This window comes from Vanessa atalanta, chromosome 15, assembly GCF_905147765.1.
Source record: "Vanessa atalanta chromosome 15, ilVanAtal1.2, whole genome shotgun sequence".
In the NCBI taxonomy this organism is placed as follows: domain Eukaryota; kingdom Metazoa; phylum Arthropoda; class Insecta; order Lepidoptera; family Nymphalidae; genus Vanessa; species Vanessa atalanta.
In genome coordinates, this window is record NC_061885.1 from 6,084,053 (window position 1) to 6,192,345 (window position 108,293).

A 108,293-nucleotide genomic window follows, 5' to 3' on the forward strand; every position below is an offset into this window, starting at 1 on the left:
CTCTTACTTGTCTTTTTCTACCATATTTTTGAGAATATTTATTTTCTCTTGGACGAGATCCATTTTCTTCTTGTATATTTTGCGAAACTTCTTCTGTGTTCATAGATAATTGAGGATTATTGTTATTTCCATCACACTTTACCTCACTTCTTTCTTGACCCATATTGTCGTCGTGTGTCTGAAAGAATATTTATATTTAAATTAGTAACAGACGGACAGATATAACAGTCACACAGGACAAAGTAATTTTAAAAGATGAGTAACAATTTAAACACATGTTTTATTCGAAAAACCAAAATATGAGTCCCAGGGACTCATGGTGGTGATTAGTGTGATTTTTAGTGACGTGGTGAATTAAGGGTTTATTTAATATTGTCACATACAACTTATTTTCCTACTACGCATGTCGTAAGTACCTGTAATTAGAGGTACAATTAGTTATTTCCTTAAATATTATTAATATTTTCTTGTAATTTATTATCTCTGTTGGTAATTCGAATAAATAAATAAATATGTATATGAATAAACTATAGCTATAACCTAAAACCCCACTTGGTACCTACTGACTACATTGACATAATGACTAATTTAATTACTTACCTCAGTATTTAATGTCCGGCTACTATCATATACTCCTCGCAGGAAATTATCCATCGTTTCGAATGCAAACCAATTAGTTGTGTACACTTCATCTTTACCAGCTCCGGACTTCAAAAACTTTTTAATTCTGTTTAAATGGGTTCTATAATAACCCATTAGACTTTCCTTCTTCTTTTTCATTCCTTCAATACTTGTTTTAAAAGGTAATGATTCCATTATTCGTCGCCAAGCATCACTTTGCATTCCACGACTCTTGAACTTCTCAAGTTTTGGATCCCACAAACATGGTTCCGTTTGCAAAATCTCCAGAAATGTAATTACTTTCTCATTACTCCACTCCATAGCCATAGTAGGTATTTAAAAACAAAAACGTGCCTAGGAAACATGTGCGAAAGTAAGCATGGGCGATCGTGTTGCGCTCACGACGGACACTTGACAGTATGTAGTGTGGCCGTTTCATCGCATTAATCCTCGCGTTAGTTTCTTTGATGTACCGCCACTTGAGCTATCGCCTAACGCCAAACGGCAATGTTAATGCCGTTGTCAAATTATCACGTTAAATAGTGGCTACACCTACTGTTAACGCCGGTTATCGCAATAATTAATGGCATTTCTCGTTAGTGTGGCCCCAGCATTACAAATAAATAACTAAAACTGATTTCTACTTCACATACATTACCTATGCGGGTTCCATGACCTCTACTAAATAATATAAAAAGGATTTTAAAAACCAGTCAAATAGCCTATTATACTTTTTGTTTTGAAAAATAAATATATATATTTGTATTGTATAGTGTTTTGACAGTTATGACTGTGGCTTATATTATATAATTTGTCTTCAGCTTTGCTTCCACTTTATGTCAAGCAAAGAGAGATAAAAGTCGAGCCAAGTGTGTGAGGAGAGACGTATCTCGGCTATATAACCTACAAAATTGAATGAGTATATTATTATATTAATGTTATATTAATTTTAAAACTTTTATTAGTAATGAAACGAAAATTTACTTTGAGTAGCATCTACAGTATTACAATAGTACTGTATATTTTTGCATTCATTGGTATGTTTTGACCGTTACCAAAGTTATTATGTTATAGTTTAACAAATGTAAATTATAGTAGAAAAAAGACGATAATGTCAACAAATCCGGTAAAGAAGAAATCTTTTAATTTTTTTTCTTTAATCTAAACACTGCAATTATAAGGAATTCAAATTTTCTGTTTTATCTATTGAAGCAGGGTCTTGTTGGTTGGGGGGTTTACCGTTACGTATCTAATCGTATTATAAGACAGGTGGCAGATAGGGAAATATTTTTTATTATATTCTTATTGTTGGATGAATGGATGTACCCTTTTATTGCATAACATAATATAACAACATAATACAAAAGTACTTATGTACTTTTGCTTTTCTTTTATGTGTGGGTTATATTATAAATATTATAAATATTGTAATGATATCGTAAATGCATGTTTATTATGTTATCATAATGTAATTTAAGATTACGGGGAAACGCTGCTTAACTCTTTGTAGAATAAGAAATACATAGTATATTTAATAGTAAATTTAATTCATACTAATTTTACTAAAGCACAAAGTTCATTTCTATAAAAATTAAGTGTCATAAAAATATTATAATATTTAGTACGAGTAAGTATTTAACACATAACCAATGTTTTGATACCTACACTTATCTTAAGAATTATAATAATTGATTAGATTACGTCAAGTATTTGTTAAATTTAAAAAAAAAAAAACAAATATTTCAATATAAACGTAGCCAGGTAACAAAATTATAAATGTTTCAATATTAATCTATATTCTAGAATATACCCATGCTTCGTCATGCTTTTTATCAACACTATCGCTTATTAATACGATAATAGCGTTAGTTTGTTTCACTATTGTGAAATATATATACTCCTGCGACCTGATCATTTTCTGAAATCACTTGCAATTACGAATGTACAGTAAATGTTGCCAGTTAAATAAAACATAAACTAAAGTTTTTCCCGAGTTTTCACCAAAACAAATGTTTCTTAATATTATTTGACTTTTAATTATATTCAAATAATTTATTTTAACAAAAACAACTCAATTAAATTGAGATGTTTCTATTCAAAGAGGAACAATATTATTCGAAGCGTCTAACATATTATTAATCAACATTTCAAATGATATATGTCTTTATGACCACTTGCTATCATCGCTGTTGTAACTATCGCGCGAGTCTTCATCTACTGTGATCTCTCTAAGTGATTCATTATATTTGTAATTTTATTAATGACTACTTTAATTAAACAATGGATGATTCGAAAATTAAATTTAACTCTAAGTAATAAACTTATTTAAATTGAATTAAATAAATTTTCCTTGTTTTGAGTTCGCGTGAATTTATTTACTTCAATTTGTAAAGCATAATTATATTAAAGTATAATATGATAGATTAATAAAATTATAATATTTTTTTTAATTATAGATTTTTTCGACTTCTTTTTTAAATATTACGTTATCTTTTTTTTTGTTCATAAAATAAGATGAAGTATTTTTTATAACCAAAAAATATCGCGTGATTAACACATACTTATTCTGAATTATCTAATTTCAAAGTATCCTACTAAACTAAAAACTAAGTAAAAACCACTAACTTTGGAAATTATATCTTCCAATGCAAATTTGGATGTTTGTAGTTGGTAACACTGTGATATTATCTCTGGTAAAGGATTCCCCGAAAAGTCTCTACCGTTAGCATTTTATTATTATCGCAGCTTAGTCATATAAATATTAACAGTCTTTTCACTTCCATATTATTCTCCACTTTACACAGTACGCAGCCAGTTCTGTTGCTCATCCCCTTGAATTATAACATCATAATCGTAATTACAAAATGTCAGTTACAAACGTACTTGCCATTGATTGTGAAATGGTTGCAAGTTATAATAAAAGCTTGTTAGCGCGTGTATCCATTGTGAATCAGCATGGAAATATTATTCTTGACGAATATGTTAAACCTACATCAACAGTCACTGATTATAGGGCTTTTGAAGACAAGAAGTGGAAATTAGAAAATGGCATAGACTTCTCCCTTGTCAAAAACAAAGTGGCCAATCTTATACAGGGACGTATTCTAGTAGGGCATTCAATACATTTCGACCTTGAAGTCTTGCAGTTGTCTCATCCTGAGAGCAAGCGCAGAGATTTGGCGAAATACAACAGTCTCCAGGTAAGAACAGTAACAATTATTCAATTTGCTTCTTTATATAAACACCATATGACCTTCTAGAAAAAACTTCCATGGACAACATGTTTGTTTGCGTAGACAAATGAACCACCTGATGGTAAGTGGTCACCACAATTGATATTGACGCCGTAAGAAGTTCTAATTATTCCTTATGTCTCCAATGTATCACCGACCTTGGGAACCAAGTTGTTATGTCTCCGGTGAAATTAAATATAAACACAACGGTAAAAATTATATGTACCTGGCGGTAGAATATATGATTACTGGGTTGGTATCTAGTATCTACTCAGACGAGTTGGCACAAAGCCCTACTGAACAGTAGTACGGTAATACTGTATTGAACCTTAGGAATAAAATAATCTCTTATTGTTTACATAGGTAAATTTCGACAATTTAAAATAAATTCTTAAGATTCAGTAGTCATTTTATAATTATTACTAGAATTTAACTTTAGCTAATAAATCTTTACACTTGTTGATACTATTTGATTTGCGTAAATTTTCTAGTTTTAAAACTTTTATTAATTATTTGTTATTTAAGTAAGTAAAATAGTTCTATAAAGAAATAAGAAATAGTTGTTAATCGAGAGTTACATTGTCGTTATCGAGCAACTCCCACATATAATTTATAAACAACGAGTTCTTAAAATCATATCGCTGTCAATGACGAGACCGTTATAGTGGTTTCAGCGTTATTCTGTTTAGATTAACTTTATAAAACAAACTCTGTTCCTCTTACTCTGCACACATGATCAATTTATCATTCATACTGTATTTACATTCATTTGCAATTTTAATTGTTTAATTAATAATTTTAAGCTTCGCAATCGTTTTATTAATTAGTCACTGATTTACCAGATAAGTTATATTAAATACAGGTTTTTTTTTTTGTAATTATTCGCACTTCGAGAGATCTCTTACTAAGTCGACTAGTCGAGTAACTTAATTTATTTGTAATGACGTGCTGAATATGCAAAATTATATTTTTATGCTTAATTATTTATTAAATCTTCATTCATACCCGACGTTGCTCGCTAGATTATTCAGGCGGATTTCTTAAAGAATAACGGACGTCGTTTGTTTGTCCAAAAAATACGAAATGCCGCTGAAAGCGTTATTTACTGGGAAATAGCAAATGTAGTTGTGTTTTAATGTGATTTTTATTTTCAGCGTAATGGCCAGCCTGTGGCTCTCAAGACTCTTTCCAAAAGTTATTTAGGAAGAGATATACAAAAAACCCCTGACCATGACTCCGTGGAAGATGCAAAGGCATGCATGGATATCTACCTAAAACTTGCCAATGAATGGGAAAAAAATTATTAAACTTTTTCTTTAAATAAATAATAATAAAATAAACACTTGTTTCTTTATGCTTTAAAAGAGTTAGTTTTTCTTTCTATAACCTGGGTACATATTATTTTGTTATTAATATAGTTATAATTCGAACCCAATAATATATTTTTCTTTCATTGCAGACCTTTATGCTTTCGACAAAAATTACATGTAATTTCCCTAAAGATTTTATTAAAAACAATTCATTAAAATTATATTATTTTATTACTAAAACATATTTTTTAAGCATAAATGTAATAATGATTAAATAAATATAAGTAATAATAACCATTACCGAACCTTATGTCAATTTACAACTAGTACGAATATTATAAAGTTATTTTAAATGTACTAAGTATGCTTTCGCGAAGTAGCATGTTTTTTTTTTATTTTCAAATATTATTTAATAAACAATGAACATTAGCATTTATTAGTTTCAACAATATTACAAATATATAAGTATATAACACATACGTGATGAAATCATAGTATAGTACATTAAATAATTAAGCTAACGAAAGTCTTGATAAAAATATAATCAATGTACTATTATGCTGGGGCCACACTAGCGGCTAACGTTAATGCCCAATAGCGCAATAATTATTGCGATAAATTTTAACACGTTAAAGTGGGTGGCTATACTTGAACGGTCAACGTTAATGCCCATTATTGGCGATAAAACAACATTGACTTTACTTGCACTCCAGCAAGATGGACGATAAATTTGTCTTCAGCTTTGCTTCCACTTTATGTCAAGCAAAGAGAGATAAAAGTCGAGCCAAGTGTGTGAGGAGAGACGTATCTCGGCTATATAAACTACAAAATTGGATGAGTATATTATTATATTAATGTTATATTAATTTTAAAACTTTTATTAGTAATGAAACGAAAATTTACTTTGAGTAGCATCTACAGTATTACAATAGTACTGTATATTTTTGCATTCATTGGTATGTTTTGACCGTTACCAAAGTTATTATGTTATAGTTTAACAAATGTAAATTATAGTAGAAAAAAGACGATAATGTCAACAAATCCGGCAAAGAGGAAATCTTTTAATTTTTTTTCTTTAATCTAAACACTGCAATTATAAGGAATTCAAATTTTCTGTTTTATCTATTGAAGCAGGGTCTTGTTTGTTGGGGGATTTACCGTTACGTATCTAATCGTATTATAAGACAGGTGGCAGATAGGGAAATATTTTTTATTATATTCTTATTGTTGGATGAATGGATGTACCCTTTTATTGCATAACATAACATAACAACATAATACAAAAGTACTTCTGTACTTTTGCGTTTCTTTTATGTGTGGGTTATATTATAAATATTATAAATATTGTAATGATATCGTAAATGCATGTTTATTATGTTATCATAATGTAATTTAAAATTACGGGGAAACGCTGCTTAACTCTTTGTAGAGTAAGAAATACATAGTATATTTAATAGTAAATTTAATTCATACTAATTTTACTAAAGCACAAAGTTCATTTCTATAAAAATTAAGTGTCATAAAAATATTATAATATTTAGTACGAGTAAGTATTTAACACATAACCAATGTTTTGATACCTACACTTATCTTAAGAATTATAATAATTGATTAGATTACGTCAAGTATTTGTTAAATTTAAAAAAAAAACAAATATTTCAATATAAACGTAGCCAGGTAACAAAATTATAAATGTTTCAATATTAATCTATATTCTAGAATATACCCATGCTTCGTCATGCTTTTTATCAACACTATCGCTTATTAATACGATAATAGCGTTAGTTTGATTCACTATTGTGAAATATATATACTCCTGCGACCTGATCATTTTCTGAAATCACTTGCAATTACGAATGTACAGTAAATGTTGCCAGTTAAATAAAACATAAACTAAAGTTTTTCCCGAGTTTTCACCAAAACAAATGTTTCTTAATATTATTTGACTTTTAATTATATTCAAATAATTTATTTTAACAAAAACAACTCAATTAAATTGAGATGTTTCTATTCAAAGAGGAACAATATTATTCGAAGCGTCTAACATATTATTAATCAACATTTCAAATGATATATGTCTTTATGACCACTTGCTATCATCGCTGTTGTAACTATCGCGCGAGTCTTCATCTACTGATGATCGGGATTCATTGGTAAAAGCATCAACGAAATCTTCATCCTCACTAGAGTCTTCATAATCGGAGTTATTTAACAATTCCGTAATATCGTTGGCTTCTTAACGCTAAAAGTATTATTAAGCTACTTTTAGTAATAACGCCGAAAGTGATATACATATGATCAATTCCATATACTTAAAACATGAATTACGAATGAAGTGACTTTCTATAGGTTTAATTTATTTACGACAGTTTATTTACTTGTTATTTTTTTTATTTCTCCCCAAAAGTACCTAAATTCCAAAGAATGTTAACTAATTTGCATTTCCTATAAAAAAATCTACATTAAAACAATTGAATTTAACAAAAACATTTTAAGTTAGTACCGCCATCCCTATGAACTTCTGAGCATGTGTCGCCAGAGTTGCAGCCACTAGGAATGAAATTTCTATAGAACTCGAAGGGCAAAGTATCGCTATTACTTAAATTTCATTGGCTACAAGCAATCACGTAACCAAAACTTTTTTAGCAGGAGAAAACAAACATTCGGGAATTGATGCTACATAAAGGACGGCCGTCCATTGTCGAAATAAGAACTTCAAAAATATTCGGCCTTTAGAGTACAGTTTTTTTTAGCACTTTATAAAGTACGCGAGGTGTCAAGAGGATATAAATGACATTTAAAATAATTAAGCCTACATAAGTTATTTAAACAATAACTTACACTAACTAACAGTTACAACAAATATAATTTGTACCTATATATTTTACTTTTTTAATTATTTAAATTAGCATTTCATGTTGGATAAAATTTAATTATCTTTGAAATAAAACTTCTATCAATATCATTTTGTATTAATGGTGATACGACAGTGTTCTGTGTTCCCAGCTCTATTTATATAATACAAACGTTTCAGTAAAGATCAACTTTTAGTATCTTGAACAAATCAACTACCGTATAAAAAAAACTACTTCATTTTAAGTTCCTGAGTTTGAATTTTTTTATTTCTTTAAAAATAATATTAAAGCCTTCACTTTTTTTAACAATTTTATTTCCTATTAGAGTAAATTATATTGAACTAGCTACTCATCCCTGCGCCACACGGCTACAATAAACCCTTATTATAGCCGTGTGGAGCTATTTACAGTTTTTAGATTAAAGAGAAAAAAAAATTAAGATTTTTTTCTTTTTCCTGTTGGGTAAGTCGACATTATAGTCTTTTTTAATGAAAACCGCATTAAAATTCGTTGCATAGTTTAAGAGATCTAAGCATAAAGCCGACGAGAAGCGCGAGTTTGTTTTACATTTTGTAGAGATGTCGTTGATTACTAGAGAGCATTACTGTACATCCGTTGTGCTGTTATTTATATTCACTTTTTATGGGTAGCTAACAGCGTGAACGTAACTGTGATCTCTCTAAGTGATTCATTATATTTGTAATTTTATTAATGACTACTTTAATTAAACAATGGGTGATTCGAAAATTAAATTTAACTCTAAGTAATAAACTTATTTAAATTGAATTAAATAAATTTTCCTTTTTTTGAGTTCGCGTGAATTTATTTACTTCAATTTGTAAAGCATAATTATATTAAAGTATAATATGATAGATTAATAAAATTATAATATTTTTTTTAATTATAGATTTTTTCGACTTCTTTTTTAAATATTACGTTATCTTTTTTTTTGTTCATAAAATAAGATGAAGTATTTTTTATAAACAAAAAATATTGCGTGATTAACACATACTTATTCTGAATTATCTAATTTCAAAGTATCCTACTAAACTAAAAACTAAGTAAAAACCACTAACTTTGGAAATTTTATCTTCCAATGCAAATTTGGATGTTTGTAGTTGGTAACACTGTGATATTATCTCTGGTAAAGGATTCCCCGAAAGGTCTCTACCGTTAGCATTTTATTATTATCGCAGCTTAGTCATATAAATATTAACAGTCTTTTCACTTCCATATTATTCTCCACTTTACACAGTACGCAGCCAGTTCTGTTGCTCACCTTGAATAGCTCTTTATAACATCATAATCGTAATTACAAAATGTCGGTTACAAACGTACTTGCCATTGATTGTGAAATGGTTGCAAGTTATAATAAAAGCTTGTTAGCGCGTGTATCCATTGTGAATCAGCATGGAAGTATTATTCTTGACGAATATGTTAAACCTACATCAACAGTCACTGATTATAGGGCTTTTGAAGACAAGAAGTGGAAATTAGAAAATGGCATAGACTTCTCCCTTGTTAAAAATAAAGTGGCCAATCTTATACAGGGACGTATTCTAGTAGGGCATTCAATACATTTCGACCTTGAAGTCTTGCAGTTGTCTCATCCTGAGAGCAAGCGCAGAGATTTGGCGAAATACAACAGTCTCCAGGTAAGAACAGTAACAATTATTCAATTTGCTTCTTTATATAAACACCATATGACCTTCTAGAAAAAACTTTTCCATGGACAACATGTTTGTTTGTGTAGACAAATGAACCACCTGATGGTAAGTGGTCACCACAATTGATATTGACGCCGTAAGAAGTTCTCATTATTCCTTACGTCTCCAATGTGTCACCGACCTTGGGAACCAAGTTGTTATGTCTCCGGTGAAATTAAATATAAACACTGTTGTGTTGTAAAAATTATATGTACCTGCATGGCGGTAGAATATATGATTACTGGGTTGGTATATAGTATCTACTCAGACGAGTTGGCACAAAGCCCTACTGAACAGTAGTACGGTAATACTGTATTGAACCTTAGGAATAAAATAATCTCTTATTGTTTACATAGGTAAATTTCGACAATTTAAAATAAATTCTTAAGATTCAGTAGTCATTTTATAATTATTTCTAGAATTTAACTTTAGCTAATAAATCTTTACACTTGTTGATACTATTTGATTTGCGTAAATTTTCTAGTTTTAAAACTTTTATTAATTATTTAAATAAGTAAAATAGTTCTATAAAGAAATAAGAAATAGTTGTTAATCGAGAGTTACATTGTCGTTATCGAGCAACTCCCACATATAATTTATAAACAACGAGTTCTTAAAATCATATCGCTGTCAATGACGAGACCGTTATAGTGGTTTCAGCGTTATTCTGTTTAGATTAACTTTATAAAACAAACTCTGTTCCTCTTACTCTGCACACATGATCAATTTACCATTCATACTGTATTTAAATTCATTTGCAATTTTAATTGTTTAATTAATAAGTTTAAACTTCGCAATCGTTTTATTAATTAGTCACTGATTTACCAGATAAGTTATATTAAATACAGGTTTTTTTTTTGTAATTATTCGCACTTCGAGAGATCTCTTACTTAAGTCGACTAACTTAATTTATTTGTAATGACGTGCTGAATATGCAAAATTATATTTTTATGCTTAATTATTTATTAAATCTTCATTCATACCCGACGTTGCTCGCTAGATTATTCAGGCGGATTTCTTAAAGAATAACGGACGTCGTTTGTTTGTCCAAAAAATACGAAATGCCGCTGAAAGCGTTATTTACTGGGAAATAGCAAATGTAGTTGTGTTTTAATGTGATTTTTATTTTCAGCGTAATGGCCAGCCTGTGGCTCTCAAGACTCTTTCCAAAAGTTATTTAGGAAGAGATATACAAAAAACCCCTGACCATGACTCCGTGGAAGATGCAAAGGCATGCATGGATATCTACCTAAAACTTGCCAATGAATGGGAAAAAAATTATTAAACTTTTTCCTTAAATAAATAATAATAAAATAAACACTTGTTTCTTTATGCTTTAAAAGAGTTAGTTTTTCTTTCTATAACCTGGGTACATATTATTTTGTTATTAATATAGTTATAATTCGAACCCTATAATATATTTTTCTTTCATTGCAGACCTTTATGCTTTCGACAAAAATTACATGTAATTTCCCTAAAGATTTTATTAAAAACAATTCATTAAAATTATATTATTTTATTACTAAAACATATTTTTTAAGCATAAATGTAATAATGATTAAATAAATATAAGTAATAATAACCATTACCGAACCTTATGTCAATTTACAACTAGTACGAATATTATAAAGTTATTTTAAATGTACTAAGTATGCTTTCGCGAAGTAGCATGTTTTTTTATTTTCAAATATTATTTAATAAACAATGAACATTAGCATTTATTAGTTTCAACAATATTACAAATATATAAGTATATAACACATACGCGATGAAATAATAGTATAGCACATTAAATAATTAAGCTAACGAAAGTCTTGATAAAAATATAATCAATTTACTATTACAAATAAATAACTAAAACTGATTTCTACTTCACATACATTACCTATATATAAGATTTTTTTTGTCTTAAACTTCACAAAATCCATTAGGTGCTTAAGTTAAAAATGAAATGTATATAATATATAATTAATTTTAAGTTAAAAATAAAATTGGTTAGGTTAGACTATCAGCAAGGTTATCAAAGAAATCATTTTTACAGAGAATATTTAGTGATTTAAGATAATGACAAAATCGATTATTTCTTTTCATGTTATAATCAGTTTTGCTCTTTTCTAATTTACATATCGTTCTGCAAGACGGCCAATAATCTAAGGCGGTCGCTCTTCGATCTAATATTGCAGAAGGATTTAAATAACTAGATAAGGTAATGTGTCGCGACACAATCCTGTCTCTCTCCCTGGAACAAAAAAATATTATTTTACAATGGTTTAAAAATAAATTCCAGGTAGCGTCTGTTGACGATTTAGCTTGTTATAAAATATAACAGTGATGCTCTCAATATAAAAAATATTTACAGTTACGAGTATATCTATATATACAATATATATTATGATTTAAATAATATATTTATCTCTCTTTTTTATGAAGTAACTAAACTAAATATATAAACTTATTAACATAAGAATTGATAACATTAAATGCTTAAATATATATATATATACCATAAATAAAATTAAAATTATTATATAATACATTAAATGAATTTATTAAATGTGCAAACTATAAATTGTTTAAACTAATCTCAGAAATCACTGTGGAAATTTTCATTCTGTTTCAGTAGAAAGCTTATGTAAGAAACAACTTATGAATATTTTATGTAATACAGCGAATGTTTTTATGATATTTGTCCATTAAGAAAAAATGTGCCATCCATTTGTCTTACTGGACATTTACAAAAAAATATTAAAAATGAATATATGTTCGAAGTAATGGATATCAATTAAAATACCATGTACAAAAATACTATTCTTACCTGTAAAAGCTCATAGTAGGGGGTGCTTGGTAATTATTACTTCTTTCAGTCTTAAATACTTTTTGAGCTTTTGAAATTGTTCTCGTCATGAGTATGTTTGAAATTTCTTCACCAATACAAATACTTTCATTATAACCATTAAAGTCCTCACTTTCCAATAGACTAGCGGTTTCGTTACAATGCCATGGTGTTGAAGTTATATTGGATCTAGTATCAGGCCTAATACTGTCAATGTAATCTACTGTACATAATGTGTCTAAAATGTCTACAACTCTATGTATATCACTTCTTTTTTCTAAATTTTTAGAATGTACTTCCATTTTGTCTTCATTTTTAATAAGACTCAAATGACTGGTTAAATTCCACCAAAAATCAAAAACATTTGGCGAACTATATGCAAATAATTGTGATTGTTTGTCAATATTACACATTGATTGAAATTCATTATAGGGTGTACTTTCCAAGCTCTCTGTATCAGCCCAAGACATGCTAGAGCTTTCATCGTCAATATTACATATAATTTGTGAATTAGTACCTTCATCAACATGGTTATTATTTTTAAATGAGTTCATGTAAAACTGTAAGCAATTTATCGTTTTTCTTATATCACCCTTAAAATAATCTAACATTTTTTCTCCAAGTCCCATAAAACACTTTCCTACATCAGCTAAGCACATAATATCCAACCATGTCCCTAGCATTCTGGGCAATAATGGACGCATATGAATAATTTTTCCATTATGTAAGAATTTTTGTAAATGTGGACATGATGGAGATGATGTCACCAAAATAACAGGTCTTTTAGAAGATTGAATTAATTGAGAAATAGCTGAACAAAATCCATCATCTTGATCAAAAATGATGTCAGCGTCATCTATTAAAATAAGTGACATAGCTGTTCTGACACATTCCTGACTTGAAGGTATTTGTGTTACGGTTTCACATGTTGGTGTTGAACTATTCTTTTTTGCATTAGTATCTATTGCTCGTTTAGGCCTACCACGTTTTTTGATATTCAACATGGTTGGTACTTCTTGTGATAATTTTTGAGAGTTTTCTATACCACTCTTAGCTCTATTCACCTTGTGAGACTGTGTAGCTTCCTGGAGATCTTGTAACATTATTTTACCATTTCTCTTACTACTAGCATTTACTTCTATGACTTTTATAGCTAGTTCTGAAGCAACAGCATAAATACTACTAGTTTTTCCAGATCCTGTCTGTCCTGTTACTATAAGTATGTTATTTGTAGACCTCATTGCATCTCTACTATCTATGTCAGAACAGTAGAAATCAGACATATCAGAAAAATCACTAGCATTAGTTTTATCTTTTATCAACTTTTCACTCCATGTCTCTAGCCATCTCTTTAATTCTTTGACACTCTCAAAATTACCAATTATTTGCTTGGATGATGTGGGTTTATATTTGTCACACCAATTAAGTTTATCTGGATTGTCATTATTAATCTCTGCACAATTTTCAATGATTTCTATACTATTATCTAGATCCATATAATTAAAATCTTTAAAATCCCCTTTACACTTATTTCTGAGCTTATGATATGTACGATAAACAGGAAATTTAGGATATGCACTCTTTATATATTTCAAAACTTTCTCTGGCTTATGTTTTAAAATAGGAACATTAGGATTTTCGTCTGAGTCTATTGTTATAAGTGATTTGAATGAATAATTGTGTGTTATATTTATTTCCTCAATATTGTTACTAGTAAGTTTAAACCAATCTTTTCCTTGAAAATTATTAAAATGCCAATCATTCTGTTGAATGTGTGAAACAGACTGAAAGTATTCAAAAAATGTGGTATTGTTTATTTGTTGTACAGTACTTTTTTTTAACTTTTCTGGAACACCACTTTTCAGAAACCTTTGTTTGGCCTCAAGGGCTGCTTGTGATAGTTGCGGTTTTATAACAAATATTGGAGCCAACTTTGATGTCTTTTTGTCATTTTTCACCTTAACATTTCTTAAATTCTTACTTCCATGAATATTTTTTGTAGATTTTAATTCTCTCTTCACTTCAGATTGTACTTTATTACTCGGATTTTTGATATGATTACTTAATTCCTTTGATTTATTAGATAACTTTAAAGTCAATTTTTTTTCTTTATCACTCGAAGGCAGTTCAACCTTTGCAATTTTTGTATCAATATCTTGAACATATTTTATTACTTTGGTTTTTGAACAATTTTCACTATTCCTTTTTTTCTTTGGTGTAAAAATGTGTAGTTCTTCATCAGAGCTGAAACAATGTACATCTTCTGTATATTTTACAGGCTTTTTAGTATTTCTTTTTGGCCTACTGTCATTATTGTTTATGTTTTCTGTGATTATATGTGTATTGACTTCATTTTTTTTATTCCGTTTTCGTTTCCTTCTTTTATTATTTTCTATTAATTCGCTATTATCTAAGTTATTTGAATCCCTGATTGGTAATTGTTCTGTTTGAGCACTCATACTGTCAGTAATACTGCACAAATCATTATTAACAGACTTGGATGTTTTTATTTTCTTCTTTCGTTTAGGTGTAAATTTTACTTTAATGATAGATTGAGTATTTTCATCAGAACAATTTACTTCAGATTTCTCGGAAGTTAATTCTGTTTCTTTAGAAACTTTTTTAAAATAACAAAGCATGTTTTCCTTTTTTCTAATGGATGGTGACAATTTTTTTAAGAATTCATTGTCTTCATCCGATACTGTCTCAAGTGGTTTACCTTCATCAATTATAGTATTTGTGTCACTAAATATATCACATAATTTAAGTGTCTTATTGTTTGGTGTAATAGCAACATTTTTTAAGGGTTCTTTTTTGGATTTGTCTAAGATATTAGACTGTGCAGACTGTTCTTTTTTGTCATTTTTGGTTAGCATATCCTTGAATAATTCCGCTCTTTTCAACATTTTATTTTTTATACAATTTTCTCTGTACTCTTCAATTTCCTTTTTCTTTAAAACTCCCTTATTTTCAGCCATTTTTTGAAGTGACAAAACTCTTTTAGCCTTCATAGCTTTTTTATCTTCAATTTCAAGTGCATTATTTTCTTCTGTGATTTTTTCTTTACCTGGGGAATTACTGCCAATACTTTTATTCCTTGAATCCATTAACAATTTAAATGCATCCATTTGTTTACTAGTTTGTGACTCTTCATCAAAACAAATAGGAGACACATCAACATTTTGTAAAATATTTACATTGTTAGTTTCCTTTTGTGTACAAGTTTTTCTTTTTCTGACCATTTTGAATAGATAGTTATTCGGTTTTGGTTCTTCTACTTTATTATTCTTATTATATATTTTGTCTGAATTATTAGGAGACTTGATTCTTAATGAATTTACTAAAATTTGGGAAACATCTAATACATCTTGATCTTCGTCGCCATCTCGCCTTAATTTATATTTTCTTAATTTCTTTTTCAATTCCTTATTGCATTTTGGTTTAAATAAGTTTTCTTTTGACCTCAAAATACGCTTATGGTTGTTATGGATCTGAAGATTAGGAGATCGTGTAGTGTTCTTTAAGTCATCAGCAAAAGATACTACCTCCAACAAATCAGACATTACTATCCTGCAATATATAGATAAAAGTTTTTGTAACATATAGCATTAAATATATAAATTTATATAATAGAATTCATTACATGTGTACAAACCCTGCATACTTCTAAATTAAGACCAAGCAGTCAGCTGTATGTATATGAACTATACATAAATGTATTTATTCAAACGCCATAAAGAGACGAAATCATTGACAAGACACCAAAAATCACCAAAATCATAAAAATCTATAAAACAATATTAATCACAATGTATGCAAAATTGGCGCCTAGCGATATTTATGACATATTATTCTTATGTCAAATAACGAAGTTGTAAGTTGACATTTATAAGTTTTTCTTTATTATTTGAATATGTATTGCAAAGGTTGTAAGTCAAAAGTTTTAATATATTAATGTTAAACAAGAGGGTTTCCGGTTTTATTTCGTTTTACTAATTAAGCAGTTTACTAGGAATTGTATGTTGCAAACTGAACTTCCTTTATATTATTTTATCTTGTACAGGTGAATAGTATACCATTTAATTATAATAATATTTAATATAATGATATATGTGTGCTCACATTATTTTTATATTTAAAATATTCCAAGGATGTATTAGTAGTATCCATTATTCTTAATACAAGATTCTGTTTGTTTTGAAAATAGCTCTTGAGCGATAAGATCATTTCTACAAGCGTATTTGTTATTAAAAGTACTGAAGTATGTTTTTTATGTATTGTTGAAGCATAATAAAAGTTTATATAAAATAAATAAACGTAGTCTAGCTAAAGTTGTAAAATATTGATACATTTTTCTTTGCAACAAATTAAAAATCAAATATCTGCTACTTACAAATTACATTTATTAATTCAATAAATAATTTTAATGCTCATATTTTTAAAAATAACTATAAATTTTTATTCCAAAAATTATAATTATTAATAAATTTGTGATAAATATTTTATTATAATAGTATATATTAGATTTGGATTTTTAATCTGTTACTCATATCTTAGTGTTGCCTACATTAATAAACGTATTCGATTTTGCGACAAGTAGGTGAAGTCCTAATAGACGGCTGGATTTAGTGAATATATATAATTTATAAAAAATACCTTTAAAATGTCGTCAAAAACACTTGCGACACCTCTTATTCGTCATGTTACGGTAATTATACTACTATTTTTGATTTAAAGCAGCTTAATCAAAATAAATTAATGATATGTCAAAACCCTGTTATGTAAAACCATATGATAGGACGACTGCGTTAAACAAATGATTTTTACTTTTAATTGAATTTAAAATATAGTAAATATTCTTAAATTCTAGACTAGGGGTTACGCCCAAGCGGCTCCAGCCCTTAAGAGAGATGCAAGAATCCAGTCCAGTGTTTTGCCCAATAAAACATTTGTCGCCGCTTTAGATAATGGTTCTCCTGTAGCTCGGGTTACTATAGCTTTCAAGTAAGTAAGATATAAGATATCAACATTTTTAACTAAAAAATATAATATGTGCTTATTTAGGAAGGAGAATTATTTTTTTAAAACTAAGAACAGAATCGTGCCATGTTTTGTCTATCCTTTTTAAAATAATTATTAGCACTTAGTACCTATAAAAAAAAAAAAATTTAATAATACTAATCTATTACTTTTTATTCTCCAGAGCTGGTTCTCGCTATGAGCCACAATCAGAGTTGGGTGTAGCCCACTTACTCCGTTCTGCAGCTGGTCTCACCACTAAAAATGCATCTGCTTTCATAATTTCCCGAAAACTAGCCCAAATTGGTGCATCATTCAGTGCATCCGGTGATCGTGAGTTCATTTACTACACAGTTGAAGTAAGTACACATATGAAATGTTTCAATCCATTATATTAAGTAATGAAACCGTAATTTTTTCTTGTATTCGACAATTCTATGTAAATAATATGAATACCATTTTAGTGACATGTTATCTTAATATTGACTAATATTGATAATGAATAATATAGTTTATTCTTTTTTATAATTAAATTATAATTTTTTAACAGGCTACTCAAAACAACCTGCAGCAGGCTTTGGAATACCTGAACAACATTGTATCAAACCAAGAATTCAGACCATGGGAACTAAGTGACAACATTCCCCGTCTTCAGTATGACCTTGCGGCATTACCTCCTCAAGTAGGCGACAGAAATGCTTATAAAATGAAAATTTTACTAAGACTACTTGTTATAGTATAGTACACAATAATATCAGTACCAATTTAAAAAAAGCTGAAAATCATAAGCATTTTATAACAAGGAAGGAAAATTTTTAAATAAACTACTATGATTGTTTTAGTTTCTTACCTTAATGGACTTTTAATACATGTTAAGTTATTAGAGTTCAAATAAAGTTACTTCGAGATCTACCAAACCATTAAAGTGAGAATTTTAAGATTATAGACTATAAAATATCATGCTATGACCCACAAAGAAAGAGCAGTAACATTTAACATTAGTTAAGCTTCATGGAGCCATTATTTACTCTGTGTAAATAATACTGTAATACAATTTTCCTATTGATAGGTTCGTGCCGTTGATTTGCTTCACAAAGCTGCATATCGCCGTGGGCTTGGTAATTCTCTCTTCATTGCTCCAAAAAAGATTGGAAACATCAGCTCTGAGTCTCTGCAGCATTTTGCAGCAAGCACTTTAACACCGGGTCGTTGTGCAGTCACCATTATTGGAAATAGCCAGGTGAACATTTTTATTATTTAGATGCTACCAAATTAGTTAAAAAACTTTGTCTATATTTGCTTAGTTCCTAATCAACTACTGCCTAAAACATTGATTTTAGAATAATGTAGCTCCCCAATTAAAAATAAGCTACAATTTTTTTATCATGTTATCAATTTGTATGCATGTGTTTTATATAAATACATGATAGTTAAAACAAAGCTCATCAGAAGCTTTAGTTTCTCTATAATGTTTAAGTGATTTTTCATTAATAATTATATGTTAGCATCACACTGCATGCAAAATAAAAAATAGACTTAATTGGAAAATTATTCATCATAATAAATTTTTAATTTAAATATATTATATTAATTGCTTGAATATGTCTGTTAAAGCTATGCAAAATTATATAATTTGTAGTAAAAATTCTTATTCTATGACTATTATTATTTTTATTTATAGGAAAATGCTACTTTGGTTGCTCAAGCACTTCAGTTGCCAACTGCCAGTGAGGCACAGAGCAATCCCTCTACATACCATGGTGGAGAATTAAGGTAATATCCATACCATTAAATAATAATTTGAAACATGACATGCTGATTAGGGTCAATGTACAAATATTGAAAATATGTTATGATTTTTTAAATGTTGCATTTTTACAGAAAAGAAATGGGTGGTGATTTAGCTCATGTAGCTTTGGCTGTACAAGGTGCTCCTGCAGGTTCCCCACAGAGTCTTGCACTTGCAGTTGCTGCTAAAGGTATATAAAGTTATGAATCTGTACATTACAATGGTACATAAAAAGCACATCAACAAAACATCATTGGTCACATTTTGGGTGATATAAGAAATTTGTGTTCTTTATTAAGATTGTTATTTTTAAAGCACTCGGCAATGGTCCTATCACCAAATGGGGAGCTGACAACACACCTCTTGCTAAGGCTATTGGGAATATTGGACCGTTTGCTGCTGCTGGTTTTAATGTTTCATACTCTGACAATGGTCTGTTTGGATTGGTGCTCTCTGTCCCTAAGGACGAAGCTACTACTGTAAGTATAATATTACTAGAAAATAATTAAAGAAATTTGAGAATGAAAGTAGGAAATACATATTAAAAATTTAAAAAACAAAAATATTATATTCACTTCATTTTTATTGTCGCATAATTTTAAGGCCGTGAAAGCAGCTGGTAAACTCTTAAAGAACCCGAACTTGAGTGCTGATGCTGTTAAGGCTGGTAAAAACCAACTAAAATTGCAAGTATTGACTGAAGCAGAAGAAGGAACCACACTCGCCGAGTCTATTGCCTCTCAAGGCTTATACACTGGTGTTGTGAAATCACCAGCTGAGATTGCGGCAGCTATTGATCAACTATCAAACAGTGATATTTCTCAGGTAGCCTTAGAAATTATTTACATTGAAATTATAACTTAGAAACGTTATGTTTATTAGACAAATTTCTTGATAACTATTATTAAATATAAATGTCAAATATGAAATCTCCAAAATCCCTACCTTAGAGATTTTAAAGATGATTCAGATAAAATTATGATTTACTCGTGACAAGGATGGATGTGAGGAAGGAATTATTTTTATTGTTAGATGTTATTGCACCTTTAAATAAAATCTGAAAATTTTATTTCAGGCTCTTTCAAATGCAGCAAAGAACAAGATTTCCATGGGTGCAGCTGGAAATCTAACCCTCGTCCCATATGTTGATGAGCTATAAAGCCTGTTATAGTCATTATTAGTAGAAAGTCAAAAGTAACCACATGACTATCAACAACCACAAGCAAAAAAATACCAATTTAATATAGATCATTGTTTAATATAATTTATTGTTGTATTAAATAAACAAGCTGTTTATTTCAATGGCTTATTTTTTCTAACTAAACACCATTCCACTTTAATTATAATGATAACATAACAAAATCATAATATTTTTCTAGTAAGCATATAAAAGCACTTTTAAATAATTATGTTAAGTATTGAATTAAATATAAAGCTCAGAATGTATGATTTTATCTAGAATCCACTAGAATGTGAGTAGTTACTCATTCAGTACTCTTTGCACACCTAAGTAAATAGTGGTGGATTAGAGAACATTTAAAAGGGATTATCAATTGCTATCATCTATTTGTATAGAAAATCTTACAAAAATTTAACATCTTTTTGCTATAAGAATTATATATATTCAGTATATAAAAAATACAAAAGCATAATAATTTAACATACAAATCTTAAAGTACATTCACTGTAAATTACATAGATTTTGAACTTCTATATCTCAAGAAAGTTAAAATAGGAAAAAGCAAAAAGAAACATATAGTTTATATACTTAACATAAATATAATTTACATTAAGTATATAAACTATTCTTTGAAATAACTTGCAATTGAAAAATCGATGGGTTGGATTTTTTTCTGCTTAGGACTATTAAACAATTCATGTATATCTTGAATCTTGATATACACAATGGAATATATAAGCAATATATAAGAAGAGTTAAAGAAAAGCGAAATGTCGATCCATTATTATTATATGTATTATATTTTGATTGGTAACATTTGTTTAAAATATAATATGGTTAGCAAGTTTAATTCAAATTTTTTTCAGAGGACCCAAAGTACTATAAAACACAATAAGCCTTTTTTAATATCATTTGATCAATCTAATCAAGAATTTTATTTTCTTGTTAAACTGCATCTTTTATTACTTTTGTCATAATTGGTCAAGTTAATAAAATATCATTAGTATGGTTGGTTACATAAAACTAATACATACCTCCTGGAATAGAGATTTTAATTTCATTTAAAAATATAAAGTCTCTTGCACAATCAAAGCAAAACAACTTATATATTTAATCAATAAAACTACTATTTGAAGATATATATTTATTTTTTGACCAGCTCTTTCTTTAAACTTCTAATATTCATTGCAGTACAATTTGCAAAAAAATGTCGGAATGCAAAACAATAATGAAATATGATTTCACAATTTAATTATATCCCAGAGGCAAAACATATTTGTATGCAATTTTAGAAAATAACATTTGAAGGGATATTAAATTATAAATTTCTAACATACATATAAATTTATTATAAAGCTACTAATTAAAAGTTTTTACAAATGTTAAGCTGTACATAAAACCTCAATGTAATTAACAATTAAATATTGCAAAGGAAAATTTTAGATATTGTTGTATCTTTATTATCTTATTCCTATTTAAGAAAATTAATAATTAAAAAAAAGCAACAATTTTATCTAGAAGGCATTAAAAGATTTCACAGGAATGTTTATAATTACAAAATGAATACAGAGAGCTATACTAAACATTAGTTCTAATATTTAGATCTAATCGGCAGCAATTCTCCTAATTAATGATAGTAAAAAAATCATAATCTAAATTATTTGAAATCATTACAATATTTATGATTCAATAAAAGAAAACCATCATAGTAATAATCACATTACAAAAGTAACTTAAACAAGTAATTATGTAATATTGTTTTGACTATTTAATCCATTAATTATGAGTTTAAATGCCATACTTGAAAATGTAACCAATTTCAGCGTTGTAAATTTGTAACGCTGTTTTTTGATTCAGGTTATATTAATATAACATTTATTTATATACTTCATTTATTGCACTTCTGCTTCTGTTAATAACATATTAGGGATGCCTTTGGTTATAGGAAATTGTCGACCCGATTCAGGACAAGTCAAATAACCCTCTTCCACTTCTACCTCTAATAGAACTCGGTGTGCTTTTTTCAAGAATTCCTTGTCTTCATCATAGTTTCGTTCAATAGTTTGTGGTAAGCCTTCACTATGACCTATGCTGTCTGCTGCTTTCCACAATACTTCCCAATCTAATTTAGGGATAATTCTAGAAATGAAGTCGGGATTAAAATCAACTTCATTCACTTTAATATTCGTAGCGTTAATGGCAAGTGGATAACCTGTAAGAACTCCTTTTAAGCATTTTGATGTGAGCATGTTGTGAGTAATAAGCTTCATAATGTGTATAATTAATTATGCCACTTATGATTAAAAAAGTAATGTCTTCACTAAATCACATGTAGCGATTTTTTATTTTTAATGTTTATTTATACCGCCTTACAATTTTGTAGGTTTTTTTTCTTTAAATTGACATTTCACATTTACTATTTTACTTGACATATTGTCTCAGTGTGACATGCTATTATTTGCAATTACAGCGTATTTATAATAATAACTACATAGTTGAGAGGTTGAGAGGTATGTATTCTACTTGTTTAATTTCTTGATGAGAAACTATATTTTGTACCGTAAATTTTAAGTTCAAAGCCTATTCATTAGTTCCATATATATGGTCTTATGCCCTTTCTAATAACAAAGTCTAGATACAGACGCACAATTTTTATTTGGATTTCAGATAAAATTCTTCAATATTTCAAATTTAAAAGAATATGGAAAAGGAAAATAATTATAGAAGTCTGACACTCAAAATCTTAGCCTGGCAACACAATTTAGGTCAATATCATCCATTTAGCAAAAAGCAATATTAATTATGCAGAATGCAGATAACATGTTAACAACTAATTATTTACTCAATATTACGCCAATTGCTTAAAATTATATTTTTAAAGAAAAGGTTAAAAAATTCTCGTTAGTGATGTCTGACTTACTAGAAAATCACTTGGCAAAAAAACAGGAGCAGACTAACCCATCCACGTCACAATCAACAAACTTGCATACAGTACCGTCAGGGAGTTCTCATAATATTATTAATGATATTGGAACGGATTTGAAAGAAATGTCAGCGTCGTCTTCTGCATCTCATTCACAAGAGGAGCAAACCGAGAAGATGTCTTCCGACATACATACACTCAGCGTTAGCGATAGGTCGGAGGGCAATCAAAATATAAATATCAATAGTGAAGAAAATTCCATACAAAATAATTCTTCGAGTGGATCGAAAAAAAGGAATGCCAGAAAAAAAGAACGATTGAAAAAATTGCAGATACATTCACCAAACGAGAGCAACCAGGACTTTAAGCCTGAAGCTATTCAAACTGCGCCTCCAGTTCCAACGCAAAATGGTATAAATTCATTGCAAAATTTTTTCCTAAAACAAGTTGCTCCATTGTATGCTAATACTAGTTCAAGTTATTTAGAAAATCTCGCACATCATCCACAACTACATTTAATGCAAAGTATGCAATTAAGGGAAATGTTTCTACATTATCAGTTTGCATCAAGTGCACCAAATACTCCTTTAATGCAACAAGCCCATGGTTCCAATTCTCACAACTTTGTGAATTCAGCATTTGCATATCAACATCCACCAAAATATTTTCAAAATGCAATGCAGCATCCTTTACTTAGTAAAACTTTTGTAAATGCTAATCATTGCAATATGCATCAATCTTCCAGTTTTCACCCAATGACAAAAAGTAATAGTTTTTCTAATTCCCAAGAGACTAAGACTAATAATTCTCCAAGAACACAAAGAAAGCAGAAGAAACAAGACAATAAAGACAATGATGTCAAAAAGTTTAATCCTTACATCTCTCTAGAAGAGGTAGAATTAGGTTTACAAAATAATACATTACTAGAAGGAGTATTAAGAATAAATCCTAAACAATTTCAGCATTCATATGTTTCAAGTACTGATAGAAGTGAGCAAGATGTTCTTATAGATGGTATTAAGAATAGAAATCGTGCCTTGGAAGGTGATGTTGTTATCGTTCAATATATTGACAGCGAGAGTGAAGAAAATACTGATTCTAATGAAGATAATAAGCAGAAAAGAGGCAAAGTAGTGTTTATAAAAGAAAAGGTTCACACAAGATCATGCATTGGAAAATTAAAACTGATGCCTGATAAGAATAGACAAAGAGCATTATTTGTACCCAGGGATCACAGAATACCAAGGTTAAACATACCATTTACAAATTGGCCGGATAATTTCTATCAGGATTCAAAAAGTTATGAAAACACTTTGTTTTCAGCTAAAATCATTGACTGGTTTGATGTACGGTTTGCTTTGGGTAAATTAGTCTGTAATATAGGAGAATCAGGTGATATGCAAACAGAAACTAAAGCAATTCTGGCTCAAACTGACTTGGATATAACACCATTTGGCCCAGAGGTAAGGCATTTATATCCTCGTTTAGATTATACAATTCCTGAAGAAGAAAAGAATATAAGGGAAGATTGTAGAAAGTTATGTATCTTTAGTATAGATCCAGCTAATTGTCGTGATATCGATGATGCTGTTTCATGTAAAAAACTTGATAATGGCAACTATGAAATTGGAGTCCATATTTCAGATGTTGCTCACTTCTTGACTGAGAATACAATTTTGGATGAAAAAGTAGCAGAAAAAGCTACAACTATATATTTGGTTGAGAAAGCATACCACATGCTGCCAGATGATATGTGCATGCTGTGTTCTTTATTTCCTGGAGTAGATAAACTTGCATTCTCTATATTTTGGGAAGTTACAGAGAGTGGTATAGTCATAAATCATAGGTTTGCAAAGACAATTATACACTCATGCTGTCAATTAGCCTATGAACATGCTCAAGCAGTACTTGAATGCAAAGAAAATGCTGAAGACAATTTTCCCGAAATATATAATGGGTTTAACTATCAAGATGTGTACCAAACAATTAAAATATTAGGTAAGCTGTCGGCAATATTTAGAAAAAATAGATTTGAGGGTGGTGCATTGCGAATCGATCAGCCTAAGGTGTCATTCCATTTAAGCCCTGTAAATGGATTGCCAGATTCTTTTTGCATTTATCAAAGTCAAGAAAGTCACCAGCTGATTGAAGAGTTCATGCTTCTTGCTAACATGACTGTAGCTAAGAGAATATATGATGACCATCCACAATTAGCTGTCTTGAGATGCCATCCTACACCTAGTATTTTTATGCTAAGACAGCTTGCTAAGTCATTGAAACCAATGGGTATTGATCTAGAAATTTCATCTGCTGGTGATTTACACAGATCACTTTTGTCCTATGCTGGACCTGATTCTGAAGATAGGGGAAAAGGTATGGTCCTGAACATGCTGTGTGCTAAGCCAATGACGAGAGCAAAATATTTTTGTGCAGGCGGACAAAGCGAAGAAGATTTCCACCATTATGCCTTAAATGTACCTCTATATACTCATTTCACTAGTCCAATAAGGCGTTATGCAGATATAATGGTTCACAGGTAAATTTATTCAATAAATATATCTTATTCTGTCATTAAAAATTACCTACTTTTATAGATTACATTACAAACAAAACACTTTTTCAGATTATTAGCTGCTAGCTTAAATTATAGAGATCTACCTAAATGGGATGTGGACAAAGTTAGCATGATTACTGCACAGTGCAATAAGCAAAAGTATAATGCTAAAAAGGCAGGGGAATTATCAACAGAACTATACACTCTGAAGTACATCGAATTGAACTCGCCTCTTGTTACTGAAGCTGTTGTCGTAGAAGTAAAAGAAAAATACATAGATGTAATAATAGTGGCAATGGGTTTAAATAGAAGAATATTTTTCAACAATGTAAGCTATAATTTTATTTATTACTTGATGTTTTCTTGACCAATTAACATTATCTGGACTTAAGATTACCTTAATTTCTTTTCAGGATTTTCCTGGGGATTATAAGTGTATAAAAAACGATGCAGGTATAAAATTGTCAAAAATGGAACTGACATGGAATGCCATTGAAGATTTGCCAACAATAACACAGGTTATTGAAGTTTTCTCAATACTACAAGTAGAAATGCACAAAGGTGATGATATGGTGAAAGTAGAGACAAAGCTTGTAAGGCCGAAATAATTTATTTTAACTAATTTTACATATTGTATAATTTTACAAGATTTTTTTTTAATAATTTGTATTATTTTAATTATTTGACAAATGAAAGTACACATTTCAGGTTGTAAATTTTTAAAAATTATTATTTTTGTACTAATTCTCAGGTACTTGCACTTTATTGCGCACAAATACAATTATGACGACAATTATATGTAAAAATAAACTAAAACTGATTAAAAAAAAGTAATGAATTTATTCTAATAAAATAATGTATAGTATATGAATGAGATTTATAATATCCAATAGGTTGACAAACTATGCATGTTATAATTTTTTTTTTAATGTGTACTCATTCGACCCTGTTGTAATTTTGTTTGAGGTATTTCTTGTTTATTTATTCTGACAACTATTTTGATACTTTTACATCTTATGACATTTATCTGTAGGTATTTTGGGATATTAATTGTTTTTCAATTTACATTGATGCATTTTTGTGCAAATTTTACAAATAGTAAAAAGCTTAAAATATATATCTAGATTAAAAAAAATAGTAGTATGATGAAAATTTTAACGAAAACAGCAATAATTCTTGCCTAATACCGCATAATATAAATGAATTTAAAAATACAAATTTTTGTAGAATGATATATATGCATAGTTTTTAACTTGTTTATGCTAAAATTACATTGCATATTTTAATCAAATATTGTATACATTTTTAATAATTTGTTTCGAGTATATCTTTTGGAAAAAAATTTAAATACATATCCTATATGTAAATTATTTATACGAATATCTCATTTTTAACTTGAAACTTTAATTGGATGATATGAAAGTTAAATTTAATTGCAAAAAGGATACATATTTGCATAGTATAGCTTTTATGATGATAAAAATTCAATTTTTATAAAAACTATTGCAAAGCAGTATTAAAATTTAAAAATAAAATTAAAATGAAATAATATATAGTATATAATCTGGTAGTTTATATTTTTTATAAAATGATTGTATAATTTTTAGCTATTACTTATATTTAAGAGTAGAATCAGTAATTTATTCAAAATTACTATTTTCTTACTACCTCTCAGCATTTTATGGGAATTAATACTTAGGAAATGTGTAGTACAATTAATTGTTATAATATAGACATTAGATTAAGTGTATGCATTCAACAAATTAGTTTTTTTTTATTTTAAAATTTCTTTAGTGTTAAACCCAACCTTCCTATAAGACCATTAATTATAGGTAAACCGCTGTAAACTTGGGAAGGGTGTCACTGGGAGTCTAAAAATCTAAATATCAACCAAATTCTACTGCCACCAGTAGAATTAATTGATTGCCATCTTGATTTAAAAAGGGGCTTTAGTTGATATAATAATATTTTTTTGAAATTAAGGGATAAAAATTGGCTAATTATTATCTATTAATATAATAAGTAACAAATTATTTTGAAAGGTGAAAGCTTTTTTCCGGATCGTAGATAAATGAAAAAACATTTACAAGAGGAGTGTGGCGATGAACGAAAAAATTGTAATTTTCGAAGCACCAGGATTAGAGACGATAATTTGTTTTCTCTGGTCACTAAATCTTCTCGCGAGCCGAATATGAGACTTAGTCAATCCGAATCAGGAAGAAAGATCGTGTTGTTGATTATACTAGATCGTAACCCAACAACGTGAACAACGAAAGTGGGAACAATTTGAACAAATATTTTTTACTTATATGCAAGTACAATGGGCCGAATGTGATTATTATAAAAGATGAAAATATATACAAAATAATAAACGAATAGATACATACGTATACGCCTACGATATGTATAGTCCGGTTTTTTCTTGATTATCGCGAGATAATCAAGATCGTCCTCGGAATATAAAAATGAAATTATTTTAAGTGATGAAGAAAATTTCGATAAATCAATTTGTACGCAATTAATAACTAAAAATAATTAAAGACCTAAAAATTTTATTTTATTTTGTTCAATTAATTATCAGAGAATTGTACCAGAAATAAATATATTAATATGTATTAAACGTGTTATTTACTTCACGCTTACGCTACAAAAATATATTTATTTCCTTGATACATGAAAAATAAACTGAATAAAATTTCTTAAGCAAGAACTGATAAATAATTAAGCGCCGCAGACTGTCTGGAGGGCCAAACATACAGCGGTTTACCTACGTCCTTAATAGGTTTCAAATATGTGTTTCAATTATGGTGTTTTTGTAAGCAGTGTTAACTTGTAAGTTGCAGGTGGAAATTCGGACAAGCTCAAATAATTTTTTATGTGCATAATTTGTACAGCGGTTAACATGAGTATCGCCGTGGAATAAGATCCTCTACTCAACAGTGAGACATTTTCAAGCTTTTTCTTCGCTTTTTTACTGTAGAGATTCATGTGCTCATTACGTGGTAATAATAATGTTATAATTAATAGCAATATTGGTATATTGGAGGTGGCACCACTAGCGCTTGAGAATCATATTATGTATAACTATGCAGCATTACATTAAAATAATAAACATGAGATGATATGAATAATACAAATAATACCTAATTTTTTTTATTACTTTGCAAATTTATTGGGTATTCCTTTATATATAATTATATCATCGCTTTAATTTACCTAGCAATAAAAAAATATTAGTATTAACTATCGCCAGTTTCGAGTGCGAACGCTTGCCACAGTCGGTCACGCGTTTCGTTATTCTATTGAGCTTCAGAAATTCGGATTCGCCGCGATTCTCTTGTGCGTACCACTGCGTTCAGAAGGATCGTACCTAAGCGCGAGAATTTGGGGACAAATTTAGTCAGTCGGAAACATGGAGTTGAATGGAGCGGTTACTTTGAAGTTGGCTTACTGTCACTGGAAGAGAAAAAAAAAACAGAAGGGAAGTTTCAAAACAACACTTAATATAACGTCTTGCTCTAAAGAGGTGGTTACTAAATATTCGTTTTGAATTCACGCGATGCTAGTGAACACGATGTATTGGCTTTGAGCGCGAGGCATTAATCTAGTTCTAGAGACCTAGAACAATGCATTATTTTTAAAGTTATACTTCTTTTTTCATAAAAAAAAATATGAGAGTGAATTTCTATGATGGGCGCGCATCGGGTGACTTAAAGGAGTTTTCTTAAATTGGCAGCGTAAGTAGTAATAGTAGTTGGTACTTGGTAGTGGCAGTATGAAAAAATTTGTTTTTGCAATGATTTATTGACAAACGAGTATTTATACAAAAAATGAAATAATAAATAACCATTGTTGATATAAGAAAATAATATGAAATAAATAGCCAATTATTGTCAAAACTATTCATTATTTCAGATGCTGATGTAACATATTGTGGCATGCACTTGTTGTTGCTAACGGTGTATCGACGTACTGCTACATGTTACAAACAACCAGTGGTACCCACTCCGTCTTGTCACTAGATCGCTTGCGCATGCTACCGTGACGCCCCGACGGATGGCCCACCGTTGTGGGCCTCCAAGCTAGAGGAGTCACAGAGAACCCCTCCTACTCTTGGCAAAGCTTACAACAGGGGGAGAAGGTACGCATAGCGCCGACGCCTTCTCCACGGTCATCTTCAGCGGAGCGAGTCCGCAGCGGCACTCTTTCTGCAATATTACACTTTCGCAGAAAAAGACCATCTCGTTCCAGCACCTCTTACTGCGTGGCATGGTGGTTATCACGCTAGGCAACGAGAGATCTCCGCCGACTTTTGCCACCAGGGAATCTCTGAGGGTAAACCCTCAATCGTTTTCTTTATATTCAAAGAAGTCATCGCCCAAAGACACTGGTTCAAAGTGTGGTGGAGGCTTTAGAATAGGTTTTCAATAATAGTGAATGCTCTATGATAATTATTAATTTGACAGATGACAATACATATTGTAATCAAAATAAAATAATAACCACTAAACTAAAAACTAAGAATTGAATTGAAATTAATAACAAGTATACACGATATGAGGTTATCATTTTAAACTTTAATAAACAATACATTTTTATATAATAAATTGTTGTTATCTACAGCATACAATGTCCATTAAAAACCGTTATTAATTTTATGTAGTTGTAAAACATTTGATTGAATATAATGTTAGATTTGTTTTAGAAGATTGCTGAAGAACATTGTAATAACATGTATGAACCTAAAATAGATAACTTGCTTGGCCTGTTCTTAGAAAATGATATAAAAGTTATTGACACAGTCAGTTTAGATATAATTGATAAAGAGTTTATTGAAGAACTTAGAAATTTGCCCGAGGATATATCCCTGTCTTTTGGCAGAAGTCTTCGGGAATTTAAATGTACTGTACAAGATTATGAAAGTCAAAGAGTACATGAAATATTTTTGAATTATAATGGTCTTCATAAACTGACTATTTCTAGAGTTAATCTTCCTCACTCACAATTGCAAGAATGTGAATATTCCTCAATTGGAGAGGTTGTACTCGCTTTTCGTCAATACATTAACAGCTTAAGCTTATATTTTCAAGAACTAGAAAGTATAGACACATCTTTTACTGTGATGGAACCAGTCAAACCTACCTTTAAAGATGATTACAGGAGAATATTACTTGGTTTGCTGTTCATTACATTTTTGTTGTTAAATTATTTTTGTATTCAATAATATACATTTATATGACTTGCAGATGAAAGAACATGGTTGCACGTTGAAGTGACCAGTAATGGTTCAGCAACGAATATTCATCTTGTTGGTCAGTCAGAACATTGGCATGACAAACTACAAGCTGGCCTATTAGCTTGGGATCATGATAAAGACATAGTGAGCAACATTACAGACATATTTGGTAAATAACAACATTTACCATATACACATTTAAAAAAAAGATGTGCATTGTGGAAATGAAGTTGCTTTTGCTATATATACTGTTTACTAAATAACAGACACATTAATTAAACAAAATTATTATCAAAAATATGGTGTAAATTAAACCAATAACAAAGAATAAAATAGTTATTTAATATAAATCCATTTATAAAGAAAAGAAAAGGTTGTCTCTGGAAGGGGCATAACGCTTCTTCTTTCCTTAGAGATTTCATTCTCTCTGTAAACTATGTCAAAGAACAAGAAAACAAAGAACTATGTCTAGTCATAGTATTTCATTTATAAAATAAAACTTGCTTTTTCTTTTTGTAGATTTGATAAAATCTTCATCTTTTGTCAAACAATTAGACAAAGTAGAAGCAACAAATGATAACAGAGTTGACTTTCCCTCATGTGCCATATGCTTCTGTGTTGAGTTACCAGACAACCCAGGAGTACCACAACCAGTGTGTCAAAATCCTAATTGTGGAGTTTACTTCCATAAAAGTTGTTTATTTCAGGTAATAATTGTCTATATTGACGTATCGAAATTATTGCAGGTTTTCTAAGGTTGCTTTATAATAGTCTACCTTTAGAATAGATCAAGTTAAAGTTAAAAATGTTCAATATTTGATTAGGTTTTTAAATTATGTATTAAAATTGGTCTATGTAAAAATAGAATGGTACTGCAACCCTAGTTCAGGCTTACTCAAATATACAACTAATGATCAATTATTATTTTAACATTTTTCTTTACAATTATTAGTATCTAATTTTAAAGACTTGTTTATTTCATAAAGATGTTAGGGTATTTCGCAGTACATAATAAAAAAAAATAGAATTATATCATTATTGAATCTTTTTACTACAAGTTTTTATCACTTAAATGGTTCAAAAGAAAATATGAAAAAAAAAATTGTTTTTGTTTCAGTGGCTTGTTGCTTGTGAGGGAGGTCGCCTGCCTGCATTTGGTGTTGCAAATGGCAGTTGTCCAACATGCCTTCAATCTATAACATGCAGTGAAAAAGACAACTAGCTTACGTTTTATAGCATATACTATTGTGTACTATTTATATTTCTTTAATAAAGGTTTAAACTATTTCAGTGTGTGATTATTTTTTTTCTAACTCATAAATAGCACAACTTTTATAAATATTAGGAAAAGATATTGGATGCAGGATAAACTGCTAAACTTTTCAGATATGTACATATTTTGTTGAAATTAAAAGTCAATATATTTTTACTTTTTTAATATTATTAAAAATTACGTAGACATAATATTTTGTGGTTACATAGAATAATTCTGTATAAACAATGTTGCAAATAATGCTTGCATCAGCAGTTCAAAGTTCGTGGGAGCTGACAAAACATTACACTTAAAATCAACACCAGCATTTGCAAAGGCAATATTGCTGAAACCACACAGACCTACTTCTGTATTTTTTCAATAAAAAACCAAAGTGGGTATTTAATGGTACTTAAAGTGTTTACTCAAAATGAAAAAGAGAAGATTTCACATGACAAATGTATTTCTTAATTAAAGGCTTCGCCTAAAAAATTAAATTGCATGATACAATTTGTGTCTGATGTACAAATTATTTAAATTGCCATGTAAAAGTGTTAGATGTTGACTATTTTGTGAGATACTTTATCACAAGGGCACGGTTTCAAAGGTGCGCGGTGTGTGACTGGTACTGGAGCCAGGAGCCTCACCACATTGTGGACCAGTTTCTCGGCCAACATTCTGTAAGAGTACAAAATCACTGTTCCATAAGTATTATCACATTGTTCAATATTCTATATAAAATGTTATTTAAAATATCATAAGCAGCAATATAAAAAATAATACATTATGAATGTAATAGATAGTTGCAAGCTATTTGATTATTTATGCCAATTAAAGTTTGACAATTTTAGAAGCAAATTGTTGTGTTGTTGATAAAGTTACTGTATGTTTAATTTTCTGAAGAGGATATATTTTTCTTTCCAGTAAATGATTCTATTAAGAGCAATTTACCATTAAAATAAAAAAATAAATAAAGCATTATCATTAGTTGGAGTGAAAGAACATTAATTAAGAATTATTGGTAAATGAAAAAGTTATTAATTTTACCATCATCAATTTTTTGCCCCAAAAGAGGTAATGCAAAAAAGTAATTTATTCTTGGGCTCCAGATAACTCCATTTCAAATTGCATCAAAATAGGTTCAGTGGTTTACCGATGCAAGTGTAACAGATAGAGTATCATTTATAATATTAGTACAGATTTGTTATCATATAGCAATTTAAATTTCCAAGATTATGCAACTCATTTTCTGTACTTCAGTACTGGGTCAAAAATTACTTTATGAGATATTAATGAAAATCAGTCAAATATATATAATTTCACGCAAAGCTTTTTTTAACATTAAGTTTATTTACATTTATAAAATAAAATAAACATATATACCTTAACATGTATTTGATTTTTGAGCATGGCAGCACGTAGAATTAACATGGATGTCCGTCGCTGATATTCTTTCCCCATTGCAAGACTTCTTTCAAAAGTAGTGCTCCTCTGGTCCACATCTTTAGCATAGAGTATTTTGTTATGTGAATCAATGCGTGCTTGAATTTGTCCATCAAGTATTAATTGCATTAATTCATCTTCTAGAGCATTTACTGTACGATTAAAAGCAGCAGCCATTAGTCGCATGTCAGCTGACAAATAGGGACTAAAGTACTGAATTAAGGCTCTGTTGCGTATCTGCATGTATAAAGAATTTAAGTGTGGTGCTAAATACATATCTAGAAGAAGATTGTCACGTATCTCATCAAGTAACCTTAAGCAGGATGCATATTTAGATTCATAAAATTTAAAAATTATGTCTCGTAACTGAGGTTCTAGTTCTAAAAATAATTTAAAAGAACTGCTAACTATCACTTGTTTTTGAAGCTCAGATCGATCAAAAGTAGCCAATGCGCAAAGTCCTCCATAAACTGCTACATTATTGCTACTAAGAAGTTCTGGATAATCACAGTGATCGATACTGGCAGCTAGAAAATGTTTTGCAGCAGACTTGTATTTCTTAGTTGCTAACTCAGCTAAGCCTGCAGCACACTTTAAGCGAGTAAGTATAGCTTGATTGGAATCTTTTCCAGGAACTTCATTAAAATCTGGTGTTCCTTCTGCTTTAGAAACATAATTTAAAACATGTGCCCAGTTCTGCAAATACACTGAAACCTTTACTACATTGAGGCACATCATTATTATATGTTTGCCACTTGTGCAGTAATCTCTAGCTCTAGAATAACACTTTAGAGCACTAGTTAGGTCACCACAGTCAAGGTAGTGATCACCTAAGTCATCATGACCTCTTCTTATGCTTTCTTTTATAGAGTTAGTTTTGTAATTTTTAAGATCTGTATCTAATTTTTCCAACTTTATAGCAGCTTTTTTAGTTTTTGATTCCACCCACATTGAGTCAAGAACAGGGATATCCTGTGAACCCATCTGAACAGCTACATCCGGTAAGCCTGCAGTTGCTATAGCTTCAGCAAGTTTCTTGTGGAGTGTTTGATAAAGACTTACATTATAGGTGGTCATGACATATGCTATAGCCATTTTAAGGGCTTCTAATCTTAGAGATGGACAGTGGTCTGCTACAAACATCAATCTGTACAACTTAGCAAAACCTGTGTATGACGCAGCATATGTCTCCAAATCTAGAGTAGGATTTTCAACCACATAACATTCTGTCTCATTGTTTTCATTATCTTCAAGGGGAACATCTACTTGCATCGGTTCCGCCGTATTCTGAAAGAACAAAGTAATCAAAGTACAATATTATACGACTTTATCAACACCATTAGCTGGTAATTAACGTATATATAAGCAAATACGGTTGACTTACCATTTCGAACATTTTATTAGTATAAACTTGAACTAAAATATAAAATACGCGAATTCCCTTGTCAACGCAGGAAACCAACCTAGAACACGAAGGTATTTTTTAACTTCCTTGGTTTTTACACAATGTAGATTGATTATTTTAATGATTGGCACTTTATACAAACATCTGTAGAAACAGATGTAACGAGAACAATTATTATCAAAATACCTTTATCATTACGTTTCTTTTTTGCAGCGGCATTTTTCTTTTTTGACGAGAAATCTATAGGGTTACCCTCTGTAAATTTGTCAAATATGTAGATAATCTAAAAATTTCAATAATTTAAAAAGTACATAGATATTAAAATCTTCAAATGTAATTGGTACTAAGGGTTGTCATCAATTTTAAATTGCTTGTTTATGTACTAATCATTATTATTTTTTTTACTATTACATACATATTATGACCAACGGAAAAAAAATATATGTACATATCATTCAAAACAAAATAATTTCATTTCTGTTTCTATATCTTAAAAAAATTTATAAGAAACATATACACGTTGCTATTAGTGAAAACGGTATATCTACCATTATGATAATCTTTAAATGAGAAATTTATTTAACATAGTGCGGTAAAATATTGCCTGTTTAAATAAATCGAATAATGAACTCTTAAACTTTATTTAAAATAAATAAATAGGGAAGGACTACTTTTACCGTTTCTGCTTTTTTGAACTTTGATAACTCATTAATAATAATGATATATAAAAATACATACCATTTTGCTATTATGCTTTGTTTGTTCAAAAATAAATACGCATGCGCACTTCATACTATTCAATATTATTGAAATATATTATTGAAATGTGGCATATGTTCAGCTCAGGATTAAACATAATATATGTTTTTTATCATTATACTAGTAATTTAAATCCTATTTTACATAAAACATAGAAAAGTTGTGAAAACATTGCAGTGTTAATAATTCAATTTTAAGAATAAAGCAATACATTAAAGGTATGTCAAAAATTTTTTCAAGAATAGTAGTTGTAGGACCTCGGATTAGTACAAAAGATTTTAGTATACCTCATCTGAATATATATCTGAATGTTATTACTCTTATTTAGAATAAATATCAATCAATTAAACAGTATTTCATCTGTTGAGTATACTTTGAGACATAAATATTCATTAAATTATGCAACATTCGACTAATCAACTTCACAATAATTTTATTTTTAGCCACTGAAGTAGCTGAATGCTGAACAACACGAGCAACACTAAAATAGACTAATATGTAAATGAGTTGTTATGGTTAGTGTTTTATAATTTTGATGTTAAAACATTAAAATAATGTTAAAATATGTAAATTGAACTGAAAAGAAAAGTGTAAGTAGGTTTAAAAAAAAAGTCGTGACTTGATAACTCGTAGATGTAGAGCTGATAAGTTAAGATAATAATTTGTATAAATTTCGTAGATTGCTGTTTTTCATTGAATATTTGGTATCAATTGATAACCATGAAAGGGGTAATAATCATTCTCGCAGCGTATTTCTTGTATTATTGCAAATGTGCCACCCGCACCTTTTATGTGGAAAGCAATGTGCTCAACGATCGACCGATTATTGGTGTATTGTCCCAAGAACAATCGTTTTATTTACACTCGAAATATCCTAAGGAAAATTATACGAGCTACATAGCATCTTCTTATGTTAAGGATATTGAATCAGCGGGTGCTAGAGTTGTGCCAATCTTGTAAGTGAATATTATTTATATATTTATATATTATGTACAGAACCTAATCTAGTTAAACCGAATCAATCCTTAATATAATCTTATAATTTAGTATAAAAATCTAGTCATTAAGCTAAAATATTAATTAATAATAAATCTATATCAATAAAAATATGTTCACTTTATTTAAGTAGGCCTCCAAATATCAATACTTAGTATTGGTGTATTCAAACCGTGAAGGATGAGTGAGCCAGTGTAACTGCAGCCAAATGCGACAAGAGACATAAAAATTTTTTTCCACTTAAGTGGTTTACATTTCCTACGGTAGTCTCAGGCAGTGGTGCCCACTTACCATCAAGTTGTCCGTATGCACGTCCGCTTAAATATGTTATTTTTTTAAATACGTTCAATATAAGCTGTTAAGTATATTTCTCTTAAGTATTGTTTATTTGAATTTTTTAAGCCACGAACTGAGAAAATGTTACATAAACAAAACACAGATATTAAGAAACTGAATATTGATATTTGCTTGGTTTAATTAATTCTCCTCTGATTAACAAGCATGCATGTCCGGATTGTCCGGACAAACGAGGTCTGGATTAGCGAGACTGCAGTTTATTGTTTTTTCTTCTCATATCTGTGATTGCTTCATATACTTACCACAATGATTACAATATAAATCAAAAATCTGTTCTTAGCAAATGTGAATAGATAATTGTAACAGGACAGGATACAATGTATGCGTATGTCGTAATGTTACATATCAAAATGAATACTGATTGTTTTTATTAAAAAGCAATTGTTTTTTTTATTTTTCGTTTGTAATTTCAGGATTGGCAAAGATCGTGGCTACTATGAAGAACTTATGAAGAAGATTAATGGGTATAATTTTGAACTCTATTTGAATTACTTTTGATCGTCTGTATTATAATACCTATGTATCACTACATAGTATAAAACAAACTCGTTTACCGCTGTCTGTTTTTAATAGATAGACTGATTCAAGAGGAATGTTTATATGTATAATACATGCACAATATAGTAGAGAAACACTGATTATTTCAGAGGTTTCTTAAGTGATGTCGTAAATATTTTTTTGCGCTTAAACTGGAAACGCTGGCTGAACCCTACGAGATAGATCAAAATAATGTCCTACAGTATTTTACACCTTAAAAGGGTCTTCAAAAAAGACCGCAACGGGATATTATGTCTATCTTTTAGGGATAGCTCACAACAATCATATTTTATCTTTTACGAGAAATAATGGCTTATTTTCGAAGCGATTTAAAGCAATACAGCATTAATCCTTATCCAATTAAGTACATTAAATACATTATTGAATATGGTCCTTTACAGCATAAAATTTAAATGAATGTTTCTGAAGATATTACAGATTTAAAACGCAGGGACATAGCGGTTTTTATTGTCTAATGACTGAAAAACTGTGAATTTTGTAAGACATTTTGTAGTATATTTAGTAACAGGATTGCACCCGTGCGAACACGGGGCGGGTCGCTAATATATTAAAAACGTGTTACTTTCAACGCTTTCTGTTTGTTTGTGGTGAGCTAACACTACTGAAAATACTGAAGTGGTCGTAATAATATTTGGTACTAATGTACATTATTGATGGAAAATAACAGGAACGTAGCCGCAGGAGATAGTTAATTATATGTTTGAAATAATTTAACTTTTATTAAAAAGTAGGGTAGAATTATGTTTCATTTATTAACGACAACTGTCATAACCTTTTTTTTATGAGTTGTTGAATCTATTATGAATTATCGTGTCTAACATATATTCGTCGCGGGACACGCAGCGCATATGCTGACATCTAAATTGAGGGCTTTTGAATCAATATATACTAGTAAACCGATATTAATAAAAACAGAATTTCGTTAAAGATAAATAATAATTATTATTAGTATAAAATATAGCAACAAAGTATATAATTATGTTTTGCAGCTTCATTCTTTGCGATTTACTTTTACCATATTGTAGATGCGTTCCCACGTATCAGCCTTGCACGGATTTTAGAGGGTACTTTTGTATTTTTTTTTTGCGTGCCCCTCTACCTGACGGATCGGTCTAATCTCTCTCGGACTCATTATGTGATTGTAAATCGCTTCGAATGAAGCTGCTCACATAATTGTATTCGAACTTCACTTACAGGTAAGTTCGTTTGACCATTAATATTACAGCATATTGCTGTTTGCCGTTACAGCATACGAGTCGATCTTCCTCTATGAATGAATAATTAAAAATCTATTTTTGTTTAGGCCTAGGGTGCCTACAAAAGGACGACATATTCTAAACTATTGTAAGATAAATAGTTTACTGCGTCATTGTATTGTATTTATTCGATATTTATATACTAATCAATTAAAGTTTTCGTTTCATAATATATGAATCAAGATCCTTCTAAAATTGTTGATCAAATCTTATAAATACAAGTATAATGAAATTTAATTTGAATTTTATATTTATAAAATACAAGTTAAATGAAAAGTCAGAAATATTAAGCGTTCTTTATAGCGGCTAACTGCACATTTTCTCCCCTATTTCCCCTTGTCCTATTACTTTATCAAATTTATCTAAATTGTGTGTATCAAATGAAACGTTTACTCCTGCATTTCCCAAGGTCATATTTTTATGTGTTTGCAAATTCCATAAGTATATTGCTATTAAAGTTCTAATTAGGTGTTATAACTGCCTTAGGGCTGATTTATTAGGCAGTGTAGGCAACTGTCGCATGGGATAGAGGCCCCTAACCAAGCCAAATATTTATTTGTTTAGGTTTTAAAAAGTATTGTTACTGAAATTATAGAAACTAAATATTTCTCCAATTTATGTTATACATGGTGGCATACATGCCCAATTTATGTCACCACCTTAGGCGGCTTACATATTATAGTAAAAATCGTAAAATGTATTGTAAAAATCTATATTTGGATTTAAAAAAAATATAAATTCTGATTTTACTAATAATTTTCAGGGTATTCTTGCCAGGTGGAGCAACATTCTTCAATCAATCAAACGGCTTTGCTGACGCTGGTCAGCATATTTACGAAATCGCAAAGGAATTGAACCACAATGGAGATTATTTTCCGATATTCGGAACATGTTTGGGCTTCGAGTTGCTTATTATTTTAGCTTCAGGACGAGGTGAAATCGAAAATAGAATAAGATGTTATTCCCATAGTAATCTTCCACTTAATTTTACGCAGGGTAAGTATTTTTTTTAATTGTCTGTTGTATAAATTATGAGAATAAATTAAAGAGATGAATTCTATTCCGACTACCATGTATTTACTCATTACTTAGTCTAACCATGATCATTATAAGCTGGAAATAATAAACCTACTTATTAAAACTCAGAGATACGTAATCAGATTTATTGTTATCTATTCGAATGTTTTAATGTACCTTTATCATCAGATCATATATCTATAAATAAACAAATAATGTTTTCTATGCGTTCCTAACTTAACACGTCATCCGATTATATTGTAACTGGCAAACCTGTTTTGCGTTTGCACTAGAAGGTTTCAAGCCCACTGAAGTTTTTAAATAAATGTTTTATATATGTTTGTCCTTCGATATAGAAATTCTATATGGCGATTCTTATTTACTCGGTTGATGACGCTATGCATAAAAACCCTTTTTTGCACACTCTATGCGCAACCATTGTTCATCTGATCGATTCTAAACTTTCTATAATAATAATTGGTACATGCGTGAATTTTTTTTGCATTCTTGCTATTGTGACGTCATCGTAATACGTAACTCCAGGCAAAGGGTACATAACATCTTAGCGTCCAAGGTTGCTGTTAGGAATATTACATGTAAGTAAAGAGCAGTATAAATAGTCTATGTCTAAATCACATTGTCTTTGATTAGACATTTGACCGTACGCCAGAAGGCTTAGAGCTTAGAGTAGATTCTATGCCAACGGATTCTTTGGTAATAATCAGTACTATTTATACTTTATAAATAGTACCAAACAAGATTAAGAACTCTAAATTGATAATTAAACAGTTATGTAACAAATAGTTCATATTTCTAACGCCTATGGGCGTTGGTGAGCACTTGCTATCAAGTTACCTATTTGTCCATTCGGCTGCCTAATACATAAAAAAGTAGGTGCAAGTTGTGGATTTAATTTTACTCACATTTGGTCCTGTAATGTTTAATCATTCCTTACATTTTTTGCAAAAAAACATATTAGTTTTTATTTGTTTATTTATAAATATCTGTACCTTAAATTTATACAATATGTATATTTTTTCCAGACTACCGTAGTAGCAAAATGTTCAAGGAAACTCCAATTGATATAATTAATATATTGAAAACCAAAGATGTCACCGTGAATGCTCATCAGTTTTGCATAGTCGACGAAGTGAGTTTAGAAAATGTTACAATTTTTTTATCTTGTAATCATACTATTGCTTGATTTCGTACGGCTGACGATTGAATTTGCGTGGGTTTCTAGGGTCAAGGAATTTACATAACAGCGAGATATTATTCGTTAATACGATTAATTTAAATATATTTTTTTGTAAATTTAGAACAAAAACCAAATTGATTGAAAACGTCATGTCTATATTAAGTCGAGTGTAGCGGTTACCAAATTTTTTAAATATTTATTTGTACAAATTATGAAGTAGTAACGTTATTGATTTGTGATATTTTCTTCCTTAGAACTTAAAATCTCACAACCTTACCAATGATTGGCGGGTGACTGCTCACAGCAATGACGACTACAAAGTCGAATTCATCGCGAGCATCGAACACAGGAGGTATAGTTATAATTTATAGTCCGTGATATAAGAAGTATACAAAATATTGTTCTGTTGCAGTTGACGGTGGAATCCTTATTCTACCGCCAAATATGACACAACACCCCTTGGTGAGTGGATAGTATCTGCCCAGACATCTTGCACAAAGTCCTTTTATATATTTTTTTGATTTAATATAATATACATAGAGTATGTACATTTCTGGAACAACGAGATTGTTCGATTGTTGACGTTTTAAAAAGCAAAATAAAAATCTAGTCAGTCTGCGTTGATAAAAAATATATGCAACAAAATTGTGCTATTCAATTTGCTTATGACTTCAGCCTTTTGCAGGGGTTTTTACAATACTTATAAAAATGAAGTGAGTTTATGAGGCAATGACAAATAATTATTGTTAGGTAACCAATCGATAGGAGTGATTTGACCTATTAATTTTCCTAGTATTTTTTCTAAATCCAACCCAAAATCTAAGTGTAAAATGTTTCTCAATTTCCTACTAACTATTCTGAAGTCAAAACGAATCGAATAAACGCAAAGCGAGATATAAGAAAATCGGTCTCATGGATTTTCTTTGTTATATTTATATTATCTGATCCTTTCATGTTCAGACATGTTTTGCCGATGGACGAAATTGATCGACTCGACAAAATGTACAGATCTCTTTAGATACTAAACTACTCGCTCACTCTCCCGTCACTCGACTAAAATACTAGCTTAGTCTAAACAAGGCGATACAGTGCTATTCTCTATAGTCGAAGGTGACCAGTCACCATATCATTAATACATGGAAATAAACAAACATATAATTAAACAATATTTATTTCTTATAGATATCCATTTTACGGGGTGCAGTTCCACCCAGAGAAGAGTGCGTTTGAATGGAAACTCTCGAAGAAATATCCGCATTCGTACGAGGCTGTGAAAGCCAACCGTTACTTTATGGACTTCTTCGTCCAGGAATGTAGAAAAAGTCAACATTCTTTCGCCAGCGCCGCCGAAGAAAATCGTTACTTAATTTACAATTACGAACCACGTTTTACGGGTGTCCTCGGAAGTGCGTACCATCAATGCTATTTCTTCGAACCCAAAGGAACAGTTTCATATAAAAATTAATATAAATAATATATTATAATCAATTGCGTGTTTGCAAAAAAAGTAAAGTTTAATAAAGTTTAAAAAGTGTGACTTCCATATATTTAATAGTTTAGAATATAATATTATGAAATAAAATAATATTTTATTTGAAATACTTTTATACAATATAAATAAATACTTTCTTATGTTGTTAATAGATTGCGTTATTCATTCTAAAGTTATTATTTTAAGTCCGTCATTACCGTTAATCAAAATAAAAATTGAGTTTCCTGGATCAATAGTTCGTTTCATTCGTCGTCTAATATTGGTCCTTCGAGCCGGATAATATAATAGTGTAAACGCGAGTCGGGTCGCAAGTTTGGTAATAGTAATAGTGTCATGACAAATGACGCGCAGTGTTTACGATAACGGTACTGTTAAAGTTCCATTATCTGTATAATATGGTATGGTATTGAGTTAAAGTGACTAGTGACTGTTCTGTAGTGAAGTTTAATTAGTGGTTTTACTGTTGAAAATGCCACAATAAAACAAAACAAATTTGACAAATAATTTACTAACGAACTGGTGGTAATATTATGTATACGCTGTACATGATAGCTTGATCTTTTTGACAGATGTATTTTTTTCTGTTCGACGTAACTTTGCAGTGACGAACATATTATTTTCTTAATTTAATTATTTTAAAAATTATTAAAAAAAATACTATAAAAGTTCCTAAAGATTCAAGCGTTATCCGAAAATTTTAAGACTTTTTCTATTATCTATTATTGCTTCAAAGTATAGTTTAAATAGACACACAGAAAATAATAGACGCTTGAACAATGTTACATCGGTCGGACGGTAGGGACGCGAATAACAGGCAGTAACTGCTACAAATATCGGTTACAAAAATCCTTATTAAAGATCATTGTTAAGTTATTGTTACGAACGGGGGTCCTTTTGGTTGGGGTCTCTTTGACTAGTGGTTGGGGTCTCTTTCGCTGGTATAACTCTTTTTATTTGAATTACGCATTCCATCGTTACATCGGCTCTTATATATGTTAAATTTTCTGTTTCTCATCACTAGCCCGTCTGTCAAAAACATCAAGCTACTTGAATAGGGTATATAATAGTAGAATAAGCAAGACAATGTGAGAAAAGTGATATATACACTTCAGTAATATTTGGACTTGTAAAATTTAAAAATACATTACATTAGAAGGTTTGGAGCATATTCCACCACGCTGCTCCAATGCGAGTTGGCGGAATACACATGTGGCAGAATTTCGTTGAAATTAGACGCATGCAGGTTTCCTCACGATGTTTTCCTTCACCGCCAAGCACGAGATGAATTATAAACACAAATTAAGCACATGAAATTTCAGTGGTGCCTGCCTGGGTTTGAACCCGAAATCATCGGTTAAGATGCACGCGTTCTAACCACTGGGCCATCTCGGCTCACTGCTACGTCAAACTTTTAACTGCTACGTCAAATTGTCATTGTATTAAAAATACTTCATATATTGTGAACATTATTTTTCGTGTAAACTGATTAGTTGTTTAGTGAATATCACTTTAAATAAAATGGAATCATTACAAAGAACACAAATAGATGTTTCTACACAAATTGAAATATTGTAACAAATGCTTTTTTAGAAACTAGGCTAGTTAATGTTAATGTTGTTAGATCATTGGTAAGAATTGCAAATACAGCATACAAATTTAACATCAACCTCAGCATATGATAGAAAAAAGTTGGTAAAAATATATGCTAAGAAAGAATACAATATTTTTCAAGTAGTTTGACTAATTTATCAACTGAAATAGCATATTTGGTCGCATGTTTATATTATGTTAATAAAATAGTTACTTTATTTTGTTGTCAATAAATGGCGTTGGTTATACAAAACGCGCTACAATTGTCTAGAGTTATTATTTTAAGTACCTATATTGTCATTCAAAATAATAATTGAGGTTCTTAGATCAACTGTTATTGCATTCGTCGTCTATCAGAGTGATTTGAGTCAAAGTCAAAAGTCAAGTCAATTTATTCTACAAAAATATAACTATTAAAATTAATTTACAAGCAGCGAAAATCTCGATCAAGGATTGAAGTTTTCAGAAGTGAGGCGATTATACTATTAACATTTTCCCATTGCACAATTTTATTTATGAAAATTAATTTAAGCAATTAGTTTATTGCTAGCTAATTGATTAAAATCATTTTTCAGAAATAAAATTGTGTTACGATAGATACAATGTAATAAAAAAATGTTCAATTGCATACTATTCCGAAATTGTATATGATAAATAATAAAATAGTAATTTATTGGTGGTAGGGCTTTGTGCAAGCCCGTCTGGGTAGGTAGGCACCACGCCCTCATCAGATATTCTACCGACAAACTGCAGTACTCAGTATTGTTGTGTTACGGTTTGAAGGGTGAACGAGGCAGTTTCACTACAGGCACAAGGGACATAACATCTTAGTTCCCAAGGTTGGCGGCGCATTTTTGATGGGAATGGTTAATATTTCTTAAAACGATGTAAAGAGGTACTAAAATTATTACTGGTAAGGAATTAAATAAACATACCATAAATAATTTGCGAAGCAAAACAAACACGATTATCATTTCCAAATTCGGGTTCTAGAGCAAATGCATTACTTGATATTATTCATACTGATCTGTGTGGTCCGATGAAGATTCCTTCTTTAGGTGGAGGGAAGTACTTCATAACTTTCATAGATGATTACTCTCGAAAAGTATATGTTTATTTTCTAAAGAAGAAATTGGATATTACATCAGTGTTTAAAAAAATTAAAGATGAAAAATGAAGAATGAGCTAGAAAGGAAAATAAAATTATTAAGTTAAGTGACACCGGAAAAGAGTTCTGTAATAATGATTTTTCTGATTTTCTGTTAGCTTCTGGAATTAAACATCAGACCAGCACTCCATAAACGCCGGGGGCGAAATGGTGTAGCAGAGAGGATGAATCGGACACTGGTAGAACGTGCAAAGTGCACGTTGTTTGAAGCAAAACTGCAAAAATCATTCTGGGCAGGCCTCTGCCGCTGCCACTGCTGCATATATCATAATCAGATCCCCATCACGTGTACTGAATTGGACTGGAAAAAAACCACACATTTCTCATTTAAAGATATTTGACTCTAAGGTCAAGGTACATGTTCCTAAGCAGAATCGTCGTAAGTGGGATAGCAAATCACGTGAACTAATCTTTGTAGGATACTGTGAGAATACGAAGGGATTCGGGCTCTATGATAAAGTTAGTAAAAATATTGTAATTAGTTGAGATGTGATATTTATTGAAAATTGTAATGTTTTGGAAAATATTGTTCCGGAAACTGTCTCAGTACCACAGAAGATTACACTTCCTCTAAGTAGTACAGAGGTTGATTGTTTAGACTCACAGAATCAGACAGAAGTAACAGGTATCAATGAAAGCTCATAAAATGATACATTGACATCTTCAAGTAATGAGAATTCATCTGATCGAATAGACAAACTGATGAGACTTATTATCCTCATGCAGATGATTATGCTGATTGTCATGATGAATATACATATACCAAGTAGAATTACATTGAGATCACATCAGAGTAAAAACAAGGAAGACATAATAATTTCATGGGTTTTATGGGAGTTCCAGATTCAATAACTGTTGAAGTAGCATTATCAGGTCCAAACAGGCAAGACAATGGAAAGTAGCAATGGATGAAGAATACAAGTCCTTACTTGAAAATAATACTAGGGAAATGACTACTCTACCAGCTAACAAACGTGCCATACATGCATGTGGGTTTACAAGGTAAAAATACATAAAAATGGAGAAATAGTTAAGTATAAAGTACTTCTAGTGATTCAAGGATGTTCACAAAGGGCTGGTATCGATTACACTGAAAGTTTTTCACCTGTTGTGAGACTTGCATCTCTAAGATACTTGTTAGCTTTGGCTGTAAAATATGATTTGGATATATGTCAAATAGATGCAGTATCAGCTTTTCTGCAAGGCGACATAGAAGTAATAAATCTCCATTTATATGAAGCAGAAACCTCTATATGAGAGTAATGAGAAAGTATGTAAACTCAAGAAATTTTTGTTATTTTTGAAAAGAAGCTTGATTCTACGCTGAAAGAGATCACAAGGTGTATTACAAGATTGAGGATGATAGAAACATGTTTTTTATGTAGACGATATATTAATATTTACAAACAATCAATATATGAAAAGTCATATAAAGGCAGAACTGCATTAAAAGTTTAAAATGAAAGATCTTGGAGACTTATGTTACTGCATTGGAATATATATAGAACGAGACAGAAAGAATGGAATAATATACTAAGATCAAAGAAAATATATAATGGAAGTATTACAAAAATATGGTATGTCGGATTGTAAGACTGTCAAGACTCCAATGGATGTAAATACAAAGTTTTATGAGAAAGAAAATTCTGATGACATTAAAATATTAACTGATATTCCTTATCAAGAGATAATTGGATGTTTATTGTACGTTTCACAAGTAACAAGACCAGACATTAGCTTTGTTATTAATATGTTAAGCAAATATAATAACAAGCCTGAAATGCAACATTGGCTTGCTTTGAAACGTGTCATGCGCTACTTGAAGGGGACTCAAGATTATAGACTGACTTATAAGCAAACACCAGCAGAAAAAATGACTCATGGATATTGTGACGCAGACTGGGCGAGCTCAGGGGATGATCGACGTTCCTGCACTGGCGACACATTCCTGTTTTAGGGAGGAATAATCAGCTGGAATTCGAAGCGGCAGCCTACAGTTGCCCTGTCTACGACCGAGGCGGAATATATGTCTTTGTCGTCTTGCGTACAAGAAGTCTTATGGCTAAAGCAACTTCAAGAAAGTTTTTGGCCACAATTGAAGAATTAAGCCATGGTTATTTACAGTGATAATCAAAGTTCTATCAAACTTTCAGATTCTGATGGTTTTCATTCCAGGACGAAGCACATTGATGTGAGGCATAATTTTGTTCGTGACAAAGTGCTTGGTGGGGCCATTTACGTTCACACGGATGTGATGGTCGCAAATGCCCTAACGAAAGCCACGACGCACTCAAAATTGGTTTTCTGTGCCTCCAATATGGGCTTATGTTTAAGAGAGGATGTTGGAAGAAGTTAAACAACGCCTAATGGCTTAAATACTGTTTGTTATCCCTTAACTTTTCCTGGTGTCTGTCAAAATGTTTTGTCACTTGCACTTGTTTTTAATAAACCGTTTTTAATGCTTACATTCTAAATCTTATTATTTCTACAAGATACTTAAACAAAATACTGTTCTGTACAAAAGTTTAGTCTCTTAATGATAAATCTATTGAAAAAATCGTAAGTAATGGTTACTGATATTTGACAAATTATTTGTTAAAAATACATGTTTTCAAAATGTATACATTTAAGTGTTATTTGAACGCTGTTGTAAATACTAAAAAAATGATGCAGATGGTTTACAGAATGTTATGATAAATATATGGTATAAACATTGAAAATGATTGTTTCTTCTTCCTATCAATGACTTGTTCCAAATCGTGAACATTCACTGCTATATAGACGACAGCGCCGTAGACACCTTATACAACGGCTGTGCTAATATTTCTCGAGAAAACGTCGACTAAAACATGAAAAAACCAGTGTCTGAACTCGAGTCTTTATTAAACAAAGTCTTAGACTGGGGCCGGCTAAACCTGGTCAATTTCCACACCAAATTGGCGTTGATGTTTCAAGGAAGGTAAAGACAAATTAGCATAAAAAAATTTGGTGTGCTCAGCAAGGCAAGCAAGGTTTGCTTTGAACACCCGTATTGTTCATATGTCCGTATAGTAAATACGCACACAAGTCAATAATGGAATAAGCGCTCTTAAATAAATTAATTTCTTATATGAATTTAGAATACCTTATTTAAAACGAGATACAAGGTACACTGAAATATAACATCAGCCTTTTCTAATTAGAATCAATTTGCAGATTATCAAAATCACTTCTAATAAAAAATTCTTAAATTGTAATGTATATATAGCACGGCCAATAAAAACCAATATACTTATATCGATCTGTTGATATATAGGACAAGAGTTCAAGTAAGGTTATATCTTGGAATATTTTTTATTATAATATAATTTAGTAACTTCAGTAAGTACAATATTTCCAAGCTACTGAGTACTCATATTTATGATTATTATTATGAATTTCTAAGTCAATAGCTCGCGGCTGAATTGCATGATCTAGCTTTGTCGAGTTGAGGTATTTAAACTTATTGATAGTTTATGTTTAAAACTTATACAACCCATAGTTGTGTTTGAGTTAGCATATGGATAAACAATCAATGTAAACATAATAACTTCTAATATATATATATATTTTTTATTTATATACTTATGTTACCTCATATCATAAAGATGTTACATGCTTTAGGATCAAATGACCAATCGTAATAGTAGATAAGAAATTCTGTTTGGCCATATACGTGTTCTATATTTTGATTAAAAAAAATAAAAGAGAGCGATTTATTAAAAAAGTTCTTACTTCCCTCGAAAACTTGTTTATCTTCATGTTCTATTGTGAAATGAAATATTTACTAAAATTGCTTCTTGTCTATTGCATGGTACAATAATGTCCCAAATTCCTGTAGAGAAGGTCTTTGTCTCCTCTCTAGCGCACCAATTCTCATGTTTTTATAGGCCGTTTTATTTATCAATTGGCGGAGAGCGTATAAGAGAGATATAGAGGCGTCATGTTATTTAGCATCACGGTATATGAGTTAGTCTTACCACTAAGGGGCGTCAATAGACATTTCACAACAAAACATTGCTTCGTATGGAATCTGACGGATACATCAAACATATCAGCGTTAAAAGTTTGAATACGGAAATACGTCTGATGATAATTCCATTGGGGACCATATGTCGTTTAGATAGCAATTTACACTAAAGGACTGTTTGATGATGGGAAAAGTTTAATAGTATAGTGTAAAGCAAAGTCATATAATTAAGTACGAGATGCGGGCATTGATCCCGTATTTGTGTACCTGTTGTATACACATGAGAGATCACAAGTTCGTAGTACTTATGACCCTAGTTTGTTTTATCAATTCAATGAGGCTTTTTAAAATTTTGCACTTTATTGAGCCTCCAGTAAGTTCAATGAAAAAAGTCCACGGTACGTTACAGTGCAAACAAAAGCGATTACAAATTCCTGGTAGAGCGAAACGAGACGTCTTTTTGATGTCAATAGGCCTCCTCTCCATTTGAGGAGACATTTTGGAGATTGTGGATACACGCGTGGTAAAATTTCAAAATTTGAAATTAGACACTTGCAAGACTTGCAGACACTTTAACGTCGTGTACGAGAAGAATTATAAACATAAACTAAGCACATGATAATCCTGCTTGCCTGGGATTGAATTCGGAATCATACGACGTTATAAATTGTATTATGTTGTGAGCCCGCGGAAATAGGTAGCCTGCTGGTAAATCGTCACCACACGTATAGACACTGGCATAGTAAAAAATATATAACCATTTCTTACATCGGCAATACACAACCATCATAATCAAAGATTGATCTTAACCCACGCATTCATCACTGGTAGGCGTTTTTACAAGGAACACGCAGATTACTTTTCTACAAATCCCTTGCCAAGCTCTAATAATTCAGATTCTTCATCCCGAGCTTCCTCTACGCCAGGGCCATGAACTTTTTTGCTGCACTGCAACTGCACCAAAGCTATGTAGAACAATATAAGCTAATATGTAGAACAGAAGCCAGCTGCAATAATTTAATCTAATTATCAAGTACAATTATAACGATTTTCTTGCAGGAGGTCTAATATATGATGTAAGAAACCGCATATTTTATAGGAAGATGGTAAGAAACAAGATAGTTTCATGGCTACCAGTTGTTCCTCGTTCCTTAATTTGGACATTGATTAATCACTTTCACAACTAGTAACAACATTTAACCAATTTATTAACCAGTACAAGGGCACAATAACTACAGTTAAATTCCATCCCAAAGTTGTCAGTACAGTAGCATACAATTCATATAGACTTTACTAGGAAACTATGTGAAAAGAGAGAAGGAATATCGGTTCGGTTATTATAGACGCGTTTACTAAATACATTTTGCTAGATCATACATCTTCCTTAGATACAGCTAGTGCTAGTTATATGGAATTATTGGGTAATATTGTAGTCAGTCGGAGTAACGATGTCATCTGGGCCATGAAGCTGTAAGCGGCAAGCACTTATTTATCTTCTTGTTAGTTTTTATCAATATATAAGCATCGTTTTCGTTAAATCTGAAAAAAATATTGTGCGAGAAAAACGTGCAAATCCCCTGTCATCTGCAGAAATGGTCAGAAGATATGCGTTACAACTCCAAAGCATAGACGTTATAAAACACGCGTTTTGTCCAGTGTCCACATTAATACAACACGTGGTTGGAAAGAATCGACAATTTTATTAGAGTAATATTAAAAAACACGTGCTTTTATTTTGATATAGTAATGACTAATCGTATACGTCATCTATACTTTCGTAGCAAATAGGCACATAGATGAAGGTCATAAAGGCCAAATATTAGAAAATATGTTTTCATTGCGTCAAAAGTCAAAAAGTCGTAGCTGTACATAGAACACTTGGATTATACTATGAAGTGAACAAAGCAGACAAAGACTTTTTGTTTTCTAAGGACAATTTTAATTATAACGATACGAGATAAGCGTGGGCCCTGAATTATGCGGCAGTGGCGGATAATACCGGTATCTATTCCGGTAACAAGTTAGGTACTTCACGTGGTAAGTAATTTATAATTAATAGAAGTTTTGCTATGCAACACTCCTCGGTAGCAAATAGACTTTGGGAAGTCTAAAATAAGAGTCACGGAAATTCCTGGGACTTCTAGACTTTTAAGAGGTGTAATCCTTTTTTGTAGAATTTTAATCCAGTTAATTTCTAGAGAAACGTATTGAAAAACATATTTTTTTGTAAGAATCAACATTTATCAAAGAGAAAATTAATTCTTTATAACTTTAACGTTAATTTCATTTATTGCTGTGATTTTTTTTTTTAATTACACACAAATTAACATTAACAGACCATAAAAATCATACTGATTTTTAATAACTTTACCATTATCTAGTAATTCTAGTAATTAAACATTGTTCATAATCATAACATTGTTAATTGTCATAATCACAGATTGAATTCAGAATCAAATCATCTAAATTTAATCCTAAGACAGTTTTAAAAATCAGACTTTTAAATAAACGCAATATACTTCTTTGATGATTTAATAGAACAGGCTTTAAAAAAAAGTAGAGCGTCAACAACTTTGTCCCACAATCTGTTTCTGATTTTTGATATAAAGCCACCAGACAAGGGAAAACTCTCTCGTTTTCAACAGATGTCGGTTTCGACAACAATTTCGACAATCTTGTCTCGTCTCGAGTCTCGACCCGAAAGTCCCGAGGGTTCGAGACAGGAGAAGTCTAGTAGGCGTAATCTAGCAGTAAATATAAAAAACAAAGATATGATCATGGTATGGAGGCAATATGCAAATAGACACACATTATAGTTTAATCATAATATATTTTAAGAAATGACATTACTTAACGCGAGTACGAAGGTACATATGGATGTACGCATGGTTACGCTGTTTTTATAAAAAAAAAAAAATAATTATACATTTAAATAAATGGAATGGAATGAAAACCAGAACCTCTTTACGGATTATTATTTTTAATAAATGTTCTAAGGATCTAGCGCATAATTAAACCTTCACATTCAATGATACGATTGAACAATTTTATTGTTTTGATGTTTCAGTCGAATATTTCTTAAAGGTCAATGACATTCCCTTTCTCCTTTATCGGTAAATGTTAATTTCCGGTAAAATTGATGTGTTTTCACTGAACTTTGTCAAGTTGTCTAGTATTCTGAAGATTTTCGAAATGATTACTGATTCTAGTCGACATCCTTATTATATTTTTTAATTTAAAAAGTTTATATCCTGTTTTACGTTTACAGCTAGGTTACGAACTTTGTGAAATGAAATGTGAAATTGAATGAAATGAAATGATTTTAATCTGATTTATTTCACGAAGTTTATTGATTTTGGTAATATTATATATCCAATATTTTCCTTATTGTAGAACCAAAACATGTAGGCAGTTAATTGGAAAGTGTCTTATTAATTATATGACTTACATCAGTAATTTAAAAATTAATTATAATTAATGATTGATTTTCCTGATGATATTACTTTTGTATTTATCTCTGATAATTATCCGTAGATATAAATACTTTACGCAAAGTAATATTGTCCAGATTTGGTTACTTTTTGGATTAGGCTACCCAGTTCTGGGTAGGTAACACCTATCGACCAGATAATACCACCACCACCGACAGGGGACAAAACATCTTATTTTTGAAGAATGGTGGCACATTGGCAATGTAAAGAATGATGTATTTCTTACAGCGCCGATGTCTATGGGCGATCGTGACCATCTCAAGCAGTCCAAGATCATCATCAAGCAGTCCATTCGCCCACCTTTTACCATACTTATGTAATGTACATAATCACAATCATAAACATGAAGTATATAGTAGAATATTATCGTAGGTAAGTCATTTTAAAATTTTACCCGATCAGGTCAAGGGTCGATCATAAATTTTTTTCTCATATAAAATATCTAGGCTGCCTGGTGCGCGTGGCATCAAAACGGTGTGGCGTGTGGCATTCTATCGAAACACAATTGTAATTCAAGATACACGCACTCTACATTTATTATACATACATTTATATACAAATATATATAAATAATCAGAATAAATCGAATTCAGTTAAAATAATACAAAGATCAAGAGTCGTAATTTGATGTTGGTTAAAAAAATAAACGGCAAACTAGTAATAGTAGACCCACTTTTAAATTTAAGGCCTATCTTCTATTACTTAGATTAAATTATATCTGTGATGCATATCATTTTACTTTGCGTAATAAGATCGTATCGGTTGTTCATGTAAAGTAATTGGTGATAAGGCAAATGATAAGCATTTTTGTGAAGATAAGGTTATCGAACTCGGTGTTTTATTCTCAAAGATTATTAGTCGACGTTAAAAGGAGTTCCATTCAAAGCTAAAAAGTTTTTATACCATCATTAATTTAACTTAAAATCACTCTAATGATAAATACTTCTACAAATATAACTTCAACTAAAAAAAAAGATAAACTAAGTTTCATGTTATTTGTTTTGTTTACATAGTACTTGTATTTACTTGTATCGGCAAAAATAAAGTGCAGTATGAGATTTTTTTAATGCACTTGCTTTAATAAACTATAAGCTATTAACTAATTTAACTATTAACTAATTTTTGTTAGTTTGAAAAAAATTAAAATGTATTTTTTTTGTATATAATTGATATGGTTTTTCTGGTTCTGTTTTGTATACTTTTAATTCTCAATAAAATTATTATATAGTTCGCATAACTTGCCCATATGTGCGTTGGGCATAGGGGCAAGTTTTTTAAAATATATTTAAAATATATCTACCTTAATCTTATCTATACACATATCGAAAACATTTTATTACAAAGTAGTCAAGTTATAACATTTGAAATTAAAGTATTATTTACATTATTTCTAACGATCACATATAAGTATAACTGATACGTCTATCATCGAGCGTGTAGCTTCTGAACGACTTCACAGATTGAGCTCATATTTACATAGTACGTATTATTATTTTTCTTCCAGCCAATGCTCTTTTTCTTTTTTTTCATCTATCTCCACAGATTTGCGTCCGTGGAATTTTACGGTCATTTCTTTGCGTTGTTTCGCTTTGTTATTCGAACGTTATTTAAAGGTTACAATTACATGTAGTGTATGACGTTTTAAAGCAAGTGAGTGATGCCTAAACTCAAACTCAAGCCATATAATTAAGGTTATGGTAAAACGCCTAGGATTTATTTCTCTAAATGCTTTAATAAACATATTTTACTTTAAACAAAAATGTATGTATTTATAGATACCGATTTACCGATTCCATGTTTCCAACGCAAGAAATGACTTATCTTTTAAATGTATTTTATCTTAAAATTTAACCCTATTAAGAAATTAATCTTTATAATCGCTTTAAATACGAACTTTTTTATACACCTACCAACAACAGCCTATAAGTCAGTTTACATAATTCTTCCAGAACTTCAAGAAGGATAAACTTCCATGCATGTAAATCTTGTCATTAGTAACTCAAAAACACTATGCCGACTGTCTTTAACTTTACACGGAAGACTGGACACTGATTTTATGGTACGTATTAACTTCAAAAATGAACTTCTATACATACTTTCAAAACATAAGTTCCATAAGGAATTCCTATGCAAAATTAAATTCAATTCCTTTTAGACCCACGAGTTCAGGGTGAGCGTTTTATGTCAATTTAATAACATAATCTTAACATTATTAAGTACGTATATATATAAAGATAATATAATCTTTTTAAATATGTTACATCATCTTATAAATCGTCGTGTATGGGTTATTGGTAGATATAAGAATTATGTACATAATTTAATACAAGAAGTATATAATGGAAATAGGAAATGATTTCAATTAGTCAATTCAATTATTATACTAAATCGATGATATCGATCATAATTTACTTATATATTATGTATCAATATTTATGACTATTTATTTAGTCGTTAAGTTTATCTGGGTCCATAGATAATTGAAGAATAAGAAATTAACTATCTAAAGAAAAAAAATATAAATTTTGATACCTTAAAAAAAAGTTTCAATGTTTAGTATATTCTTTACAATTTCAAGATTATTTAATTTTACAAAAAAAAAATATACGCGAATATTATAAAATAATAATAAGGATTTTTTACGTGTGATTTTTATTTTTATTTTATGTCAGTTAAATAATGTATACACGCACTTTAATCTTTTGTGAGCTGTGAATTCATTAATCGTAAGAGCGGGGCACACATAATGTTGTATTATTGGAAATCCTATTGATAGGCAATTTTATTTCTTCATTATTTTCGATATCGAATATTTCGGTCATTGACTTTTGAGGAAAGGATTTCTAAAGAATATAAATCTTTTAAGACTAAAGTATGATTCTTTAATATTGAAAGTTTTTTTTTCAAGGTAAAGTTCATTGAACCGCTCTCTAATTTATAAAGGTGTTTTCGTTCTCTCCTCGTTCCGCGAGTACACCAAAATTGACGACCTCTGTGGTCGAGTAATGTGTACACCGGTTTTCATGGATACGCCACTCCAAGGTCCCGGGTTCAATTCACGGCCGAGTCGATGTAGAAAAAGTTGATTAGTTTTCAATGTTGTCTTGGGTTTGTGGTACCGTCGTTACTTCTGATTTTCCATAACACAAGTGCTTTAGCTACTTACATTGGGATCAGAGTAATGTATGTGATGTTGTCCAATATTTATAAAAAAAAAATTACATTATGGAGGTGAAAATATGGCCTAGAGAATAAAAATCTGTACTCTTAACCGCAGATTGTGGGCTTACTGAATTTCATGTTATTAATTATTGTGTATTCATTTCGTATTTGGAGGTGAAGGAAATAAACAAAAAACAAAAAAATATAAATCTTTCCTCAGTCCTTGAAATCGTTCTTTACTATAATAAGGAATTATTAATATAATGAGGCTTGGATCTTATTTCACGAATCTGCAATGTGGTTTAAGTTGCAAATGCTTTCAAAGACAAAGCTGAAGAGGGGTAAAATCATATATAAGCTGAATAATTTTTTAGTGTTGTTAGTGTTGATATCTTAATCTTGATTGTCAGTCAGGCAGATAATCTTCTGCCTGATCTTTATCTATATATAACTACACTATAGATTGTATAAAAGTATTTTCTATGGAAAAATACATATCTACGTCTTTCATTGTAATGGTTCAAACGGTGTCGATGTCTATTAATTTAAAACAGATCCATTACAATTGCGTATTATCATTATCAGGGGCCAAACCTCTACCAATTCATCTCAGTTTACCTAAATAGTATTAAATTATATGCCTTACATACAGTATAGACAATATACATATGTTTATAACATCTAATAATTATACTTCTACCTTTTCTTGATAAAGATCATTTATTTGTTTAAGAGAACATCTAATTGTATTGTTAAATCTAAAACATTCTAATATTGTTGATTATATTTTTTGTTAAAAACTTTTTTATGATTTTAATACTACATTTCAACCTAAGATTATATAGATGATAATGAATCGAGGAGCTAGTACTGGTTGACTTTCAGGCGGAATATATAATATACTAGCCACCCGCCCCGTCAACGCACGGGTGCAATGCTGATACTAAATATACTACAGAATGTCTTTTAATGTTCACAGTTATTCAGTCATTAGACAAATCAAAGCGCTACGTCCCTGCGTTTTAAATCTGTTGTATCTTCGAAAATATCCATTTAAATTACATGCTGTAAAGAGTTATATTGATCTATATTAAATGCACAATGTATTTAAGGTTTAAGGATCAATGCTGTATTGCTTAAAATCGCTTCGATAATAAGCCATTATTTCTCGTAAAAAGTAAAGGATAAAAAATAGTTGTTGTGGGCTATCCCTACTAGATAGACATATACCATCGCGGACTTTTTTGAAGTACTTAGTAAGCTGTAAAATATTTGTAGTATATTATTTTGATCTATCTCGTAGAGTTCAGCCAGCGTTTGCAATGTAAGCACAAAAAATGTGTATTTACGACATCACCCTCTAAAATGATCAGTGTTTCTCTACTTTATTGTAGGTGTATTATACATATAAACCTTCCTCTTGAATCAATCTATCTATTAAAAAAACCGCATCAAATCCGTTACGTAATTTTAAAGATCTAAGCATACACTGTACATACTACTATGTAGGTAATGTATCACCGAAGAATTGTAAATACCGTTAGTTTGTAATGTATCTCGCAACATTATAAACTGCTGAAATATTGTGAACGGTGATTTAACACAAAATAAAACGTATATAAGTAAGTTTTATAAGTGACGTACAAAAGTAAACATATATCTTGTCGGTAGAATCTACATCTGGAACCGGTGGTAACTTAACATATTATTATTTTGTAAAATGATGATTTAAAAGTGCTTGTAAAAACGTACTTGAATAAAGTATATTTTAATTTTAAGCTTGAATACAAAAGCGATAGACCACCTATTTATAGTCAGGCTATATCTCGCTACTGGGAAAAGCACAGTTGGTACCCATTGACGCGGCTTCATTGATCGGGGGACCCTCTGCACCAAGCTTTGACCCAATTCTCATGTTCAATGAAATAAGGTAGTCTTATCTGTAGTCAAACTAAGGTAACCGTAGTTTCATGAAATTTTTAATATTTTTTATTTGATTTTTTTGAATATCGTAAATATCTACTCATTCCATATTTTAAATAGAAAAAAATATTAATATATAATCTATCTAAAATTATTACTCTTTTTTTCTCAGTAAGAAATTGTAACATATTAAAAACGTAAAATCCTAAAATTTAATTTAGTAATATAATATTTTTGGTTCTATTTTACTGGCTGCTCAAGGACACAAAGATGCGCTTCTGTAGCGCAGCAGGGATCGTTGACCGTGCGACCTAGTTTTCAGCGTTGACGTCACAGCTACGCCCCCATGACGTCACGCCGAGCCTCCTCTTCTCCATTCAAAACTAGACCAACCCCTCATATAGCTTACCTGTAACTTCACGAGGTCGCAGAAACATAAATATACTTTTGAGGTCGTTTCTCTATTTATACTGTGAAAGGTCACAGGAAAATTAACATTTTAAAAATTTTAGTCAAAATATCAATAGATTTCCGTCATTTTACAAACACTTTCTAAACTTAATAAAATTTTATTATGTTGTAGAAGCATATAAAGTTCCAGGTAGGCAGATCGATTAATATAGATAAGATTATTTATTTTATTTTAATAGTTTATTAAAATAAAATAATTTAAACTATTTTATTACATTATTTTCATTTTATTATATAATTTATAAATATTTATTATATTTTATTTGAATGAATTGCTTTGAAACAATTATATTTAATAGTATTCCTTTGAATATTTATAACTAATAATTGTACTTAGTTTTACTAATAAGAATTTACTTTTACCATAGAAGTAAAATACTATTAAAATTCGACAAATAAACGTATACTTTAAAAATCTATAACGCCATCCACTATTATATTTATTGTGTTTAAGTAAATAAGTTTAAGTTAAATTTTATAGCATATTAATTAATAAACGAAAAGTAATTGAATCTCAAAATAGATTAGAATAGTGCTAATTAATTTCAAGTACTTATCCGAGCTTTCGTTACGTTAATTAATAATTTAATTTCAAATGTTTCAACCACACCATAAAGTCAAACAATCGTTAAAGTATTAAACGACAATACGGCAAAAATAATTTTCGGAGGGTGTAGTATTAACTGAAGGATGAAAAAATTTCATAGTGAATGTTGTGAACTTTATATTGAATATTATAATGTCTGTCTAATTTGTAACTAATTGCTACACTTATTGTAATTGTTCCAAACATTCATTTTATCAATATTATGATTATTTTATCTAAAATATAAAATCCGGCGAAATACACAATATCCGATAGCCGTATTAAAAAAAATATAAAATAACTATGGTATTGTTTGTATTTAAAAGCGCGACAAAAACCAATACCAAGAATGGGTATTCTCCTTTCTATTTGAGGTCCATCCTTGACACAAATACAGTGCCGGGGTTATGACCTTTAGTGTGATGTGAGGCTGGAGCGTTAACGGTTCTATACAAAGAACATTTTAAAAGGTATTACAAGCGTAATGGTCACGAAATTACTCTTTTAACGACTATAATTATATTAAAGAGGCTTTAATTACCAAAAACTTATATAATTATTTTAATTTCCATAATATTAGATAATATTAAAAGTTAAAAGTCTTTATCATCTCTACCCATTGTCTTCAGTTAATAATATGAATTATTTTTAGATGTTTTAAAATATATTATTTTTAGTATTGATACTTTAACCGTTTTAATTTATAATATATATAATTTGTTTATTTAATAATTTATTGCATTAAGTAATTAAATGAAGTATCATTATAGTCATTCGAACAATATTTACGTTAAACTGATAAAAAATTAGAAATATATTAACTGCATCATAAATAGAACCCTTTTAATGGAGAAAAATCTTGTATTAGGTAAATAAATTGAATAGCTTCCTCCCACCAAGTATATTATGTTTTAATTGTATCTATCTTTGAAGCATGCGTGACATTTGCATGACATTAAAAGTGTATATCGAAATAAAACGGTTCTGTATTCATATAATATATTATTTTTATGACATAATACGTTAATTTAATACGTAACAAGAATGATGTAATTAATTTTAATCATACTAATATTATACTATGAAATTTCAAAGATGTTTATTTGATGGTAGGGTTTTGTGCCTACGAGGGTAGGTGCCACCTACGCAGATATTCTACCACCAAATAGCAACACTTAGTATTGTTGTGTTCTGGTTTGATGGGTGAGTTAGCCGGGGTAACTTAAGGTACAAGGGACATCGTCTTAGTTCCAAAGGTTGACGTAATGGATAATCAACATCTATTACGGTGAGTAATATATCTGAGAATATTATAGATTAAACCGAGGCCTTTTTAAGATTATGAATGTATATAAGCGATATATATTTAAAAAATACAATAATATAATATGTTTGTTTTCACATCTGTGATGCTCATATCATTTTCTTTTGCGTAATCTGAACCTTTCGGTATTTTAACGTATTATCATTTTGAAAAATAGTATCTACTAAAATAATTACCCTTTTTCAACGAGTTTATGACAAATTTTATTCCTATTCTTTCGTCTTAATTAGACTATGATATTATACTTATTCCATGTATGGTCAAACTGATATTTATATGAATCGTGAGATATGTTTTAAGGTCATATGGACTTCAATGTCTGATAATTTAATTTAAATGCATGTAAGGCTATGACATGACCTAGTTCTAGTTGTTTTGGAGGTGACATGAAGTGACTATTTATGCAATATACTTATTGTAGCTTTATAATCATTGGATATAAAATGTATCACAAAAAAATATATATTTATGTACATTCGTATATGGCTAATCTAAAATATCAGTATGTAAAATAAATAATAATTTATGTGTTCCAGCTAATATTTTCTTTGTGTTGTTTTATCATGTTAATTAGGTATATTGTTTGAAAATTTTAATTACAGTTATCAATGAATCCTTATTAGTCGACTATTTAAAGTTGAAAGTTAAGAAATTGTAAATAAATGCGTTTAATTACAAAAATTAGTAATTCAAAGAACCGAGAATTTTTATAAAACAGATAATTGGAAATGTTATATTAATATTATTTTCAAACAATTACTTAGTTATGCAAAACTAGTGAAACCTTCAGGAATATGTAAGCTAAGGCTTAAGATGCGTCCTCGCTTGTCGTGGTCAACTTATATAATTGTTTAAATAAGAAATTCAAATAGAGAACAATAATATCAGTTGAAAATGTCCAATACATTTTTTTTATTTAACTATAAATATTTTTCTTTTTGATATTAATATTCTGTTGGTTACGCATGTTCTCACCGTCATATTAAATAATTTGAATATTTTATATTTCTGAAGTGTGTATCATTTTTTTTTAATTATAATTGTTTTAAAAAAAAACATGCGTAGAATAGTATCTTTTTGGCCCTTACGACATTTGTGAAAAACTAAAAAAAATAATTAATTTTAATAAAATTTCAAAAGACAATATAATAATTCGAATTAATTTTAAAATATTGTTATAGTACAAAATTGTTCCATTGTCTATTTTTTTTATTTTAAAATTGATATCATTATAAAATATGCACGAGGAAAGACACCAGTATCTGCAAGGATGTTAATGTCACGTTGAGTCTCTCGTGGCTCATTGTTATAAATAACCGCGTGTTCTCCTCCCTGCTTCACTGAACATGCAATCTCTCAGATTGATTGAAAATATTTATTGTGCACGTTTCGAAATGATATACGAAAACACTAAAAACATGCCTAGCAGATGTTGCCTTTTAAATTGGAAAATAGGAATTTTACACAAGTTTCATATTCATGCAGTTAAAAATATATTTGTTTATTGAAGAACAAGGTTTCACTTGGTTTCAATTTTATCAAATTCAGAACAGACGAAGCTACTTTCGCATTCATAGTATTTATATACATAAGTCTAATTAATATTCTTTAAAACGAAAGTGTACAAAGATCATTAAATATATGAATTTGAATCAATCAAAATTAAAATTACAATTTTTTTACAAGTTTTTATTTAACTTGCAATGTAGGTATTTACGGGGTAAATATTGCAAATCAATTTTGAAGAATATATCTTTATCCGATTGAGCTGAAATTTTGTATATAACTTTAGTTTGGATGACAATACATGGTAAACTGTCATTTTAAATCATGCATAGCGGCATACCCAAGATGGCGGACCAATTATTTTTAATGCACTCCTACAATATGGGTATCAAATAAAAGGGCTTGCTAAGAATAACTCGGAAAATAATGTGACGTCACTCTTAATAAAATATGACGGACTTGTAATGTTTGAAAATCAATTTTAGAGTAGATATATTTAACCGCTGGAGCCAAAAATTTTGTATACACGTTCAGTTTGAATGACAATGCATGGTTAACTGTGTGACGTCATTCTAAATCCTGCATGGCGGAAAACCCAAGATGGGGATAATGCTTTTAGTGCTTGTCTCTAATTTGGGTATCAAAAGTCAAAGTTATTTGACTTACTGAGAAAACATTTATTCTTTTTAGCGTATTTAAATAAAAGCTTGTTTTTAAAAATATTTTTTCCTTTAAATTTGTTTCATTAAAAAAGGATCTTATAAATTAACTTATGATATTCATACATTTAAAAATTCGCATTGTTATAGTAAACATTTATATGAATCGTTTAGCGACGTATCGTATCAAAGGGTTTTGTAGTACTTAATAAGATAAAATAGCTTAATAAGATATAATTTGTTTATAAGCCATTGTAGCGAAAACCAAGATATTATTCCATTTATTTTGGTAGAATAACAGGGTAAATTAATCTGAAAGAGGTAATCACGTTGTCGCGTAGAAAAACACTAATATATATTATTATATAAGTCTAAAAATAATGTAATAATATAATAATAAAGGAAATGATCGTAAAATTAAACCGATTGATAAAATATATAAATTTCGTGATTGTTTGAAACAATTGCTTTGTGTATGAATAAAGTAATGGTATTAATAGCATTATTAACAGTGTGGACATATCAGTGGTACTATGCCACGATCTGTTTTCGTATTAGATGTTATTAGTTTACAAGCTTAGTTAGTAACAATTTTGTAATGTATAATGTTTATGGCATAATATAGTTATTGTAATCTTTCAATGAACCTCTACGCCTAACGTAATTTAAGATCTCGCCTACACCTACTACGCAGATACCAACTACGGCGTAGTCCTGCTACGCAGTTGTAAACAAACTTATTAAGGAAGATTTGCGGCTACAAATTACACTGTTTAATTTTGTATAAAATTGCTTTGCATAATTTGTAACTTTGATCTTTTGACGCGCTCATTACTAATGAAGGATTAATTTGAGATGTTGCGTAATAAAGGAGCAATTATTATAAATTATATACAATGTAATGATACAATTGATGAAATTATTTGTAACACTTAGAATACTTTATATATTTTTTAGACCAAGGTCAAACTTTTGTATGTATTGTTATTTATTTAACGATTACTCTAGCGCAACCATTGAATAAGCCTAGGTTAACAATGACAATTACAGGAATCACATTGAAATTTGCCATAGTGGTTTATATTCTAAGTTTCTATACACATTTGCTTCGGGAGATAAAGGTATTCTATTCGAAATATTACAAACAATCACTATCATATAAAAACAGCCTATTCGAAGTAGCTTAAAAAATATTTCTTTTTTATTTTAATATATATAATTTACATGGACGAATTATATTCTTCGGGTAGGACTTCGTGCCGTCCTGCGTGGGTACCAGCCAGCTATTCTACCGAGAACTTACTTGATATTCCAGAATTCTGGTTTTAAAGGGACATTTTATAACACGCGCAAGAAACGTAAGCGTAGCGACGTATAATATTGGATTCCGTGGTTGGCGGAACATTAATTAAGAAGTGGTTTACATATTTAACAGTGCCAGTATGTGGACAAAGGTGTATAATTTTATGTTCTAAGTAATTGGCTAAGCACCATGGAGAATGAACAGGACATTGTTAACAATCAATAAAAGGCATAGATATAATTTGTTTAGTTGAATATTCTTTAAATTTTATTCAATCTGCCTCGGCTGCCTCGTTGGTCTAATGGGTTCAAACCTATATTTCTGTTGAAAAAATCTTAGTAACAGCCCGAAGTCTGGAAGTTAGAAGTGTGTACACTGTCGTGCCTCGGATAGCTTGTCAGATCTTTGGATTATGAGAGTGACGGAATATATAGCCTGGACACCTGGGGTTTGCGCACATTTTTGTGCACTGTAAAATGTTCTGCGTAGTCGACTGGTCACCCTTGATTCACCGTCGTGACCGAAATCGGTCAGGACGTTTGATTCAGCGAAACATTAAGTATAAAAAATATTAATAATTAAGGCTACACAATATTACAAACTTGTTAAATTTGATGACATAATTTTTTTTCATGATTTTTCATTCTGAAAATAGGATTTATATAACTATTAAGATCTTTTAATATATTCAAAATGTAATTGCTATTTAATAAATAAATTAATCAAAATATTCAGATATTAGTCAGTCACAGGGGTTATTGAAATATTTGATTTTATTTATACAAGCGAACATAAACAGAATTATAATAACAAATAAGGGGTGATTGAACGTTGGATACATTTTATGTAAACGTAAGGTTTTTTTAGTATTCATGGTGTAGGTTCGATTTACTGTTCGACGAGGCCCCATATTGGTTTTCGTCCAGAAAAGTTTAAGTATTTTATGTGGGATAAACAAAATTGCAAATAAGATGATTTGATTTAAGACTTAAGCATGTTTTTATGATTAAAATTGTATTTTTTATGTAATACATGGCAAACAGGCTAGGCTTAACTGGCACAAAGATTGCCATCGCTAAACTACATCTGCAATACCGTAGAGCTAGAGGTGAAAGGAATTTGTAGGTTCTTTAATTGAAGGTTTCCAAGACATACCAGATTGGATAAATTCACGGAGAAAGCTGGTTTCACAAAGTGGGTGTTTGAGGCAGAAATGCCTTCAAATTCAACTGTTGAGGATTTCTGAACATCAAGTCTGGTATGGGTCATGTGGATGGAATTTGAAATTTAGACGCGGTGTAAAATAGACAATATCATCATTCAAAGTACTTGAAATTTGGCTAACTTGATTGGAATAGAATGCCATTTGGTTTCTTTGCCTTATTTGTGAAAATAAAACAAAGTAATTATTGTTTACTTATGATGACTAATTTATGATAGAGACATATTTCTCCTAAAAAACCACGGAGACCGCATTACCCTTAGGTAGGGTAATACTATTTTTTTTTTATGTTAAAGGTGGCATACGAGCAGGAGGCTCACTTGATGGAAAGTGACTACCACCGCCCATGGATATCCGCAACACCAGGGGGCTTGCAGGTGCGTTGCCGGCCTTTCAGGAAGGAGTACGCTCTTTTCTTGAAGGTTCCCAAGTCGTATCGGTTCGGAAAAACCGCCGGCGGAAGCTGGTTCCATAGAGTGGTTGTGCGAGGTAGAAAATGTCTTAAAATCGCGCTGTTGTGGATTTTCGGACATCTTGGTGGTGCGGGTGATATTTGGAATTTTATAAAATATATACTAATATTATAAAAATACGAAAGTTACTCTGTCTGTTACCGATTTAGATGAAATTTGGTGTGGAGATTGAACTCCGGAAAAGGATATAGGCTCATTTTTTTTTAATTCACCCTTCGAAGGGGTAAATTTGGGTGGGTTTGTGTGCTAAGGGTAAAGTATTTTAAATTTTGCGCGGATAAAGACGTAGTTCTGCTAGTAATATCTATAATTTAAAGCTTTATACAATTTATAAGTAAACACTTAGGTGGTATTTATGTATTATTATTTTAAGGCTATTTTGTACAGCACTTTTAATATTAATATTTTTTAGTTTTATGTGAATGTGTTAGTGTTTTATATTATAGTGTAAATATTTAAATAGGGCATATACATAGTATCAGTCTAGTTTAAACAAAATTTGTGCTCCAATCACCTTGATGTTGTGTAGGTCGCGAACACAGCGGGGCGTTTATCATATTATATTTGAGCGTAGAATACCACAAAGTTGTCTTTTGATAATCTATACGGTTGAAAGTAGACAAATAAACAAAATTAAGGTTGTATTATACGAGTCAATATCATTTAGATTATATTGAAATTCATTCAAATTATATTGTAGTTAAGATAATATTAGTTATCGTTATTTTTTACTAAAAATAATATTAAAAAAATTTTGATCATAAAAACTGCTAACTCAACGGCAAAAGTTATGTAATATCATAACATGCGTAAGGAGGATGATATAAGCAGATAAAAGGACTTTGTTTACACATTCCCTGCGGCAGCGCTAGTCGTAAATTTATACTCAGTATTTTATGCGCAATATACTTACCCGTATCAATAAAACCGTTATGACTTCTATTTTTTTGTATTCTTGACTTCAAAGGTCTTTAAGCAGTCTTCAACATGAGGGCCCGGACGCCCACTCTCATTATCCCAAAACGCTGATCATGAAATCTGCCGCCAATAATAAAAACTTATTGCTATATATCTCGATGTGATAATGCCACTGTTTGTGGTGTTTGAGGCAACATATTATTGAAAAAAAAAATTAAGATTTATTTATAAAACATTTTTTTCAAACTACAAAATAGATATATTATAAATTGTATTTTTTTTTTTCAATACATAGGCTACTATTTAGTGCGTGAGATCGACTTATATCGTAAAATAGTGAGAAGGCTATTAATATTACGACAAAAAGTAATTAAAGGAGAAAATATGTTATTAATGAAATAATTGTCTAGGAACATTGAGTCAGGATCAGTTGATATTACTACTTGATCGAATACTCAAAATGCCTTTCTTGTCGACTTACTTCATATTACAATGATGTTTACCCATATCAAGCTGCTATAAAATTAGTCTCTCGTAGTGTTCGCGTTGCACGTGGAATCGTTTGAAATGCGTGTGATAGATAGTTGTATATAATTATCAATATAAATAATTATTGTGACTTAATATTATTAAAATTATATTATTTTTCAGTATAGGATTTATTTAAGATAAAAAGTTTTTAATAACATAATTAAAAAACGTAATATGACAACTTTGACACTTAATTTTTGTATAAATACCCCTTGTAAGTATTTTACCGGTCTCTTTTGGTGGCGATCTGAAGTGTCAACATCTACGAGATACGTAATGTATTTTTATTTTTGCTAGTGTTAGTAAATTATTATTTTAAAATATTTGTGTATAAAAATGATACTAATATTTCCCTATAGTTGTTATTGCTTGTTAAATTATTGATGAATATATGAATTGTGTCTTTTGCAATTATCAATATACAAAGTTAATATTATATATACAAAGTTAGTATAATTGTATTTAACTAACATGATTGTATTTTTGGACATTGAAAAAGAGTAACTACTGAGTTTCTTGCCGGTTCTTCTCGGTAGAATCTACATTCCGAACCGGTGGTAGTTTTACTTTAAAATAGTTGGTTAAATGACGATAAAAGCCTACTTGAATAAAGTATATTTTAATTAAGGTAATTGTTTGGTTTTATTGTAATTATTAATTATAAATTGAATAAAAAAATCTAACACGTGCATCACTAAAGCCTCATGCAATTTCTTTGTGTTACGCAAATACTATATTATTTATATTTCAAGTTCATTTTTAAAGTACATTTTAATGAACTTGAAGCAAGAATATCAGCAATATAAGTATTATTAGCAATATACTTTTTTACATTTGCGTGAGGAAATACCACCACGTGCAGTTTATTCTTGCTTTTTTTAAAGTCATGGACAGTGCTGATAAAACAACCATATGAAAAATCAAACCGTTAGTATCTCTTTTAGATTAGATTATAAAAAAATAGAAAACAGGAAATATTTCCTTGAGCGTAGAGTGAAAGCGTATTTTAGTCTATTTGAATATTTATTTTTGGCACAGAATGGAGAATATTGATGACGAATGATGGGGACTTGTGGTTTTAGCGGCCTGCGCAACACGACACACATCACGCGCGTTATAAGTTTTGCATGAAAAGTTCAGAGGTCGCATTATTTCACGTCACAGTGACGTCAAATGGCCGTCGACATTATGCGATTAAGGGCTGTCGGATTTTATTATGAGTTTTCTTAACAGTCGCTTCTATATAACTATTATTGCATTAGTAACTTATTGGCGAGACCTACAGAAAAGTCATGGAAAGAAAGCTACTGAAGAATCTTTGGAAGTAGTCAACTTACTGACATCATTTATCATACTTAAATAAAATGATAATAAAATAAAATAAAATGAAAAAAAAAAAAAAAAATAAGTCCAATTTGCCATAAAAAATATACGTAAAATGTTAAATAATAAAATTAAATTTATTATGAACTAGACCACTCTTTAGAAATTTACAAATGATTAATTCTTATACTATAAATATTCTAGAAATTTTAAAATTAATATGTCAAAATAGAGAACAGAGAGAGAATATATATATATTTATTTATTTATTTTAACATGATAACTAAATGCGGCACTAAATCAGGCTATGCAAGTAAGGCTTTCCAAGAATCAATGGTTGTCAAAGCAGATTAATCCTTGAGTAGATCGGCAAATGCAAGTGCAGTGTACCTTTAGATGTAGACCGATGACCTAGCGAAGTTGGCGGAAGGCGGAGGACAAGGGTTTGGTGCACTTTGGTGCACCTTCGAGAGGACTGTTAATGGCAAATTTACGAATCGTGATTCAATGCTTATACTTGTTCAATTTATATTCAATAAATACTTCATTAAAATTTTATTTAATGTACTTTCATTAGAAACTATTAATTTATTGATATAAAAAGAAATAACGTGTTTTACAAATATGACCTTAAACCTTTTTAGACTAAATTTTTTCAATTTGTAAATCGTAGTAGTGTAGTCGTAAGCAACGTGATACAATTGACGCAATGCAGAAGTAATTAATTTGTTTGTTACAATATTTTATGATAAAAGGAAACAAACTTTAAAGGAAGTTTTACCGAAAGTTATCTTATCACTAATCAACAATACTGTGAATTTCTGTTTTAATTTCGAGGAAGAGTGCCCCAATTTGATGATAAGCACAAGGGATACATAATCTTGTGCTTAAGCCTTTAAGGTTGGTTTTGCACTAAAGGTAAAAATAATAAATACATCAATATATATTTAACAGTATCAGAACGAATTTAGTTTACAGTGCCATTATATTTAGCCTATGCCAACGCGTATTATTAGATTTATATCATATCATTTACATTATCCGCGTTTATTTATTTCACTAATTGATTTATTTACTAAGAAAGTTTACACGCCTGTCAGTTAAGAAAAAAGTTTGTGAAACATAATAAACAGTACTAAGGCTTCAGATACACAGGTCAGACTATGACAATAGATACATATAAACTCCAGTAGTAATTTTAATAATAAATACTCCCTTCGGTAACCAATGAAATAGTTTGTCTATATTAAAAAAAAAAAAACTACTTTGTGTCGGAATGTCAACCGTATATAAGTGTAAAAATCCCCTTGATATGTACAATTTATTACAATTCTGTGAAAAGAGGTGTATGACATGAAAATGCTGCCAGCTATTTGATGTAATTAAATTCAGTGTCTGGTGCATATTTTCAGAGATATAATTGGATTAGCGCGGTGGAATAAGCTTCGTACCGCCTTCTTAATCAGAGAAAGACCATAGCCCAGCAGCGACATAATTGCAGATCACTTTAATTTTGTAATATGACAAAGTAAACGGACAGATAACGCTTACTGTTTACACTTTGAATTGTAATAATTACCACCGAAGTTATCACTTGATATTTAAACAAATGCATAGCGCAGAAAAAAAAAACCACTTAACAGTAGTTTGATCGATCAAAAATTATTGATTGTATTATAATTTATTTTATAACTCATTATTTATAAAAATAAATTTCAATTATATACATTTACCCTTTTATATACAAAATCTATAAAAATAAATAGACAACTCGTAATAAGTAGTTTATACCACAAACTAATTTAGAAACACTTTTTTTTAAAACAAGTTTTTATGTACAACATTTCAGGTATGATGTTTATTGTTAAGAAATTCCATTGTATGAAGCCAAAGCTGGGTGTATTAATAGGTCAAGGTCACGACAAAAATACATTGTTTTCGAAACTTAACCTACATGTAAAAATTCAACTCCGTAATATAACAGGAAGAGGTCCTAATTCAGCTTGCAAAATCCTTAGGTCAACTAAACAAAAAACTTGGTAAGTTAAATAAAAGCCTGTCAAAAAGTTCTGAGCGTTAGGTTAGTAACTATTACCGAAATAATATATTCATTTCGGTTATTGTTACTATCAGCTTAATATATTATACGAGTTAAAACATTATTATTCAAACTTTTATACAAATCAAAATCAAAATATAAGGATTTTAAAAAATAAACATTGTAATATCAAATAGATAATAAGATAGTATGATTATGAAGGTCGTTAGGCCTGTGTTGCAATTTCCTTGTTAATATTGCAGTGTGACCCACTTATCGTTAGTTAGCATCTATCGACCTTTTCATTCATCATGCACAGCGGGAAGGGGTCCAAGGCTTACAGGATGACGTCACTGAGGTTTAAAAATCATAACCCCGCTGCATTCCCCTCTTCTGACCTACTAACCCAAAACGGCATACAGTGACGTAGGCAGATGTACAACCTCACGGACAGCTCTTCCTCTTCAGCCTTGTGTTACGAGGACACGAAGGCAAAACTTTGGGTGTAGTGAGTTTTGAGTTTTCAATGGATATTCCTACGGTGAAGTTTGTAGCTGTATGTGTTGTGTATTTATATATCTTAGCAGTCTCTCCAGCAACCTTCAGTCATTCAAGGTTTTCTATCACTTATTAAAAAGTATAATTTCTACAAGATATGGGAAATATTATGTGACCTTGACTATAGATTCTAAAATTTAACACTGCCTTCTGGTTCTTGTGAGTAAAAGTTTAAAGAAATTTAATCAATATTAAAAGAGTATGACGTCACTGGTTTGTTTTTTTAGTTATTTTTAATTGCCGTATTTGTTTGTCACGTATTGAGATGATGAGACTTAGAATGATTAGTATGAGTATTTTTAGGATCGTTATATGCGGTTTAGTTCTATGGCCGACAATCTTGTCAACAAACAAATCAATCAAACATATCTATGTTTGATTGATTTATTGCAATACAAGGACCTATTATATATTACATACTGAGTATACAACAAAAATATCATCTACATTTACTCGTGCAGATTGATTCATCCTCCAAGGAGCGCCGCTCCATTGTAAATCATCGATTTTTTTTTTTGCTGCTTGACATTAGTTATCTCATACACATTTAGAGATTTTATAAAGAGCAATATTCATACTAATGCATTCGGACAATTAAGCGTGGATGGACGAGTCGCTGACAATAAATTAGTAGTTTTTTATCATTTTAAAATATTTATTATAAATCATGAATTTCCTGTGGAAGGTTTAAATATTTTTTATTTTCGAAAAATGCTAATGATGCCTTAATATAGATAAGGATTTGAATACTTTTTCTTATAAGATCTTGGTATTTACTTTTTTCTGTTGATTTGTTGCCCGTACGTTTACAATACAATACAATACAAATCATTTATTGATAAATCAACATGAATCAAAACCTGTATACCTACATCATACATTTTAGAGAATATACTTTTATATTGGGTTCATCTTTTCGACAATTTGGATTTATGTTATATTAAGACGTGTATATGTAAAATGGCTTCATTGGAATTACATTGATTTCTTTTTTCAATGTTTGTTATAAGCTGTATATTATATTAGTATGAAAATAAAATTTATATTGGCTTTGTTTTTAATTTTACTAAAAGTAAGTATAAAAAACTAATTAATTAACTAACTAATTTTACAAAAGCATTTCTTGTAAAACAAAATAAAATATATATTTTCATAACAAATTTCCCTTTTGTGCGTTAAAATGGTGATCCACTAAAAGCTGATTTCTAAGAAGGACTATTTTTAAGCATAAGCACTTTCATATTATAAACAATAGTTAAAGCGAGTTGGCGTACTTGGAATACTGACTTAAAGGATTTATGAGGTATGTATGTGTTAGCAACTTGAAAGTTATTTAAGGAAATTTGTAATTACTACGTGACATTTTTACTTAAAGCGATGCACCTACGCTCCTTCTATTGGCTACATTATATTTTCACAGATATAAAATTTAACAGGTACTTCATTTTTATTTGTCAACGTGTAAAATATTCTGTTATAACAGAGCAGCGGGACACAAACCTACAAGCTACCAACCTCCCTATAAGCTTCAAACTTTGTTCTGCATAACCCACAGATATTCGACAGTCGAAATCATCGAGCAATTTTTAATATCGTTTGAAAGCTATTTGTCTGTCCATTTTTAAATAATTTATTTGCATGTATGAAATAGTATGTATGTGTTTATGTGTGTTCATAATGTGTATATATAATTTAATAGTCCATAATTATATTTTATATATAATTATGTGTTATATATATGTTCTTATGTAATAGGTATTATCTCTTCTCTCATATTTAATACTTTGTGTTCTCTTACAAACATAAAACCGTATTAATTGTTGATTGTTTTTATTATTATTACTTTTATGTTATGTTGTGCAATAAAGTATATAAAAATATAACGATATATAATTAATATATAATATAATTTGTGTATTTCAAATTACACATATAATATAACGTAAAATGTTATATTTTCTTACACTTAATATTTGTATGGTTACCTATCCTAACAAAACTTAGAGTTGATTTTTCTCAAAAAAAATAAGCTCATATGTAAAACGAGTTAATATCAAGTGTCTTACTATGATAATGGTTTTGTCTATAAAAACATAATTTATTTAAAAACCTACAGTACAAGCCTAACTATTGCTGTTTCGTAGAATATATAATGATTGATTAATGATGATGTTGAACAGAGATATAGGTATTTATTGTAGTGCATTGTTCTCTGTTTTGATAACGTTGTTTCCCAAAATAAAAAAATGCCATTTTTTATGGAACACAAATATTTCAAGGTCATAAGCAAATATTAGCGGTAGGTAGATACAGACATGTAACGTCAATTCGATGTATAATGTCCCAAGTTTTGATCAACCACTTTGAAAAGCCTCTGATTCATATATTATTTAATGAAAACTTTAATTGCTTACTATTTAAATATCAAATGAACACATTAAAATGACGCAGTAAGCTATTCATCTCGAATCAATGTTCAATTTAGAATACGTTGCCCTTTTGTAGGCTTATAATAGGCAGTAATCTTTCGTCTCCAATTTATGCGAGTTGTCTATGATATTAGACAACAATGTCTGTTAAATGAAAATAGCTCATAACGATATTTTAAACTAGTTGTCATCCGCGGCTATGCTCGATTTTTAGGTTCGTCATATCAGGCAAAAAAGTAGTCTTATTAGTATGTCCTTACTTGGAGTTCAAGCTTGCTTCATATATCATCAAATTCGAATCAGAGGTTTAGCCGAGTTTGAAAGAGCAACAGACAGACAGACCGGGTTACTTTCGCATCTTAATGTGATATCGTATTGATGACAAAGCAAATTACAATGTTAATGTTCCTTTGCAATTATTTTTGACATAATAAAATTAATAAATCGAATAAGTTGAAGATATCGAATATAAATTACTAATATCTTACATAAACAGCTGTTAAGATTTACATACAATTACAGTACTTTATTTGTTTTCAAACTTCATTATGTAATAGATTCTACTACTATTGATAATCTTGTATATATCTGCCATATTTCTTTGACTTACATAAATTTAAACATTATACAAAGCTTGTTTGTTAGTTGTTCGTGTGTTTTTTGTTTATTTAATCGTACTAATCTCAGGATTTACGAATCCAATTTATAACAATGTTTTCATGTAGTCCATTTGGCCTGTGGCTGTTAATTTTAATTAAGAATATAATAATTAAAATATTATTTATACATAAATCAGTTGAAAAATAATTCTTTATTAAATGTATGCCCAAGAAGAGAATATCTGCGAGCGATAATCACTGTTAAAAAAAGATAAGTAAGGCTAACTTTACATAGCCGTGTTTCCGACTCTGCAAAGTCAATAAAAAGGTTATATTGATGATAAAAATCTTCTCAGGCAGGATATATAAATAGCATTGTATTTGATTGACAAATCTTTATAATTGAAATGAAAGAAAGGACTAAGTAATTACTTCTAATACTTCAAATATTATAATCAAATATAAAATAATAAGTAAAATGATTCCAAGGTGCTTGTAAAACTATACTGGAATAAAATATATTTTGATTTTGTAAGATATTATTTTATAAATAAAATATACCGATATGACGACGAATATTTGTACTGATAAATTAAGTGTTTACATTATTTTTATTAATTTTTATAAAAGAATTAAAGCCTAGTATTATTATTCTGTTGACTTTAAATAGTTATTATTAGATTATTGTGTTGCATTTGTCTGTATATTGTTGTTTTGTAACAAAATTTACATAATAATTATGTAAATCTTCCAAATATAGATTTATTAATATGATATATTTAAACACAAAATATATATATAGACTAGAATTCCTAGATCAGAGTTTATTGAAAAACAGAATTTATCTTTTGAGTCGTCTGTATTTTACAATCGGCTCTCGATCGAAATTTTGTAAAACTGCAGTAAATCTCATATTAACTGCAGTTTTTAATCGTTCTACAAGATTTTTTTCATCCAGATTAATATTTCAATAATCCTTTATTTAAAATGATAGAGAAATTGAACATGACTGAACATGACTGAACATAAAAATGAAGAGAATACAATTAAAATTAGAATACACCTATTCAAAAACTTCTTATAATTCAAAATTTAAATTCTTTTCTATTCTTCTATTGCCGCAAATAGAAGAAAAAAAATGTCAATTAAAACATAGACATCAACCTGTCTATTTGATTGAAAACAATTTTCCTAATGTCAAAAGAAAATCTTAAACTTTCCATTGTCACGTGTTTGAGTCACAGGCTCTATAGATTCACCCTGTGACGATGGCTCAGTGTGGGCGGAGGGAATAGGGCGGCGAAAAGTGGCACTCCGTTAGAATAAAGGCAATCAGTATCGTAACTACTAATTGATTTAAATTGTTTCATATTTTTATTTCGTCTGTATTGTTTGAAGTAGGTTAGTAGAGTTTATTTAGTTTCTCTTAAACATATGAAGAAATCTATAAATAAATTTAATTAAAAAGAAAGAGATAAATAATTTTCAATTTTTTTTATTTAATACCAAAAATTACAATAAAAATGACTTACAACTAATATTAATTACTTACTCTATCTAAATATAATACTGTGAGTGATTCACTATTTGTGATTATTCTATCAGTTTTTACTAATAATACTGATTTTAAAATGTTATAGGAAATTCTTAGAATTCAGTGATATAGTTTACTTATAGTATTCGATTGGTGTTTATGTTTACAGAAATGAACTTAATCTTTAAAAGATTAATTTACAGGTCAAATCATAAATCTAATTTAATTAAAAATACAAGTGTTTATGCTTTTAGGTTATATTATAGACTAAAACTAAATTACTTTGATAAAGGCACTATTCTTCTTAGAGGAAATATGATTTCATACTTAATATTAATTTATACATATCGATTTATAGAACACATTCATAATGTGCAAGTGTTAAGAACATATGATTTACATCGATGTTTCATGTATTCATATCAGTGTCATGGTTTGCTTTCTAATCCGAAATACAACGAAGCCAATGATTACTTAACAATTCTCATAATTATGATTAAATTGGCACAGTCTTTCACAATTTCCTTAAAGCTTACAGGGTAACATCTGGACTCATTCCTTGAAAAATTTGACTACAATCGCTTTTGCTTTGGTCCTAAATGAAGACAACGTTAATTTGCTTAACTGGCCCAGACGACTTTGAAACTACTGATATGATGAAACATTTCACTAGCATTTAATACTGTCCGATACTTTTTAACCAGTCTTTATCTCCTTTCACAATCTTTTGAAATATTCTTGTTTCTAAAGTTTTTACCGATTGAGACCTAAAGAAGCACAACAGACTGTGTGTCGCGGCACTCTCTGTGTCGGTAAACCAGACAGGCCTCGAACATATGTGTAGGTTACAGGTGGCCGAAGAATGCGCTTTGGCTGCGTTTGTTTCTTAGGTTGTCGCTGACGTTCCGTCGGTGAACAAGATTGTGATCGGCTTGTAAGACTTAAATTTTTAAAAACACGTCGTAACGAAACTGTTGAGCGGTGACGTCGATGACGCTCTGAACTGTCGCTGCTGGAGTCACTAGCTGAGCAGGAACGATCCTCAGTCCGGCTTGTCTCCCCAGACATGCTATCGTTGCTACTAGAACTACCCAATGAATCACCGTCTGCCGAGCGTCGTGTAAGTCGCTTACTGAGCGCTTTCAGCAATCGCGAACCACGAGCTGTAGTAGTTGGTTCACTCACTTCTTCTACAGGTGGGCACACCACAATTTTTGGAGCCATTGATTCCTTGCGTGTTGTCTTCGGTGATTGCTGCCTCACCAGATTCACCGGCAAATCACCGACGAACCTCTCACTCGCCACAATGTCGCTTCCCAGCTTATTTTTCATAGGTTCGACAAATATACACTTTTTGTCCCAAAAAAATGCTGTAATTCCTTTTGATAATATAATAAAATATTATCTAAAAGATGTGATTTATTAAAACTTTTACGTGATCGTTCGTAAGCAACTGACTCGGATTAATATCTAAAGTTCCTGAGAGCGAGTTGCAAACTGCCGCTTATAGGGATGAAGCAGTCTTTATAAAGGAAATTTGGCGCATGCGTATCGCTCAGTTTGGTTGGCCATGCAACTTTTCACGTACTCGGAAGGCTGTCATTATCAGGTTTCTACATTCCTCTTACAAAATAAAGCAAAGTTCTTGCATTAAAAAATATATTTTTATAGAATTTCTTTATCCTATATCTTAGAGTCCTTTTGATTTTGTACATGAGATGTTTGATATAATCACTGTAGATTGCAATTTTCTGCTCATCGAGATAGTTTTATTTTGAATATGTTTTCTAAAAATAATTCTATAACCAAACGATTACATACGAAGTAAATACCAATATTTTGATTGATCTGAAGAGGCAAGAAGTTAACGACCTATATATACCTAATACAAAATATACATATAAGTAATCTTTAATCCTTTGAATATTTCGTGTAATGTAAGAGACACGTGAGGCAAGTTAAGTTTGTCGATGTTATTGTTTCATCTATTGACGCCTGCCGGTTATATTAAGGACAAATAGATTTAACACATATAAAAGACTTAATGCTATAGGCGCTTTCGGCGTTAACTCAATATATTCATAAATTTACTCTAAAGTTTATTGAACCTGTAGTATTATACGTCTATTTATAATTAAATTTATGTAAACACATGAGTTTATTTTAATTAAGTGATTGAATCAGTTACTGAACTCGAATTTTTAGTTTCCTATTAAAGCAGAGGTAGGTCAAATAATTTCACATAAATAATAAAATATATTCTTCAGCGGTATAATAAATTGAAATGTTTATTTATTTTATTGAATGGTATGATAAATATATCTATAATGCTAATATTGTTTTCTCGGAAATTGAATTTATAAAAACATATTTTACTTTAGGTATTACACCTTTCAAATACTGAAAATAATCATTTTAGACGGATAAATTAACTGCAAATTTCCCACTGCTGGGCTAAGGCCTCTTCTCCCTTCGAGGAGAAGGTATGGAGCATATTCCACCACGCTGCTCCAATGCGGGGTGGTGGAATACACATGTGGCATAATTTCGTTGAAAGTAGACACACGAGGTTTCCTCACGATGTTTTCCTTCACCGCCGAGCACGAGATGAATTATAAACACAAATTAACCACATGAAAGTTCAGTAGTACTTGCCTGGGTTTGAACCCGAAATCATCGGTTAAGATGCACGTGTTCTAACCACTGGGTCATCTCGGCTCGTATAAAATAATAAGCTTCATTTATACATATTTTATAACCTTTTATGCTTTAAATGACGGGTGATTTTTCAATTGACAAATCTAACCATTAATAAATATAATACGTAATTATTTTCAAAATTATTACTACAATCATTCGTTTGTACGTATCAATCTGTGCGCATTTCAATTCGGATATTTCTTACGATCGAAATGTAGAAGCTGGTGATCGCTCGAGTCGGGCCACGTGACAAACTTTTTATACAAAATTAGATTCGAACGTCGCAACGCCACGTGAAGACATTTGCGATTCCATGATGATTGTTTTCTTTGGAAAATTTAAATTGATCGCGTGCTGCAAAACTTGAGAAAAAAAATGTTTTTTAAATCGTAAATGGTCCAGTTAATGGAACGCATGAATCTTAACGAAGGTCACGGCATATATTTATAAAGCAAATAATACATAGAGACAAAAAATAATAAAATGCATACTGCATTAGGAGATAAACGAAAACAACGCAGGGAAAGTTTCATTTGTTAGAAATTGTTCTTTCACGTGTTTATTCAATTGTGTTATTGCACTGATTTAGAATGGTTGATATTAGTTCAAAACCTCATCCTTAACAAGGACGGATTTGCTAAGCAATGGGTCATAAGTATTTTACAAACAAAGATAGATAGATATGTATTTTAATATAATTCATTACACAAAATTTTGATATAACACATAACATACATACGTATAACTCCCAAGTAATTCCTGTCTCTTGATTCGATTTAAGTTCATTCTGAGTGTCTAGCCAACTGTCCAAAAAATAGGGCGAAAGTGTGTAAGTGTCTATCTGAATCTGATTCAGATCAAAATACTTTAAGAGTTTTTGTAACTCATGGCTACTTTTAAAAATGTATTGATAGAAAAAACAGAACAACAATTTATTGTCCCGATCAGCCTAACAAGCTAGACTAAGAGACGGTTTAGTGATTTAGAAAACAAGAGATTAAGAAAAAGAAAGAAGAAATTAAGAATTCATCATTTCATCATCATCATTCATTAGCAGCCTGTAAATTTGACACTGCTGTGCTAAAGGCCTCCTCTCCCTTTGAGGAGAAGGTTTGGAGCATATTCCATCACGCTGCTCCAATGCGGGTTGGTGGAATACATATGTGGCAGAATTTCGCTGAAAATAGACACATGCAGGTTTCCTCACGATGTTTTCCTTCACCGCCGAGCACGAGATGAATTATAAACACAAATTAAGCACATGAAAATTCAGTGGTGCCTGCTTGAACCCGAAATCATCGGTTCAGATGCACGCGTTCTAACCACTGGGCCATCTCGACTCAATTAAGAATTGTATTTGATTAAATATCTGTAACGAACTAGACATAAATAGATGTTGCATAATTAATAATTACACGGCAGTGACAACTCTCCGGTAAACAAAACAAAAACACCATGAAAATACTGTTCAATACTGTATACAAAATTCATATTTACGTACGAGTGGGCACTAACAGTATCGACAATGAATATGAAACTGACATGTTTAATATACAATCCTTAGAATAATATACTTGTCCAAAATGACTGCATTGCTGTCAAATGATTCAATTAATAAGCATTCGAGATAATGCCCAGCTCGCATCGTTACGTAATACAATACACAATAGCTCTATGTTTTATGTGTGCCCTATATGCTGTTATCTTACGCCACGAACAGTGTTTACAAACTTATCGACGGTTTTTGATCGTTACAATAATTTTAATGGATTTATTAGTTGTAGTCGTTTTTTTTTTTTGTTAAATACCAACATTAAAATATTTTACTTCTGTTCAATACATGCGTATTGCGCAAAAACCAATACTAGAAACGAAATTACTTGAAAAAATTTAAATTGAAAAACCAATCGAATCGTGGCACTAGAATCAGGCATTCATTGTGATGCAATTACATTTGAAGGGTTTAAAGAATAACCTATATTATGAATGCGACTTGTATCTTTTGTTATTATTGTGTTGCGTTGGATGAGAATATATACGTTATTTAAACATAAGTAAATTTTGTTTCCAAAGACGATTGAATAAACAATTTTAATATTGGTAAGGCAACGGAGGCATTAAGCTGAATGAATTGGGCTAATATAAGATTGATTTAATTAAAAATGTTAATTTATTAAATAAAATTTATGATAGTACCTTTATCAAAATAGTCTAATATTTTATAATATTCGTATTAGCTTGTACACCAGCGAAACATAAATAAGTAGTCTTCTATTCTTTTCCTTACTCGTCCTACCTGCGTCGTCCCATACTATTTTGGGACGACCCAGCACCTGCTTTTCTTCCATCGCCCTCTTTTTTTGTCTAATCTTGTGGCAGTTTAAGAATCAGTTGGTAAATATTCCATAGGCGGCAAAAGACTCCTCACCTCTTCAGAATAAGGATTTGAGCTTATTCTGTGAATACACAGAGTGCGTAGCAGTATTTCCTCACGAGGGTTTTATTTTCTAGTATCAATTATTACCAAAAATTAAGCAAATAAAATTTCATTAGCATTGAACCCGTGTTCTTTGATTATGGACTGAGTATTCAAAACCACTGAACCATCTTATTATCATTCAAAAATTGTATAATAAAGATAAAGATCATTTATTGTAAACCAATACAATCTCATGACGGAATTGTGGTGGTCGCATCATTATTCCGAACAGCGCTACGGGACGCATGCGTCTGCACGCATTGTTTGCAATACTTGGCCTAAAAACTGGTCAGTTTCGAGCATATAGATTAATGTTGCTAAATTATCTATTATTATATTTATATAAGGAACTTTACATTATACAAACATTACGCTGTGACTTTACACAGCCTTAACTATTTTTTGATTAAAGTAATTTATTCATACTACAGTTTATACAAGTATTTTTCTTAAATAGTGGCACTAAGTAAAATTTCTATTAAAACGTAACTATTTGAAACAAATTATGTCATTTCACTTGTTTCTAGCTATATTTCTAAAGGATATAAAAATATATTAATATCGGCCCTCAATATACTTTTAGAATTATGAGGACCTTGATTCCCAAATAATAATAAAAAAACTGTTTGTATGTATAATTACTTCTAATTTATTAGTTTTTACTTAATTTTCTATTAGGGACTAGTAAAGAATAGGTTTTAACATTTTTATTACAAAATATGTTATCTTTCATATTCTATCGACAATCGATATGTATGTTTGTATGTGTGAGTGATATGTTTGTCAAATGTGTCTAACGAATCAAGGAAGCTTATTTTTCCAGTGTAGGTGTATAAAAAACAGTTACAATACAATACGATAAACATAACAATGATAATTAGAGCAGGATGTTGTGTAGAGCAACGCCATATTAGGATAGCGACATACAATGATCAATATTTAAACTTAGAACATATTATGAAAGAGCCTACGCATACTGTTTATAAATATTTCAGCTAATTCAATAATATTATTACATAGATATTATGTATGACATTATTTAATACTACAATTTTACTCATTAAAACTTTAATGATTTATTTTTTCATTTAGTATTGCTTTCTACTTAAGTCATTTTTTGATATTACGAGCTGAAAGCAAGAAGGTACATCATCATCATACATCCCTTGGTTGGTGCATTTCCATCTTAGAAGTGATTTATATTTTCAGAGTGCTAGTGCTTTTGCGGAAAGGCTAGAATACGGTCCAGATGTATGAATACGGTAAAGATAAATTCGAATATCGATTGAAATTATAAGTGGTAACTCTTTTAAATTAAAATTAGCCGTACACAGTATGTTCTAGCCTTTATAAAACTCAGCTTCCACGCCAAGTTAGGACTTGTATGAATGTAATGGCGATCCTTTACTCATATGTCAGCCTCGTTGCTTTTGAAGTTCAAGGATATATTTTTGGTATATAAATTAGTGGCCTAAAGCAATTCGTCAATGTTCTCATACAAGAAACAAACACCAACCATGTTCTACAAACTGGTAAGATTTATTTTAATAACTTAATTATTTAAGACTTGCGAAACATTTACACAAAACGTGAACGTTCGCGTACTTTCTCTTAGTCTAAAATTAAAGTCGAATTATTTTTTCTTTGAAAAAGTTTCTTAAAATCAAGTTAAGGTTTGTTAATAATAATTTGTGCGTTACTTAAATCTATTTTTAAATGATGTATACAATTTTCTTTTCTTAAATTAAAAATATGTACAAATTAGGAAACACGTTTACGTCTCACCGGTCGGTGGTAGTGCATTGTATATGCATGTTTACCAAAACGGGCGTATAGAGGGGTTACTCGGTAGAAGGGCTTTGTGCAACCTAGTCTGGGAAGGTACCACCCACTCATCATATATTTGACTGACAAGCAGCAATATTTAGCATTGTTGTTTTCCAATTTGAAGGGCGAATGAGCCAATGTTACTACAGACAAGAGAACTTTATTTTTTTGGCATTGTTTGGCGGACGAGCATATGGGCCACCTGATGGTAAGTGGTCACCACCGCCCATAGACAAAGGCGCTGTAAGAAATATTAACCATTCCTTACATCACCTATGCGCCACCAACCTTGGGAACTGAGATGTTATGTCCCTTGTGCCTGTGATTACACTGGCTCACTCACCCTTCTAACCGGAACACAACAATAGAGTGTACTGTGTTTTGGCGGTAGAATATTTGATGAGTGGGTGGTACCTACCCAGATGGGCTTGCACAAAGCCCTGGTGGTATTGAGACAATACTGTATTTGTTAAATAATTTCGAAGCTCATTCATCAACTTCAATTCCGTTTAATGCTTAATCAAATCAACGCATGGCTATTCTTTTTGGATAAATAAATAAATATATTGGTGGTAGCACCAAATAAATAATAACATCTCAGTTCCCAAGGTTGGTGGCGAATTTTGTGGTGTTTGTTAATGGGCGGTTAACCATTTTAGCCTTGAATTAAAAAAAAGTTTGTGTGACTAATGGCAGACTATTAAAATCTGAACGGTAGAATAGAAATCAGAATCGCAATTATTTTAATCCAATGTGATTTTTACACAAAATTTAAACAAATTAGTATATATTTATTAATGTACTTCTTTAGGCGTGCGAAAAATAATTCAACGTCGAATTTAAGTCCAACGTAAGCATGTTATGATTGAGTGAAATTTTTCTGACGTAAAAATAAATTTCCTTGTTACTGTCACGTGTAATGCGTGCACGCGCTTTAATTCTGGTTGTTTACTTGTACACAGTTCTTGAACCGAAATCCGTTTATTTAAACGCTTACGAATACTAATGTTTATTTTTACAGTTTGCTCTGTTTGCTGTCCTGGCCGTGGCTTTCGCAGCACCGCGACCAAATCCAGAACCCCAGCAGTTTCTGACTTATACGTCGGACTATTTGTACCCAGCGTCCGCCGGCGTGCCGTCCTTCGTGTCTCCGTACTCAGCTCCTCTCGCCCCTCTCACTTACTCAGCTTATCCTTACGCAGCAAACACTGTATTTGTTAAATAATTTCGAAGCTCATTCATCAACTTCAATTCCGTTTAATGCTTAATCAAATCAACGCTCGGCTATTCTTTTTGGATAAATAAATAATTATATTGTAAATGAAATGTTTTATTTCACACGATATTTAAAGATGTGATCGAACGTAGTTTTTTTTGTTATTCATATTATATCAAATGTTTTTAAATACAGTTTATTTTTTATTCCGACACTATCTCAACACTAGATAATTACAACAATCTCAAGACTAGTTTGTTGTAATAACTCAAAAGTAATTAGCTGTTGTTACTTATAGATAAAATGGTTACTCAGAAATATACAAAAGTCTGTAATAATATATAGGCTGTAAATGTGGTTTATGAGGTGATTAGTCAAACAATGCTGTCTCATTCTTTCAAATTAAAATCGATGTTTACAGGAAGGAGTTAGTATTTAACTTAAATTTTGTAGTACTATTTTGTATAAAAAAATTCAAAAGTCACCAACAAACATGAGCGTGAAATGTCATTTTTATTAATAATTATAGAATTTATGGGATACATCTATCACCGTAATTCCGTTGTCAACATTTCACAAGTGAGATACAAAGTGAATTCTTACAGAATCGCTCTGCTGTTTACGTTTATAGGTAAGGCAAAAAATTGTTTCTTAAGTAACAGTTCCCGTTTTTCTTGCCTTCGCCTCTTAAATTATATAATTAACAAACGCTGTCATCGGAGCAGAAACAAATGGGTTACAAGGCTAATTCTTAATTACTTATATGAAACATGTTTGACATAAGTTTGTATCAAAATTGCTTGTATAAATTTGCTTAAGTTATTAAGAAATATTCTAATTTTCGAAGATACAAATGCTTATCAGACTGGAAATTATGAGAATCCTATCTAAGAGACTAATTTCTTACCTTATATGTTTCAGTTGTTTTTTGATATTTGTATTTAAAATCTGATTCAATATAAACTTTATTATAAATTTCGCTATTGTATTTCAAATAAGATTCAACGTAGAGTAACATCAAAGAATTTGTAGAAGTAAAAGTTTGGAGTAAAATAATGGAGATAAAATATATTTTTTAGATATTACCCGTTATTAAAATACAGTGGATAAACTATTTTTCTATCCGCTGAAGTAGACATTTTAATAAGGAATACTGTAATACACTGAAAAATCGGAATCATATCCGTCACCCCAAAAACCCTTCCTGAAATAGAACTCAGCAGGACAGCTAGTTCTAAGTTAATTAGTTTGTAATTCATGCAGCGTGGTGGAATAAGTTTCTAACCTCATACATTCAACCGTCATTTTAAATTAGAATACTCGCAATAAAAATATGTAATAACATATATTTTTAAAATCTGATTTACTTATCTAGAACACTAAGACTAGCGCGTGTAAATATTTTTATGTGCTCTATTTGTGTTTATAATTCTTCATCTATTTATATGATATTCTCAACTCGTACTCAGATGTGAAGGAATCATCGTGATTAAACTGCATGTGTCGGATGATTCTGGTATCAACCCAGCATTGAATTAGCGTGGCGGAATACGCTCCAAATCTTCTCCTGAAAAGGAGAGAGGAGTCATTGGCGTAAAAATATTGTTCAACGAATGACTGTCCTAGTAAATTTAGATATATTTTATGTCTCTCACGAACTATTTCGACGATGTATGTCCATTTGATTTAATTTTCTGCGAGTAATCTTATAATGTAGTAACAATAATAAAAGAGTAACAAGTTACGTATATTACTATTAAAACGCTTAAAAGTATAAATACCGTTAGATAATAATGTACACAAAAAGGGAAAATATATCAAGTAATAGAAATCGCAGACGTCACAACAATAACACGAGAGTTGAGGACGGCGTGTTGGTCACGTGAAATAAGACGAAGTTGGCAGTTAAAAAGAAAAGAAAAGCGTAATCCAAGTCGGGCCAAATCGGTGCATAGAACGGAGCGGGGGATTAATTTTTTACAAGTTAAAGGGTCTTGGCACGTGACTCTAGGAAAACATTGAGGTGGCCCGGCAGACGTAGTTTTTACCAACGTCACATAATTCCTGGCCCATTATATAATATCACGTTATAAAATGAGCGATTAAAATGAGAATATTTTAAAACAATTATCTGAAACATTTGCAACGGAAGCAATTTATTATTACTACCAAGATATTATGATCATTTCCTACATAACAAACATAAATCAACTTATGGATATGAATTTTAATAAAAAAATCTATAACGTAATACGTGCTTAGGGATTTAAGTACTATAGAACGGAATGTTATTTTAATCAGCCATGTTACTTGTTTATTGTTGATGAAAGACGCACCTCACTCACAGTTCAAAGACCTTCTTTGGAAGCTATTTACGTTGTCATCCTCAAACAAAACAGGAAAAAGCTTATGTCACCGTAACGTAATGTGTATTAAAAATATGAAGATACGTATTCTTCGAATACATCAAAGAAAAATGTTCAAAGAAATATGATACAGCAGAAATCACGTAATACAAATATATGTACACACATATACATTCTGAAACATCGATTTACGTATGAAAAGCCTACTACTACTATATTGTGTCGCAGTTTTGGATTTGTTATATAATTTACGATAGATTTGCGTAAATATTCATACCTTTCAGAATAGTTATAGTTTTAGTTTTAGGAATCATTTAAACGGTTTTCTTTGTGAAAAACATTGTATAGATTGTAGAATAAGGCATTGGTTCTTGTCAAACTACCTACCTACGAGCTACGACTGTGTTATTGCAATAAAAATAAATAATACTTTAACCATATGCGGCTCATGTTCTCGTCGACGTTTGAGTAACACAAAGAGGACCTAATTGTTGATGTACTGCTCGTCTGCAATATGTTTTTCTGTAGTCTAATTTACATAGCGTCCAAGTTATTCTTTGTGTTGTTTTCCGCCATGTTCCAAGACCTCAAGGACAAACTAAATGTATAAATATTAACGAAATAAAAAAAACTGTATCAGTGCGATTGCTCAATCTAAGGGAGGTAGAAGTATCTTCACCTTCAATACTATTCAACATTACTACAACTGTTATTAACCTAAAATGTTTGCTAAGTTGGTGAGTATTTTTTAACTTACGAGTAAGGGTGAATGTATCAAGTAAATCGTTTTAATTATCGTTAATTTATACTTTCAATATACCGATTTATTTATTTTTTTTGTCATGAAAGATGACCAAGAAAAACCCAGTGTTATAACAATTACCAGCAATAATGACATAATACCTTAGTTCACTGTTTCATGATTTTTAGCAAATCTGTCACAAGTCTGCCAGAGGTGTAGAATCAGCTTCAAACTTTACCCTCGAAAGATATGAATTTTTTTAGGCACTTTAGTACTATATTTACTTTTATAAAATAATCGTAAAAATATGTAATTTACGAAGTCGCGTTGAGAAACTTTAGTACAAATACAAACAAGCGGTATTTATACCGAAATATTAATAAGTAAATCGTGTGTGTACATTTTTCAATTAAAGGGTTATTGTTTGATATGACACATCATATGTATATATGATCCATTATGTATTATCATATGTATACATTTTAAAACTAACAAATCGTATCTAAGCTTTTATGTATGTATAATTTATGTATATATAATATATGTGCTGTTCATAATTTAATAAATTATAGTATTATTTGTTTCAGATTATCCTCTTCGCTATTGTTGCCCTAGCTATGGCTCGGCCGCAGCTATACTCCGGGTACGGCTATAATAATTACCCGGCTAGCTATCCAGGATATGCTGGCTATTCCGGCTATTCCAATCCGGTAGCTTACTCTGGAGGATATGGAGGATATTCGGGCTACCCTTACAATTACGGCTATGGGTATTACTGATTGAAAACATAAAATTACTTTTTTGTAATTCTAATTCCAATGTTACCTTTATGTTAAATACTGATATTACCTTTTTGATTTCATTTATTTTCATTTTAAGAATAAAATAAATATGTATTTAATGATTTTGTGCTGTTTTATTAAACATATTTCATTAAAATATATTTAAAATAAAAGAAAATGAGTACACGTTTGTTATGTCAATAGTTTAAATTGAAAGTGTGTTAAACAGCGAATACTTATATACCAAAACCTTCTCTGAAACTTCTATTATAAGTTTGAGTTGGACTGTATATTATATTGGTTGGGTTATAATGACGATGCAAAAGTCTATTTGAATAAAGTGTATTTTGAAATTGATTTTGATTTTGGTATATTGTTCAGTTAGGCATAACAAAAAACGTCGCAAATATATATCACATATATATATTTATTTTCAAAACAAATAACTATCGAAATCCGCTGTTCATTTATTCTTTGGAAGCTACTAGTAGTAATTATATGGACCTTAGATGATTATGTATTTGGTATTCTATATTGGTTTATAATTTAAAAAAAATATTAGTTAAGTTTTAATTTATGTAAAAAAAGTTTTAATAATATATATGTATTCACATATTATGATATAGACAACATTTCATTTGTATTTAATAATTTAACTATTTAAAGCATCAAGAACATTGTAACAGCGTGTTACCCGCATTTTTTATAATAAATAGGTATCAAACAATAATAAATCCCTATTATAAAAAATATGAGTTAATATCTAGAGAAATTATCTGCAAAATAAAAATTAAAAAACTTTACCTTCATATCTAGTTCATATGAATAAAGTCGAAGTTGAATAAATGTAATATGTAAAAGCAATGAGTTTGATCCATTATTATAGTTTCTATAGCTTCTCAGTAGTCTGGAGAGCGTTGTCTTTGACTTCATTAGATCGGTCGATCGGTGATCACTGTTGAGTGTTTAATATTGTTTAATTAAATGTAAAACTATTTTACTAACTATTAACTAATAGAACTAGCTTAAACTTGTTACCTTCGCATTCCGTTTACAGGGTTCGTAACTCGTGGGACAATATATACGCTTTTATAAGCGGATCCCAGAAAAACAACATAAATTAAATATAACCTTATAAAAAATTAAAAATTCATTAAAAAATATTTATTATATGATTGTTAACTAAATTCTATTATAAAACTTGTATTTCTTTAGCCGGTCTTAGGTATTTTTGAAATTAAATATTTTCGTTTGTTTTTTTTTTTAAATAGTTTCTGTAAGGCGAGATGTTCCAGTGATTAAATCATGTAAAACTCAATAGAAGATTACCAGTTGAAACTTTTCACGTTATTAATTTATGTTCAAAGTTCATCGCTTGCTCAGTGGTGAAAGAGATATGTAATTGTTAGGAAACTAGGATGTCTTGTTTGAAAATATGGCACATGTGTATCTTTTAACCTGCTTTGGAGCAAAGTGTAGGAATATACTCCAAATATTTTTCTAAAAGAAGGGCTTTACTCAACTATAGAGCAAATACATGCCATAACGTTACATTATTTTAATTACATTTAAAATGAAATAGTAACCCCATCAGTAAGAAGCATAAGAGAGAGGGATAAAGTAATATTACTCCAGTTCCATAACCTCAAGTTAACATTTGATTTAAATAGTGAGATTATATTCATCATAAGTAATAAAATATTTTGCTAAATCATTATGATTGGTTGAACATGCTTCTATGACGAACTCCAACAACTAACTTGCAGGTCATAATTATGCAATACTTTATAAGAAACCTTGCAATACCGCCCGAGCAAGTCGATTAATAAGAAATTTAACTTGCAATATCAGAAGTTACTATTACATGACGACGTTCACATAACAAACAAAGTATACGACATCATAGTATGATCAGTAGACGTCACTCGAGAATCACGTGTTTTCCAAATAATGAGAAAAGGTTCTCAAATTTGCTAACAATAAGGTTTCATTTATTTATGGGCCATCTGATGGTATGCAGTCGCTACCACCCACGGACAACGGTACTGTAAGAAATATTAACTATTCCTTACATTTCCAATGCGTCACAAACTTTGGGGACTTTGATGTTGTGTGCCCTTGTGACTTCAAACTCACAAATCAGTAGTAATTTGATTGCTGCTTGGCGATAGAATATGTGACGAGTGGGCGGTACCTTCCTAATACTCTAGATGGACTCGGACAAAGCCCTATCAACAAGATTGTTAATATTTTTAAATGAATCAATAGTTCAAGTCTCAATAGCTCAACGGTGCACGGGCCGCGTAGCGATGAAGCTTTATTATTAATTGCATCTGTAATAAAATTATTTGTACCATTTTACATTTACCGATAACATCTAAAATTACATTTTAAAAAATATTTTATGAATACAATACAAATAAATTATGCTTTATTGCACACCGATTAAAATAACAAGAAACTAGAAAATAATTATTTGAATACAGTAATTTGTTATATATAAAATAATATACATACATTCTTGCGTATATAAATTAATTGTTATATTATTAGAACATAAATATTTTTATATTTACCGATATAACCTTCAGAAGTATGCTGTTGTTGTAATTACCTTTTCTAATTATTCTTTGTATATCCATATTCGCTGATAGGAGTTATTATTTAAATAATGTATGTATGTTAATAGAAGCTAGTTTCCAATACAACAAAGTAATAATTATGGTAAAACATCGACGAAGATAATAACTAATATGACATCGTTACTTTATTATATAATACATAAAGTAAACGATATAAAATTAAAACAATATTAATGGTTCGCGCAATTTGATACTTGATTTTAACGTACTTGTATGACTTACAGAGCACAGAATCGTAGATAACCAATGAATTTCTGTCAACTTAAAAATATTTTTCATCTAATTTATTATTTTAAAAAAAATATTTGAGGATTAAAGTCCTTCTAGCATATTTACATTTTATAATCCAGTCATTTTATAAATTTGGAAATGAAGTCACAGGACTAATTTTTGGATATATATAGTGTAAATAAGGCTTTCAGTGTCACTTTTCAGATTATCGAGCGCGAAGCTCGATATTTAAATTTACCTTATACTTAAACTTAAAATTATTTTAATATTACAAAAAGCTAAGTTAGGTATTTTTTTCTCCTATATAATTTACTAATCATATTGATACTCACACAAAACATTTGTCTACTTAAAATCCAATATCGACAACTGTAGTTTAGTCGAATTAACATAAAATGTTGATCCTTAAGAGAAAAAAAAAACCATTTAATTTTATACGTTTTATGTAGCTAAAAGATGCCTTTAATTCTTCGCATTTTCAGCATCAGCAGTTTTAAGAAATACAACGAGGTTTTTAAATAAACGCAATGAAAAAACGCGGTGCCTGTTGTTTGACGCTTTAGCATAAACTACTGTAACTGTGTGGCTTAGGCCTTCTCTCCCTTCGAAAGTCGAAGGTTTGTTTATTAGACCATGCCACTTCAATGCAGGTTAGTCGACACACACGTGACAGAATTTCAGTTAAATTAGACACATGTATCTCTCTTCATGATATATACATGCGAAAATATTGTGGTAATAATCGGTAAAGAACAACGCGTTCTAATTCTAGACCTTCTCGATTCATCGACGATTTGCATAGTAAAGGTTGGCGTTATTTATATCTCATTAATTAGAAAACTATTTGGGATAAAATAGTTACTTAATCCCGTTTAGTAGTTAGTTTAGCTTAGTCAGGATGAGCAGCAAGCAATTAAATAAAATAAATTATTAATATACTGTTATGAAGTTTATGTTTATGAAGTTTAAGTTTAGTTTATTAATATTTCTGAAGTTTATGTTTTATTGTTGAGATGTATGTATGTGGTAAGGAAATAATTTCATTTATTATGTTTGAGTGAATGTAGACACTTAAACGTGTTTGTTTATGTTAACCAAAAAGCTTCGGTAGTAACTAAGGTAGCCTCTACATGTCCATAGTGCATAGGAATGCTATAATAGACAAAATAATTATCTACGACGAAGTTCGACGCTTCTAAGCTGCTTTTATGAGCCTCCTTGAATAAAGAATATTTTGATTTTGATTTTACTGAATATTGCATTCAATTACAAATTACCAGTATCAGTTAAATTAAAAACATAGGCTAAAGGCTAAAAACTAGGTTAAAAGTCTTAGTCACTACTAGCTTTTCAATCTCACTACAGCAATTATAGGCTAACGATGCTTACAATTATCCGGTGACAGATATGTACATAGCACTTTTGTTCCGTGTCTTAATATTTTATAATAATTATTTAATTGTTCATAGCTAAGTAAGGTAGGTGACGTAATGTCACGGTAGCATACGAAAGCGATCCCGTGGTGCCCACCGAAGTGACACAGGGAGTACCCCTGGTTTTTTAGTGGGTATTTCGCTATACTAGTCGTTCTGGCTCCCAGCGAGTCACATATATCCCTCTCAATTCACGCGGGGGAAACGAGCAAAACGTTTTCCAGCTAAAAAAAAATGGTAGCTAAGGTAAGGTTGTTACATTTTTTGTTGTCAGCTCAAATGAAAATATGGATTTCACAGTTTAACAGCGCAATCCTAAGAGTCAGACAGATGTTAGTTACGAGTACCTAACACGGATGTCAATTATTCACATACTGATAGGCAAGTTATAGTAAGTACATTGAATACATTACTTTGAAGATCAAGGACGGTTTTTATCAAGGCATAGCAAGACAAGTAATCGAGGCGTGGTCGGAGATATTGTATATAAATCAGAGCATTTGCTCAACAGATATCACTTGTGAAAACTCTTCCAAGCAACTCCATAACAATGTTCTTCAAACTGGTGAGTTAAATGTGATTTCTATAATAATCACCACAATATATATTTAGTTTTATATATAAGATAAAACACAATTAAGCTGACAGCGAAATCTGTTGACTTTTTTCTCGTTCGTATATTGTTTTTAGATAAATGTTAATAGTTTTAATTTGATTGTTATGATAAATAATAACTCTTCAAATATATATTAATATATTTAAGTATGCCCCAAAAAATGAATTAATTGCATACTTATTCTACAAACCCATTAAAGTTATACATACTAAATAGTGAAAAACTGTTTGGGTATCGTTTGAAAATTCAACTCAATAATCATTTCGTAGACGTAATAATAGATGTTTAATGTATTATATGGTGTTATGATGTAAGGTTTCATGGTCTTCTAAGTGATATACATTTCAATACAAGTATGTGCGGTCGTTAACCCTTAGTGAATTACAAACAAACATTGATAATTTTAGTCTATACAATTGGTGTTTTGGTCCATTGTCCGCTAAGCTTTTTGTAAAAATACGGGTTATCTATAAATGTTGTATAATGTAACAATAGTTCTTTTTCTTTTGAATATAAAATTAGCGATGTGATAAATGGTATTTAACGAAAAAAAAAACTGCTAAAAATTTTTTTAGCAGTTTTCAGAGTAAAGCCGATACTTAAAACCTTTTTTATTAAAACTGTAATCATTTTGTTTTTACACAAATAGTTGCAATGTTATATTATATCAACAACAAAAAATGTACGTAGTAAATATGTAGATGCATAGTGTTTTTCTTTTCCTACTAGGTACTGCCCGGTATTGTTACAATGTCTCAAATTTATTTGTAAGCCATTATCCGATATGACTTACACTCTTGTCTAAATATATATCCATTGTCATGTTGATCGGTCTAGCGGCATCGAAGTCTATTATTTAAAACACAAATTTTGAAACCAACAAACTAACATGAATTTTTTACATATAGTTCTTTGAGAATAAATATTTTAATAAATCGACTTTTGTTCATTACATACATAGTAATTTAAATCTTCATTTGTATTGACTTAGCGTTTATTTTTTCGAGGAATCTATTTGTGTTTACGGTGTTAATTTAAATGTCACTAATATTTTGTTTTATCTGTTTCAGTTCGCTTTATTTGCCCTCGTGGCGGTGGCTTTCGCCAACCCTAAGCCCGAGCCTCAAGTTTTAGCCTACGGTGCTGGACTCTTACCTTCCTACCCTTACTATTCATCTGGTATCTACGCCGCTGCTGCTCCTTACAACGCACTACCCTACGCTTACAACGGATACTTTCTTCGCTAAGACTAAACTATGAGGCCACCTGATCGCCAGGCATTTTAAGATTTCCTGAAATAATTGTAATTCCTTTTGTTTTAGAAAATTTTCTATGCTCACGCTATGGTGACCTTAACCGAATTTTCGCTAGATCAATGAATTTGAAATGCCTAACGTTTAAATAAATTTTTATGCATATTTGTTTTGTTTTATTACTAAGTAATTATATTTGAAACCTGTATTTGAATATATAGAATTAATGCGCATTAGTAAATTTCGGAAACATATTTTATTTATTCAATGGTAAAACTAACTTATCGCAACTATTGGTTGTGACGTGTAGAAGATCGAAAAAAAGAATATTTTTTTAGCGTGAAGATATATTATTTAATAAATATAAATTCTAATGAATTGTTTTTGAAGACAACATTCTACTTTAAATAAATGATGAATTATTTAACATATTTTTCTTCTACAAATAGAAGGTCTTTTACTTTTAAAATAGTAAAAAGGTATAAGCGAGAATTAATATTGGGTACAATAAATAAAACATATAGGTATTATTTAAACAATTTAATAACACTCAAATAACATATTTAATATAATGCAACAAACAAATGTAATTTAAAGTAACAAACATATTATATAAAATGATAAAAAAAATAATAATAATTTTACTAATACAGTGTTGCCACAATTATAATTATCTTTTTTTTTTAAAAAGATATACAAATCAAACGAGAAAAGGTTTGTTCAATGTATCCAAAATATTTATACCATAATTATTTACGATAATACCAGTCTGCGGCATAAGCGTAAGGTAGGCTGTAAGGTAGAGAAAAAGCTGAGTTGACAACAGGGTAGTAGTCTTGGTAACTGTAAGTAGAACCATAAGCATATTTATAATCTGAATAGGCCACGGGGGCAACCTGAGCTGCCGGGGCAACGGGTGCTACCGAGGCCACGGCAGAATAAGTCAGTGGGGAAAAGGATGCAACCTGAGTTGCTGGGGCTACTACTGGTGCAGCTGGTTGTGCGACAAGAGCTGCTGATGTGAAGGGTGAAGATATTAAACCTCCACTTAGTATAATTGCTGGGTCACCCGATGCAACGGCAAACAGGGCCAACACAGCTATCTATAAATGGAAAAAAAAAACATATATTTAGTTTATAATAATTAGAGAAATTATGACTATTATATATCTAGTCATCTTGAGATTTTAATTAACAAAGTTGAGCCCTGCGGTTTTAAGTCTATTAAATTTGTATTATATTATACGTAAGGCTTACCTTATTATAACCTTTGAAAGGGTCAACTTTAAGATTTTGATGATTATTAAAATCAGTTTTGAATATTTCCCCAAAAAAACAGACAGACAGGTCTACAGAATTGTTAAAGGTTTTATAAATTGCAAACTCAAGTTAATTCTCCTAATTAAAGCAAAAGCATGAACTACCGAAACAATCTTCTTGAAAAGAATAGGTGTCCTCAGCCTAGCATTTATAAGATATCAATTTACTTTTCAGCCGATTTTAATATTTATTTTATTTATTAATATGAGAATTGCCAATAACAATAACCAATTGCAATTATTGCGAGCAGCATATTGGGAAGATAAAGAATTATCAATTGCGTTAATATTGTTGCAAATGATTAAAATGTTCCTAATTTGTTTGCGTATGCTATGATTAAATAAAATAAAAAAAATGTTATTCCAAATCTTACCAACAATAAATGCATGTTGCCGAATGAAGATGTGCACTTGTTTTCTATTGCCGAATTGATGTATGACTGAATAATACTGAAATGTCCAAGCGTATTTATTTGAAGTTCACAAAATAGGTAACAAATGACCAACAGATTTATGTACGTGTGACAAAATCGCCGCTTTAAAACTTGCCAAGGCTCTTTTGAATGGTTTCTCCCGAAACAAAAGAATGTATAATATTAAAAGAATGTAGATGGAAGTTGTAACATATATATGTATATCTTTTTCTAATACAGCCTTGTCACTGCTTTACATCCTTGAAAAACAAAAGATAATTCTTGCCTATATTACAGACAATGTCCCGGAACTCTATTTATATATACATGATATAAAGATGTATACATGATTCTAGAGTGACGTGCATTAACATCGTTATATATTCGTTTAAACGTCAAAAGTAATGCGAACATTCCTTTTTTTGTTTGAATTTTCTTAGTTTCATCGAGTCTTGTGTTGTTAAGCTAAGCTTAACAAACATTTTAAGTGCCTCGTTAGTGTAATGTACTATAAGAATGTAGGGCTCGAGGACACATGTTCCACTTCTTTGTCAGGGAATAAAATACTTATTGAGTTTCCTGTCAAGGAGTTCTGTCTGTAATGGTTCAGAATTAAGTTGACACTGAGATGAATAGCGAAAAGCTAGATAGGACATTATCATTATGACATACGAAATCTCGTAAGGCAATCCAATACGACGGGATAGGACCGCAAGACTAACAGTCTTATGTACGAAGGTACCTTGGTAAGCCAAGTACTCACATTATCGAATATTAAAGCCCTTGCTGCTTGTAACCCATCTGTTTCAACTCCCAACTGTAAACAAAAAGTAATAGGAATCGATCGTAAAAATGCTTCGATAAAATTCGACAAAACTCAACATATTATATAATGTTGTAACCTGTTATGTTAATATGTCTTAATATGACATAGTAACCTCTTTTAAAATTTACAATGCATTTTGTTCGATTTATTTCTAACATACAATGCTGTATATTATATAAGTACATAACCGTGTTTATTCTCATTAAAATAAAAATAAAATGTAATAATAAGAACGAGGTAGAAATGACTGAATGACTGTTGAATTACTAGTCGATATAGAATGGCAAACTTAGTCGACCTTTTTTATTTTATTTTATTTTAATCATAGGAAGCGTGATGAAACTGGTTCTATGCTAGTGTAACTAATGTTACGGTGTAAAAGTTTTCTGGTGGAGAAAATCATACTTAATTGATTTGCCATTTTATTGAAATATGTACATATGTTACTTTTAATAAAGAACATTCGATTAAATATTTCCTATAAATATTAATAACGTACTATAGGTGTGTAATTATTATGAATTCCTTGAGTAAGTAGCAGTTTATACATTGTTGCATTAATTTATGATAATTGTCATTTAACTCCAAAGATAGACCAATTGCAGGTAGTGAGAACACTTTGATATAAAGGACGTCTACATTTTACAACCGGTTAATCAAAGCATTTTCTGAGCAAATTTCCCTTGCATTTGTTACCAATTGCATAATTTTTGTTATGAATTATGTATTAGAAGCAATTTGCAAGAAGTCAATTGAGATTAATTGACTCTGTACACACACACACATGAAAGTCCACACATTATATTTCTTAATAAATGCGGTTTTTATACTATATATTTTGTTGTAACTCACTGTAAATCAACATCAAGATGCAATAAATTAACTTATATACAGTCTTTTATCGATTGTCATAACAACTGGTATATAAGTAACAGGCGGCTAACTAAATTAGCCATTCAATTAACAGTCTGTCATTTTGACTGAGCCGAATATTTACAATTTTATACATTGTTACATCTGAGCAAAAAAAAGGTTTGACCAAATAATTATGTTCGTTTCGTAAAATAGCTTGGCTGGTTATTGAAATGCTAATTAAATAAGTTGGCTTCGACATATACACAGACAGTACAATGACTGCCCGGTTTCTGTAACGAAATAACGAAAATATATTTATTGTTATTGTATGAAAATAATAATAATTGTATAATATGACAAAAAAAAAACCATTGAGTTTATTTCGCCCGTTTTTCTCTGGTCTGAGTTGTACATATCCGAACCGGTGGTAGATTTTTGATAATCAATAAGCAAGTGTAACGCTTCTATATTGAATAAAGATTTTTGACTTTGACTTGACTTTGACGTCAACCCGGCCATATTGTATTGTTATAATTATTTCTTAATTATCGTAACGAACTTATACCATTAACTGATATAAGTGATAATATTCTGTTTTTAACAATAAAAAGGCATGCGAATGTTTGGTAATTATTCTGTAAAATAGGTACGTATTCCTCATTCAGCAGAAAACATGTCGTATTTTAAAATAAAAAAAAAATGTCTTGGAATAATATCAATAGTTTTTCAGTTATATAGTTGATTTATTGTACTGAAATTTGAAATAATAAATAAATCGGTCGCCATTGTGAACACAATTTTTAACAATTGATAACAGTCATCGTGTGTAATCAAAATTTTTTTTTAAAGATAGTATGAATAAGGTGAAGCGTAGGTGTAGGCGGAGTATGCGACCGGCGAATAGGCGCTGTACGCTGAGTACGCTACTGGAGCCGTGTACGCTGCTGCAACAGGTGCAGTGTACGCCGCAGCAAACGGTGCAGTGTACACAAGAGGCTTGGCACAGGCGAAAGCCAGGAGAGCGAAGAAGATCACCTGTTTATATTAAACATTTTAAATATGCAAAAAACCACTGCATTGTTAATTTAAAACATAAATTACAAAATAGTTTCATATAAATAATAAACTAGAATTTCAAATAATCGGTATCCGAAACGAAAATAATATTACGCGTAGCCTGATGGTTTGAATGGATGGTCACCACCACAATCTTGGAAATTAAGTTGTTTTAGTTAAATTTGCAATCGTAACAAAATGACGCAAACGTTTCTTTTAAAGACAATTCAATATGGATAATTTATGCAAACGAGTCTATAATAATAACTTTGACTACAACTGTATAGAGTTTTTATTTATAAGTATTACCGTAATAAATACATTTTAAAACTCATTAAAGTAATTAATTAATAAAAAATATCATATTATATAGCTTGATATGGTAAATTTTCAAGAATTTTTTATTGTATCGCAACAAGTACACGAATTTATTTAGAATTTAATAATATTTCTTCTATATTACCATTAGATTATTGTATTCCATTATAAGTGCCAACAAATAGAAAATATAATTTAAATCACAATAAATTAATAAAATTCAATATATAGAAAGTTGCAATCAATCTTATTTTAAGATCTGTATACTATTTTGAATTTGCTTTTTGAAACTGTTTTTAAAATGTAAAAATATCTGATTATAGAAAATGGTGCTGGATAAATGATTCAGACTTGCTATCCTTATTCACCTCACACGTAAAAAAGAGAAAGAGAGTACTCTCTAGTATAAATATAAAACTGTCCTTTTTCCAATTGTCCAATGAGTGTATACAACGCAATAGCATGTAGAGTATATAATATTACAATTATAATTATTAATAATAGTAAAATTTTGTTACGAGGGAAAATAATAATATAATTTTTTTAATTAAAATTAATTCAATGGTAATTTGTAGGCTACAGGCTGTTACTAATGACTACATACACAAATAAATAATAAACAAAAACTAAAAGATGTATTAAATATAAAATGTATTAATTATTACTAAAAAATAATAATAGTACTTACAAACTTGAACATTTTGATTCTTTTGGTTGTCCGTTGAACACTGACTGCTGTGGTTTATCCCGCTAATATATAAGGGACAGTGGTGACCCCATGTTGGCATCGTTTCGGCGCCTGCGCACCTCGCAAGGACATGAGCCATCAGGACAAGCACGCGACTTGAATTCACTTACATTGCACATTAGCTTATACAGCATGTTATATTAACAACAATAATTGTTACAAAACAACAGGATTATAAGTATTGCATTACTTATATATTTAAAATATTTTGTAAGGGTTCAATTGATTAATGTATACTTTAAATTTATTTACTGATTTAAATGACCAAAATCTATTTAAATTAAAATCATATTATTTTTATTTAAAGGTCCTGAGATCTTAAAGTCAAAAATTATCCTTTAATTAATTTAAGTTAAAATTTTTAAAAATACTGAAAAAAAAATGATACACAGTCAATTATAAATTTTAATGTCTGTAGATTTTATTACTTAATAAGACGACGAATATATCAGGTGTAGTGTAACACTAATGATTTCTTGCCAAATAAACTTTTTTTGTCCGAGATTTGAATCCGGATCTCGAAAACTACAGCAGGGTATAAGATATATAAAAATATAGATACATATATAAGATATATAAAAATATACTACATTCCTGATGAAAATTAAAAAGAAAAGATTGTACTAACATTTAACTATAAATTAAACCAAGCCAATAATTTGTATTCGTTAAAATGACATGATCGTTGTTGATAAGAAACTACATCAGCCTGTATAGTGCAATACAATCGAATTGTATAAAGATCTAATACTTGTAGAACATTCGACGTAAATATACTTGTCGCATTTGAATCATTTGAATATCCTTAATCAGCGGGGGACGGGAAAGAACACCTGAGCAACCTTGAACTTGAATATCAAGGTTTCGCGAATGTTATTATTACAGGCAAGAAGATCTTATGTAATGCATAAACATAATATTATATTATTCTAAACCTAAATGTAGTTTAAGCAGAGTAAATCTTCTATTCCCTTGCTTGTTATAAAAACTGACTAAGATTTTATTGTAGTCACAATTTAATTAGCTTAACACGTCTATCGAATAGGGCACGCGAGTAAAACCAGACCACCATCAAAAGTCAATTCAGAGCTGGCGTAAGGTAGGAGACTTGTCTTAAACATATGCCAAAGTAGACCCCAAAATAAATGAGATTACAAGCTAACGATTTTTGGCCAGAAAAATATGAAAATAATTTTTGAAGTTCCTTTTATTTTTGTCTAATTTTGTTATAAGTGGGTACGAATACTTTTATAGTTCAATTCATTTCGCGGAAACAAGGTGACGCTTACAATTACTACTTCTGAACTTTTAATTTTAAATAATAAATCAAAACACGAATGTAATTTGGTTATTTATTTTTAAATATGAAAAGTAAAATTTGGTTCACTCCCTCTTTTAATATAATGGAGACACATACAGCAACTATGTGAGTTTCTTGCCGTTTCTTCTCGCTGAAAGCTGCTTTCCGAAAAGGTAGTATTTAAATATCGACGATTCAAAAATGCTTCATTGTGAAGTTTACTTAAATAAAATTGATTTGATTTGATTTGATATAGTCATAAGGAAAAAAAATCGCTTGAATCAAATTGCCATTATAAGTCTGCCTACAGAAAATAATATAAACAGAGTCCCTTTACAGATGTTAAATATTTAAGTAAGACTGGCCATATAACACTAATTTAATTTTTTTTTTAATTATTGTATTTAAAAAATATATTCTTATGAATTATTTCTTTAAGAACTAATAAGAAAGCAAGTAAAGGGCGGATGACATAACGATCATACCTTCGCCCGACAGTTTCCCATACACATAACGTCGTATGATGTCATATAGGTCTCTCATATTGTCCTATTGTCAGTTGCTTAAAATAGCACCTGCCAAATACTATTAATGTTGTGATTACATTATAACATTATACATACGACACTGCCTTCATTTAATGTCAAGAACATGTATCTATATTCTATTTCGGAAGTATAACATTGTGTATCCATCAGTTTGATGATATTAGAATTTATTAATTGTATTTGCAATATAAATTGTAATGTTATAATGCCATATTTGTGTAACCAAGTAATAATAGTTCTTATTTAGACTAGATATGTCCAATGGGATTTACTATCGTCGACAACAAAGTAAGGAAAATTATTAACTAAATTTTTATTGTTTTTGGGTAATCTGCTCTCTTTTATACCTTCTGGCAGCGAAAAATTAAATGGATCACGGAAAGATTTATTCTTTAACGCTATGAGAATTGACTTATTTTAATAAATATAATCCAAAACAACCATTTTCAATAATTGGAAACTACTCGCCTCTTTTCATTTTGATTATCAAAACATAAAAACTGTCTTTTTATGTTATAGTAACGACCACCACAACTTAACCCATGACTAGAAAGCAAAAACTTATAGAGAGAATTATAAATAATAATTACCGGGAAAAGAATAAACATAAAAATAATAACAAAATTATAATTTAGTCTACTTTTTGCGGAAAACAATATCATAATTAGAATAAAACAGGTCATTTATAAAAAAAATAAAAAGTTTTATTAAACGAGGGAAATATTTAAATGATGTGTATGGACTATACGTTTTGCTTTTTAAAGATCAATTCGAGTTTCGTTATAACAACAGCCATTTATTATTCGAATAGATACGAAACCTCCTTTAATAAAATATTGTCTCACTACTTATTATTAAATTGACAGTGGGACATGCTTGACGGATACGTATTTGTAAAAAGTTAATATTCATTGCAAATTAGAATTAAATGTTATTCGTGTTTACTTTAAACAATATATGTAAAATATATGGAATTTCATAATTATGTCTTTTACTGACAAGCATGATGTTATATATAGAATTTAACACGTGAAACATGATATATATGCAAATTTTATGAGTCATCTCAGCTTAACGAGGAGTTATTAAAAATATAGTTTTTCCATTATAAAGTACCTTTAATAAATGTGTTATCTTACTAATTGTTTATATCAATTTGATAGGCGAATTGATAAAAAACAATTGATTTTATTTAAAATATCTTTACTTAATTGTAATAGTAGTAATAAAGACTTTGTATTTTGATTTATGAGGTCATATTTACATTATATAAAGATATGGGAATCTTAACAAAATTATTAAAACATCAAAAGTTATTATACATATCACAATCGTTTATTTATATACTTTAAAAAAATTGCATCAATTATCGATTTTATTTGAAGAAGACGGGAGCTTTGTACGCTGCGGCCACAAGAGGTGAAGAGTACGCTACTGGAGCTGTGTACGCTGCTGCGACGGGAGCAGTGTATGCTGCGGCATAGGGTGCGTACGCTGCGGCAACCGGAGCAGTGTAAGCTGCAGCCACAGGGGCGGTATAAGCTGCAGCCACGGGGGCGGTGTAAGCTGCAGCCACAGGAGCGGTGTAAGCAGCGGCGACATATGGTGCAGGGTAGGCTACAGAATGGATGCCGGGCTTAGCAGCCACGACAGCAAGGAGAGCAGCGAAGATCACCTGTAGATAAAAGAAATTCAATTACACATGTTTGTCGTACTTTATAAGCTGAAATTGACTCTTTATATATTTTGTTTCTTCATTATATGTAATTGTTTTACACATTACCTGTTTGAACATTTTTAAAGTTTTTGTTTTGGTTTGTTCTCGGCAAGGGAAGAGATGTGAATGATGTTGGAAAAGCAATCTCTCCAGTTTAAATACTTTAGGGGGAAGATATTATTCTCGACATGATTTGGATGGTTTGCTAACGTGGAGCGACTACCCTGCTCCGAATTCATGACAAACATCTTGAAGCTTCTTATGCGAAATAGACCCAATATTTTTGCCACGTAATTTATTATTTTATGATCGATGTAACATTTATTAACATGTAAATTATTTATTATTCGTTGTTATTATTGGAAATATAAAATAGAGAAATTTTTCGACAGCTTGTACCAATAGAACATAAAAACAAATTAATTTAAATCAACAGGTTAAATTAATTATAAAAGGTTAAAAGTTACAGTTTTCTAGGATAAGATAATTTTAATTAAAATCTTGTTCTTCTTCTTCGTGTCTTTTATTACTGAAGGCCGTCCTTGTGTTGAAATACTTTCACCGATGTGTCGACTCTCTTCCTCCACACCACTCTGTCCTCGGCTAGTCTCAGGATAGTCGAGAATTGAGTCCCGTTATATTTTGAATCTGGTCGGGCCAACGTGTAGCTAATCGACCGCGTATTCTTTTGCCTTCGATTTTCCCTACTACAAATATATTAATATTAAAAAGTTGTTTAGAATTGAATGGAATTTAATAATACTGACTGACTGAACATATGTATGTAATTGGCACATTACTTGTTAAAATGTTAGTAACATAATGTGTTACTCGGTGATAATATGGCTTTGTACAAGCCCGTCTGGGTTGGTACCACTCACTCATGAGATATTCTATCAAATAGCGCTTAACGCTTTATGCTAACTTTTTAGCCGGTATTTAAACCCATCACCTCGGCATATATAGATTTATACCTATGAGACTAATACTGACGTTTAAATATCTAAAATATTACAAACCTAATTAATATTTACAAGAATTCAAACTCAATAGTTTTTAAAACATGTTCATTTAATAGGTATTCAAACTTAAATAAAAATAAAAAAAATATTGGTGACACTCTTGTATGTATTGTCCGTTTCAGAATGCGATGCTCGTTTGCACGTTGCGTCAGAGGTCAGTGCGCGCGTGTCTGGGCTAAGCTTACTATTGTAGTTGCAACAACTGTTGGAGGTCAATGTGCCTATTTAATGTGGATCTATACGGGTCATTCATGGTTTTTTCCTGATCTTACTGTTTGATAGCCATTTTTCGTTCTGATTTGTATGTTGATAAATGACAATTATATTAGGAAATCGAAGTAAAAGTTACACTGTCAGTTACGAATTATTTATATGAATTTAGATATCCTAAAAAAATATATGTCATCATAAACAATATTAAGACTTTTTTAAAGTACTTGGTTTTTTTTTTTGATAGTATTGTCTTATTCTATTTTTTTATCAAATAAAGCTAGATCTACTACTCAACCAGTTTTTAAAAACATATTACAATTGTTGGTACAGCTTAGACGACACTTAATTTTATTTTTGTAAAATTATCATTACTGATATAGCATCGTCATTACATTGTCTATATTTTATTCGTTAAATATTCTTATCATTGAAAAACAACGGAAAATTTAATACTTATATGCGTACCGTTTTTTATTATTCTAATATAATATGTAAAATAACAATTTCAGTCTTTACTCTATATTTAGCTGTATTATATTACACAAATGTCGTCTGCCCTTCGTAAGGACACATATTTAAGGTTATTGTCAGGTCCTTATTCTTATTATCTGTTATTAAAAATGTTCTTTAAATTTAATCACAGCAAATAGTTTTTAAGGCTTTAAAAAGTGGCTTATTTTCAATAATGGAACAGGTTAAGTTTTCTAAAAATACAATAAAGAAAATGAATATACGAAAACACTATTGTGGCTTACTTGACCTCATAACTTCGAAAGTTTAATCTTGAGCCAATTGTTGTGTGATTTAACGTAATTCAGAGTACACAAAGTAAGACGATGTAAATCAATGGAGATGATATCAATAGCGTTGGCAAAAGTTACCAGGTACTAACACTATTGCAAAAACATTAATTGTATCTTCACAGACAGGTTGTTTGTGCTTCTGAGTATCTTATCTTTGATTTCATCGCATTTTCATTAAAAATAAGTCATATATATATATATTTTTTTTACGCGAAGCTATCGCGTAAAAAAAAATGTTGATCAGGCTAATCCTTGAAATCTTTAATGCTTACAATAAATGTTCAGTAAATGTTTCAGCTTAGTTGCCAAGTTTTCCTTTAAGGGCAAGCTGTATAGTTTGTTTTATTAACATATAATCACTAAATAGGAAGACGCATATTAAATTATTGCTTTCCAAGCGATATAGACCTTCGCAACCTCAGTATAAAACTACCAACCAATAGCTACACGATATCATTCAGTTACCAGCTAATTGATAATAAGCAAGATGTTCAAAGTGGTTAGTAGATTAAATTAAAAGTATATTTTGACAAATATTTAATGTACTGAGTAAAAAAATATATATTGACGTATATTTCACAACCTGATGAGTAAAGACCTCTCCAATTGCTTGGTGGAAGGATACACATTTTAAACGAATTATATTTAACTCATGCATCTTTATGATATTTTCTTTTATTGCCGAGCAGGTTTAATTTGTTATTCAGTGGACAAGTAAAGGACTCATCAACAAGAAAAAAATAGAAATGAATGGGATATTTTCTGTATTTAATTTGATTTGTTGGTTAGATAACGACTAATAATTTTTTTTTCTTGCAGTTGATGTTTATTTGTTTCTTGGCTTTGGCTGCTGCCAAGCCTTTCGTTCCGGTTGCTTACACGGCGCCCGTAGCCGCGGCGTACACATCACCCTTTGCTGCTGCGTACACGGCACCTGTGGCGTACTCTGCCTACACCGCTCCTGTTGCTGCCTACTCCGCATATAGCTATGCCACCCCTTACGCCGCTTACTACTTACGTGGAAACATACAACTGGAAACGATAACAATAATTAAATAAAGTATTTATCCTATAAAATTGTCTTGTTATTGACTTCAATGTTGACTTCAATGATCTACTTATAGTTTATTTATTTATTTAAACAGGTATTTATCAATATAAATATTTCACACTAAATATATGCAAATATTAATTCTTAAAGTCGATATTATATGAACGATGATTTTGATATTAATGACAAACACGTATTCTTTGCTAAAAAGTTTCACATTAAAAACTTGTCATATACTAAACTCGAATACATTGGATTTTCAAATTTTCCCACCGAAAAAGGGTTTAGAAGAAGGCCCTGTTTTTTTCTAATACCGCCTTCTTTGTATTCATATTTCTTATTCGTAAACGGTGTCGCTATTCGCTGTCATTTGAATCAATCGTTGATACAAAATGTAAAGTTTTTTTTTTACTACGTGACATTGGCGAAATAATCTGTGCCCTATGGCACAACTAAAAGCCATTAAACTAAGAATTGAATTAAATTGAAGTTTTTTTAATTATATTAATGAATTTCTAATGCATATTTTATAAAAATATTAGCCCTCTACACTCCTTCTCCACATCATATAGGTACATTAATAGCGTAAGCAGATTTTTGTCCCAGTGATTATGGGACAACAGCTGCACATAAAAATTCGGTTATGGTCTCATTTTGAAGAGCTCCAGCCGTAGATGCGCAGAAGATTAAAGATGATTCTTGATTGCAATTTACTAAATTGTTACAATTCAACAAATAATTAATTTTATAGAGCGAAAAAAAGTTACTGGCCGGTTAAAGAGCGGTACTGCGGCTGTATAAAAAAAAATGTAAAACGTAAACAAAATAAAAGTAAATTTTTATCGTCATACTCCAATTCTAACTAAACGAATGTATACTATTTAACATTAAAAGTTTCATTTAAATAAAAGTTCATAATTTTGGCTCCAAATTTCGTATACCTTCGTCTGCGTCTTTTCGGTAATAATTACTTCACGTATTAATATATAGACGTTATTCATATAGATCATTTTAGTCGTACTTAAGCTGTATCTATAGAGATTTCACTAGAGAACATCTATAGACCTATTTACACAAGAAAGTACGCCCCTCCACATTAAACTATTTATTTATTATATTTATTATTTAGTAAAAACAAATATCACCTAATTTGCATTTTTTGGTGTGTTTACAATAAGTCGTCTCACGCACACTAAGATATCCTGTAAGCACAAGCGCAATTCAATCATTACTAATGTACGCCGATAGTGAATAGATCCACACTAATAAAATATAGACATTATACCTGTTTAATGGATATGTATATCTTCTCATATTAAGTTACAAAAGGTGAACAAATTGAATACTAGGATTCATGTCTATGTCTATGTCTATGCTAAATTTAGTATGTAACTTTAGTAGTAGAAGTAGTAATACTATTTTAGAATGAAGTAGCACTTCGACGTTATCATACTGTCGGACACTGATCTTAGTATCCAAATTGTTCAAATTTTGTGACTTAATATGAAAAAATATACTCATTCATGCCGAGATGGCCCAGTGGTTAGAACGCGTGCATCTTAACCGATGATTTCGCGTTCAAACCCAGGCAGGCATCACTGATTTTTCATGTTTTTAATTTTTGTTTATAATCTCGTGCTCGGCGGTGAAGGAAAACATCGCGAGGAAACCTGCATGTTTCTAATTTCAACGAAATTCTGCCACATGTGTATTCCACCAACCCGCATTGGAGCAGCGTGGTGGAATATACTCCATACCTTCTTCTCAAAGGGAGAGGAGGCCTTAGCCCAGCGGTGGGAAATTCACAGGCTGTTTATGTTATGTATGTATGTATACTCATTCATTAAATAGGTATTATATCCATAAAGATATTTAAAAAATCAATCTTAAGTAGGAAAGTTTTTATTTTAATTGTTTGCTTTTTGACGAATTCAATTGCCACTCATTCAATTCAGACAAATTTTTAACTCGGTGTTAATGTGCATTAAAATAGACATATTAATTTTTGTTCGTAAATAGGAATTAGTGT

General features: G+C 30.3%; 16 protein-coding genes and 2 long non-coding RNA genes across 24 annotated transcripts in view; 10 read left to right on the forward strand and 8 right to left on the reverse strand.

The window, feature by feature from the left end:
* LOC125069535 (pollen-specific leucine-rich repeat extensin-like protein 2) overlaps window positions 1–948 on the reverse strand; it is a 1,820-nt gene extending 872 nt beyond the window's left edge. Inside the window, exons 1-2 of the mRNA XM_047679055.1 lie at window positions 601–948; window positions 1–178 (exon numbers count right to left, since the gene is read on the reverse strand). The exon at window positions 1–178 is cut by the window's left edge and continues 111 nt beyond it. Of these exons, the coding sequence (XP_047535011.1) occupies window positions 1–178; window positions 601–948 (526 nt within the window). The remainder of the gene's footprint in view (window positions 179–600) is intronic.
* Window positions 949–3,393: 2,445 nt separating this feature from the next.
* On the forward strand, window positions 3,394–5,194 carry LOC125069365 (RNA exonuclease 4-like). The gene is made up of 2 exons (XM_047678837.1): window positions 3,394–3,821; window positions 5,009–5,194. Exons 1-2 carry the CDS (start codon window positions 3,486–3,488, stop codon window positions 5,159–5,161), a joined length of 489 nt encoding a protein of 162 aa, XP_047534793.1. The 5' UTR covers window positions 3,394–3,485; the 3' UTR covers window positions 5,162–5,194.
* Window positions 5,195–9,219: 4,025 nt separating this feature from the next.
* LOC125069350 (RNA exonuclease 4-like) lies at window positions 9,220–11,105 on the forward strand. The gene is made up of 2 exons (XM_047678817.1): window positions 9,220–9,674; window positions 10,858–11,105. The coding sequence occupies exons 1-2, from the start codon at window positions 9,339–9,341 to the stop codon at window positions 11,008–11,010; spliced, it is 489 nt and encodes a 162-aa protein (XP_047534773.1). The 5' UTR covers window positions 9,220–9,338; the 3' UTR covers window positions 11,011–11,105.
* Window positions 11,106–11,313: 208 nt separating this feature from the next.
* On the reverse strand, window positions 11,314–16,451 carry LOC125069461 (ATPase family AAA domain-containing protein 5). Of its 2 annotated transcripts, none has more exons than XM_047678965.1 (3): window positions 16,223–16,451; window positions 12,541–16,128; window positions 11,314–11,964 (listed from the first exon to the last, which is right to left on the reverse strand). In XM_047678965.1, exons 2-3 carry the CDS (start codon window positions 16,119–16,121, stop codon window positions 11,721–11,723), a joined length of 3,825 nt encoding a protein of 1,274 aa, XP_047534921.1. In that variant the 5' UTR covers window positions 16,122–16,128; window positions 16,223–16,451; the 3' UTR covers window positions 11,314–11,720. The 2 variants fall into 2 exon arrangements, with proteins under 2 accessions (XP_047534921.1, XP_047534920.1); XM_047678964.1 differs by having other exon boundaries at window positions 16,214–16,451.
* A 673-nt stretch (window positions 16,452–17,124) lies between these two features.
* On the forward strand, window positions 17,125–20,668 carry LOC125069424 (cytochrome b-c1 complex subunit 2, mitochondrial-like). Its single transcript, XM_047678915.1, has 10 exons — window positions 17,125–17,266; window positions 17,429–17,562; window positions 17,762–17,936; window positions 18,128–18,259; window positions 18,647–18,817; window positions 19,259–19,350; window positions 19,459–19,556; window positions 19,682–19,845; window positions 19,970–20,191; window positions 20,442–20,668. The coding sequence occupies exons 1-10, from the start codon at window positions 17,222–17,224 to the stop codon at window positions 20,523–20,525; spliced, it is 1,317 nt and encodes a 438-aa protein (XP_047534871.1). The 5' UTR covers window positions 17,125–17,221; the 3' UTR covers window positions 20,526–20,668.
* A 1,014-nt stretch (window positions 20,669–21,682) lies between these two features.
* Window positions 21,683–23,020, reverse strand: LOC125069276 (multifunctional methyltransferase subunit TRM112-like protein). The gene has a single exon (XM_047678712.1). The coding sequence runs from the start codon at window positions 22,814–22,816 to the stop codon at window positions 22,439–22,441; it is 378 nt and encodes a 125-aa protein (XP_047534668.1). The 5' UTR covers window positions 22,817–23,020; the 3' UTR covers window positions 21,683–22,438.
* Window positions 23,021–23,223: 203 nt separating this feature from the next.
* LOC125069275 (DIS3-like exonuclease 2) lies at window positions 23,224–27,411 on the forward strand. Its single transcript, XM_047678711.1, has 3 exons — window positions 23,224–26,005; window positions 26,093–26,351; window positions 26,437–27,411. The coding sequence occupies exons 1-3, from the start codon at window positions 23,454–23,456 to the stop codon at window positions 26,629–26,631; spliced, it is 3,006 nt and encodes a 1,001-aa protein (XP_047534667.1). The 5' UTR covers window positions 23,224–23,453; the 3' UTR covers window positions 26,632–27,411.
* A 3,079-nt stretch (window positions 27,412–30,490) lies between these two features.
* LOC125069326 (E3 ubiquitin-protein ligase FANCL) lies at window positions 30,491–32,546 on the forward strand. Of its 4 annotated transcripts, none has more exons than XM_047678784.1 (5): window positions 30,491–30,584; window positions 30,732–31,197; window positions 31,270–31,428; window positions 31,779–31,966; window positions 32,377–32,546. In XM_047678784.1, the coding sequence occupies exons 2-5, from the start codon at window positions 30,756–30,758 to the stop codon at window positions 32,479–32,481; spliced, it is 894 nt and encodes a 297-aa protein (XP_047534740.1). In that variant the 5' UTR covers window positions 30,491–30,584; window positions 30,732–30,755; the 3' UTR covers window positions 32,482–32,546. The 4 variants fall into 4 exon arrangements, with proteins under 4 accessions (XP_047534740.1, XP_047534739.1, XP_047534738.1 ...); XM_047678783.1 differs by having other exon boundaries at window positions 30,515–30,584; window positions 30,729–31,197; XM_047678785.1 differs by lacking the exon at window positions 30,491–30,584 and having other exon boundaries at window positions 30,785–30,924; window positions 31,007–31,197.
* Window positions 32,547–32,680: 134 nt separating this feature from the next.
* Window positions 32,681–35,623, reverse strand: LOC125069450 (COP9 signalosome complex subunit 1). The gene is made up of 4 exons (XM_047678950.1): window positions 35,546–35,623; window positions 35,339–35,417; window positions 33,895–35,241; window positions 32,681–33,189 (listed from the first exon to the last, which is right to left on the reverse strand). The coding sequence occupies exons 2-4, from the start codon at window positions 35,348–35,350 to the stop codon at window positions 33,097–33,099; spliced, it is 1,452 nt and encodes a 483-aa protein (XP_047534906.1). The 5' UTR covers window positions 35,351–35,417; window positions 35,546–35,623; the 3' UTR covers window positions 32,681–33,096.
* A 560-nt stretch (window positions 35,624–36,183) lies between these two features.
* Window positions 36,184–43,049, forward strand: LOC125069457 (gamma-glutamyl hydrolase A-like). Of its 3 annotated transcripts, XM_047678957.1 has the most exons (8): window positions 36,184–36,336; window positions 36,562–36,633; window positions 36,798–37,074; window positions 37,885–37,935; window positions 40,049–40,281; window positions 41,346–41,452; window positions 41,755–41,852; window positions 42,683–43,049. In XM_047678957.1, the coding sequence occupies exons 2-8, from the start codon at window positions 36,621–36,623 to the stop codon at window positions 42,963–42,965; spliced, it is 1,062 nt and encodes a 353-aa protein (XP_047534913.1). In that variant the 5' UTR covers window positions 36,184–36,336; window positions 36,562–36,620; the 3' UTR covers window positions 42,966–43,049. The 3 variants fall into 3 exon arrangements, with proteins under 3 accessions (XP_047534913.1, XP_047534915.1, XP_047534914.1); XM_047678959.1 differs by lacking the exon at window positions 36,184–36,336 and having other exon boundaries at window positions 36,577–36,708; XM_047678958.1 differs by lacking the exons at window positions 36,184–36,336; window positions 36,562–36,633 and adding an exon at window positions 36,670–36,712.
* A 4,256-nt stretch (window positions 43,050–47,305) lies between these two features.
* On the forward strand, window positions 47,306–47,707 carry LOC125069536 (secreted RxLR effector protein 161-like). The gene has a single exon (XM_047679056.1). It carries the CDS (start codon window positions 47,306–47,308, stop codon window positions 47,705–47,707), a length of 402 nt encoding a protein of 133 aa, XP_047535012.1.
* A 28,645-nt stretch (window positions 47,708–76,352) lies between these two features.
* Window positions 76,353–77,165, reverse strand: LOC125069393. Its single transcript, XM_047678876.1, has one exon. The coding sequence runs from the start codon at window positions 77,118–77,120 to the stop codon at window positions 76,542–76,544; it is 579 nt and encodes a 192-aa protein (XP_047534832.1). The 5' UTR covers window positions 77,121–77,165; the 3' UTR covers window positions 76,353–76,541.
* A 9,761-nt stretch (window positions 77,166–86,926) lies between these two features.
* Window positions 86,927–88,023, forward strand: LOC125069364. The gene is made up of 2 exons (XR_007119834.1): window positions 86,927–87,113; window positions 87,706–88,023. It is a non-coding gene; the product is annotated as an uncharacterized LOC125069364 (long non-coding RNA).
* Window positions 88,024–92,597: 4,574 nt separating this feature from the next.
* Window positions 92,598–94,240, forward strand: LOC125069286. The gene is made up of 2 exons (XR_007119831.1): window positions 92,598–92,771; window positions 93,893–94,240. It is a non-coding gene; the product is annotated as an uncharacterized LOC125069286 (long non-coding RNA).
* Window positions 94,241–94,745: 505 nt separating this feature from the next.
* LOC125069402 lies at window positions 94,746–95,857 on the reverse strand. Its single transcript, XM_047678887.1, has 2 exons — window positions 95,769–95,857; window positions 94,746–95,178 (listed from the first exon to the last, which is right to left on the reverse strand). The coding sequence occupies exons 1-2, from the start codon at window positions 95,781–95,783 to the stop codon at window positions 94,825–94,827; spliced, it is 369 nt and encodes a 122-aa protein (XP_047534843.1). The 5' UTR covers window positions 95,784–95,857; the 3' UTR covers window positions 94,746–94,824.
* A 2,474-nt stretch (window positions 95,858–98,331) lies between these two features.
* On the reverse strand, window positions 98,332–99,689 carry LOC125069537 (neuropeptide-like 4). The gene is made up of 2 exons (XM_047679057.1): window positions 99,555–99,689; window positions 98,332–98,523 (listed from the first exon to the last, which is right to left on the reverse strand). The coding sequence occupies exons 1-2, from the start codon at window positions 99,687–99,689 to the stop codon at window positions 98,332–98,334; spliced, it is 327 nt and encodes a 108-aa protein (XP_047535013.1).
* Window positions 99,690–102,771: 3,082 nt separating this feature from the next.
* LOC125069438 (pupal cuticle protein C1B-like) lies at window positions 102,772–103,268 on the reverse strand. The gene is made up of 2 exons (XM_047678934.1): window positions 103,242–103,268; window positions 102,772–103,133 (listed from the first exon to the last, which is right to left on the reverse strand). Exons 1-2 carry the CDS (start codon window positions 103,251–103,253, stop codon window positions 102,834–102,836), a joined length of 312 nt encoding a protein of 103 aa, XP_047534890.1. The 5' UTR covers window positions 103,254–103,268; the 3' UTR covers window positions 102,772–102,833.
* A 2,378-nt stretch (window positions 103,269–105,646) lies between these two features.
* LOC125069443 (pupal cuticle protein C1B-like) lies at window positions 105,647–106,290 on the forward strand. Its single transcript, XM_047678939.1, has 2 exons — window positions 105,647–105,712; window positions 106,033–106,290. The coding sequence occupies exons 1-2, from the start codon at window positions 105,701–105,703 to the stop codon at window positions 106,270–106,272; spliced, it is 252 nt and encodes an 83-aa protein (XP_047534895.1). The 5' UTR covers window positions 105,647–105,700; the 3' UTR covers window positions 106,273–106,290.
* The last annotated feature ends 2,003 nt before the right edge of the window (window positions 106,291–108,293 follow it).

Excerpts from the sequence above, each read along its gene's own strand:
- LOC125069365 (XM_047678837.1), top strand. The coding sequence starts at position 3,486 with ATGTCAGTTACAAACGTACTTGCCATTGATTGTGAAATGGTTGCAAGT. Across the intron at positions 3,822-5,008 it reads CGAAATACAACAGTCTCCAG|CGTAATGGCCAGCCTGTGGC; the intron begins GTAAGAACAGTA and ends TTTTATTTTCAG.
- LOC125069350 (XM_047678817.1), top strand. The coding sequence starts at position 9,339 with ATGTCGGTTACAAACGTACTTGCCATTGATTGTGAAATGGTTGCAAGT. Across the intron at positions 9,675-10,857 it reads CGAAATACAACAGTCTCCAG|CGTAATGGCCAGCCTGTGGC; the intron begins GTAAGAACAGTA and ends TTTTATTTTCAG.
- LOC125069461 (XM_047678965.1), bottom strand. The coding sequence starts at position 16,121 with ATGTCTGATTTGTTGGAGGTAGTATCTTTTGCTGATGACTTAAAGAAC. Across the intron at positions 11,965-12,540 it reads CCTACTATGAGCTTTTACAG|GGAGAGAGACAGGATTGTGT; the intron begins GTAAGAATAGTA and ends TTTTTGTTCCAG.
- LOC125069424 (XM_047678915.1), top strand. The coding sequence starts at position 17,222 with ATGTCGTCAAAAACACTTGCGACACCTCTTATTCGTCATGTTACG. Across the intron at positions 17,563-17,761 it reads CGGGTTACTATAGCTTTCAA|AGCTGGTTCTCGCTATGAGC; the intron begins GTAAGTAAGATA and ends TTTATTCTCCAG. Across the intron at positions 17,937-18,127 it reads TCATTTACTACACAGTTGAA|GCTACTCAAAACAACCTGCA; the intron begins GTAAGTACACAT and ends ATTTTTTAACAG.
- LOC125069276 (XM_047678712.1), bottom strand. The coding sequence starts at position 22,816 with ATGAAGCTTATTACTCACAACATGCTCACATCAAAATGCTTAAAAGGA.
- LOC125069275 (XM_047678711.1), top strand. The coding sequence starts at position 23,454 with ATGTCTGACTTACTAGAAAATCACTTGGCAAAAAAACAGGAGCAGACT. Across the intron at positions 26,006-26,092 it reads GCAGATATAATGGTTCACAG|ATTATTAGCTGCTAGCTTAA; the intron begins GTAAATTTATTC and ends ACACTTTTTCAG. Across the intron at positions 26,352-26,436 it reads GAAGAATATTTTTCAACAAT|GATTTTCCTGGGGATTATAA; the intron begins GTAAGCTATAAT and ends ATTTCTTTTCAG.
- LOC125069326 (XM_047678784.1), top strand. The coding sequence starts at position 30,756 with ATGTATGAACCTAAAATAGATAACTTGCTTGGCCTGTTCTTAGAAAAT. Across the intron at positions 31,198-31,269 it reads TTACAGGAGAATATTACTTG|ATGAAAGAACATGGTTGCAC; the intron begins GTTTGCTGTTCA and ends TATGACTTGCAG. Across the intron at positions 31,429-31,778 it reads CAACATTACAGACATATTTG|ATTTGATAAAATCTTCATCT; the intron begins GTAAATAACAAC and ends TTCTTTTTGTAG.
- LOC125069450 (XM_047678950.1), bottom strand. Across the intron at positions 33,190-33,894 it reads AAAATCAAATACATGTTAAG|AATGTTGGCCGAGAAACTGG; the intron begins GTATATATGTTT and ends GTACTCTTACAG.
- LOC125069457 (XM_047678957.1), top strand. Across the intron at positions 37,075-37,884 it reads GCTAGAGTTGTGCCAATCTT|GATTGGCAAAGATCGTGGCT; the intron begins GTAAGTGAATAT and ends TTGTAATTTCAG. Across the intron at positions 37,936-40,048 it reads CTTATGAAGAAGATTAATGG|GGTATTCTTGCCAGGTGGAG; the intron begins GTATAATTTTGA and ends AATAATTTTCAG.
- LOC125069536 (XM_047679056.1), top strand. The coding sequence starts at position 47,306 with ATGGAAGTATTACAAAAATATGGTATGTCGGATTGTAAGACTGTCAAG.
- LOC125069393 (XM_047678876.1), bottom strand. The coding sequence starts at position 77,120 with ATGAAAAATAAGCTGGGAAGCGACATTGTGGCGAGTGAGAGGTTCGTC.
- LOC125069537 (XM_047679057.1), bottom strand. The coding sequence starts at position 99,689 with ATGGCTCATGTCCTTGCGAGGTGCGCAGGCGCCGAAACGATGCCAACA. Across the intron at positions 98,524-99,554 it reads AAAAGAATCAAAATGTTCAA|GTGATCTTCTTCGCTCTCCT; the intron begins GTTTGTAAGTAC and ends TAATATAAACAG.